Consider the following 144,179-nt stretch of genomic DNA (forward strand, 5'->3'; position numbering starts at 1 on the left):
GGGGAAGCGGGAGCAAAAGAGTCCCACAGGCCCAGTGTCACATGTGTCCCAACAGAGCAAACTCCTTTGTTTAACAGGGGGTTAAGTATATCCCAGACTTCTTGGGCTTGCAGTGGTCACACCCATTCTAGCCAATGACCTCTGTTCCCAGGTGTGACTAACAGCAAGCGTCTTCCCTATGTCACCCCAACTTTACTGGGCATGTGTCTATTTCCCCTTCGTCCAATTCCCTTCCCCCAATGTTTTGCAGAGAACATGCCTATAAAGTCTGGCCTTCCCTTTGCTCGTTTTCTATTATTTAATAACTAGTTAATTACGACGGTATCACAAGGACATTAGGCAATTGAGGTTTATATGCTCTTATAGACTAAGGAGAGAGAGGCAGGAGTCTGGGACTTCAAAGGGAAAGGAGGTCATTCACAGGTAAGTGAGAAAGAGCAAACATGGTAAATTCTTGCTGGGCCACCTGAAACAATGGGACACAGAGGGGAATCCAACAAATAGGCTTCACTAGGTTTCTTCCTGTCTGCCACTTTTAATCCATATTTTCTAATGTGAATAGCTAAAGTGAATAGCTCCCTTCCTTTAAGCAGATTTTTCTATTTTAATTCCCTTAGGCAGGTAAGGGGGAGGGCGAGAGGTTTTTGTGAGTCTTTTGTTTCTTAATAATCAGTTTAAAAATCAATATTCCATAAGGCAGAATTTGGGGTGGCAAAATCTGGGTCCCTCATAACCATCATGGGGGAAAGAATAAAGGGTAGGAAGGACCTCTGTACAATTTTTACAACTTCTTATGAGTATAATTATTTCAAAATAAAGAGTTTTGGTCTAATTTTGATACTTCTGATAGTCATTAATACTACAATCCAAATTTTGAAGCTCTCTGCTTTTGGGGACAATGCTGGGATTGATTGCATTTCCCCGCTTGTTAGGTATGACACATAGTTTGATGTGGCCATTGAAATGCATACTTAAAAGGGACAGGTCGAGGAGAAAGTGTTAGGAGACCATGCACAATCTTCATGTGCCTTCCTACTGTCCCTGCCAAGGGGAAACAATGTGCTGCTCTGGAGTCTTCTTCAGTCTGGGCTGAAGCCCCCACTCACCCTCCAAGGACATGGAGTATGGGCCAGAAAGGAACTTGTGTAGGTTTAAGCCACCAGGACTTGGGCTTTTAGATAAAGCTATCCAGTATAGTACTACAACTATTAGTCACCATTACCTGCTCACCCCTCACAAATGCCTGTAATGTACTGCTCTTGTCGCTAGATCCAAGGCAAGCACCCTCACTACCCGACCTTACCCATGATCACCACCCAATGGGTGAGTGGACCAAGTCTCCTGCCTCCATCCAATTTGTTCCTCTTGTTCCTGGGAGTTAGAGCAGCGTGCAGTGGGCATGACGAGGGTGTTACGCGCAGGGGAGCTGAGAGAGGAGGAAGGGCACCCACGTTCCTGAGGCTTCAGTCACAAGGCAGGGCTGTCGGGTCTTTGGTTGACAAAAGCAAAAGCAAGGAGTAAAAAATCATAAAATAATAGCATCTATGTGTTCTGCACAATTAACACCTGCTTCATGTCATTTGACTCCTGTGTGGGCTTGTGCTTGCCTGTCTTTCAATGTCTCCCTCTTCTGTTCTTCTTCATCCGGTCGGCATGTGTGACACCCAGTTCTGTGTAACAGATCCCTTCTTTCCTCCTGCCTCCTCCCACATGGGCCAGTTATTCTTGGGCAGTTTACCCTGCTTTAGGCAATCCCCCCTCCCCAATTACAATGAATCCATCTGAGGCACTATTCTCTTGTTTTCTAGCTAATTGGGGACAAACATCTAGTTCTTAGTCATAAGTTAAAAGGATATTAGTATTATTCAGATAACAATCTTTTGGAGAGGGCCAGATAGAAACAATGAAGGAAGTCAATCATTCACTCAGAAGAGCAGGTCTACTTGAGTGCTTCTCAGGGGCTGTGGCGGAAAAAATGTCAGGGTAAGTAGACTACTTCCTATGGGATAGTCCATTTCCAATGTGTCTCCACTAATTAATCTTCTAGGGATTAAATTTTTCTATGGAAAAATAATAGAAATCATTAAAAAATCCATAAAATCATGAAAACAAATTATAAATTACGCATTATCCAGCCCAAAGGTAGTGCTCCAACTGAAGGACACATCTGCACAACTAGAGGAAGCCAGTGGGTCCAGGGCACAGGGCCAACGGGAAACTAGAATAACATTGGGAAAGACTATGTCATTGTCCTTACTGTGGATTCCCAGTCTGAGCCCTCACGCCCCTCCCTATTGTAAGGCATCCAGTTCTTTTCCTAGCCTCAAATGTGCTTACCATTTCTACCCCATTTCCAATTATTTTAGCAACGTGAAGATACCTTTTTTAATAAATAGGACTTGATTGAGTGAGATGTGGAAGAGTAACTATGCTTGGTCATACAACCAGTTGCAAAAAGTACATTTTATTACCTTGTACTGTGCAACCAGCACACAATTTTCCATTTGTTTTAAAAGGATTTTTTTATTGCAAAGAACTTGTTGCAACCAGATAAGGTATATTATTGTGGGCTACTTAATGGCACACATATTTTTCCCCCAAAACCATTTTATTCAGGTAAAATGTACATGCCATAACATTCACTAGTTCCAAGTGCACAATCCAATGATTTTTAGTAAATCTATAGTTGTGTAACCATTACCACAATCTAATTGTAGAACACTCCCATCACTCCAAAAAGATCTCTTGTGCCCTTCTGCAGTCACTCTCCATTCCCACTATCAGCCCGGGGCAACCACTGATCAACTGTATGTACAGATTTGCTTTTTCTAGACATTCTCTCTATATAGAACCATACAATATGTGCTCTTTTGCATCTGGCTTCTTTCACTTAGCTAATGTTTTTGAGGTTCCTCTATGTTGTATTTCCTATGACTATTTCATTCCGTTTTATTGCTGAATGAATAGCATTCCATTATATGGATATATCACATTTTATTTATCCACTCACCAGGTGCTGGACATTTGGATTGTTTCCACTTTTGGGGTATTATGAATAATGCTATGAATATATATGTACAACTTCTTATAAGGACATGTTTTCAATTTTCTTGCGTATATACTTAGGAGTGGAACTGTTGGATCATATGGTACTTCCATGTATAACTTTTGAAGAACCTAACAAAAATTTCCAAAGTGGCTGCACCATTTCACATTTCCAATAGCAATGTATGTGGGTTCTAATTTCTCTATCTACTCACCAATACTTTGTCAGTCTTTTTTTTTTTGGTCCTTTTTTTTAAACAGCCATTGCAGTGGGTGTGAAGAGCTTCTGCATTGTGGTTCTGATTTGCATTTTCCTAGTGACTAATATGAGCATCATTTCATGCTATTGTAGGCCATTTAAATATTTGCTTCAGTAGAACATCAAGTCAAATCTTTTACCCTTTTCAATTGATTAGTCTTAGTCTTGAGTTATGAGTTCTTATATGTTCTGAATGCAAGTCCTTTATCAGATATATGATTTGAAAATTTCTTCCCCCAAAATACAGTATTTTGTAATTTTAGGAGCTACAAACTTCAAAGTGAAGTTTCCTTGTGGTATATTAACAGGTCAATGATTCATTTTGTTTCAAAATATTATATAAGTACTTTTAAAAAGCTACTTTTAACTTTTATTTTAGAATACTTGGAAAAGGTATTAAGCACAAAACAGGATAGTAAAATTCCAGAGATAATCTTGAGTAACATGTTTTGCTTACAGCCAGGCTTTGTTTCTTTTGGGGAACATACACAGCATTTACTTAAAAATAAAAATGAGATAATTTAACATATAAACACAAGTGTGTTATCATTCCGGCACTTGGCTGGCAAGCAGGCACATAAACCTCCGAATGATTTAAGTAGACAATTAGTTTATTAGAAGAACAGTTGGTGGTGGCTAGTGAGAGCGACGGAGGGCCAGGGGTGGGTCTTCTCATCAGGGTGAGATACCGGTAGGTATTGGAATCAGCGCCAAGGAGGAGTGTTTCCCAAGTGGGCACAGCGTCTGAGCCCTCTCGGAGCAGGAGACACTTCCCCAACCTGCCCCCTCTGCAGGAGGCCGGGCGTTTTGTCCCCCGAGGACTGGCTTCGCCTTCCCCTCTCACCGCCCACCCGGGGTCCCGGACCTCCGGCCTCGCCCCCGCCCGGAGCGGGGCGCAGCAGGCCCGGGGAGGCGCCGCCAACAGCCCTCCGGCCCCGAGCCCGCCTCGGCCGCTGGGGCGCCCCCGCCCGGGGCAGGAGCAGCCGGCGCGAAGGCCCGGCCGGGGTCGATCCCAGGACCTCCTCCGCGCGGTGAGGGCGCCTCCATTTCCTTCCAGCCCGTGATCTGCTCGACGTGCGCCGGCCCGAGGTCGGTTTTTCTTGCCGCTGCAGCCTCTCCGTCCTCACACGGGTTCGGGCTGAGACCACCCGCCCCGCGGCACGGCCGAGCTCGGCGCGCACGGAGCCGCTGGCCCCGGGGCCCTGGCTCCGCGCCTCCCCGCCAGCCAGGGAGGCAGGGGCAGAGCCGCGGCGACGCCGGAACCTCCCGGGCCCCGAGGGAAGCGCCGCGGCCCCGAGGTGGGCTCGCCGCAGGGGCGGGGGCGGCGCATCCGGGTGAGCGCGCGGCGCCCCCGCCTCCCCCGCGCAGCCGCACGGGCCGCCGCCTCCGCGCCGAGCACGCCGCGCGCCGCGAGGACCACGCCCGAGCGGTCTGCGCGGGCGGCCCTGCGGCCCCGGCCCGCCGCGTGAGGCGGCCCCGAGCGAGCGGCAGCGGCAGCGGCGCGGCGACGGCGGCATGCGGCGCGGCCGGGAGTAGCGCGCCCAGCCCGCGAGGCCGGGCGCGGAGGCGGGGGGAGAGCGGGAGCTGGGCGGCGGAGGCGGGGCCCGCGCCGGGCCCGCCCGCCCGCCGGGGGAGCCGCCGGCAGTGGCCGAGGAGGCGGCGCGGCGGACGGCGGCCCGAGAATAGCGCCCGCGCTGCGGCCCGCGGGACCGCGCCGCGATCGCCCGGGCTGGCTCCGAGGAGCGCCCGCCGCCGCCGCCGCGCGGACCGAGGTGAGTGCCCCCCGCGCCCGGGCCGTCCCAGAGCCGCGGTCGTTTGCGCGGGGCTGGAGGCGGTGGAGGAGGCCCGTCCGCGTCCCCTGTCCCTTTGTGGCCGGCGCGGCCGTGGCCGGGGCGCGGGCGCGCTCGGCACCGGGTCCGGGTCTGGCTCCGGCTCCGGGTCCGGGTCCGGGTCGGGGACTCCGGGGCCGCTGGACACGCGGCGCCTCTGGTTGGCAACTGCGGCAAGCAGCGAGTTTCCGTCCTAGTTTGACATTGAGTTTGAACCGTTTTTCTTTAGAAGACGGAAGTTTGTTTTATGGACCAAAAATTCAGCTAAATATGGCTCCTGGGTTCGGCCCGGCCGTGTGGTACTTGGACCCCGGGTGCCGGGCTGACCCTCGCCGGGTCGGCGCGCCGGGGGAGGGGAGGACACGCGGGCGGCCCGGGCGGGGGCTTCCCGGCCGTCGGCGCGCGAAGGGGACCCGGCCCCGAAGGAGCCAGTGTCCGCGGGTGGGACGTAGTCGCGGGCGCCGGGCGAGGTGGCAGCCCTTCCTGGAAGAATGAATGAATGAAGTGTCATTTGCTCACCCATAATCAATACAATGCCCGCTTAAAGATTTGCCAGGAATTGTGATGATTTGCATTGTCATTGCCGCCCTTACCTGGTGAGCCTTGCTAAGTGAGGGTTCCCCCTCCTCCAAACTTATGACCTTGGCCCGATTCTCAAAGCCACTGAGCGAACCAAACCTTCAGCCAAACGCGCCTCGCATTTCCTGGCAAGTGTGGGCAATAGGCAGAGTGGCCTTTGTGATCGTGAACAGTTTCTGGAGGGCAGTGAATGGTACCTTAATTATATCTTATGCTAAATTGATCTTCCTGTCAACCCTGAGAGGTGGGTGTGTGTGGGGGGAGTCTCTTGTTCTCATTTGGCAGATGAAGAAGTTGGGATCCTAAGAAGTTGTAACTTTACACGGGTCACAAGCTAAGTAGCAGAGTTGGGATTCTAACGAGGCCTTACCTATCCAGCACCCTTTACATCACATCTGTGTCTAGACCTGGATTGTCTATTGTGGTAGGCGCTAACCACATGTGGCTATTTAAATTAATTACGATTAAATTGAAATAAATTCAGCTCCTCACTTGCACTAGCCACATTTCAGTTGTTCAGTAGCCAAATTTGATCACTGCCTACTGTTGAGAAGCGCTTGTCTAGACCACACATCCCTTTATTTCAATAAATAAATATTTATTGAGTGTCTTCTGTTTATGAGGCACAGTTTTAAGTTCTGGATATACTATGGTGAAAGAGAGAGGCAAAATGCCCTTGCCTTTATGGAGCTTGCATTTTACATGATAGTTTGAGGGATGTTCCCATGGTACTTCAGAGCCTTGCTAATTCAAAGTGTGGTTTGTGAACTAGCAGCAGTATCCCTGTCATCTGGGAGTTTGGAAGAAATGGAGACTCTCAGGTCTCAGCTGAATTAATATCTGTTAATGTGACTTAACAGATTGCCCGTGATAGATCGTTGATCCATCTCAGCTGATTTGTGTTCACGTTGAAAACCTTATTCAGAACATTGGTGATAACTGAGTTTAATGAATGTTCTGATGGATTGTTTGGTAGGGCTTTTAAGAAGCAGGCTGTAAAACTCTTGGGAGCATTCACCATGTATGCAAATGCTTGTTAAATGCCTGGCTTCTCCAATAGTGTATAAGCTTTATGAGAGCAGAGATTGTGTCTTCCTTTTGCAGCCATGTGTCCCAGAAACTTCAAAGTGCCCATTAAGTAGTGGGGCACTCACTAAATGCTTGTTGAGTACAGTCATGTGCCGGATAAGGAAGTTTTAGTCAACAACGGACCGCGTATAGGATGGTGGCCCCATAAGATTATAATGGAACAGAAAAATTCCTATTGCCTAGTGAAGTCATAATCCTTGTAAGTTGTAGTCCTTGGAAGTTGTAGCACAGTGCATTATTTATGTGTTTGTGGTGATGCTGGTGTAAGGAAACCTTTGCTGCCAGTTGTATGAAAGTATAGCACATACAATTATGTACAGTACATAATACTTGATAATGATAATAAACGGCTGTTAATGGCTTGTGTATTCACTATACTATACTTTTTTCATTTTTTAAATTTTTTATATATTTTTTTTTATTGATTTCAGAGAGGAAGGGAGAGGGAGAGAGAGAGAAACATAAATGACAAGAGTCATTGATCTGCTGCCTCCTGCATGCCCCCTGCTGGGGATCAAGCCCGAAAACTGGGTGTGTGCCCTGACCAGGAATTGAACCGTGACCACCAGGTTTATAGGCTGGTGCTCAACCAGTGAGCCATAATCATTATTTTAGGGTACACTCTTTATACTTATAAAAAGTTTGCTGTAAAACAGCATGCAATGTTAAGCTGGCAACAGTGTCATATATCTCGTGTTCACCACATCTCTTGATTGCGTAATTTTCTCTTGTGCTAGATTTAATCTCGTTTTGTAGAGTAACACGCTATAGAGCAGGAGTGGGAAACGCCCAGCCTGCAGGCCTAAATCATTTGGTCTGGCCCTACCAAGGCAACTACAGGCAGGACTTGAAACTCAATAAACCCAGGAGCTTTTTTCATAGCTAATTTTTAAGTTGATAATTTTGTATGGCCTGTGAATGATGTTATAAATATCCAAGTGGCTCTTGGCAGAAAAAAGGTTTCTGCATCTCTGCTGTAGAGGCTTGTGACCTAGGTGCAATAAGCTATACCACATAACCTAGGTATGTAGTAGGCTATACCATCTAGGTTTGTGTAAGTGTATCCTGTGATGTTCACACACAACACATCTGTCAGAATGTGACTCTGTCCTTAACACGTGACTATGTATGAATGGAAGTCAAAGCTGGTTGTTAATCTCAAGCAATTGCAGGCAAGGTAACTCTCATGGCATTAGATAAGAGCGTGGAACCAGAGCCAAAATGAAGGTGGATCTATATGTAGCTTCTCAGCTTCAAGCCCCAGCTACCCTGGCCTTGAGTTGCACTCTTGGCTCACTTGCATGCCCCATCTCTTTCTCTTTTTAATAATATAAAATAATAAATTTGAATCTTAATCATTTTTTAGTGCCATATATATTTTTAACTAAATTCCAGACTTTATTTGGATTTCACCAGTTTTTCTATTAATGTATACTTTCTGTTCCAGGATCCAATCCAAGCAAGATACTACATTGCATTTAATCATTTTGTCTCCCCATTCTTTGTTCTGTGACAGTTTCTCAGTCTTTCCTTGCTTTTCATGACTTTGGTAACCTTGAGTACTGTCCTGGCCAGATAGGATCATCCAGTTATGGGAAAAAGCTCTCATATTCAGGAAAATAAGGCAGCAAGAATAACTCTATTTCTCTTTTTTTAAAATGTGTTTTTATTGATTTTAGAGAGAGAGGAAGGGATGGGGGAGGGAGAGAAACAAAGATGAGAGAAACATCCATCTGCTGCCTCCCCTATACCCCCTACTGGGGATCGAGCCTGCAACCTGGGCCTGTATCTTGACCTGAATCTAACCAGTGACCTCTCAGTGCATGGGACAATGCTCAACCAACTGAGCCACACTGGCCAGAGCAGGAATAACTTTCTGCTTTTGTTCGTTCATGTAATATGTACATCTATTATGCTTATGTAACAACATGCAACTTTAGTACTTTGCAGGGACAGATTTCTTGGGATACAATTACTTGCTAATTGGTTGTGATTCAGAACAGTGTTACAACATTGCAGTTGTGAACCACTGTTTTAAAATATACAGAGTTTTTATTTTTATGATGGGTTAAGAGCTGAGCTGAGGTGAAGGAGCAAGAAAAAAGGAGAGATTAGCTAAAAGAGGCAGTAGATCAGAGAGGGACCAAGGTGAATGGTGTGACAGATATCAGAGGAAGAGGAGTGGGGTAGCTGCATAGAAGAGATCTAGGAGTAGATACCGTTTTTCATTTATTCGATTAATACTTTATTGAATACTTAGGGTGTGGCACACCCAATACTAAATACACAAGATAATGGGATGGGACAGCACTAAACAAATGAAATGCAGATAAATACATAATAATTATAACTTGTGATGAGTTCTCTAAAGAAAAAGTAAAGAGTGCTGGAGCATTGTGGGTGGGAGGAGCTGCTGCGTTTGGTTGGCTGGGTTGGTGAGGAAGGCTTCTCTGAGTAAGTGACATTGAACTCTTCTCTCTGGCTTTTGGGCACCCTGCACACACATGCTTCTTTATTCATAGGCACTGTGCTTATTTCTAGCTCTGTGTCTCTATATATGATTTTTCCCAAGATGTCCTTTTCTTCACCTCCACTTGTGGAAGTGTGCTACCTCTTATTCAAGGATTTACTCAAATCCCATCTCCTTTATGAAGTTCTTCACTGTTGATTTGTGCCTGTGTTTGTCAGTCTGCTTGAGCATATGGTGTTTGAGAGTAGGGATAATATTTTATGTTTATATCTGTCTGTCCTCACTTAGCCCAGCACAAAGCCAGGATTAATAAATGTTGTTAAGAGGGTCGATCTATTCTGAAGTGTTAACATTTGGGTGATGAACCTTAGAGTAGTAAGAGAAGGTCCAGTTTTTTGTGGGGTTTTTTGTGTGTGTTTTTTTAACTTTTTGTGACATAATTGTAGATCCACATGCAGTTATAATAAACTCAGAAATATCCCATGTACCCTTTACCCAGTTGCTCCCAACATATGGAAAGGGCATGATTTTTCTTCTTTAGCCTCCTTTTATGATGGATTGATTTATTTTTGAATTGAGCCTATCTTGCATCCCTGAAGTAAAACCCACTTGGCCACGGTGTATAGTTCTTTTTATATATTGCTGATTCTATTTAATAATGTTTTGTTGAGGAGTTTTTGCATTTATATTTATGGGGGCATTTAGTACCATAAATTTCCTTCTCAGCCCTGTTTCAGCTCTGTCCCACAAACTTTGATATGCTGTATTTTAATTTTCATTCAGTTCAATGTATATTTTTATTTCACTTGAGACTTCTTGGTACATGTAGATCGATGATTGTTACATTAAAAAACTAGATGTGCCCTAGCAGGTTTTGCTCAGTGGTTAGAGCGTTGGCCCTTGGACTGAAGGGTCCTGGGTTCAATTCCAGCCAAGGGCACGTATCTCTGTTGCAGGTCGATCCCTGGCCCCCATCAGATTGGGACCAGTGCAGGAGGCAACCAGTCAATGTGCCTCTCCCACACTGATGTTTCTCGCTGTCTCTCTCCCTTCCGCTCTCTCCCTAAAGCAATGGAAAAAGTATCCTCAGGTGGGGATTTTAAAAATAAATAAATAAATAGATAAATAAATAAATAATAGACTGGATATAGGAAATGAAGCTAATGTACTAGTTCAGTTGACTGTGTGTACAGGAACATACAGGTGCATATTTAGAGATGGAATCAGATGTTCCTTTCAGTGAGTAAAGGAAAAAGGGAAGTCAGTCACTTGACCTCCAAGAAAGTGCCACCATTAACAGCAATGGAAAAAAACAGGAGAGTTTGTTTAAGGATAGTTAATGAGTGTGTCTTGAGACCTGTCCAGCTGCAGATGCCAGAGAGAGACTGGAGGTGGAACTAACCTGTAGGCATCACCGTTGTGGAAGTTGGTCTTGGGAGTCAGTGATGAGATGATGAAAACGGAGTGGTAAAGAGGGCTGAGAAATAAACCTGAGGCGGTGTTTATGGTTAGGACAGAGGAGGAAACAATCTTTACATCCTCATTGAGCAAATATATAGTGTTGTTGTGTGCCAGCTACTGTGTATACAAAGTGAACAAAAGAGACATGGTGCCTGTCCTTGTTGATTATACATTTAAATGGGGCAGAGAAAAATACAAGTAAGTGGGGGAAATGACATTTCAGCTGAGACCCAGAGGTCAAAAGCATTGATACAAAGAGTGGGGGCAAGAGGATTCTAGGTAAAAAGAATGGTATGTGCAGAGCCCATGTAGCAGGAGAGAACTCATTCTGTTTAAGGAACTGAAAGATCAGTGTGGCTGAAAGGCCATTGGTGGGCAGGAGGGTGGAGTCAGATGAAGGGAGAAAAATCATTATGGGACAGGTGATGCAGGGCCTTATTCTAAGTGCTACTGAAAAGTTTTGAGCACCAGAAAGCTCTGCTTAGAATTTTCATTAGATCACCCGGCTGCTCCGTGGAGAATGGGTGAGAGGGTAGGATGGATGAAAGGGAGGCATGGAGACCAGTCAGGAGTCCTGTGCTAAAGTGGTGGCAGTGGACCTCTGTGAGGCCGAGGGCGGCTCTTGTGTTTCTTTCAGTAAGCTGCTCCGCTGTCCCTGGCCTTCCCCTTAGTGCTGCTTTTTTTCTCTATCAAATCATGGTATCATGTTGACACTGTCAGTTTGTCCGCCTGTGTCCCTTCCAGACTGTGAATTCCTTTCACAGACTGTGAATTACTGGCCTTTTAAGCAGCAGTGCCTACCACCTGAGAAGTGATCAGTAAATGTTGAATAAATCAGTGTGCTTACCTTCAGAGGTGCAGGACTCTAGTCAGGTTTTAGAGTCTTTTTTTTCTGTTGCTTTTTTCCCCCAGGAGAAACTCCAAAACAGGAGTTGGCTGGTAGCAGTGTTACAGGGAAGGAGTATGCTGACTGTTTGGGGGCCCGTATGGGATTCAGAGGTGTTTTCAGGTGTCTCACCTTTGGAAGGTTTGTGTGATTTCCTCAGTAGGAGAAATAGAAGAAAGCAGAGTCTGAACACCCAAGGGAGGAGACCTTATGAAGAATGACGGGCATTGACGTTCAACGCTTCTTCCTCTTTTTTGCTTTCTCTGCATTCTGTAGTTTTGGCAGAGACGTAACAGAAATCATATTACAGTGGGGTAGGAGTGAGTGCATGGTGATAAGTGGTGACAACAAATGTAGACTGTTCCTTGAAGTATTGTGGACAGGAGGAAGGAGGAGGGTGTATCTTGCATTGGGAGCAGTTGAGGAAAATATTTTTTAGAGTAGGAAGTAGCAGAACCAATTATTTGTAAGCAGTAGGGTGTGACCAGTGAGGGCCAGGGAAGTAAGGTGGATGAGAGTCAGTGTGAGTGACGGGACAAAGAGAGGAAATTGTGGTGCCCTGGAGATGGCACATGCCCCGCTGAAAGGGGTGACCATAATCAGCTCCTAGGATTTTGCTGTTTGGGTATGCTTACTTGGTGGTTGCAGAGGATTCTGTTTGCTTTACCAGAGAAGCCAGAAATACTGATTATTCAAGTGAAATATTCTGATTTTTAAATGTTCTATGAATCTTTGCGGGGGGGGGGCAAAACCCTCATTTCTGGGCATAGTTTGGCCTGAAGGTGACCTTGGGAGAAAGAGCTGGTGAGTGAAGAGGAGGAGAGGAGTATTTGTGGAACAAGACTTCCAAGGCTATAGAAAGGGATGCAGTTAAGTGTACGGTGGAGACCATTCTCCATAAAAAGGAGGAAGGACTCTGAGAGAGGAGCACAGTGAAAGCGAGGTGGAGGGAACTGGAGTCTGAGGAGCTGAGACTTTGTGGAGTCAGAGGGCAGGATGGTGTCAGGTCGTCCATGAGAGTGCACATGTGTGAAGTTGGGGTGTGAGGAGGAGTACAGGAGAACTGCAAAGGACATAGGCTCAATGGCTCCATTGGGTCCATCTTCCATTGGGCTAGTTAGTTAGCATAGGTTTACAGTGGACTCAGCCAGCCTTGTTTCAGAACTTTGTGATGTTAATGTCCTAGAAGTTGAAGCAGAAAAAGTGAATTAGTGGGACTTGTCTAGGGTTAGGGATTGAAAGACTGAAAGGTCCCGTAGGTGAGGGATTTTTTTGTGTGATTTCTAAGTTGGTAGCTAAGCACATGAAACCAGAAACAGGCTTGAGGGGAGAACAGATGGGGATGTGGAAGCAGATGGAGAAGAGCAGGTTTGTCAGGGTGAGAGAATCTGAGTACCATATGGTCAGAGATCATGGTTGGATCTGTGTCTGGGTTTGATTTTGACTGAAGTGTCAGTTTAAGGTATCCATAGGCAAGTTGGAGCCAGGCCCTGGGACAGAAGACAGATCACACACAATTCTGGGCTGCTGAAGACAGTAACAGTGTTAGAAGACTGCTTAAGAGTTGCAGCCAACAGGGGATTGAGTGAGGGGAGTTGGAAGTGGGAAGGAAGATGGTGAATCTAGTGCTGACATCAACACACTGGGGAAGGTTGGAAGGTGCCTTAAACATCATTCTCAGAATATAAGGATAAATCTTTTGGGAGTGAGACCTAAATGAAGTAGCAGACTTTAATCCGTAATTCAAATTTAACTCTTACAATATGCTGTTGTAATATTTTGGAAAATATCCTATGAAGAAAAACACTCTCATATTTAACAAATAATAATATGTAAAAAGATTTGGACTGATCCATTTTGCTTAGGGCAGACAGGGTGGAGTCCCCTGGGATTCACTTCAGCCACAACCACAGAAATGCTCTTTTGCAGCCCTGACCTATTCTGCTCTGCTTTACCTGCAACTCCCGGACTTGCGAGACGTGGCAGTGACTAACCCAGTCATGCTGTCACCTGGGAATGTGGAAGTATATGCAGTACCACTTTCTGAGGGATTAGGGGCTTGGAAAAGGTCTTCAGATTTCCCTTAAACTTTCAGCAGTGAAAGAACATTATTTTGTGTAATAACCTGACCATAAATCTACGGCAAGAAGCTGCTGCCATCCACTCACCACCCTCCAAACAAAACTAAACAAAAATGATTAGGAATTTTGGGATGCTCTCTTCTCCTCCTCTCATGTTCACATGCATAAAAATACTATCCAGAGAGTAAGTAGAGTAAGATGACATTTTTTTGCATTATTAAATAGGAATTTTTTTAAATAGAAAAAGTACTGTGTATGTGGTAAAATATTCTGACACTACCAAAAGTAATTCTTCTATCCCAGTATTTATTTACTTAATGGAAGTCATAGGTATTTCCAGGCCAGATGAAAGTAGCTTCAAGTGTGTGTGTGTGAGAATTAGAATATTGTGAAGGGATATGATTACTAAGCTAGAGGGGAAAGAAACCACCAGTTGGATGTGATTTCTTTTTGGCAGTTTTAAAAAGTCAATTTTGCAGTACATTTTGGGAAATGGAATAAGCTAGGAGTGTGTATTTTGAGGAGAGGGGATGCTGTGAAGATGAGGGAAAACAGGAGAGTATTTAGGGAGAACATAGGACACTGGGTGGGTGTTAGATATAGGGAAAGATTAGGGTAGATTATGTCAGAGCAGAGAAAAGCATCTGAGCCCTAAACTGGAAAAACTTCTTTTTTCCGGAGAGCTAAAAACAGTAGCTTGATCCAGATTGGGCATGAAGGTGCAAGTAGGTAGACAAGTCAAAGTAAACCAGGATCTAGTGATGTAGACTGGAGTAGTAAAATAGAATTCCTGGAAAAAAATCATTGAGGACCTTAAACCTGGATAAGCCATCTGGGTAACTTCTATACTGTTCTCTCATCTCTGACTGATCTCTGCCCTTAAATACTATCGAGTTGTAATAGAGTTTCATCATGAATTTGAACCTTTTATATGCTAAAGTATAGTGAACTAGGGAAAAAGATTTCTACCAGAGACTGAGAGTAAGATGGGGAAGGTCTCCCCCTGTGTATCCTTGTATAGACAGCAGAAGTGAACGTGGACTCTTTATATCATAGAACTCTTTGAAAGAGATCTTATAAAAACACTTGCCCTAGAATTTCACCAGGCAGAAAGTTTCTGTGCGAAGTAGGTGTGCTCTCTTCCTCCCATGCAGTCTGCCCCTCACACCACGGTTCTCCAGATCTCTGGAATAAACCTTATCCCAGTTCTCATCACATCTTAGTTGTCTGGTTTCTCCCTGTACTTTCTAAAGTATCTAAGACTTACCTTTCTCATCTTCACAGAGCTCCAGTTCCATTCTTGAGTCCCGGCACAGTATGTTCATGCTAGACTTCAGTGGCTGATCCTAGTTCACTTATTTGGGTTCTTTGGGTATGGGCAGCAGAATCCAACTCTAATTTAAGCAGGAGGTAATTTTTTGGAAAGGAATTGGAAACTTACAGAACTAGCCCCACTGCTTGGGAACCAAGCTTCAAAACAGGTGGAAACTTAAGGCAGCTTTGGGGAGCTGGAAAGCAAGAATTACAAGAATAATCGGGTGAGAATTTCACCACTGGGATGAATGAATTTCTCCCGTTTCTTACATCTTTGCAAGTTACTTGCTCATGAGACTCCTAGAGAGCACATCTGATTGTCTGAGTGTAAGACACGGTAGGTATACCAGGGATTTAGTTTTAGGAACCTCCAGGAATCCTTTTGGCCTCCATAGTGGGAAAGTAGATACATCAATTTACAGTCTCAGGAAGATTATGTAAGGCAGGGGAAAGGTAATTCTCCAAAAGGAAATTAGGAAAGGCGAATAGATAGATGCTGAGCAGCTAAAAAGAAGTGCACCTTTTCCATCATCGAAAATTTTTCCACATCATAGTAATTTACTTGTGTGAGACAAAGAATAGCTAGAATTCATTTAGTGCTCTGCTCAGTACAATTTATAGTGTGTCTGATCTCATCCCTTTACATGCTGCCTGCTTTGTCCCAATATTGTGATGTAGGTAACCATTTGGGTGAACCTCTGCTTGATAGTGGGTATCAAAGCCAGGCACAAACCCAGGTAGCCTGGAACTGCATTGCCCTATGCTGTTTAAAAAATTATTATGAATTAGTTAATACTTTTAAATAAATTCGGGTTTTATTAATTTTAGAGTATTTTGTGCATAATTTAAAATGGTAGTACCATGTTTCTCACCCCACCCCCATCTCTAGTGCACACACAAATTATATAATTTATTCAGAAAGAGTGAGTGAGGTAAAGCAACTTCCCAAGGCTCTTTAGGCTATCAATTAGGAATCACTGCCTGTCCTTGTAGTGATGTGTGGTTCTTTCCCAGTCATGGCCTCTCTTCTTCCCTGCTGTGTTGCAGTTGGTCGTGGACTCTGAGTAATCTGAGGTAATCAGGGTGGTCCCATCCCCCTTGCTAAGGATTGATTTAGAAATAGACATGTTGCCATTTTAGGCTGAGGAAAGTTTGCAAAAGCTTCTGGGAAAGACTTTTTTCCTTGTCCGAGGCCACCCCTCTGTGTAGACATTGTCATATGTGATTGTGAGGCTCAGAGCTGCTGCAGTAATCTTGTTATCAAACCCAGGGAGAAAACCAGCTCAAGAAGGTGGCAGAGCTGAGAGAATTACAGAGGGATGAGCTGGAGCTACCAGGTTAAGCCAACCCTGAATTCCACTCCACTTCTAGACTAACAGTTATGTGAGTCAGTAAATTTCTATATGTTTAAGCCATTTTGAGGTGTGATTTCTGTTTGCTTATTGCCAGCGGTATCTCAACTGATGTCACAGAGCAGAATTGAGATGGGAAGAGAGGTTTCTTCTGCTGGATGTTCAAAGTAAAATTATCAAAATAATGTTAAATAGGCTAGTAGCCTAACTTAGCAAGGTAGAAACTGCATGAATTAGAGTCAAAAGACCTGGGTTGTAGTTTCTATGTTGCCTGTGTCAGCAGACCTAAATTTCCCGATCAGTAATAACAGGGTTGCCCTGGATGAGCTGTCACGTACTTTTCATCCAAAATATCCTCTAATTTTGGAACCCATGAAAACTTACCTCGTTAAACTTAATTAGGGATTAAAGAGATGGTTTTTGAAAACCAGTGAGGCGTCTCAGCTTTTTATTATAATCTAGTAGCCCCCAAACTTCATTTCTACTACTTATCTGTAAGTAGTGCTGGTAAAGTCTTTTTACAGTGTTTTTAAAACTTTTTTCTTTCTGAGAACTTAAAACCAGTAGCACTTAAAAAGTTTGTTTCTTTAAGATTTTTCAGATTGATCTTGGTTCAATTCCACAACTTTTTGTTGTGGAAAATTTCAAATATATATATATAGAAGTAGAGAGAACTGTGTCATGAACTCCCACACATCCACCTTCTCACCTCAATAATTGTCAGCACTTTGACCATCTTTAAACAAGTGGCTGTAAGTACTTACATTTGGCTCTTCTCAACAGACTTTTCCAGCTACTTTGGAGCTAAATCTAGTCTCCTTTGTTTTAAGGCTTCAGTTTATTTAATACTATTCTTTTTAACATCAAAACAAGTTACAACTCTGAAAACAAGTCTTTATATTAGTAGTTATAGTCAAACAGTATGAATATTTAGGTATTCATATTTGTACATGTCAAGGTAGGGTGAGTTATGCTGTCCTAACATACAACCCCCAAATCTCAGTGGCTTAAAACAACACAACTTGTTGGCTTTGTTACTGGTTGACTGTGAACTCTGCTCTGCCTCATACCCTTCTGGGACCCAAACTGAGTGAACAGTTAACTGACTTGAAGGTTGCCAGCACTGTTACAGAGGGAAATAGAGCAGGTCCAATTGTGCAGTCTCTTAAAGCTTCTGTATGGAAATAAAGTATGCTATTTTGTTCGCATGTCATTGGCTAAAGCAAGTCACATGGCTAACCCATTCTTTCAAGGGGATGGAAAAGTGCAAACCTACCCTGTGCCTGCAAAGAGAACCAGAAACATTTGGTGGATAGCGCTAATGACTGTCACACTATTGTGACAAATAGAAAATCTCATCTACCTTTCACCTTTGTGTGTAACAGCTAAGTCTTCAGGACTTGTTAACTCTCATGGAACAAATGCAGGTAATGGTAAAATTAACCTCATTGTTTTTGTAGCTCTTGTTTATTTAAAAGCCACTATTACCAGTGAATTGGAAAAAGTCCTCAAGAGAGGAAATACCAGTTTCTACATTGGATTCCTGTTTTTTTCTGGAAGATGCAGACTTTTCATTTCTCTTAGGTGATGCAGTATACCAGGGAAGGGCAGAAAAATCTAGCTTTTTTTACTTTTCGTTAGAGGATGACCTTCCCCATCTCTGTTTCTCATCCTTTTTAAAGTAGTATTTTGGATTTGAATTCTGACATAGGTAAAATCCAAGGTCAGACCCTTGGAATGCTTCATATGGGGTTCAGAATTTTAGATCATATATATTGGTGTCTTTTGCATTTGGAGGTTGCAGTTTAAACAGATTCTGACCATCCTATGTGAGATATATCAGTCATAGCACTGGCCATGTTTTTATCACCAACTACTCAACCTCTGCAGTCCCTGCCTAAAGGTACATTTGGTTGGTCATATTTTGTACCCTTCAGAACATGCACAGGACCCAAGGTACTGATATGACTTGGCTTGAAAAGATAGGTAAGGCTGGCTAGCTCCTCTCTCTTCCCAAGAATTTATCTTCCAAGACTGAGATAGAGGCACTGAGTCTAACATGATGCTATGAGTAGAAAAGTTATGATCATCCATAGGCCTTGTGAGGAAGTGAAAGAGGAAGAGCAGAGATTTGATTGCTTGGGGTTGAGAAGGAAAGAAACAGGCTTTTGGAGTGCTGAGTTATCTTGTATTCCTTGAAGTACACCCTGCGAATTCCTGCTGGGCCTGGCGTTCTTTAGAGCTTTTGCATTTCTGCTTTCCTCTGTGAGGCCTGGCTCTGGTCATTTCTGTTCTCCTTGGCTTGGGATTCCTGGGTTCCTTGCATGCGTTGTGTAGAATAGGATTAGTTATCAGAACTCTTTACGAAGGCCCAGAGTAAGCGTAGTTGAAGCAAGGAAGAGGTACTTCTCTCGTATCCAGGTCTGGACATAGACAGCTCATGGCTGGTATGATGGCTACATAACTTTCTGGGTTCTTGTAGCTTTCTCATCTGCCATCCCAGGTCCTAGACGTCATCCTCATAGGTTAAAATGGAGCTTGAACCATTATATTAATGTTCCACCCAGCAGGATGGAGAAGGGGCGTGCTCTGGTCCTTTTTTAGACACTCCTAGAAGTTGCACACAGGACTTCTGTTATATGTCAGCTAGAACTTCACTGTAAGGGAGACTGAGAAATGTATTTTATTCTAGTAGTCTGTGTGCCTTGCAAAAAATTTGGGGTTGTGTATCTAAAGAAGAAGGGGGCATGAAAATTGGAGGACACCTTGCAATTTGCTTTATATATATATTGAAAGTAGACCCTGTTGTTTGAGGATGTTTCTGTACCTTGGTATGAAAGGAGTCTAAGTCAAAAATATCCTCCTTTCATTTTATGCCTATTTGTACCCAGGTTTCTGCTTCACTAATTGATTGTTTCAGCCAAACTAAACAACGATTCACTTGTTTGTTCATTTACTAAACAGTTTATTAGTCTCTAGTATGCACTTCTAATACAGTCCTAGAGCCTGTTGCTATCACTGAGCCTCTTCTCTGTTTGCTCTGTCAGAGTATGTGTTAAATGTATGAGTTGAAAGCACTGCTCTACATAATGTTTATTTGCATTAATTATAGCTCTACATTTTGTTTTAATCCTTGACATCATAGATATTACTGAGGCTGTCAGAAAAAAGTTTTCCGATAAGAGAATTATTAAAAAAGAAATGGAAGGTGGGAAAGACAGATATAGTCAGAAAGATTTGAGATAGAGTAGTGACTAGGAAGCAAAGTGAATTATTTTTTTGCTACTGATTATAGTCAGTTTGCCCTTTGCTTAGTATTAATCCTTTTAGATTCTCTACTATGAAGACATGAATTGTAATAATGACACCCCAAATAACACTTAATATTTTTTATATTTAAAAATGAAACCAATCTATAACATTTGAATTATTTTCAATGTAGATTTGATTCTTTTTGATAGAGGTAGGAAACTTCAAGATGCTGACAGCAGAATATTAAACCAAATGTGGGGTCCTTCTAAGTGTGGGTTGTCATTGACTGCACAGGCCACACACAGGTCGATGGAACTTCCCTTCAAAAAAATCTCAGGGTTAATTTAGTACAGGCCCTTCTCTTTATAGATGAGGATGCATAACATTTATATGCAACTAGATGTTGATAAATTATTACAGTATAGCAGGACCAAGACCTCAACATTAAAAAGTGGGTGCTTCTGAAGGTTTTAACTTTTTTGCTACCTTTAAATCTGTAGGCATATTTAGTGAGTATAATTTAAAATTACTATCAGTTATACCTAGTGGTCATAAAATAATGGCATGAGTAGTTTAAATAATCCCAAAGAATTTTATCTTGAATTGTTTCCCAATTTTCCATCTAACAGTGGTTTAAAAAAAAAAAATCTTTGTTATAGCTTCTGTCCTGCTGTAAATTTCTTTATTTTCCTATAAGTTCTCTAAGAGCTCTAATGGGCCTTGAAAGGACCCACAAGAAGGGGAATGAAGAGAAGAAGCAAAGAGCCCTTATAACCTACAGCATAGATAATAAGCCCTTTACAACTGGGAATGGAGCCTGTGTAAGTGTGGCAGGTACCTTATTGCTTGTAGGACACATGGAAGAATAATAGGCGGCATGTATTTGTTATTGAAAACCTGCTGTGTATATATACCCCTGTCACTGTCGTTTTTAAAATTAATTTAATTACTTTTATTAGCTAGTAATAATTTGTTTTTGTTTTTGCAAAATCCCTGTAATTATGACGCTGATAGAAATAAATGGAAGCAGCTGGCTACCTACGCATGATTCATGGTTAAATCACTTTAAAAGTTGAATGTTGACCTTCTAGCTACTTTGGGAGGCATTCTGTAACGTGATTTATTAGCTTACCCAATTTTGTATGGTATCTTAACTCACAGACAATATGATGCAAATTAGACCTACTCTTTTAGTATTGTAGAATACACTGGATAGCCAACTGAAGAGAACTACTGGAAAATTTTATGAGTAAACAAACTACTCAGAGCATGTGAGAATTAGGAACATGATGGGGTTAAAGGAGTTTATAACGTAAACAGCTACTGTGTAGTAGAGCTGCCTCTGACATAACAGAAATCGGCTCAGTTGATGAGAAACAGTAAGAACTAACACTCTTCTAAATTAAATAATTTTGAGGATCATCTTTTACTATTTTGCTTGTGTGTACAGTTGCCAGTTCGAATGCTGAATCCACTTAACTTTCTGTTTTTGGCTGGCTGTTACTACAGTCCAGTGTCTAACAAGGAGCCTTTGCTTCCTTAAATGCTGACCTGGGAGCTGAGAACTGTGATGTGGATACCAGCTACCTCTTGTACATTAGGGTAGAAACAGAACAGAGGATATCCCTGTTTGAGAATGTTGCCCTTTACAAAATGGCTCTGAAGTTTATAAAGTGCTTTGCAGATGGAATTTAGTTCAGTAATTTGATGAATATTTATGGAGGCTCAGTGTTAGCCTCAGTGGGTGATAGAAAAATAAGAGATGATTCCCACCTTAAAAAGATTAAATGTAGCTCAGCCAGTGTGGCTCAGTGGTTGAGTGTCAACCCATGAACCTGGTGGTCACAGTTCTAATCCAGGTCAGGGCACATACCCGGGTTGCAGGCTTAATCCCCAGTAGGGGGCATGCAGGAATCAGCCAATCAATGATTCTCATCATTGATGTTTCTATCCCTCTCTCCCTCTCCCATCCTCTCTCTGAAATCAATTAAAACATTTTTTAAAATTATTATTATTTTTTAAATTTTAAAACATTTTTTAAAAAGAGGTTAACTGTAAAAATAATTATAGTTAGAATAAAAAATGCGATTCAAGGATTTAGTCATTTGTCTGATAGTTTTTAAACACCTACTGCAATAAACCAGGCATTGTGCTTGGCACTGAATTAAAAAATGCCTTCCAGGACTCACAGTCAAATGGGTAAACTTGGCATATAAAAATACAACTGCATGATGATATTAGTAGAGGTGTTTGGTATAGAGAGGGAAGTCTGAGGAGGAGAGGCTTGAGCCCCAGCAATGTGTCAGCAGGCACAGCTGTGTGTCCTGGGAGTACAAAACCTCTGCCTTCGTGGAGCTTTGGCCTGAGTGTTATATGAGTTTGGCAGATGGACAAACAGACACCATTTCAGACAAGCCTTTTGGATCACCCAATGTAAAGGAACTGCCCAGACCCTTGCTAACATGCCACCTCTCCTTTTTATTTATTTACAGAGTGCTCCTTACTAGCTGACACTTTATTTCTGCTTGAGAGCAGGAACCTGGTCTGTCATGTTTATTGCTATATCCCCAACACCTAGAACCTAACTTAAAGCTGACATGTAGTGTTTGCGGAATGGATATAAGTATGGATTTTTTACTATGAAATTTTGGATTTTATTCTATAGACCAGTGGCTCTCAATATTATTGTTCTCTAGACCTCTTTACACTTAAAAATTATTGAAGACCTCAAAGAATTTTTGTTTTGTGGGTTATGTCCATTGATATTTGTCATATTAAAGACAAAAACCTAGACATTTTAAAAAACATGAATTCATTTGAATTAATAATGAATCCATTATATGTTAATACACATATATTTAATGAAAAATAACTGCTTTCCAAAACAAAAAAGTTAGAAGTATGGCATTGTTTTACATTTGTTCAATTTTCATTAATGTCTGGCTTTTCATAGCTAGATTCTCAAATCTTTTGTATTCAGGCTTTTATATCCTGTGAAGCCTCTGGAACTCAGCTATATATTCATGATAGAATGAAAGTGAAAAGGCATATAATGACTTGGTATTAGTATAAAATAGTTTTGACCTTGCAGACTCCTTAAAGGACCCTTTAGGATCTTCATGATCCTTTCTTTCAAGGGGATCCCTGTGCTACCATTGTAACAGCTGCTACTGTAGGTGGATGACTTTCAAACTTTTTAGTAGCAGGAGTATGTTTTCAAGTAACATCTTCTACCAAGCGCCACTGTATAAAACAGATAAAGGAGCTGTTTGGGTAAAGTGCATATGTGTTGGGGGTTAAGGAGGGAAGGGGAGGTCCCTGGAGCCCTGCTTTTACCCATTCTTTCTCATTGCTTGACTAAACTGCTAAATTGGCCAAGGGATTAATACCTCCAGGGTGGGAATGTTATGTGTGAGAGAGTGAACATAAGTGGAGATTGTCTACTCTGTACCATAGTTTAACTCTCAGTATTTTATTTAATAGCTTTTTAATATATCTAAGTTTACTACATTTTAAGCATTGAAGTACTAGTGTTAATATTTTATAAAGGCTATTTTCCCTTAAGTACATGATCATTGGTTTGCGTTCATTAAAAAAAAATTTAATTACAACTAGAGACCTAAGTTTGTTCCTGAGGTATACTTTTCCAATTTTGTGTAAGTAAGAAAAATTACTGAAATTTGCAACAACTTTATAGAAATATTTTTATCATTAAACATTACCTAACTCGAGTTTTTAAGAGATGATTTGTTCTCTTTGCGCATCTGAGAGTATGTAAAATAAACTTGAATCAAGACCCAGTATGTAATCAGGCAAAGGTAAAAAGGTGGAGGCAATCTAATTCTTCTTAAATATAGGGAGTTCTTAGGGCCTGTAGAGTGGAGAATGGTAGCTTGCAGGAGTGAGAGGAGCTTGGACAGTGCTTTTAAGCTGATTTTAGTTATGTTGCTGTGTGAAAATACAGTCGCTTGTCTGCCTGAGGAAACATTCTCAAGTCGATTTATTTTGTTACTACATGGAACTGTCTCTAATATTTGTCTTGTAAAAAGGATCACAAGAAGTTTCCTGTAAAGAAAGCTTCTGTTTTTGCAAGTAAATCTGTTTCTGAGTTTTGTAGGTTCTGTCCTTTGGGAGTTTTATCTGACAAACATCGTAAAGTGGCTATGCTGGAACTTTAATTCATTATCATCACTATATATTACCCGTATCATTAAAAAGATCATCTATTTATATAACAGTGTTTAAATAGAATATAAACTCTAGCTTTATTGTCTGCCGTTTAAGAGATGGAAGGAAAAATTGAGGGGTACAGAGAAAAGCAATGAAAATAATTACAGAACTGAAAAGTATTGTCTTGGATTTGGAGTTACATATTTTAAGGTGTGGTTTAATAACTCAACTTCATAACTGATTCTTATTATGAAAAGAGAAAAACCTGTTTTAAAGAGTGATAAATAGGGCACATCTCCATAAAAGATAGAATGAGATATAATTGGGCAAATTGCCTTCTTGATTAGGTTTAACATTCAAAAGAACTGCCTAATAGTGATACCAATTAACTTCTAATTATTTTTAGAAATTGGATAGATAATTCTCATTTAACCGTTCTTTCAGTAAATATTTGTGCCTACTTTGATCCCACTGTAACTTTATTTTTATATTTTATTTATATTTTTTTGAATAGGTAACATCATAACTTTTTGGGCAACAGCTCTAGTTATTAAAGTGTGCCCCTATTTCTTTGAAGCGAATGGAGTCATGTATTATTAACATGTCTGTAGGCTGCTTGCCGTGCTACTTCACATCAAGAAAAGGAAAATACAGTTTATTATAATTTTTTGTTTAATAAAATTAATTGGTGGTATGTTGTGGGGAAATACTTAATGTTTTAGTAATAGCTACCTTATTTAAGATGGCAGTCCTCACGCCCCCCATTCTGGATCCTTCCGCCTCACTATTTCTTCTTTCTTTTCCTTGCCCTTTCTACCCTCTGTGATACAGTTCTATTTACTTATGTTTATTGTTTGCTCTCTGCACTTCTCCTCCCATGTAAGGTCTTGGAGTGCATTAATCCTTGTTTAGTTACTGACCAATGCCAAGTGCCTAGAACGTGTTTACCACATATTTGTTAACGAAATGAATCATTTTTCGTTTGACTTTTAGAAGGTACATTTCTTCTGGGGGGGAAAATGCTCAGCTACTAGAACCGTTCATAATGTTTCAAGGCTTCAGTTTCTGACAGCGTGGCAGATAAGAGATTTTTTTAAAAATCCTCCCTTATGAAACATTAAGAATATTGCACTAAATAGTCAAGATATCTTTTAAATGCCTAGTTGAGCTGACAGGCAAGCAAGGCAACTTCTCAGAGGTCAAAAACAAGAAACCTTGAATGCAGGGAGATAAGGTAATGGTGATACTGGTTGCTGTGCTGGAAGTGCTGATATCTCTAGAATTCTAGAGCTTTGGATTTTGTAGGGTGACCATGACTACTAGACTGAGTCTAGAGATCAAGCACGGTGAGAAATAAGATCCAGAGACCCTGTATAAAGCTGAAACCCCTTGAAAGGGACCAGTAGGTAAACTAGGAAAAAATTATAAACCTGTTCCATAGAGCAAGAGTGGGAGGAGAAGTGTGGGATGGGCTGAGTAGGAGGAATGAGGTAAGGAGGGTTGCCTCTCTCAGCTTGCTTTCACTAGAAAGGTAAAATGGTCTTCCCTGAGAAATTATAAGTACAAGCCCACTTGCACATGTTTGGGGTGAGAGCTCATACTACCTGAATGGCTCCTGCGAGCTCTCTCCCTCCCTCCCTCCCCCTCTCCCCCCTCCCCATTTCTCCCCCTCTCTCTCCCTCCCCCTCCCTCCCTTCCCCCCTCCCTCTCCCTCACACACCCATACATCTCCCCAAGCCAAGAATTTAGTAAAAAGTGGTAAGAGGTTGTTAGGACTGAGAAACCAAATCCTCCTGGGGAAACACAGGAACACAGACCTTAGAGAATTGACACAGGTAACGTTTCTAGGAACATGAACTCACACTTTAAAAAAAATAAAAATTAAAAAAACACTTCAAATAAGTCACGGTGAGTTAATTAGCAGAACTAGGAAACCATTCGGTCAGCCATTCAGAAGCTACAGATATTCTAGTTGTCAGATACAGAATATAAAATATTTAATATGTTCAGAGAGTATAAAAATATGGCAGTGGAGCAAGAGGCTTTCAATAATAGACAGACTGATACTGAATGTCAATTATAACTGGGGGGAAAAAAAGAACCCCCCCCAAAAAAATTGGGCAACCTGAATTCTTCAGCAGTGTATAAAGGAGATACTACATAATGAACAAAGGGTTTCTTTTAGGCAGGCAAGCTTGGTGTTCTGCATTAGAAAATCTATTGTCATTATCCACATAAACAGTTTAAAATTGAAAAACAAAACAAACCAGTATCACCCGAAAAGATGCAGAAAAAGCATTTATTAAAATTTACTCATACCAAACTAAGAATAGGAGAGAAATTCCATAACTGGACAAAGGACATCTACAAAAACTCTACAGCAAACATCCTACTTGATAGTGAAACATTAAAAGTACTCCATTAAAAATCAGCAACAATACAAGCATGCTTCTTGTTACCCCATCTCTCCAGCACTGCACTGGAGCTACTAGTCAGTCAATATAGCAAGAAGAGTTATGAGGCTGTAAGGAATGAATAAAATGGTTATCCTTAGAGTCAGTATTAACATTTTCATAGAAAACTCAAGTCCATACATTTTTAGGATTTATAATACTTAGCAAGTTGCTGAATATAAAATCAATATAGCAAAACCAGTTCTATTACTCTAACCTAGCAGCTCATAATAAAAATGTAATAAAAATATTTCACAACAGTAAAAAAAAAAAAAAAAAGCTACCTAGGAATAAATATAAAAAGAAGTGCCAAGATCTTTATATAGAAAGTTATAAAGATGTATTGAAAGACATTAAAGACCTAAATAAATGTGGGGGCATACCATGTTAATAGGGAGAAGGACTGTCTCTTGTAAATATATCAATTAACCTGTTATTAATAAATTCATTACTATTTTAGTAAAAACCCTGCAGTGTATAGTTTTATTTGTTTTTGTGGAAATTGACAAGTTAATTCTAAAATTTATTTGGAAAAGCAAAGGGCCAAGAATAGCCAAGATATTTCTGAAGACTGCTTGTCCTACCAGATTTTAGCCTAATGTAAACTTTATTTCTTATTTTTTAAAATATTTTTTATTGATTTTAGAGAGAGAGGAAGGGAGAGGGAGAGAGAGATAGAAACATCGATGAGAGAGAAATATCATTGATCCAATGCCTCCTGCACACCCCCTACTGAAGATCAAGCATGCAACCTGGGCATGTGCCCTGACCAGGAATCTAACCGGCAGCCTCTTAGTGCGTGGGAAGATGCTCAACCAACTGAGCCACACTGGCTGGGCAAGTTATTGTAAACGTTAATAACTGAGTTAGAATAGTATTAGGGCAAGGATAGACATACAATTGGCAAAGGATATTTTAATCACTAACACACATATGTATATATGTTCATACATACATACATATATACGTATGTATATGTCATTGAAAGATAAGTGGGCAAAAGAAAGGAAAAGCCATTTCATAGAAGAAAAATGAATAGCAACTAAGTATTTGTCAATAGGGAAATGCAAATTAAAACTGCATTGACGCCAGGCCAGCATGACTCAGCGGTTGAGCACTGACCTAAGATCCAGGAGATTGAAGTTCGATTCTCAGTCACGGCACAAGCCTGAGTTTCGGGCATGATCCCCATCAGGGGGCGTGCAGGAGGCAGCAGATCAGTGACTCATCATTGATGTTTCTCTCTTTCTCGCTTCCTCTCTGAAATCAATAAAATATAATTTAATAAAACTACATTGACAAAATTGTAAAACTTGTGCAATATCAAACATACCACTGCCATCCTCCATGGCAGAGGTCAGCATACTTTCTGTAAAAGGCCAGATACTAAGTGGAATTAAGTGGAATTTAAAAAAATAATGCAGAAGAAATGTTTTAAGTTATTGATGTGAATTAAATAGCAGGATTATTTTAGAGACTTTTAAAACAACTTGTTAATTTTCTATTACATTGTTAAAATCCTAATCACAGTGGTGTTTTTGGTCCTGAGAGCAGAAAACAAATCCTATAATCTGCCCCCAAAGAGAAGAACAAGTTCCAAGAAAAAGGCAATTGGGAGGTTGTCATCTACTGTGGATCTTAATTAGTATCAATGCCGAAGCAATCTGAGACTAGGAGAAGACTGAATTGAGGGAATAAAGCCTAGAATAGCCATTCACAGAAATAAAAGGTAACGGGCCAGAAAGTTGAGTAAGATCAGCAGGAGAGAATGCAGAACAGCTACTAAACTTGTAAGCTGAGAAGTTAAGTGGCATTAGGGTGAAACCAAATAAGAGAGAAACCAAATTAGGAAATAAAAAACCACAAAACAAAAACGGATGTACCAAATTGCTGACTAGTTAAGGAGAAAATGAAGAATATATGTGTTTTCCCGTGTGTGGTACCCATGATAAATCTATGCAGTAGAATTCATGATTAACTGGAGCACTGTCTTTCTTAACATGCTAATAAATGAACAAGGGTTTTTGTTTTGTTTTGCAATTAATTGCATGGCAATTAAATATTTCAGGTTATTATCTTGGGCCAAAATCTACCCCTATCCCAAATGTTAGATAGACATGAGCAGAGCATGGGCCAGGTACAGAAACTAACTGGGCACAAAGCCCCAGATGCCTAGCAAGGGGCAAAACTGGGAAAACAAGAACCTTGTCCCCAGGGTAACCGATCCTCCCCTAGCATATTACTGGTTATGAGGTTTAGACCCTCTGAGGGTTTCCTCCCTAAAGATAACATCTAGGCCTCAGTTGTATTTCAGCTCCAGGCCCAGAAAAGCAGCAAAATCAGACAAGTGGTGCCGTGGCCTCCTAGGGACCAGCTACATTGACTAATGACCCCCCCCCCCCCTCCGCCCTGGCATGACCAATCATTGGAGACTGTGACCCTGAAAGAGCACAGCTAGAAAACTCATGAATATTCTGCTGAGACTTCCCCTAAGATTTCCACCTGCAAGAAAGAGATAAATATGCTCAGGACAAAGGACCCAGTGTGCACTCCCCACCAGCACCATCTTCCCCCTTCTTCCACCCAAGGGGACCCCATGAAGCTTGCAACCAGGGGAGCAATGGGCAGCGGCAGCTCGTCTGGGCTTATCCCCTGAACCTGTCTCCAAGGACCCCTTCTCTCTCTGACTTCTCAGTGAGCCAAAGCAGCCCAGCCTTGGCTCTCCTGTTACTTCTGTGCACCTTCCTTGTTTCACCCTCCTCAGTATATTTTTGCTGCCATCATGGACCCAATACCCTTTGACTCAGTGTTGTGTAGCCCCTTCCCTTTGGATATTCCCATTCCCCATCCCCTTTAATTAAATAAATTCAGTGTTTCCTTAATCACCATCTGAGATGGCTATTTAGCCTGCCTGTGCACCACCGACTTGAACCTTTCACCAAATTTCTGTTCTTAGTCTGTTAAAGTGTAAAACTTTGTAGATTTCAAAACGTTGCTTCAGTAATATCCAAGTAACATCACACAATGTTTTAAGTGAAGTAATTCTCAAAAGAACCTTCAAGTTTGCAATTGTAAAAGACAAGTAAACTTCCTCTTAGGCTTCTGCCCTTTGATATTTTTTTCTTCTCTCTTCTTAGATGATTCAGTTGTGGAGGAGAAGTATAACACAACTCTGGGGAATGCAAGAAGGAAAAATAGGGGAAAGAGAATGACAACAGTTTCCATTTAGTCTGCAGATTGTTTTTGGTCTTTTTCATCCCTAGCTCAGAGCCAAGAGACTGTGGTATCTTACAGTCTTGTTTGTTATCCAAACTGGCAGTAGCAGTGCTGGTAGTGATAGTGTAGTGACTGCTCTCTCCCAGTGTGGTTGGCCAGTTTCTAGTGTGGGGGTGAAAAATAAATTTTCCTTCCATTTTTTTAAGTTCTTTTGGCTGGACTAATAGTCAAATTAACATGAGACAGGTTAACAAGAAAATGGCCAAATTTATTACATATGCATGTGGAGGTCCCATAAAAATATGAGACCAGGAAGACAGGTCGGGTAATTGAGGTCTGGGACTGGGACTTCAAAGGGGAAGTAGGACATTCACAAGTAAATGAGAAAGCACAAACATGTGGCAAACAAATTCTTGTTGAGCCACCTGAAACAATAGGACACAGTGGGGAGTCCAACAAACAAGCTTTGTTAGATTCCTCCCTGTCTGCCACATTTAGGATGATGCTCCCTTCTTTTTTCCTCTCTTGAACTTTTTAAAAAGTATATACTTCTATTGATTTTGGACAGAGAGGAAGGGAAAGGGAGAGACAGAAACATCCATGAGAGAGAAACACTGATCAGCTACCCCCTACATGCCCCTTACTGAGGATTGAGCCTGCAACCTGGGCATGTGCCCTGACTGGAAATCGAACTGGCGACCTTCGGTGCGTTGGATGATGCTCAGCCAGCTGAGCCACACTGGCCTGGCTGATGCTTCCTTCCTTAAGCAGGTTTTTCTGTCTGAATTCCTTTAGGCAGGTAACGGGGGAGCATCAAAGTTTCTTTCTGAGTCTTGTGTTTTAATAACCAGCCTAAAATCAGTATTCCAAAAGGCATATTTTGGGGTGGCAAACTTTGGTGCCCCTCACTAGTGAATATCCGCTCTGGTTAGCCACATCATAAAGTATACGTTTTGTATTTTGGCTTTATCTGTTGGCTAATAGTTGTCTATGGGTAACATTTGAGAATCTTTGTTTGAAATCAGAGATGTAACAGATGTAAGATATATATTTTTTAAATATATCTTTATTGATTTCAGAGAGAGGAAGGGAAAGAGAAAGTTGAAACATCAATGATGAGAGGGTTGTCACTGATGGGCTCCCTCCTGCAGGCCCCCACTGGGGATCTAGCCCACAACTCAGGCATGTAGAACCGAACCACCATCTCCTAGATCCTAGGTCAGTGCTCAACCACTGAGCCATGCCCGGCCAGGCAACAGAGATTTTGTAATAAAGAAATTTAAACATATATGAAAGTACAGTAGCACAAGATAAACACTCATGAACCCATCTTTCCCCCATGTCTTAACATTTTCTTTATTTGCTTCTCTGTCATTTAGCATCTAAAAGATCCCTGCACCCCTTCTTCCCCCCCAAAAAAGTGCTTTAAAGAGAGTGTTTTCCACTCAGGATATGGCAGCTTATGTGGTCATTAGGGATCCTCTCTTTTTATCGTTCTGCTTTGCAGTCCTTAGCTTGTAGCTTTCTTTCTCAGGGTCATCTCATGGTTGCAAAGAAGGTCCTTCTTGCAGCTCCACCCTCATGCTCACATTACAGGCAGGAGAAGGGAAGGAGAAAGGGCCTGGGCTCAGGTCCTGCTAAAGCCAGTCTCCCTTTCATTACTTTTCCCATAGCTCCACCCCATGATTGCTGAGCTTACTGGCTGCCTAATCTGCATGGCAGGCCAGGATATTCAAATAGCCAGCCTTAGTAGTACAGCAGTTTGATCATCAGAAAAGGGAAGTAGATATTAGGTGAGCAACCAGCAGTCTGCCTCTATTGAGATCTTTTATATAAATAAAAAGTTCCAATGAAGCCCTTTTCTACCTCCTTAGAAATTAAAACCATGATGTGAATTTGGTATATTATTCTCATGTGTATTTCCTGTCTTTAAGATACATGTTTGTGTCCATGAATAATATGTCTGATTTTAATATGCTTTAAAACTACATATAATGGAACATGTATCAGTTTTGTTTACCCATATTGATGCACATAGTTGTAGTTTAATTTTAATGCTATATAGTTCATTTATCCATGTTCCTTTTGATGTATATTTAAAGTTGTTACTCTTTTTTAGCCGTTATAAGCAATGCTGCAGTCTTTGTACATCTCTGTATACACATGTGCAAGAGTGTTTCTCTAGGGTATGTACCTAGAACTGGAATTACTGAGTGGTAGGATAGTGCTTTCTTCACCTTTCATAGATATTGCCAGATTACTCTCCAAAGTGGCTGTGCCAAATTACATGTGGAACATTATATAAATGTCTTATTTATTTATTTCTTACTAATGTTGCCAGTGAAAATCTTGTTCTTCCATGGGATTGCAAGGAAAGCGTTTCACAGACCCACGCAGGGGAGATTGTGGTGTGGTGGTAAGATTTATTTGGGTGCTCGATGCAAAATCAAGAGTGTGCCCCTCCTGCGTCCCCAGTGTCCCATCTCTGTCCATTCTGCCATGGAAAATCAGAGCCAGAAATAGGACTAATGTCCAGGTATCCTGTGCCATATTAAAACTTATTCCAGTCCAGCATCCAGCTAGCTTAGTTTGTGTTCCCAGCTGGAATCTGTTAGAAGTAGGTAGGTAGGTAGGTAGGTAGGTAGGTAGGTAGGTAGGTAGGTAGGTAGGTGGGGGTAGGGAACTCTCTTCTTTGTTCTTTTATACCATCTCAGGCTTGGGAAGAACCAGGAGTTTTTTCAAAAGAATCAATTTCCCAAGCTTTACTGGGCTTCTGATGGATCCACACCCCTTAGCCAATGATCCCTGTCCCAGGTTAGACTGACAGGCCTCTCTGGTCAGGCACCTCCCCCTGCACCAATTTGGCTTCTATTCTGCATCTGTTTACCCCCCCCCCCCCCCAATCCAGTATTGGAGAGCCAGGGAAGGGAGGGGTGTAATCCTTGGTGGGGCAATGCTGTGATCCCCTGGAGTGTGTGTGAAGCTGTAGCTTCCTGGTGTAGTAAACATGCTGCTCATGCTCCCCAGTTTTATTATGCCTAATGTTTGATTCCCTTTGCTCCCTCCCTTTATTAATATAGCTACCCAAGGTAACACTAACACTTGTGTTTTTGCCAATCTTATGATGTCAAATTCATTTCCTTGAATACCAGTGAGGTTGAACATATTTTTATATGTTCATTGGCTATTTGTGATTTTCCCATTCGTGCCTTTTGGCCATTTTCCACTTGTGTGTTGTTGTTTGTTTGGATTTGGAGAAGTTTTTAAAACATTCTAATACTAATTTTTTGTTGATTATTTCTGTTGTGGCTATTTGCCTCGAGTCTTTGGCTTATTTAACTCTCTCTGATGTCTTTGGTTGTATTAAAATTTTTAATTTTCAAATAAACTATAAATTACTCATTTTTTTTCTTTTATGGTTTGTACATTTTGAGTATTGTTTAAAAAGTTCTTCCCCAAGGATATGAAGATATTTGCCTATATTTTATTTTAAAATTTTAGAGATTTATGTCTATAGATCTTTACCCCACCTGGAAGCCTTTGGTGTTTTGTATAGTGTGAAGAAGGAATTTTATTTTACTCTTACATTTGGATAAACATTTATTAAGTAGCCCATCTTTTTCACACTGGCTTGTAGTACCATCTATGTCATATATCAGGTTTGCATATTCTTGTGGGTCTGACTCTGGACTCTCAGTTTCATTATTCTTTTAATCTATCTTTGCCCGTTTATCACACTGACTTAATTGCCATAGCTTGACATATGGTAGACACAGTTCTTTCACCTTGTTGTTCTAATTATATTGGGTTTCTTGGCTGTGCTCGTCCATGTGATTTTTAGGATCTGCTTTAAGTTCAATACAATTATAAGTTTTAAACTTTAAGTTCAATAAAAAAATATGTTGAGATTTGATTCATCTACCTTAATTGATTAATATTGAGGGAATTTACTTCTTTACTGTAGTACACCTTCCATATGTGAGCATGTTCTCCTTTTTTTTTTTTTAAGGTCTTTCTAAACAAATTTCTAGTTACTGTTGGCAAAAGAATTCAGCTGGATTTTGTATGTTGATCTTGTATTCAGCAACCTTGCTAAAAGTTCTCATTAGTTCTGTCTTTATTTTATTGGATTTCCTAATACTTGTTTTTCTTCTTTCTGGTTCTTAAATTTGTTTCTTTTTTTACTGTTCTGCATAGGACTTCTGGTACATTCTTAACAGGAAGAAGTGATAGACGGCATTTTTTCCTTTTTTCTAACTTGAAAGGGAATCTCTGTTGCCACACTGAACAAGGATCCACTTGCCTGATGAACAGCAAAGCCACTGAACTTTGAGGTTTGCAAGGAAGAAATTAAAGCCGTTTTATTTGTAGATCACCAAGCACAAGGATACAGGAAGCTATCGCTTAAAACCCAAACTTCCTGATGGCTTTTAATCAAGGGCTTTTAAAGGCAAAGATTGAGGGTTAGGGGGGAACAGGCCAGTTTGGAAGTATCAGTGGTCCAGTTTTTGATTAGAGAGTTTTGGAACTTGGCCATTTATGGTAAGATATGGTAAGGGACTTCAGTACCAGATCTTCCCTCACCAAGGACCTTTCACTTCTGAAAGGGTTCTGGTGTGTAAGCTTCAGTTATGTCCTGGTCCTTTGGTTTCATGATGGAAGGGGTGGGGGATAGGTGGGGGGGGTGAGGGGAGATGTTGGAGGGTGTGTGGGGAGAGTGACTAAACTTTGGTTCCGGGGGCAAATGGAGGTCAGCATTTTCTCCTCTGCATATGCTTTGGCGGCATGACTTGAGGTTTTGGTCTGTTGCCTCTGAAAAGGAACTCAGTATATTGTTAGAAACAGGATCGGACATTTTTAAACTGGTTCTGCGGTTACACTTCTAACACATCACCAGTATGTATTTTGTTTACTGTAAATTTCGGGCAGCTGTCCTTTATCAGGTTAACAAAGTTCATTCCTATTTCTAGTTTGCCAAGAATTCTTTGTTTTTGTTTTAACTATCATGAATGGGCCCTGAGTTGTAGTATTTCACATAAAATTTAAGTCTCTTGCAACTATATAGTTCCAGTTAACTCCCACCTCTATCCTTTGCTCTAATTTTTTGTGCATCATATCTATATATTAATAAATTTTACCATGCAAAGTTATAATTTTTGTTTTAATCAGTCATATGTCTTTTAAAGAGATTAAGAGGGGAAAATAGCCCTTTATATTTATTCGTGTATTTACTATTACCGAAATCTTCATTCCCCCTCGCCCCCCAGATCTGAGTTTCCATCTGGTGTCATTTCCCTTCTGCCTCAATAACTTCCTTTAGCATTTCTTTTAGCAGAGGTCTCTGGGAAAGGACTTGTTTTGGCTTGCTTTACCTGAACATGTCTTTGTTTCATGTAATGAGAAGTCAGCCATTTTTCTCTATATATTATATGTTGTTTTTCCTCTGGCTGTTTTCATGATATTCTCTGTATCTTTAGCTTTCAGCACTTTGAATAATGATGTGTTTTAGATGTGGTTTTCTTCATATTTATCTTGCTTAGGGTTTAGTAGACTTAGATTTGCAATTTTAAGTTTTCCTCAAATTGTGGACATTTCCAGCTGTTAATTTATTATTATTATTTTTTTAATCTTTATTGGTTTCAGAGAGAGGAAAGGAGAGGGGGAGAGAGAGATAGAAACATCAGTGATGAGAGTCATTGATCGGCTGCCTCCTGCACGCCCCCAACTGGGGATTGAGCCCTCAACCTGGGCATGTGCCCTGACCGGGAATCGAACCTCAGTCCCTTGGATCCTAGGTCGATGTTCAACCGCTGAGCCACGCCCTGCCGGGCTGGATCATTGTTTTTAATCACTTTTTACGTGGTCTGTAATCTGCTGTTGAACCTGTCAGGTGAATTTTCCATTTAGACTTCGTATTTTTGTGTTGTGCCTGGTCCTGCTTGGTTCCTTTTTATAGTTTTTATTTGTCTGGAGAGTTCCCTCTCTTCATTAATAAAGTTCTTGAACATATTTATAGTAGCTGCTTTATAGTCCTCAACTGATTCCAGCATCTAGGTCATCTTGTGTTCAGTGTATATTGATTGCTTTTTTCTTGACTGTGGATCACATTTCCTGTTTACTTTCATGGCTAGTAATTTTCTATAGTAAACTGGAAATTGTGGATGATATGTTTCTGAGACCTGCAATTCTGTTTTCTCCTAAAGTGTGTTGATTCTTTGTTGTTTTAACAGGCAGTCACCTGCCTAGACTTAAGCTCCAACCTGCATTTGGGCAACAGCTGATATATTTGCTCAGAGCTTTCAGGTATCTATAGCTGTTGCTTTTCTTTGGGGCCTCTGGACTCTCTCCTGTGTTGTGTGATTCAGGGCCTAGCTAAGGATTATGGTGGAGTTTATAAACATATATTTTGGAGTTTTCTGTTTTCTAGGAAACTTTGTAGTTGCTCTGCTAGATCGAAATTTCATCCTTTGATGTCTCAATCCAGTAAGATTGTGATTTCCTTCTTGAGTTTCAGCTACTGTGAACAATTTAGGCTGGTATCTATCCTCAGCAAGCATATAAAGGGAAATCTCACCAAGTATAGTTCTCCTCTTTCAAGGGTTGGCTTCTCTCTGGTTTCTGCCATTTGGTTGCTCTCCAGTGCTTTTAAATAGTTGTTTTTATATTTTGGCCAGAGTATATAATTGTTGTTTGTTGGAGGGTTAGTCCAGTATAAGTTATTTTACCTTTCTATGTGTAAATCTCCCATACTTTCACTTTTTAAAAAGGCTTTGGTTTTTAGAGCAGTTTTAGGTTGAAATTGAGAGTAAGGTACAGAGATTTCCCACATACAGAATTTTTGCCCCACACATGCATAGCCTCCCCCATTATCAGCATTACTCACCAGATGGTACTTTTTTGAAAAATCAAGGATAAACCTACAACGACACATCATAATCTCTCGAAGTCCATAGATTACCTAAGGGTCACTCTTGGTGTTGTATATTCAGTGGGTTTAGGCCTATGTATAATGACATATAGCTATCATTATAATATCATACAGAGTATTTTCACTGCCCTAAAAGTCCTCTGTGTTTTCCTATTTACCCTGACCCTCCACCCCTGATGTTTTTATTTTTACCATAGTTTTGCCTGTTCTAGAATGTCGTGTAGTTGGGATCATACAGCATGTAGCCTTCTCAGATTGGGTTCTTTCACTTAGTAATATGCATTTACAATTCTTCCATGTGTTTTCATGGCTTAATATAAGCTCATTTCTTTGTAATACTGAATAATATTCCATTGTCTAGATGTACCACAGTTTATCCATTCACTTACTGAAGGACTCCTTGGTTGCTTTCAGGTTTTCGCAGTAATGAATAAAGCTACTGTAAACATCCATGTGCAGGTTGTTACATAGACAAACGTTTTCAACTCCTTTGGGTAAATACCAAGGAGCGTGATTGCTAGATGGTATGGTAAGCATATGTTTAGATTTGTAAGAAACTGCCAACCTTTCTTCCAAAGTGCATGAACCATTTTGCGTTCTCACCAGCAGTGGGTGAGTGTTTTTGTTGGATGAGAGAGAATTCCTCACAAGCTTTTGGTGTTGTCATGTTCAAGGTTCTAATAGGTGTGTAGTGGTATCTTATTGTTGTTTTAATTTGCATTTCCCTGATGACATATAATGTGGAGCATCTTTTCATATGCTTAGTTGCCATCTGTATATTTTCTTTGGTGAGGTTGCTTTTGCTTTTAACTTTTCTGAATCTTTATAAGTTTTTAGTGTATGTCTCACAAATAGCATATAGGTTTTATTTTAAAAATCCAATCTTACAATTTATTTATTAATGTATACATTTAGTCTTTTTTATCTTTATTTTAATTGTGTTTTGAGATCTGGTTCTACCATTTCATTTTGTGCTTTCTGTATTTGTGGAGTTTTTTTTCTGATTTTAAATTTATTTCCAGTTTTTTTGAATTGATTGATTTTCTTATTCCTCCTTTTTTCAACTTTGTTTTTTAATTTCACGTCTTTACCTAGTTGTTACCTTTTAATTTTTAATAATAATTGATCCTAAAAAAGCCTAAAGTGAATTAAATATTTCTACCTTCTGCCTAAACACAGCAGCCTTAAAATGCTTTAATTTCAGTTACCTTTATTCCTTACATGGCATTGTTTTCTGGTATTTTTATTCACTTAACAACTAATTTTTAAACTCTTCTACCATGTGTCTGTCAGATACTATTCCGGGTGCTGTAGTAATAGCCTTAAACAAAATAAAATATCTGCACTCATGAAGCTTACAAGCTAATTAATAAACTGATTAATATATGTTATGATATAAATTAGTGTTTGGCGCTAGATTTGAAAGTAAAGCACTAGGAAGCTATAAAGAATGATGTTGGGATGGAGTATGCTATTTTGTATTTGAGTTTCTGCTGTCTTCAGATATTTCATAAGGTTTTTAAGGCTCAAATATGAAAAACATAATTCTCATGCTAGAGGAGCTTGTAGCCTAACCAGAGAGTACCAGGAAGAAGTTACAGATATGGAGCCATTGGTGCATGGTAGGTGAAGCTTTCCCACTGGTCAGTTTCCAGGGAAGGTGTGTAGAGTGTTAGGCAGCCTGAGGACAGATCCAGGGCAGAGTGGTGTGAGTCGGTAAAGAAGACTAAAGCATGGTCAGAAAAGTCGAAGGACGAGAAATGACCCTGGGAGCCAAGAAAAGAAGAAGTTATATTTATTTATAGCCTGCCTATTGCAAAAGTAATTGAAAGGATGAGATAGCAAGTAGAATGAGTCTGGGGAAGAGATTGATCTTGGTAGTTAGGTTATTACAGTGACTTGATCAACCAACAGTTTCATTGAATTGAAGCTAGACTACACTGGGTTAAGGAGTTGAGAAATTAGGACAGAGAATAAAGACTACTTGTTTAGAAGGTGGTAAAGGTAAGAGAGTGATAATTTGAGGGGAAGAGGGCAACATTAGAACTCAGGGTTAAAGTTGGTGTTTCAGCAAAAACACAGAACAAAAACCTTGGAGATTTTGAGGACCAATGGCCAGAAAATACTGTGGATCCCTGCCCTGGAGGAGATTCCTGCCTCATCCTTTACTTGCCAAAACTGCTCCCCAGGATCCCTGGGGGTTTCCATTGTTGATGGTGGCAGTATATTTCTAGTGTCTGAGTTCATGGTTGAACTGCATACTGAAACCACAGTATTCTGTTGTAATGATTTGGCACTTATATCCAGGAGATAAAAGTAAAAGCGTGGGTGAACTCCCCCTGACCATTGCTCTTCACATTCCTTAGTGTGATAGCCAAGATTACCCCCATTATGAACTCACCCCCTCAACCATATCTCCCAGTTTTTCTGTTTGCGGTCCCCTAGACATTCCCTGAATTTTCGTGCCTCCCTATTTTCGCTCAGACTGTTTCATCCACTTGAAATATCCTTTTGCCTTTTCATAACCTAAATCAATTCCCCTATCATTGTCCCCTACCAGTTTCGCCTCTTATAATTTAGCACCTGTCACAAAGACGCAAAATTATTTTGTAAATTGTGACGTGCCACACAGACTTGCCTTGCTGTGTCTCCCCATAAACTGCAAGCTTGTTGAGGTCAGGGACTGAGTCGTTTTCACATTTATGTACATCAGATTTTACTTGGCATAGTGTCTTGCACAAGTTTGATATTTATTAAAATTTGAATAAATTAGGGATATGAGATTGTGCTAGATTAATGCTGTGTCTAAGATGGGCATGTTATAAACCAAGTTCTAGTTTGTAGCTTTTAAATTTTTATTGAAATTCTGCCTCTGTGTAATCTCCTGTAAAAGTAGACTCCTTAATTTAGATTCTCCACTGATGCACATCTCACTTTTTTTCTTCTTCACCGAATACATGCCTGTCTCAATCAGTAATCGTAGGTTGCAGAGTAGTGTATTGGGATTTTTTCACTGTAGTGGTAGAATACCTACTTAAACAATGAAGGCTTTATCAACTCACCTAACAAGAAGTCCAGATATAGGAGATTTCATGGTTTGTATGCTCAGTGACTCCGTATGTCTTCACTTTGCCATCCTCAGCATGTTGGTTTTCCTCATGGCCTTAGGATGGCTGCAGCACTTCTGTGTATTCTGTACAAACAGTATTCAAAGGTGGAAAAGTATAGTTTCTCCTCCAGCATCTCTGTGAGGGAGCATAACTTTTCCTGACTGCTTCCTAACAGACTTCCCTTCAGGTGCCATTGGTTGGAAATGGTCATTTGCACTGGCAAGAAGAATGATCACTTGAATTCAGTTGGGGATCTAATGCCTTGGAAAACATAGAGTCTCTGAGGGTGAGATAAGGAACAAACAAAAAGGACCCTAGTGCCCTGCTGGTGGGAATGCAGCCGGTGCATCCACTGTGGGAAACAGTGTGGAGTGTCCTCAAGTTATTAAAAATGAAGCTGCCATTTGACCCAGTGATCCCACTTCTAGAAATATATCCTAAGAAGCCGGAAACACTAGTCAGAAAGAACTTATGCACCCCTGTGTTCATGGCAGCATTATTTAGAGTAGCTAAGATCTGGAAACCGCCCAAGTGTCCATCAGTAGATGAGTGGATAAAAAAGCTGTAGGACATTTACACCATGGAATACTAGGCAGCTGTAAAGAAGAAGGATCTCTTACCCTTTGAGACAGCATGGAGGGACCTGGAGAGTATTATGCTAACTGAAATAAGCCAATCAGAGAAAGACAAGTATCACATGATCTCCCTTATGTGTGGAATCTAATGAACAGAATAAACTGACAAAGTTGATCCAGAGATATGGAAGCATGCAACAGACTGAGGATTATCAGAGGGAAAGGGTCGGAGGGGGAGGGAAGAGATCAACCAAAGAACTTATATGCATATATGTGTAACCCATGGACACAGACAATAGTGGGGTGTGGAAGTGGGGAGGAGGGGGGACAATGGGGGAAAAAGGGAACATCTGTAACACTTTCAACAATAAAGATAAATTTTTAAAATAAAAGGAACAAACAATATCTGCCACACATGCTATTTATGTGTCTTTGGCTTGCCCATCTGGAAAGTTAATATCCTCATAGATTTGTAAGAGGAGGCAAGTACTTCCATTGAGCTTGGTGTTGGTTCCAGTAATACTTTATTCATTGTCACATTCATGAGCCAGACATTAACTGAACACTTTGTGTGCCAGCACTGGGAGGTGTGGCTGACCTGTAGTCCAGTGGAATAGGGTGGCTGAGGTAAGGCGGAGGATAGAGTTATTCTTTAATAAACTGATAATAGGAAATTTATTTTTCAACAGGAGATGTGGGACATATGGATTTGGGATATGAATTCATTTGAAAAACCACTTTGGGGTAAGTTGATAGCTGGGAATGAATGACTTCAGGGTTCCACTTCTTTTTACATTGGTGTTTGTTCTTATAGCTCTGAAGGTTTCAAACGTTTGTTGACTGGACTTTATGCCTCATATACACACAAGAAGATAGATGGCTTGTACTAAAATTCCAGTTTAGTAATTTGAGAAATTTAACCATCAGGCATAGCTCAGTACTAATTAATCAGTGCATTCACTTTTCATTAGGGAGTTTAATTTGAAGACTAAATGAAGACCAGGTTTGGAAATAAAAACATACTGACTATAGAGGGTTTAACCTGCTTGAGCTTACCCACTAATCCTGTCATGTGGACTCATAAATCACTCTTGGAGCCAGTGTTGAAGATACAGGGTTAAAGTTTGTCTCTGAGTGTCTCTTTTCAGTACTCCAAATGGCTGTTTGAATTCTCATTGCGTCAGTAAAAATATAAAAGGTCTCCAATTTTTGTTTCATATAAGAAGGCACTTCTAGAAATACAATGTAATATTTACTGACTGTGTACTATAGTATCTGAGTATATTGTACATTACCTCATTTAATTTTGTGTTGCGGGACTATAAGGTGGGTGTGATTTTTTCATTTAGAGGCCTAAAGAGGCCCATGTTTATAGAATCACATAACTAATACTGTAGAAATTGAAATTTGAACGCAAGTTTTAATATGCTGCTGTGTTAGGGGCTTTCAAGATCACCCTCAGGTTCAGTGATTGGCTAGGGGGGGACTCATGGGATTCAGCATATAGTCATAATAATGGCTAAGATTTATTACAGCGAAAAGATACAAAGCAATATTAACAAAGAAAAAAGTTCAGGGGGTGAAGTCTGGAGGGAACTAGGCACAGGCTTCCAAGAGTCCATTCCCAGTGGAGTCACTCAGGATGTGCTTTATTCTTACAGCAGTGAGCTTTGACAACACATGTGAAGTGCTATCAGCTAGGGAAACTCGTTAGACTCGTTGCCAGTGTTTTTATTAGGGCTCATGGTGGAAGCACCCTCTGCCTAGCATGTACCAAAATTTCAGGCTCCCAGAAGAAAAGCAGGTGTTTTGCATAAACCATACTGTTTGTACAAACAGTATAGGCACAGTGGGGCACACTTGTCCTTTTTTAAGATAAGTTTTATCCTGGTGTGGGGAACTACTTATCATTCAAGTTCCCAAATGCCAGCTAAGGGCCAACCTTACAACCAAGTCTTTCTGAGGATAGCAGTCTCAGGCCTACTGTGTTAGCTTTTACCCTATATACTGATTATTCATTTAAGGAGATTGTGATTATGATTGTTTAGCTTCTGAAAACTGAGAGATTCTTTAGTGTAGCTTGTTTTGTGGATCCCATGACTGCCCACTAGTTTGATTTGCTGGAAGGACTCACAAAACTCAACATAATGTTGTACTCATGGTTAATTACAGCAAAGGATACAATGCAGGAACAGCAGGAAAATATATGTATAGGTTAATGCTAGAGATCTGGCACAGACTTCCAAGTCTTTCCACTATGAGAATTACATGGACACAATTTCCCCTCTGGCTGTGAATGATAAGAGACATGTACAAGATGTCTCTGGCTAGGGAAGCACATGAGTATTATAGTCCAGAGTTCTTATAGAAAGCTGGTCACATAGGCACGTTTCTGCCATATGGCCCTAGTAACTGAAACTTAGAAACCAGAACAGATAAGGTACACATCATAAATCTTGATGATTACTTTAAACAATGCTAACATCTTGGTACATCCTGACCCACTGCCTCTAACATCCTTAACCAGTGACTGAATATTTCAGGAGTTTAGTTCTCAGAGTTTGGCCAGGGGTCATTGCTATGGCTCCAGGCATTCCCCCAGAGATTAGCAGGGATTGAGTAAAACAGACCTGCTGTGTTAGCTCCTTCCTCACAGTATCCTACATGAAATAATGTTGCATTTGCTGACTGTAGTATTTAGTGCTGATATATTCTTTAGAATATGATATTCTAAACTTAGAAAAAATAATTGAGAGTAGAAATAGTTGACAGATTTCACTTCTCTGAGGGGAAATTTGTAGAATATTTTCTTTTAGGGATTTATATAATGGTGACTTTTGGATGTCCCATTTTCGTCCACAACTTTTGTATTATATCCAGGTATATGTTATGTTAAGGAACAACACAGAGATATGAACTTAAAACAGTTAGATCAAGATACTGGACAGAATTAACTTTCACTTCGTGATGGCCTTCCTCGTGAGGGACTTTTAAACAGAATGGGATCTCTTTTTTACAGAATTTGCAGATTTACAGATATATCAGTTTTGCAAAAAGAAAATAACTCATAGTTTAAAAATTGCCTGTTTCCAGGATTTGAAACCAATCTCTACTACTTTATTTATTGCTGTTTGAAACCTGCTTTATATTATGCAAAAAAAAAAGACAAAGTATATGGGAAAAGTTCCATGCTTGAAAATGAGAAGTTCTGAGTTAATAAAGTTAAATAGGTTTCCTTATTGCAGAACTTCACAGAACCTTCAGTGCCATAATACACAGTATGAATCTCCCAGGGCAAAGAGAGCTTACAACGTTTTCCTAACTTAGTTGACCATAGACTTGCTTTAGTAAGAACTCTCAGGTTTGGTTCCTGTAGTAACAGTGTTCTTTATTCTTCAGAACAAAACAGAAGAACAGGGAGAAGCCATAGAGGGTTTTAGATAGAGGAGAGATAGAAAACAATTATAGAAAAAATTTACTTTAAAGAGAACCTTGTTGCAGAAAGTTTAGCATCTTTTACTGCCTTCTGATAAAACCTGTTTAGAAACTTCCGTATCTGGATGTCTTTTCCCTGCCAAGTTTCCTGAATTTATGTTTGTGTTATAATGTGAATGGCGTGTCTCTTAGACTAGTGATTGGCAGTGTGATAAGAGCTTCCGTGGTGTGGATCATTGCCTTTATGCTTGTACTATACACAGTACCTGACACGGTATCAAGAACATAGTTGGCAAGGACTCAGTAAATATCCAGAGAGTTGTAATGAGTTGTGACTCTAAAATACTAAAACTTTTTTTTTAAGAAACACCATATAGTAGACATAAAAGTTATTTTGAAAATGGTATCATTTTGAGAAACATTTTTGGAACTTAACTATTAAACTTGAGTTTAATTCCTTCCTCAATACCAACTTCTTTTTTATGATCTTTATGATTTTTAAAACTTATTCCCTCAGAACAGAATTGTTTCACCATAGTCATGTAAACAGTTTTAACTACTAGATTTCTTTTGCAGTGGATGGAATATTATTTTAAGTAATTAAATGGTCGATCATAGCTAAGGAAGGCCAATAGGTCGAGAGTAGCCAAGGCATTTCTCAAGAAGCGGTGAAAAGTGAGACGCCTTGCTATAAAGCTGTAATAATTAAGACATCTGTGTGGTGTAGGGATAGACAGATAGACCAGTGGAACAGGAAATAGAACCTTGGAAACCAAGCTTATGACAAAGTTAGCATCACACACCATTAGGAAAAGGGTGAACTTTCATTAAATAGTACTGCGACAGTTGGTTATCCACATGGAAGAAAATGACATTGAATCTCTACTTAAACCTGAAGGGTAAAACTTTAAAATAGTCTCTACATAGAGAAGAATTTAAGATTTAGAAAATGTGAACCATTAAGAGACAGCTCTTACTAAGAAGATAAGCTGTAAACTGGGAAAAGATACTTGCAGTATGTGTACTGGCACAGGTTTATGATCCAGACTATAGAGAGGTCTTTACAAACTAACAGGAAAAAGACAAATCAACCCAGCCAGTAGAAAAGTGAACTAGACTTCAGTAAGAGGAAACAGAATGGCCAGTAAGGTCAGAGATGGTGGGGAAATGCAAATAAAAGTACATTAAGTTACCAACTACACAAACAGCAGATTGTCAAAAAGTAAAGTTTGACATCAGTAAGTGTTGCCAAGGATAACATACAGAGCTCTCATTTTGCATTCTGTTTTGCTTCAACTATCTGGGAAAGCAAATTGATCATATTTAGTCATATTTAAAATATGCATTTCCTATGACCTAATACCCCTAGGGATATACTCTAGATCAGGACTCATAGTTAAGAAAGGTTTTTAACGTTTTTAAATGGTTAAAAAATTAATATTTTGTAATTTGTGATGTGAAAATTATATGACATTCAAATTTCAGTGTCCATAAATAAAGTTTTTTTGAAATGCTATTACATTTACTTGTTTACATATCATTTACTCTTCTTTTGTGGTATCAGAGTAGAGTGCTTGCAACGGAGATTTCCCACGGAGCCTAAAATATTTACTATCTGGCCTTTTGCAAAAGAAATTTGCCAACCTCTGCCCTAAATAAATATATTTGCATGTGTGTACCAGGAAATACGTGCAGAAATGTTCATAGCAGTACTGCTTGTAATAACAGAAACCTAAAAAGAACTAAATGTCCATTAAGAGTAGAATGGATAAAATGTGGTATGCTAAGCCAATGGAATACTATTCAGTAGTGAAAATGAATTAACAACTATATGCAACATATGGATGGATCTCAGGAACACTGTTAGAAAAAAAGCAAGTCTCAGATTTTTGTATTTATAAGCAGTTTAGAAACAAATGTAAACAAGCATTGCTAAGGATACTATGAGATAAAAGTATCAGGAAAAGGTAAAATGATAGGTTCTGAATAGAGGTTGGCATTGAGGAGCTGCGGAAGAGAGAATTGGAGAGGGAACATTAAAGGTGATGTTCTTTATTCATCTAGGTGGTAGATACGTGTGTTGTGCTGTGATCCTTTATTACTATGATGAGTTTTTACATACTTAGGATATTTAATGTTTTTGTGATTTGGGGCACTAAAAAGTATGAACCAGAACCTGCTTGATTTTACCTATAATTTCCACTCCTCCTCTCCCCCTGCCATCCCAGGTGTTCTGGTTGTGTCAGGAATTTAATTAAAACTATCTTAAGCAGAAAGGGAGATTAATAGAGGATTTCTGGGTGTTCACAAAAGCCAAGGAAGAGTCAAGGACTTGGTCATCATCAGGACCCTCTGCCTCTTGTTCTGTATGCCTCTGCTTGTCCTCATTCTTTTGGATTGCAGGTGGGCTTTCTCTGTGTGTTGGGTAGTGTCACTGACTGCAGTCCTAGATGCACAGGCTTCCTGCTCTGTAACTCAAGAAGCCAAGGGATGAGGTCCTGTGGTTGGCCTGGCCAGGTCATGTGACTGTCTTGTGGTCAGGAGGCTTAGTCTGTTACCAGAAGAAACCCTTTGGGGAGGGCAGGGAGAGCTAAGGTGAGAATCATGAGGCAAGAAGTCCCCTCAGTTTTTATCCATTTTATGTCTGTTCTTTAGGTGTAAAACAATATGTGGCATTTTGACATAGCTTTGTGAATATCAGGGTGACCATTAAGACATTTGATGTTGCCTAACACAGGATACTCAGTGGTTGGGGGTGGGGAAGAGGGGTTAGAAATGTCTGTTGAGCATATTACTTTTAATTTAAAAAAAAACACATAAAAATACAGCATCACCATGAAAGTACCTTATGCTAACCCTTTATAATCACATCCATCCCTTTTTCTTTTCTCCACGATAAGAACATTAAAGAGACAAAAATGAGGCAAAATAGATATTGCAGACTTGATTTAAAACATAACATTTCTTCTGTCTATTCTGAATGACAGAATGAACACTTAACCCATTGGTAGTAGTAGTGTTTATTAGGGTTTATAGGTGGTTTTCTGTGTTTGCCAAGTTCTTTGCATTGAGCATGTATTTATTTTTTTCTAAGTTTATTATTGTTGAAAATATTACAGATGTCCGCTTTTTACCTCCATTGATCCCCTACACCCCGCATCCACTTCAACCCCAGGCCTTCCCCAGAACAGTGTCTGTGTCCATGGGTTATGCTTATAAACATATAAATTCTTTGATTAATCTCTCCCCCCTTCCCTCCTCCCCACCTTTCCTCTGAGATCCCTCAGTCTGTTGCATGCTTCTGTGTCTCTGGGATCCATTTTGTCCATCAGTTTATTTTGTTTATTATATTCCACATATAAGTGAGATCATGTGGTACTTGTCTTTCTCTGACTGGCTTATTTCACTTAGCCTAGTACTTTCTAATTCCCTCCATGCTGTCCCAAAGGATAGAAGAGTCTTCTTTTTTACAGCTGCATAGTATTCCATCGTGTAAATGTGCCACAGCTTTTTTACCCATGCATGTACTGATGGGCACTTGGGGCTGTTTCCAGATCTTAGCTATTCTAAATAATGCTGCTATGAATATAGGGGTCCATAAGTTCTTTGTGATGGGTGTTTCAGCTTTTTTAGGATATATTCCTAGAAGTGGGATCACTGGGTCAAATGGCAGGTCAATTTTTAATTTTTTGAGGAAACCCCATACTGCTTTCCATAGTGGCTACACCAGTCTGCATTGCCACCAGCAGTGTACTAGGGTTCCCTTTTCTCCACATACTTGTTGTTCATTGATTTGTTGATGGTAGCCATTCTGACAGATGTGAAGTGATACCGCATTATGGTTTTAATTTGCATCTCTCTGATGATTAGCAACATTGAGCATTTTTTCATATGTCCCTTAGCCATCTGTATGTCCTCTTTGGAGAAGTGTCTATTTAGGTCCTTTGCCCATTTTTTAATTGGATTCTTTGTCTTCCTTTTGTTAAGTTGTATGACCCTTATATATTTTGGATTTAACCCTTTATCAGATGTGTCGTTGCCAGATATGTCCTCCCATACAGTGGGATCCCTTTTCGTTTTGTTGATGGTTTCTTTTCCTGTGCAGAAGCTTTTTATTTTGATGCAGTCCCATTTGTTTATTTTCTCCTTAGTTTCTCTTGCCCTAGGAGATGTATCAGCAAACATTGGTACAAGAGATATCTGAGATTTTGCTGCCTATGTTTTCTACTAGGATTTTTATGGTTTCATGTCTTAAATTTAAGTCTTTTATCCATTTTGTGTTTATACTTGTTTGGTGTAAGTTGGTGGTCTAGTTTCATCTTTTTGCATGTAACTGTCCAATTTTCCCAGCACCATTTATTGAAGAGACTTTCTCTACTCCATAGGTTTTCAATTCCTTGCTCTCTCTTTTCTCCTTTGGTTAGCCCCATGATACAGATTTTGGCATGCTTGAAGTTGTTTTGGATTTTTTTTTTTCCTTTTTGCTGTTCTGATTGGTGTTTCCTGCTTCCTTATCTTCCAAATCACTGATTTGATCCTCTGCTTCATCTTCACTACTGTTGATCCCTTGTAATGTATTCTTCATTTCACTTACTGTATTCCTCATTTCTGACTGGTTCTTCTTTATGCTTCCTATCTCCATTTTTATGGTTTTCTATCTTTTTGCCGAAGTTCTCAGTTCATCTGCTCTTCCCCTGAGTTCATTGAGTATCCTTATAACTAGTGTTTTGAACTCTGCATCTGGTAGATTGTCTCCATTTTGTTTAATTTCTTTTCTGGAGTTTTGTTCTTTTTTTCATTTGGGAAATGTTTTTTTGTCTCCCGTTTGGCTGCCTCCCTGTGTTTGTTTCTATAGATTAGGTAGATCTGCTATGTCTGTAGGTTTGGTAGAGTGGCCTTATGTAGGTTTCTTGTAGGGCCCAGTGGCACATCCTCCTCAGTCGCCCAAGCTGGGTGTTCCAGGTGCACCTCCCATGTGGGCTTTGTACACCCTCCTGTTGTAATTGAGTCTTTATTGATGGCACATCAATGGGAAGGCTTTACCCCCCCAAGACCGTTTGGCGGTGAGGACTGACAGTGATTCACAGCATAGGATCTGCTGTGCAGGGGCCAACCCCATGGAGCAGGACTAGCTTCAGTGGGGCTCTGGTGCCAGCGAGTTTGCCCCTTGAGTGTGTTGCTTGTGAAGGTGGTTGGGTGGTGCTTTAGTGTGGTCTGAAACTGTCCACTGGGTGCACTGGCTCAGGGGTTTCCCAGGAGGTGCAGGCCAAGGTCAGCTGCTGTTTGTGCTGCCCGCCATGGAACATGCTACATAAAGTTGCCCTTGTAAGGGGTTGCAGCATTGATCATCGGCCTGGTCCTTCAGAACATATGCTCATGTGGTTTTCATGTGGGTCATGTGTGCAAAGTGTGTGCTTCCTCCATCTACCTCATCTGAATGCACAACTCATCTGAATGCACTTGGTCAGTGTCCTAATCAGCAGTGACATGGGCCTTTGAGCCTTGCTATCAGCTGCTCAGTGGATGACTCCATACCTCTTTGAGGACTTCCAGACTGTTCCAGAGCTCCCCAAGATGAACTCCTTATGTGCCAGAAATATTTCTAGTCAAACTACTCCAAATGACTTTCTGGATTTGGTGACAGTTCCTCAAGTCATTTTCTCATATTTGGGGGTGTGGGGTTTGGGTGGGAAATAGAAACTAAAGATCAGGGAGGTCTATAAAATTACCGTCAGAGTCAACAGGAGGTCTCAGATCTTATGATAACCTTTTCTTTTCCAATATAATTTCCATGAGTCTGTCTCTGAATGGCTGCTGACTGTATCATTTTTGGAATGGGATAGAGGGACAAGAATAAACGTCTATAGTACAGACTCCTAGGAGAACACGTATTGTATATCTTTGGACCTTAGAAACTGAATGTGAGTAGTTGAAATAAACTGGGAATCACTGGTTTCTTAAAATCCTGTGGCAATCAATGGTTTAGCTTTGCCTACGCACTTAATATAGTAATTGACTAGAAGGCAGTTAAGTCTCGTGTGTTTGATGGACATAAGATAATAGCTCACTATTGTTTTAATGTGCATTTTCCTAATTACAGTGAATTGAGCACTTTTCTACATGTTTATTGGCTATTCAGGTTTACTTTCTGCAAAGTGCTTGTTACATCCTTTAATTATTTTCCTGCTGGGTTGTTGTATATTGATTTGTAGGAGTTATTTGTATATTTTTGATACTATTAATTTTATGTATTTTACAAATTTTTCTAAGTCTGATTTATAAACTTATTCTCCATAGTAAAATTTCATATAGAGTAAAATTTCATATTCTTAGAATTCATTTTATACATTCTGAATTTTTAAGTTAATGTGTGTTTTTTTCTCTCTATAGGTTATGAACGTGATTGCTGATGAACCTGAATTGGAAAATTTTTCATGATCTTTGTATATTTATATATATATATATATTTTAAAATTTTGCATTTGACTTAAAGTGCCATGAGAAAATTTGCATATTGCAAGGTGGTCCTAGCCACCTCCTTGATTTGGGTACTCTTGGATATGTTCCTGCTGCTTTACTTCAGTGAATGCAACAAATGTGATGAAAAAAAGGAGAGAGGACTTCCTGCTGGGGATGGTGAGTGACATTTTATAATAAAACACTCATTTTGATAAGCATTTCACTGTTTTGGTTTTTTTGTTGTTAACTAATTAGGCTACTGTAAAATTTTAACATTTTGAAGTTAATAGTAATCCCTACTTTCGTATATATGATGATCACTTTTCCAACAATTCTCTAGGGGGTTCTTCCAACAGTTATAAAAATATCAAAGTATCATATATAGAATTGCTGACTTTAATTTTTGTGTTCAGTGTTAGGTGTAGTTAATTTTCTGTTGTTACTAAATAATATAAGGAATCTCATAGTTGGAACTATCAGAATTGTACAGAAGATTAGTCCAATGCCACAATGCTGAGTGGAGCATTAAAATTGCATTTTCAGGTATGAAAAGATACTCCTCCTACCTTCCAATCTCAGTCCTATGGGAGGAAGTCATTCTAGATAGATGTGACCTGGAGAGTTCTCTTGATGAAAGGAGGAATAATAGCTCCAGTGAACACTTTTAGAGAGGGCTTTTGAAAAGATGAGGCTGTAGAATAGGGGCTATAGTGAGGACACTGCAATATTGGGTGTGGAAAAGAAAGGAAACAAATATGAAGGATCTGGGTAGGATATACTGACATTTTTGGCAGAGGACACTAGAAAAACTCACTTTTAAACTCCTTATATTCAGCAAACATGCTGCCTTTGTTTTTTTCAAAACATAATGAAAATGACTTTGCATTGTTAATAACTCAGCTGTTCTGGGTTCTGAACTCTCTGTGATTAGTTGTAGAATACTGGCTCTATAGTAATTCTATTTTTAAGAAATTATGTATAAATGATTACTATTTTAACACAAGTTTTATTTGAGTAGCCACATTTAAATATTTTATACTTTTATATTTTAGGGTACCTGGTTCCCTAAAATTTATAATCTAAAATTATTTGTATTGATAGTTGTGTCTACTTACTATAATTTTTATAGATGGGGTTGTGTAACCAGTTCTGTTTATTTCATCTTGGGAAATTTGTCTAAAAATAGGCTCATTGCCAGCACTGAACTCTAGTAATACCTAGGCTAACCCCTAACTTTTTAAACTTCATTTCCCCCACAAGTTTTAATAAAATACATTTTTATTCAAAGTCAGCCTATCTGCTGATTTTCCTGGTTTACTTTATGGCCCTGTTGTTAAGTAGCTTTGTTGTGTAACAAAATAATGCTTCCTGAACTGTTGTTATTAGAGCTGTAACTCTCTGTCTTCATTTAAATCAAAGGGCAGATATTACCATTCACCAGTAAGAGACTAGGATATTTTTTTCCCAAAGAGAACACATTATCTTTCCCTTCATTGCACCTTAATTTATTGCTAATTATAGTGGGAGCTCATGGTGTTCTATCTTAAATGCAGAGGCATGGAAGTAAGAAAGAATGGTACCTGTAGTGTGTGAAGTTCCACTTGGCAAATGTTTTTGAAACTCTGATTTGTGTTGGGTAGTGTAATAGGTGCTCGTTATAGTCAGTTCCACAATAACCACAAAAACACAAAATTTTCCCCTTTGGAGAATTGCAGTCCTATAGGAGAGAAAGAATAATAGTAAAATACTGATATATAAATAGCAGGCTAGAGATGTGCAAAAGAGCAGAAGGAACACGCCAAGGTTCAGTAAGAAAATAATGTTCCAGTTGAGTAATATCAGAGTGAATAGATGTTTGCTGGTTTGATGGGGAACACCTTCCAAGCAAAGGAAAGAAGCATGTGCAAGCTAAGCAAGTGAGAGAACAGAGTTGATGTATAGGAGAATGTGAGGAAAGAGCACAGATGAAGCTTGGGAGGTTGGCAGCGGCCACATCACAGAAGGCCTTTATGGCAGGCTAAGGGTTTTGGACTTCACCCTATAGGAATTGGCATGTCATTGATGGATTTTAAACAAGGGAGTAAGTAACCTGATGGGATTTGGATGTTCAGAAGTTTGGTGGCCATGTGGCTGACACACTGGAAGGGAATGGAGGCCAGTTGTAAGATAGTTGTGAAAATTTGGAGAAGTTATTGGAGCCTACACTAAAATGACACTAGAGGTGGAAAGGAAATAAAATGTATGAAAAGTATGTAAATAGTGGAATTTACATACTGTGGAGAGCCATTGAGTATAGGTCCAAAGATGATTCTTAGGTTTCCCTGTTTGGATGAATTGATACAAGATAGGGACCTCAGAGGCAGAGCAGCTTTGATGAGAAGGTGGCTGGATGTGTTGGGTTTGGAATATTCAACTCTGAGGTGCTGGTAAAGGATGTTCTGCGGTAGAATGGTTGAGGGTGGTGCACATAGGTGGTAGTAGGTTAAGCCTTGTCTGTACATGAGACTGCACTTGGAACGTACAAAGAGTTAGAAGAGATAGACCCAGTATTGGAGAGCATCATGGAGGGTCAGGGAAGGAAGAGAGGCCTCTCAGGAACTCGGAGGTAGAAGGAGAAGCCAGAGTGAGTGGGGTCATGGAAACCCAGGAGTGGTGTTTTTTCAGAGACTTTATCTGAGATGAAGACCAAGTGTTTCTGATATGTTTGGAACGGGGTTTCTTGTGAACCTGGCAAGCGCCAGCCCAGTACCAGTGGATTTGAGGTATCAGTGTAGTAGTGGAGATGTATAGCTTATTCCTTTAAAACAGTTAATAGAAAGGAATGGAGCCAAGGCTGATTTTCTGTGTATGTATTTTTAATGTATGTTTAAGGAGAGATTTAAAATTTAAGGAAAAGAAGTAATGCTTGAAACAGCAAATATTCAGCAGGTGAGACTGGTATCAAAACCATAAGACAAGGATTTTCCTTGAAGAGGATTCTAAGGTTAATACAGGTTTGAAAATCACTAGTGTCATGAGCATCAAAGAAAAGGAGTAGCTTTTGTACAAAGTACACAGTAAAGGAGAAATGGTCTGGAAGTAACAACATGGAGCTGTAAGATAGCACCATTACCTCACAAGGAAAGGGATGAGTGGACAGTTCTCACAGAGGATGTGGTGATGAGGTTAGCAGGCCCTTGGGGAGAGCCAGATTTGAGTCAGATCTTGGGTAGATGGGCCTCTGTGTTGAGAAGATAAGACATAAAGAAGCTTTATGATAGCCTGGGAGTGTCAGGGTGTTTAATGGGACAGACAGGGAAGGAAGTCAGCAGTGGGAGAAAGAGAGAAGGGCTCAGCCCTAAGCCAGAAGGTGAATAAATAGCTAAACTGAAAGGGTTTCAGAGGTCAGCAGTTTCAGATGGGGCCTTAGAGCCTCTTTTCAAATTGTGATTTATATAGCCTTAAGGGATTGACAGGAAAGAGGGGGAAATGATTTGGGGAAAGGGGAGAGTTTATACTAAGCCAGAAGTTCAAAAAATCTGCTCTAATGTGAAGTTTTAGTGCAGTGGGAGCCAAGAAGTCCCAAGTGACTTGAGAGCACAGAAATTTATTAAGATTCTCGATAGGTGAGGAGTTGCTGTAGTGCCTCTGAAGCGATCTTTCACTAAAGGTGTTGGGAGAGAGTGGTTAGGTAAATGGAACTAAGGATTTGGAACTTGGAACTTCTTAGTGGAATTAGCAAGTACACTCAGTCACCTAGAAAAATGTAGGTCTCTTTTGATACAAAATGTCTCCAGGATCTTCATTTTCAATGGCATTTGGAAAACCAAACAAAAAAAACAAAACCAATGAGCAGATATAACACTCCAGAGTAATTGTTTCAGTATTGTAAGGATATCATTTCTGAACATTCTTTGAACTGTTTTACAGTGCCAATTTGGTGAAATGTACCAAATTATGTTCCGTATACCATGAATAAAGGCGTTCTATTTTTTGTTGTTGATTGACTTAAAAAAATTTTACTGAATTTATTGTGGTGACATTGGTTAATAAGATTATACAGGTTTCAGGTATACAATTCTACAATACATCATCTGTGTATTGTATTGTGCATTTACCACCAAAAGGTGTTCTATTTTTAAGTAGAACAGATTGATTATTCTTATGATAATGCTGAAGACCTCTTACAGGACGGTTATTGATATGATTAATTATTTACTTGTTACTTGCCTGCTTCTAAGTACTACAGCGGGCCAGTCTTTGGTGATTATAGAGAGGTTGGTTTTTTGTTTTTCTGAGTTCTCATAGTTTTCTACTTGTATTTTATACCCCAAGCTATCTGAGATTAGCAAGCTTCTGTTGGAGAATTTGATTGGGTTCCTCTTGAAAAAGCAAGATTAGTGTGGATTATGTCTTAGAAATATTTTTACTACTCTTCCGCTTTCCAGAATTAGCTCATTTATGGATATGGATGTTGTCTAGAACATTCAGTACTCTCACAGATGCAGTTTCAAGTAGGAATTGATCCTTTATTGCCAACACTATACTTGATTTTCAGATCATTAATATGTTGACGAATCAAGTTTTCATTGCTTATGCTAGAATTATTTCAACTGTCAAACGTTAGGAAACCTATGAGAACATAGTTTATGGAAGAAACTTATGATTAAAAACTTTAAAATATTATTAGTAAATGCTTTCAGAAACACTTTGTTACATTTTTTTACATGTTTAGAATTTTATATACTGAACATATAAATAATATGAACATAAAATTGGAGTGAGGGTTGAAACTGACAAGGATGTTGAGGTAGCAGAAACTTACCAGTAGGTTTGTTATATATATTTTGATTTTTTTTTTTAATCAGGTAATTTGCTACATTTTGTATGAATCCTCAATAATTGTTAAGTATATCTAACCATCTTATAAGAGGTCTTTAGCATTATCAAAATATCTTACATACCTTTGTTTATAGATATTTATTTATTTTATGTACCACTAAAAAAGCAAAAACATTGCAATTACCATCATAAGCCACATCCCAATCAGATATTAAAATATTTAAAAATATTAAAAGGAAAAATATTTTGGAATAGGCAAAACATAGTGCATCGAAACAGCAAAGATGATAGTTATGTAATAAGATAAGAAAATCCTTTGAGAGAAATAATTATAACTTTCATTGGTATTTTTTCTCCAAAAAGTAACTTTGTACCTCTTTATTTTTCTATGAGAAAAATATAAATTAGTAATTTGTAAGATTTATAAAGTACATTCAAAAGTATGTCATGTGATATGTATATGTTAATTTTACTTGGTGTCATACAAGAGGGAACTTGTAGTTTTCTTGATAATTAAGTTTTCTAAAACATGAAATTTCTTTACATTGTCACATAAATGAAATTTAACTGAAGTATAAAATATCTTTGTTCTTACGTATTACCTTGGAATAATACCTTAGTCACTCCCTTATCAAAGTTGATTTGAGTTTTAGAAATGATCTTTGTATTAAATTTTATGCCAAGAAAAAATTCTTTTTTTAGTTCAGGAAATTGATGATATCCAAATCCCATTTTGGTTACTTTCAAACAAAAATTTCACTGAACTCACTTTTAATTTATGTAAAGGACTGTTTAGAATACATGGAAAGTTAATGCTTACCATCTTTTTTGTTGGTGTTTTTTAATACTGCAAGTGCAGTAGTAGTAAAAGTATTCACTAACCACATACATTTTATCCTGGTCTTTTTGCCAGAGAAAAGTAGTTAATTAGTCCATTTAATTTTTCAGGATATTGTAATTTCTAAATTAGAGTATTCTGGTAGATTCTCTAAGTCATACAGTAGTCATATAACTTTTGATTAATTGTAATTTTAAATGTGTCTGTGAAATCTCATGTGTATCAGTGAGTTAAAATATATAATGTGGGCACTATATTAGATATTCAGACAAGTAGCAGATCAAATTTGTAAAATATTGCAGCCGCAGGATTGTATATGTTGTATAGTTTTGTGTGATTCTTTAAAATCTCAAGGCCAGAGTTTTTTACTTCAAAATGATGGGGCAAGATTTTAACTTTTCTGGTCATATAGTCTCTTATGCAATAGGGATAAAATTTATACTAAGTTCTTATAGTAAAAATTTCTTGAGTCCTCCTTCATGATCCCTTGAGCCTATGGAAAATTTCAAAAATAAACAAAAGTAGAAAAATAGAAAATTTAATTCCCATATACCCATCCTTTGGCTTCAACAGTTGTCAACTCAAGGCTAGTCTTGTGGCATGGATACATGGATACCTCTTTCTTTTTACATCCCTCCCCCCAATTTTTGGTTATTGTTGAAGAAATTGGGTTCTCTTTTTCCAGTTTTCCACAGACAGGATTTGCATCCCTTTAGTGTTTTTGTTTTTATCATGTCTTTCTGTACCCTATGTGTCCTGTGAATTTGTAGGTAGGTTCAGGTGCTTGGTCAGATTCAAGAGCTCCCTTCCCTTCAAGAGTTGGAAATACTCCTAATACTCCAAAATTGAGCAGCATGAAAATGTTCCCATTTTAACTCTTCTTTAAAGCATCATCTTATACTAAAACAGGGCACAGATAACTGAAGGATATTTATCATCAGCGCCACTAGATGTCTCCCACCTACTCTTTGTGTTACACACTATGTGTGCACTAAAGATAATTGTCGCTTCCAGAACTCTGCTGCTTTCTCAGTCCCCAAATCTGTTGATTGCTCTCTATTTTCAGAGACAGGTAAGTAAGTAGAAGTGGTTCTAAGAGTTTTATAATTTTTAAAGTTTTAAAAGCTTATGTGGGCATTATACTTCTGTAACTTGTATTATAGTTTTTATCATAGTTGTCATTGAGAATTTTTATAAATTCTGTCAACTCTTATATTTAAAGAGCTTACTTGCTGAGCAAACACTAAACAGGATTTGTTTTTAAAAACTATTACATGAGTTTTCTATAATTTTTTAAACTTCTAATATTTTTACGTACCTCCTAAAATCACAGTTTATTCTGAGAATGGGGAGTTATTATATGCCATATTTTTCTTTGATGGTTCTCTAAAGTAGACTTTTATATTCTAGACAGTTGTTAAAGACACAATGAATGATTTCACATGCCACAGCTTTCATTTTGGTAGGTTGCTTTGTTCCACCATCTGAAACCATCTTCAAGTTGGCTTTACCAGTTAGGTAGATGAAGCCTGGCTGAAGAGAGATGGTTTGTCTGTTGCCTTGATGTCTCCATTTTTATGCAGAGATTTTGGGGGGATGCCTAGAGAAAAACTGCAGGAGAATAAAACTTCCAGTTAAAAAAAAAAAAGTAATGTCTCAGATATTTTCATCCCATTATTGTCCTCAGCTCATTGTATATCCATCCCTTTTAGACGGGAAGTTTAACACACTTTTATCCAAATTTAATACATCCTAGAACCTGTTCTTCTTGGAATGTTTTTAACATCTCAAAAGCATTTAACAAAGAATAAGATTTGGGAATTGTGGATCTGGAATACTACTCTTTATGTATATATCAAGATATATCATTACTTCTGATTAGAATTATCTTTCATGATGCTCCACCTTGCGTGGTGCTTATATAATATCTATTGTTACCAATTCTAGGATTTCATTTCGACCTATTTTGAATAGCACTTGTACTCACATTAGTTCAACATATACTTATAAAACTCCTGTCTATAAGACAGACGGTACATGAGTGAATTAAAACCCCCCAGCTAAAAAGAGATCATAACCTTGTGGGGGTGGAGTGTGATAAGAGGTTTAGCAATCATTATAGTAAGAAATAGTAATTGGGCTCTCTCCCTTTGAGGAGCACACCCACACCTTTCTTCCCTCAGGTGTGCATCTTTACTTTTGTCAAACTCTGTGGGTCTTCACGAAACTTATAACCAGGGGAGCAGTGGACAGTGGCAGCCCATCTCAGACCAACCCCCTGAACCTGTCTTCAAGGCCCCTTTTTCTGACTTTTCAGTGAGTTGAAGCAGCCCTGCCTTGGCTCACTTCTTTCCCATGGTGCTTCTAGAGAGCCAAAGCAGCCCTGCTTAGGCTCTCTCCTATTGCTTCTATGCTAAGCTGCTCCCTGTTTCACTGTCCCCAGCTTTAATAAAATACTCTCTCAAAATAAAAAAATTGTGATTGGCTAGAGACATAAGAACTCTAGATGAAATGATGTGGTAGTCAAGAGTAGTAAATGGACGGATTCAGAAAAGCTATAGGCAAGAGAAGCCACTTTATTAGCTGGACCTTGAAAGACAAGGTGTTTGGTATTGCAGAGTTAGGAGTGGGAAGGAGGTACAAGAGAGAGGGGACTTGTGTGAGCAAAGGCACCAAAGCAAGAAAACAAGGCATATTTGGGGGAAAGTAGTGAGTTGCTGTTTGAGGATGGAGTACTGGGGAAGAGCGTAGTAAGTGGTTTGTTTGGCAAGTTATGTTAAATTTCACACTGAAGAGATTGGACCTTTGGAGACCATGGGAATAACACAGTGAAGCCAATGTTTTTAGGGAGGTTAACATGGTAACGATATTTGAGATGGGTGTGCCAAGGCAATTCAGTGATTCAGGTGAGTGGCGCAAGGTAAGAAGGTCTTAAGTCGTGACACTGGTGTGAAGTGGAGGGCAGGGCAGCTCCTAGGAGGTGTTACAGGCTAAGACAGGCTCAGAAATGGCTCTCATTGAGGGCACAGTTTAAACTCAAGAGTTATTAAAAAGAAACTTGGGTCAGTTGCTATAAAATTGTTAGTTAAGTTTCCTCCTTATTCTTAGTTCTAGAGCCAGTACAAAAGCCTCATGAAGGTCCTGGAGAAATGGGGAAACCAGTCGTCATTCCTAAAGAGGATCAAGAAAAGATGAAAGAGATGTTTAAAATCAACCAGTTCAATTTAATGGCAAGTGAGATGATTGCACTCAACAGATCTTTACCAGATGTTAGGCTAGAAGGGTAAGTACTTAGTATGGTCCTGATGGTGTTTAATTTGAATGAAAAGTATGAATTCCTAATTAATCACATGTTAGTGACTGTTCCTGAAGTGAATGCTCTATCACTAATTTACTACTTAACCCCACTTAAAAATAATTAAATGCTGATAATACGCCCAGTTACTAGTGATCATTAGGACTATTATTTCAGGCTTTGGAAAATAATAGTTTATCTTAATAGATTAAGATGGTAGAGGGTTTTAAACTTTATTATTATCAAAACATTCATAGTATCAACTTTTAAGAAAAGATTCTTTTAAGTTTTCTGTAACTTAAGACAGTGAGGTATACAGTTGTAAGTGTACAGGTTACTAAATTTTTGTATACGTATATACCTGTCTGTCTGCCAAATCAAGATGCAGAACATTTCCATCACCCTGAAAGTTCTTATATGTTCCCTTCTGGTCAGTACTTCCACCCCAAGAGGCAGCCTTTGTTTTGACCTTTCTGACCATAAATGAGTTTGTCCTTTTTTGTGGTACTTTTTATAAATGGATCCATACAGTATATCTGTTTTTTCGTGTCTTTGAAATCCATGTTGTTGCATACATTAGAAGTTTATTCTTTTTCATTGCAGTGTAATGGTTTGTTAATGTGAATATACCATAGTTTATTTAGTCATTGGTAGACATTTGGGTTGCTTCCACTTTTTGACTATTACAAATTAAACTGCTATGACATTTTTGTGCATCTCGTTACTGATTTTGGGGGGAGGATGGCACATCAATTTGTTGCCTCCTGCATGTGCCCTGACCTGGAATCGAACCCGCCACCTTTTGGTGTACCAGACGATGCTCCAACAAACTGAGCCACACAGGCCAGGGCTCCAGGGAAAGCTTTTAAAAGTTGTTCAGAGAAAGCAGAATGAGGGGATGGAGATTATCTGTTTAGCAAATTGGTTAAGTGGAGATCAGTCAAGAGAAGCTTCATTGTAAATTTAGATTTTACAAGCTATGTATACTTTCCTGAACAATTTAGGAATAATTGAAGAAAGCTAGACTTTTCAGGGAAGCCTACAGTTAAAATCCTAATAATGTCTATATTAAAAAGAGCCTCAACTATAATTGTTTCTTGTAGAGTTATTTTTCTGATTTTAATAATTCCCCTGAGCACATAACCACTCTCAATACATTTTATTAAGTGTTTGTTTTTTAATCTTTTATGTTTCTTGGAGATACTTTTATTAATGAATAACTTTAAAGTGTATTAGAAGTCCCAGTTTTTGGACAGTGAACAACTTCATAATGTTAAGAACAGTGTTTAAATGGAGTGATACATATGCTTGTGCACTGAATTTTGGGCTTGATGAGGACTCCTCATACTTCAAAAGATTCTGTTTCCTGCAAGCTGCTAATACACAGTCCTGGCCAGCCATTCAGTCTTTGCGGGAATGGGCTGCTTGTGGGAGAGAAGGGGGCACAAAGTCACTACTGCCTCTAAGTAGCCTTTTTATACCTTCTTGCTCCATCTCTGTGGTGGTATCCTATTTTTGTTTTTTTGCATTTTATTATGGAAAATATCAAATGTGTACAAAAACAGATAATAGTATAATGAACCCTCATGTATTCATCACCTTGCTTCAGCAATTCCTAACAGCCTTCTATTATACCCTCTAAGATGTCCTCTGACAATCTCCATCTCCTGGTGTTGATATCCCTGCACGGCCTCTCCCTGTGTTGTATGACCAGTAGAACACAGTACAGGGGATGGAGTGTCACTTTCAGGATTAGGTTATAAAAGACACCGTGGTTTCCAATTTGGTCTCTTACTCTCACTTGGATCGTTGGCTCTGGGGTAAGCTTGCTGACATGACAGGAGCAGCCCTATGGTTTTATGGTCTTTTGTGATCAATCTGGTGAGTGAGATTAGAAGCAGATTTCCCAGTCCCAGGCAAAGGCATACCATTTGTAAATATTACAATAGGTACCTCTGAAAGATAAGGACTCATTTTTTTAAAAAAAAGAAAGGAAAATCATGGTACTATTTTCATACCTTGAAAATACTAACAGTGATTCCTTAATAACATGAAATACCCAGTTAGTGTTCAAGTTTCCCTAGTTATGTCATGTACTTTATTTTATAGTGTTTGTATCAGGATCCAAATAAGGGCTACACATTGCAACTAGTAGATATGTCAAGAAGTCTTTTTTAGCCTGCCGGGTCCCTCTCTCTCTTTTTTTCCCCTTACAGTTTATTGTGTCCTTGTTGGTAGTAAAAGTATGAAATCTGGTCTGTCGTGTGCATCATCATTGGACACATCTATTATCTGTCTCATCTGTCTGCTTTCTCTTTTGGGAACTCCTGTTAGCCAGGCTTTAGACTGCTGGAATTGGTTCTCTTAGTCTCATGTTTTTGTCTTATTTTACTTCCAGGGAGAAATCCCAGACTCTTTCAGCTACTTACTTGAATTTTTTATTACTAAGTCTTTATCATTATTGTCTGGCTTTTAAAAAATATAGATGCGAAAACCTGTAATATGCCATTTTTATACATACAAATATTTGTGAGAAAATTAGCATAGCAATAGCAGTTTGATCTTTGTAGGTTTTGGGGTAATTTTAACTTTGGTTTAAAAAATAATCAGTACCACGAGGCAGGCTGCTGTTAAAGTGGCTCAGAGAGATTGCTATAGCCCGGGATAATGAATGGGGTTTGAATCCAAGTCCTTAGTTCCCTTCTTTCTTGACCTAATTGCTGAAAGCTATTTTCTCTCATTTTTTTAAACTATTCCTTTTAATACTAGATTAAATTCTGGAAACAGGTTAAACTCATGTATTCAGTAGAATTCTGTTTATTTTCTCTTAGCAGATAAATGTCTCTAGATGATTTGATGAAATTATGGAAGTTGCTTATAATTTTTAAAGATGTATGGGGTTGTTTTTTCAGGTGCTTTCTTCAGTAACTTTGACATTATTCTATAAAGAGTAATTGGTAGTTCTAAAGCAAACATGTATTTTGTTTCAGTTAAATAAGATTTTGGAAACAAAATATTCCAACATAAATATTACTTTTTTTGTACCTGTATTTATCATCTTGTAGTTTGGTGTCTACCTTCTTCATGAAATGTAAATTGATCTATTACAGAAATTTAGTGAATTCCCTAACTTTCGTTTGTTTGTTTTATCTGTTGTCTCAAAGACACGTGATAATTTGTAGTTTAACATGTACTTTAAAATAATTTGTCTTGAAGTATTTTTTATTATGCATTTTCTTTTACTAGTGATCTATCAGAAATCTTTTTTGGAAAAAGTAGTCTTCCCTTTCCTTATTTTAGCTATTAATTTTTTTAATAAAAATGGTCTAAGCATTCAGAAAGCTGTAGGAGGTAACAAACCTTTGTACCAACCACCAGCTTTATCAAATCTTGATAAGTTACCTTTTTTTTTCATATTTTATTTTTTGCAATAAAACTTTATAACTATAGTTGGAGCCTTTTGTATACCCCTCCCCAATTCTAATCTGCTCTAACCATAGGTCTGATTTTTGCATTTATCATTACTGTGCATGTTTTAAAAGTAATGATAAGTGCAGAAATCAAGCCTACAGTTTCATAGTTTAATAAATATTAGTACAGCATATGCACATAATCCTTCTGTAACTTTTAAATTTGTTTTTGCTCAGGCATAGATTTTGAGATAATTCCATGTCAGTACATGTAGTTCTAGATCATTCACTTTAACTGCTTTTATGAATATACCATAATTTATCTCTTGTTCTTTGTGTACATATTTGCCTTTTAGTCATTAACAGATCATGAAATCAATTTTGTGAGTATTTTAATTAGTGAAGTAGACTAGGAGATATCAGTATTTCTCATGTAGTAAAGGTATTTTTTTCATTAATCATTGTTTGAGTATGTATGTGCTATATTAACATAAAATATATTTGTTCTGTGGGTTATGGTAAAAAAAGACCATATATGTGAAATTACTATGCTATAAGATGTGTTTATTTCATTCAATTAAAAAAAAATTGCTCCCAAAGTAGTCTTACCATTTCACACTTTCCACCTGTAGTGGATGAGAGATATTTTTCTGCATATTCATGCAGAATATAATAGTGGCATGAGTAAGACACAGTAGTGGCAGGGACTGGGCTGGCACATGTGAAGAAGTTTTCAATTCTGATTGCATTTTTAAGACGGAGCCGCCAGAATGCTAATGGGTTGGATGTGGAACAAAAGGGAAGAGGAGGAATTGCAAATTCAGGCTATCTAGATTATAGTAATACTTGCCAGGGTGGAAAGAAGAGGAAAGAAGAAATATGGGGATAGAAATTAAGAGTTCTTAGCACATATTTGTAAAACCTGGTAGCGCTGGGGAGAGGAGGAAGTTGGGTCGTCAGGGACGAGAATTTAAAGACATGGGCTGGCTGAGAGAGCTTTGGGAGCGGATGAGATGAAGAGGTTAGAGTGAGGGGAGGAGGAACTTCTGGCAGGGGTCTGAGAAAGATAAGATGCGCTATGGGGAAAAGTATATGGTGCCTAAGAAGCCAAGCAAGTGTTTCAAGGAGGAAGTGGTCAGCTATGTTAACTGTGCTGCTCACAGGTAAAGTAAATTGACATCTCTAAGTTGACCAGTGGATTTCAGTATGTGGAAGTTGTTGGAACTCAGACAAAATTATTTTGAAACCCAGATGAAAAAAAATAAGGAAGACTTCCACTTCTTATAATTGTGGCCTTGGTGATCTGTACCAACTCCCCTGTTGAGGACACCTAGAGAATTAGAAAAAATATAAAAATCATCTGCTTGAAAACATCCTGAGGTTAGAAGGCAGAGCTTAAAAAAGGCAGTGAAGAATTATAAAGCCAAAAAATACGGGAGAAGATGGAAACCCAGAAAATTGAACCTAGAATTTGGAGGCCACTTTTTACCTAGAGGCATCTGCTGAATCCAGGTGTATATTAAGAAACTTAGTACCGCTTGTAACAGTCTTTTGGTACTAGAGCATAAAAACTGTGGAGTCTAGGGCCTACCAAGTGCATATGTGGGGGTGGGGGGAAGATCTGATAGCCCCTTCTCTAATGCTTTAGTTTTAGGCTCCTAGAAGTAATGATGGAATTGAAGTAGATCGGCCCTTGAAGCCCAACTTCAGACTACAGTGGTACCTCAGTTTTTAAATGTAATCTGTTCCCGAAGACTGAGTTCTGAAATGTTGGAAAACCGAGGGATCCACAGCCGACAGGCCTCAGGACCTTGCCCTCAGCAGAAGCCGTGGGGCATGTTCGACTTCCGAGGTGTGTTCAAACCGAAGCACTTCCTTCCAGGTTTATGGCTTTAGTAAACTGAAATGTTTGTCAACAGAGACGTTCGAAAACCTGAGGTACCACTGTATCTCAATGCATGAATCTGAATTAAGGTGATTAGGATTTACTAGTGCCTCTAGTTCCCTTAGAAGCAACTATCTGGCTTGCAATCAAAAAGAGCAGACATGTGAGGAAACAACAACATGAAAGGAAACAACAGATAGTGGAAATAGACCAAAAAGAATTCCATATAATGGATTTATCACACACAGACTTTGAAATGATTGTACATACTATAAATGTGTTCAAGGAGATTAAAAACAAGATTGAGAATTCAACTTCAAATGGAAATTTTAGAACTGAGAAAGTACAATAAAAATTAAAAACACAGTGGATGGGTTTAGCAGGAGACTACACATAGGTGAAGAGAGAATTAGTGAACTGAATTATAGATCAGAAATAAATATCCAGAATGAAGCATAGAGAGAAGGATGGAAAATAAAGGACAGATAGTAAGAGATAAAGGTTGAACCATATGAAATCGACATTCACCATTTTTGACTTATGAAAATCACTCATAAAGTTCAGCCTAACGAATCTTTTTTTCTATTTCCCACCTTTTTCATTTACTGTTTTTCTAATTGATCCAGTTTCAGCTGGCAACATTTTTAGTATTCATGTTTTTTTCTCTCTGTTTGGAACCTAGATTCATCTTCAGCTACATGCTCAGTGCACATAGTATACTTTTGATCTGAGCATGCATAAGTCTTCAGTTCTAGGACAGTTCTAGCAATAATATCAGATGTTGCTGCATCACCGTTCTCTCCAATCTATTCATCTGTAACTACTCATATGTATATACTAGTGCTTCTCAATCTATACTGTTATTTTTTTCTCCTTTTTTGAATTGTATCTAGATGAATTTCTTATTCATATCTTGATAGTGACAAAGTCCAGGTCTAGCTCTGCCATTTACTGGCAATATGGCTTTGAACAAGTTGCTTGACTTTTCTGTACCTCATGACCTTTATCTGTACAGTAAGGAAAACAACAAGGGTTTCTGTAAGGATCTGTAGTGCTTTGAATACTTCCTGGCACCTAGGATATAAGTCTTCATTCGGGGAGTGAGCTGTTCTCAGGAAAAGCCAACTCCAAGCATGTTTTTCCATCTCCACTCTTTTTTACTAATCACTGTCTAACTTCTGAAGGGTATTCGCAATGAAACGTTAAGAGAAATATCAGGTTAATACTTAACTATACCTATATTAAAGCTGGACAGAGCTGGCCAGCAGGTGCTTTTCAGACCAGTTCCCAGAGGTGGAAGGATAAGTAGTGTGGGACAGCCCCTTGAGTGCAGCTTTTTCATCCCCTTTTCTGAACGCAGAAAAGTCTTGCTTAGTCTCAGTCATGGGCTGGACTGGTGGCCATGCCCAGATCACCCTGTGCCTGCCAAGAACCTTTACTACCTTGAAGGGCCTCCACAGGCACATTTCCTGGAGGAAACTGGAGGAAAGCATAACATTGTTCCAGTGTCAAGAAGCGTTATGCAGAAATAACACTCAAAGAATAACTTTTGTAATGTGTGATCTTAGGGAAGCAGGTTTAACACAAATATCAAGTCACTTAATATGGCAGTCTTATTCTGTGTAATTACTCTTAGATGCTTAAAAAGTGATAATACAATTTATTGCATGTTTATGTGCTAGGCACTATATACATGATATTTAAGCAGTTGCGCAAAACAGTAAGTGTATGCCCAGTTTATAGGTGGGGGAACTCAGACCTTGGGAGATTAAATGATGTATGCTAAGGATGGTTAATAAGTGGCTGAGTGAAATTTGTCAGTGACAAAACAAGTAATCTTAATCAGTGTGCTTTACATTACTTTTTTGGATAAGTGTTCATAAACTTTGCCTGAATGAGCATACACAAAGAAGAAATTATGTAATATTGCCAAACACTGGCAGACAGGTAGCCAGACATCTTAAGAAATATAGACTTGGCCATGGTAAATGGTGGTGACAGGCTAAATTTAGTGGATGACAAAGAATACCTTGAAAATCATAGCTCAAAGGGACATGGAGTACGAGAGTAGATTATATGTGCATATTCATTTAGCTAAGCCTGTTTCCTCATCTGTAAAATTGGGATAATACCTCTGTCTTAGGTATTGTTATTAAGGATTAAAAAAAAAGTGGGATAATGCATATAAAACTCAATGCCATTTCAGGCTGTAAGAAGGTTAGGATAAATAGAATGGAACTTTAACAGTTGAAAAATAACAAAAAAATAATTGTCAAAGGACTTCTGTTGTTCTTCATTCCTAAATTGTTAGATGGATTCTCTGGTAAACCCAGTCTTGCTGAGATGAACACTATTCTAAGCAAATTTAATCATCTATTTCCTGAAACACCTATGACTCACCCAGGCGCTCAAGCTAACTCTCAGACAGTATAGTGAATTCCATGCATTAGAGTTTATTCAGTAACTCTTTCATTCACATATAACAAGAGTGCTCATTAAATAGGCCACCTTTTATTTCATTTATTTATTTATACAAACTGAATATATTTAATGTATACAATTTGATGAGTTTGGAGATATGATACACTTGTGAAACTATTACCGCAATCATGGTAATAAACATATCCATCAGCCCCCTGTCCTTTTTTCATCTTTGACCCTTCTATCCCGCCACCTTTAAGTCAGTGTACATAGGGGACATAAATCAAACACCTTGTGTTTTGATTCATTGTTTGAAAACCAGAGGTTTTCAGTCAACTCCAACTCCAGTATATAACTTACTCCCATTAATAGCATCCGCTCACTATGGTAGTGATTGGTGGTGTAGTTGGAAACAGTGCCCATCTCCTCTTATCCTTTCTCAGTCTGTGCTCTCAGCCAAAACAAAGGAGTAAACTAAGGAAGAGGAAAAGAGGAGATCCAATGTGTAAGAGGAATAATAGAACCCCCAGGGGCATGGTCAAGGGCGAGCTTCCATGTTAGTGGTACAGGCATGGAGGCAACCAGCTCAGAAAATTTCGGGACAGATTTCTTTAAGAAGACTTCACTGATACTATAGCTGGTGCTTCTAAACATCTTAAGAGACTGTTTAGACATTTTGTAGAGTCTGGGTTTGAAGGCTGTCTAAAACACAGAAGTGCACATAGTACAGAAAGGGAGCCCCAAGAGAAACCTCCTTTCTGGCCTGAGGAACAAGAAAGGGATCTCGTAATGGTTAGAGAGTAGAGAAATACCCCTATGTTTTCTACTCCCCCACTCCTTGCTTTCTTTCTATTCTATAGTCTAATCCCTAGCCAGTATTGCCAAGGCAGCACCACTACGGGAGCAGTATCCAGGCAAGCAACTAAAACTCAGGGAAGGGGCATCTGCTCTCTGACCACAGGGCCTCTTGTCTCCAGAGCATGGGCAGAATCCCCATTGCTTTTCTTTTTCTGTCTCCTCTGCTTGTCCAAGAACAAAGATTCAGTCACAGGAAGTGTGCACCAGAGTAAAAAATTAAAGTCCAGCTATGCTGGAACACTTAATGTCAGTTCTCTCCCAATGGATGTACAAATTTAATGCAATTACATTCAAAATCCCAGCAAGGGATTTAAAATTTTATATGGAAAGGCAAAAGAAATAGAGCAGCTAAAATAATTCTGAAAAAGAATAAAGTTAGAAGACATATAGTACCCAATTTAAAAACTTACTATGAAGCCACAGTAATAGAGACAGTGTAGTATTGGCAAAGAGACAGAAATATAGATTAGTGGAACAGAATAGAATGTTCAAAAATACACCCACACAAATATGGCTACTTGATTTTTTACAAAGGTGTAAAAGCTACTTATTAGAGAAAAGATTATCTTTTCAACAAATGGTGTTGGAACAATTAGATATTCAAATGCAAAAACATTAATCTAGGCCTAAATCTCATGTATTATATGAAAATTAACTCAAACTGGATCATAGATCTAAATCTAACACCTAAAAGTTTATAACTTTTAGGGAAAATATTCAGGACCTTGCATTAGGCAGAGAGTATTAAGACATGACGCAAAAAGCATGATTTCATAAAAGAACAAAACGGATAATTTGATGAACCTCATCAAATTTTAAAACCTTCACTCTGCTAAAAACACTGTCAAGAGTAATAAATGACAAGCTATAGACTGGGAGAAAATATCTGCAAACCATACTTTCAATAAAGGACTTGTATCTAGAATATAGAAAGAACTCTAAAAACATACAACCCAATTTTTTTAAAAATTGAATGCAATAAAATGTCAAAAAACTTGACACATCACCCAAGATGCTATATGGATGGCAAATGAGCACATGAAAAGACACTGGCCATTGCGGAAATGCCAATTAAAATTGTAGTGAGATACCACTTTATGCCTATTTAAATAGCTAAAATAGCCCGACCAGCATGGCTCAGTGGTTGAGCATCAACCTAGGATCCAAGAGATAGCGTTTTGATTCCTGGTCAGGGCACATGGCCAGGGTGTGGGCTCGATCGCCAGCAGGGGACGTGCAGGAGACAGCTGATCAATGACTTTCTCATCATTGATGTTTCCCTCTCCCTTCCTCTCTCTGAAATCAATAAAAAATATATATTTTAAAATAGCTAAAATAAAAATTACAGTATCAAGTGCTGACAAAGGTGCAGGACAGTTGGAACTCTCTACATTCTTGATGGGCACAAAGGAAGTCTCTGGGGTATTGGTGACAGTCTGTTTCTTCAGCTGAGTGCTGACCACTTGATGCTTTCATTTTGTGGAAATTCATTCAGCTACATACTTAGGATTTGTCAGCTTTCATATATATACATATATATATATTATTTCAATGAAAAGTTAAGACTATTCCCTCTGCTTCTAACCCACAAAGCTGTACATAACTTTTTTAAAAAAGTAGTACAACCTTACACTGGCCAATTTTCATTAATGACTCAGTTGGGACAGGGCAGGTGAAAGCTGCTTCATAACACTGCCTGTGGCCTTCCTGCTCATCAGCAGCTCTGTGTCCCCCACCCCCAGAGCAATCCCCAACTCTTACCTCCGCAAGAACAGGTAGCCCCTCCATGGGAAAAGCTTAGCTAGAATGCTGAAAGGATCTTTGGTTCTTCTTAAGTGTCTTGTGGCTTTCCCAGGTAGAGGAGGGTATGTGTGTTTATCTGTTCTGAGATCTGTTATCATGCTTTTCCCCATGTTTTCTATATATATTTTCTATTTTGCTTTGAGAGAATACTTGTGAATTTATGTTCTCTGAATGATTAAATTTAATTGATTTAGGAAATTATTTTCTTTTTTATTAAAATCCTAATATTTGCTTTTCTTCTTTGGTTCTTCGATCCTATTGGGAACAATTTCCATTTTAGTCTTCTTTATTTCTAGTGTTCTTACTTCCTTTCCATAGAATTTCAGAATTCTTGAACATATTATCGAAGAAATAAATCTGGCTTATCATTTCTCTTCTGCAAAAACCCTGCCGTGTCAGGTGCTCCTGTTTTCTCCCGGTGCACTTTGGGCCAAGCACGTGGCTCACGCTGCTGTCTGTACGCTGCGTTGCCTAATCACCTTGTGTCTCACTCAGTTTTGTTCTTGTTGTTTTGGTAAGCTAGCAGCTTTGTTAGTCACCTTGGCTGTTTTTTGCTTCCTAATTCTCCTATAATAAGAAGTAGGATTGCCCAGCCAGGTGTGGTTCAGTGGTTGAGCATCGACCTCGGATCCAGGAGATCCGGGTTTGATTCTGGGTCGGGGCGCAAGCCCGGGTTGTGGGCTTGATCCCCAGCTGCCTCCTGCCTATCAGTGACTCTCATCATTGATGTTTCTCTCTCTCCCTGAAATCAATAAAGATATATTTTAAAAAATAAAAATAGGATTAATTTGGGGAAAGAGATCAAATATGACTTAATATGATTCAGTTAAATAATACCAGAAACTTTTTCTGAACCCCTGTTACCTGTATCCAGGCCAGTCCTGACTTCAGAGTCCTGTTCAAGCAGGCTGTGAGGCTTTCAGGATGCGTCTTCCCATGAAAATGTGAGTGCCTTGGCTTGCTCACCTATGATGTGCCTGAAGCATAGTACTAATGATATTTTATTTACACACACACACACACACACACACACACACGTAGTCACCATTTGTGACAAAAGTGTTTTGATGGAAAACGATTTTCAGAATTATTTGGAATGCTAAGGACATATTATCCCATAGCCTACACAACTAGTCTTTTGGCCTCACCTCCATAGCCCAGACCTGGAGGCAGGGAAATGTAGACAGGGTGGCAGGCTGTACGGTGGCCTTGTAGTGGATCTTGGAGTGACCATAGGAGAGGGGAATGGACTGTGACATGGGAATGAGGTGATGGGTCTTTTGAGTCATTGAATAGTGAGGTTACTAATAATAGGAGATGGAGACCATTCTGTGAACAGAGGGTCTTGGGAAGAGTAAAGAGGATGGGAGAAGCTGAAATGGGATTTCATGAGGAGGACAGTGGAAGCTATTTGTTTTCCCTTTTCTCCTTGGAGAGAAGGAGGACCAGTGCTGATGGGGCCCCTATTAGTGAACTCGCCTTTCCATTTCTCCTTTATTCAACCCCTTGACCATGTCAGCTTCTTCCCCTTCCATTTTCTTTTTCTTCCCACTGCCAACCAGCAGCCCCAGGGTGGCGCTTTCAGTAAGTACAGTTGTTGTGGCAGCTTCTCCAATGGGGTTTTGTTGATATTTTTCTCATCTCTTCCTCCTCCTTTCCTTCTTCACTCCCATTGACAGGTAATAACAGATGAGACTGGAGAGACCACAGGTTTGGGGAGGTTGCTAGGGAGCAGGAAGAAAGGTGGAAAGAGAAGGCTGGAGCAACAGTGACAACTTGGGGATACCTAAGAGTTCCATATGCACTGTTTAGGAGTGTTTATGTTCTAAAGCACATCCCTTGGTATCTGGTTACTTGCTACTGTTACTGTTCTCTACTGGCCTGTTACCTGGTAGTTTCATCTTGCTGACTAGATTGAAGGGAGAGACCATGTTGCCTAAAACAACATGCTAGAAGCATAGTTAATACATTGATTCTGTGTGCATATATTTTTTTGTGTGTTTGGTCTTTCTGATGACTGCATTTCTAGACACTGTCTTTACTAAACGATGCATGTTGATATTTCAGTGTGGAGGAGGCAGCATTGAGAACTTGGTAAGCAGAGCATACCAAATGGAGTTCTAGTCTGTGGAGTCCTCATTCAGGCTCTGCTGCTCCCTGGCTGTGTCTGTCCTCAGCTTCCAGCTGTGAATGTGGCTTCAAAGCACCTCACAGAATTATTAGGAAGCTTAAGTGCCTAGAACACCACAGATACTCACTGAATATTAGTGCTTCCTTTGTGGAAGGTATATTTTTGTTTAGATTATTAAATTGTGTAGATTCTAGTGGTTCTGGTTTTTTTTTTTTTTTGTCCATTTGGATTCTTGAGATAAATTTGGTTTGGGATTGATACACAGCCTTAGTACATTCTCCATTAAATTGAATCAACAGAAAACGTTCCTCAGGGAGATGTACCTAGCTTTAATACAATTGACCTCTTTAAAATAATTTTAATTTAAACATATAACTTTAAATAGGTACTAGTTATTAAACATGCAACATTAACCAAAACTTAAATAAATAAAAAGTTTCTAAGATTCCCACCACTAGAGCAAACTGTTTTTATTGTTCCATTACCCGTTCTAGTCTGGATTCATTCACTGTGCTAACTTAACAATCACTTTTTATAAAGGCATTTGCTTTGTCTCTAGGTGTAAAACAAAGGTGTATCCAGATAATCTTCCTACAACAAGTGTGGTGATTGTTTTCCACAATGAGGCTTGGAGCACACTTCTGCGAACTGTCCATAGTGTCATTAATCGCTCACCAAGACACATGCTAGAAGAAATTGTTCTAGTAGATGATGCCAGTGAAAGAGGTAAATTTTAAATTGTAACACCAATAATATGCTACACCTTTTGTCATTAATGATTAAAAAAACTACTTGCTATCATTTTTAACCTAATAACTTTATACAAACTTCTAATTTATCCTAAAAATATTTGTGGCATTTGGACTCATTCACATATGCAAAAAAAATTACATACTGTGAAACTTAAAATATTACTTTAATTAGCTTTTGCGTCTCATCTTAATCTTGTTTTTAAAAAGAAATGCTATATAATATAAACATTTATGCAGAATAGTAAATAAATCCACATAATTTTATTAGGATTTTCTCTGTGGGAAGCTGCAGCCCCAAGTTATTAGAAAGAGACTGGATCTTATTTAGAGCCATGAATGGAGAAATTTAGTTCCATGTACAGTGGGAAGTGTCTGTGACCCCAAAATGAAGCCTTAGTGGGTGAGCTTTAGTTCCCCAGATTGTTCCTAGGTTTTCCCATTTTACTCCATTTCTAAGTTCAGGACCGACCTATAGCAAGTGCAGAAAAGGATGACGAAGGAACATAAGAAAAGGTGGTGTATGACCCTGACCTGTCATAAGTCTCCATGGTGACTCCTGCCCAAATATTCTTCTAACAATCTCAGAATTTTTCATGAACTTAGAATCTCTCAAACTGTTTCATGAAATACTCTTTTTGGAAAGGTATATTAATTAAAAATACCTTGGCCCAACATTATTTATTCTAAATCTTTCTTGGAGATTTCACACTACAAGCTAATGTAGAAAAAGGTTCTGCTTAGTCCATCAAATAAAGCAATCTGTTAAATTCAGAGTTATCCAGTATTTCCCAGGCTTCCCCTCCACCCCAGCACACCTATTTAGATCATTGGTGTCATGTGTTCCCCCAATATTCTTAAGCTCACAAGAGAAAAATTTGGAGGGAACTACAAAAAATGGCTCTCCCTTCCATGATCAGCCTTAAACTTCATAACCCATCATTTCAACCTCTTTTACTAGTATCTTCAACTCTCTTGCCTAATCTCTCATTACATCTGCTAAAATAGTTTAGTCATGTATTATATCTTCTCCTTCCATTGCCCACACTGAATGTGTATATATATAACCATGATTAAATTTAATCACTTCATATCCCAATTATTGGGAGCAATTTTCACATTAATAACAGTTTAAATCTTATTACTTTGCCAGATTATAGAGGTATAAATGAATAATAAATTATAGTCCTACCTTGTCACATACCTTACAGTTTTATCTCCCCACTCTAATTAAGGAAACAGTTTATAATCATACAAAACATTTAAATAATAGTATAATATATAATGCAATTAATGTAAAAATTAATGAGAGCTGTTATAAATTAAGAATACACTTAAATAATTACTGTTGACAATAGAAACATAAACCTTGTGTGGATTGTTTGCTAGGAGTTAATCCTTTAAGAAAATTAACTGAAGTTCATTTAAGCAGCGATCTGTACAAACATCTTTACTACAGTGATTTGTATTTGTTTTACCCATATGTTGATATTTGCTAAATTAAGTATTCAAGAAGAGATATTTTTCTTCAGATGAATTAGTTTTCCATTTCCTCCTTTGGTTTCTCTATTATTCTGTTGGGTGCCTGAGAAAGCTGTGTGGAATAGTAAGTTTTTGTAGGATGTGGCCTAATTACAAAGACATGTGCCCACAACTCTAAAAGTGACAAAGAAACTCACATAAATCAGTTATTTTTTCCCCTTCCTCAATCTGTAAGAGAAAACATGCAAGCAGACATCTACCTCACTGCTCCACTTGGGGGTCTTAGTCACTCAGCAGGGTCCCTAAGTGTTCCCCAAAGCCCCCAGAAGAGGTCTGCTTCTCCTTTATCTTCCTGCCTAAAAAGCCTCAGGAGCTTATGTCATCGTTTCTGATATTTGGGAACCACTAAGCATTGTGTCCCTGTGGTTATAATTGTAGACTTGCTATCCAGATTGAGAATTATCTAATGTAATTTTCTTTGGCTCTCTTGTTTAGGTGGTAACTGTTGGGCCCAGGAACAGAGCAAGTTCTTTATTTTTAAGTAACTCTCTAAGTCTGCTTTTTCTTCTTCATGAGACACCTTGAAGCACCATCATTTCTCACCTGGACTGGTGAAATATACTAACCCATCTTCTCATATACACTCTTACCCCCACCTCATCTGCTCACCATGCTGCACGCAGAGGGAGCTTTCAGACATGCATGTCTGATCATGCCACTGCTCTCATTAAAGTCTTCCCTCAGAGGCCCCGTGGCCTGGCTTTTTGCTGCATCTTCAGTCATGTCCTGCAGCATCCCTGCCCACCCCACCCCACTGCTCAGCTCAGAAGTTCACTCAGAATCAAGTTACATTTAGAGAGACCTTCCTTGACCTCCCAAGATCAGGTTTTATCCCTGTGAACATGTCTTGGAAGACTCTGCCCTCCTCCACAGCTCTCACCAGAGGTTTAATTGTTCACTTTCTGCTGATGACTATCTCCTGCCCTCCCCTCCCCCCAATCCTCCAGTTAGACTCTACAGACTCTATACTCCATCAGGTCTGTTTGTTCACCATTATCTCCTCAGCATCCACAGTGCCCGTTACTCAGTAAACAGATTTATTTAATGAATGAATGAGTAATCTACCATTCAGTTTATCTTTGCTTTTACTTCTTGTCTGCTCAAGCTTCTTAATTAGGTTGTATAGCCTGCACAGTCTGTTCATGGCCTCAGGATACTTGATTTTTCAGTTAACCTATTGAGTTGTCAGTAGCTCCATTTATTAAAGAAGTGTAGAGTAGATTCTGTAATTATCTCTATTTTATTGATGAAGAAAATGAGGCTTAGCATAAACTAAGGGCTTGACCTCTTAACTGCTCTGTACTTTATGTCTGTTATAACTTTACTGTTACAGGGTCTCTAATGAGGACAGTCTAGACGAGTCCCTAGTTCATGTCAGAAGTTATGTAATTGTCATCTCAGGTTATCATAAGACTTAGAACTGATAGAATGTTCCTCATCTGAGATGATACTGTTTTTTTTTTCATTTTACACAAAAGGAAAGGGAGGCTCTTATTTAGTAGGGATTAGGAGTCAGATTTATTAGACTCTAAATTCCTTGCTCTTTTTTTCTATAGCTCTAGAGTTCTGGCTAAGATTTCTCAGATTTTCTATGAGCAGTGAAAGTTTCCCTGTCACTCCTGTTCTGAAACCCCACACTCCCTGATGGGGAGATGCCTAGGCATCCATTTATAGGCTAACAGCTATAGATATATTCTAATAAACAACATTCTCTTATTTTTAGATGACAATAGTAGCTTCTAGTCATAATCACTTAACCCTACCTCCACCCCCTGTGCTCATTTTTATAAAATAAGGCTTGAATAGTTACTAATCCTCCACCAGCCCTGAGTTCATAATTCTGTATCAACTATTAAGAAGACACCTATTTCTTAACATTATTGCATGAAAGCCACAAACATGTCAAACTAAGATGTCAAGAAAATTTGTGGAATAGTAACTTTTTTGAGCTACCAGACCAAAGAATCATGTGTTTTTCATTTTATTTGTAGACAGGACAGCGTATTATAGCCTTCAAACATGTGCGATTCAGGACTTAGATTGCTTTGATTCTTAAGAAGCACTTTAAACTGTCTGGTATTTTGGCGAAAACATATTGGGAGACACACTGTTGATGACACACCCAGCTATGACTGGTGTAAAGTACTAGAATATAGCTCATACCCTTCCACAGGAGAGTCTATCAAACTCTGGACATAAAGAAATTCAAGTGTTTGTCAAATCAAATGATTCCACAGTCGCAAATTGTTCTCTCTGTAGCTTCCTGCAAGAATTTCTTACAATGAATGAAAAGATGGGCTTCAAAGTCAGGCAGACATGGCTTTGAATCTTGAATTAACCCCTTAACAAGCTGTGTCACCTTGATTATCAGTTCATTTAATATTGAGCCTCATTTTCATGTCTAAAATATGTGACAATCTCCTAGTGTCTTTGTATTAAATGATATCAAATTTGTAAAAAGCCTTCCATTGTGCTAAACAAACACAAATGATAGCTACTGCTGTAAAATGTTGCTTTTCTCTGGGATTGGCACTACCCTCACCTTTTTACTCAGAGTCAAAGTATATCTTTCTGACCCTAAGTTTGGTTCATATAATCACAGTGGTGATCAAGTAGAAGTTCTATTCCAGATATTTCTCAGATACTCTTTTTAGCTCAAATATATTAGGAAATACAGTAGCAGCAATGGCTGTTCTGGTGTAGTGGGACACAGGCCTCTCTCTGTCACAGTTATCATATCCCTAGTTATTTCAGTATTGAGTCATTCTGGTCTTCTTGCCAATTAAACAGACAAGAACCATTTCACTCCTCTTTGTCTTTCCCTCTCCACTATATAAGAAGCCCTTTGGATCCCCACTTTCAGTGCTTAGAGATCCCCTTAATATGTACAGCTTGATTTATATGTGACCTTCCCATAATTGGAGTCCTGTGGGACAAAGCCAGTCATTGACGTCTCAGTAATTCCATCTCAAGTTTTTCCTTCCCTAGAGAGATTATTCTCTTTATAAAGAAAGTGTACCTATTGTGTGGGGAGTAGTTGGAAGGACAGTTGGCCATACCATCATCAATAGCTCCTCTGGCATAAATACCATGAAATAACCTGATCTGAAGAATTCTTTCTCTTTACTTTGAGGAAGCTGAGCCTTGTCTACTCTTTAAAGTCAATTATGTACTTTGGAGGCAGGATATCCGTGGTTTAGGGTCATACACTATCTGCACTGCTCTAGGATAGCTTTTAATTCCATATGCCCACTTTTTCTCCCTTTCCCTTTTCCCTCTTCACTTGCCCTTTCCTCTTAAAACTGTTTTTACTGAGACCTACTTGTCTGTTAAGGATCTCTGTTTGGTCTTGCAGTTACAATCCAGCATTTCTCTTCTGAACTTGTCCTTACTTTCTACCTCCTGATAAAAGAACTATTAATCAAAGACTGTAGTAATCAATAAGACAATTAGTTTCTATCTTTGAAGAAATCCACAATTTTCTAACTCTAACAGCTATTACATATTCTGTTCCTTTTCTCTGTTGCGTTCTGGATTTAATGCTCTTGAACTATATTCTTTCTGTTCCTGATCCTTAAGCATGATTAGAAAAAGCAAAATTGAGCCTAAGAATCACTTAGAGAAATGTGGTAACGTGTCCATCTTTGATTGAGCCTGAACCCAAATCCTCTTTCCTAATTCCTTGTATAATAAGTTAGAGGCAGCCCTAGTATTTTCTCTCAGGAAATAAAAAGGCTCCCTATAGCAAAGTGGGATTATGAGTCAGAGAGCCTCACAATTTACTGAAAGTGCTCGTTAAGTGCGTGTTGAATGAATATTGCAGATCAAAATTGCTTTCCATCGAGATCATGCCAGGTCACAGATTTTTCATGTTATTTTTGTTTTGTTAATTTTTCAGACTTTTTGAAAAGACCTCTAGAGAGTTATGTGAAAAAATTAAAAGTACCAGTTCATGTAATTCGAATGGAACAACGTTCTGGATTGATCAGAGCCAGATTAAAAGGAGCTGCTGTGTCTAAAGGCCAAGTGATCACTTTCTTAGATGCTCACTGTGAGTGCACAGTGGGATGGCTGGAGCCTCTCTTAGCAAGGATCAAACAAGACAGGTAATTTTTTGGAGTCCATAAACTTGTTTTTCAGTGCATTTGTCCTAAACTATATGGTAAGTTGTATTTGTGAATAAATACAAAAACAATTTCCTCTGAAGTTTCCTTTAAAATACCCATGAAGAAGAGCACATTCTAAAGTCTGGGATGTTTGCAAACTGTCCTGTTAGTGAGGATGGATTAGGAAGCTTGTTGTTAAGAGTATACTGTGTATGTATTCTGTTCACTGAGTGGGAGCAGAACAGACGGACAGTGAACTCAGGGAAGGTAGGATAAAACCCTTTACTTGTCCCTACTCTGTAAAGCCAACACCGGGCAGGCAGGTCATCCCATCTCTGCATGCTTACTGGAACTGCAAGAAGAAGGGTGGGGAGATACGTGTTACATCCTGAAATGCTTAATTGCATATTGAAAAGGACTATAATCTTAAACAATACAGGAGGAGCATTGGGAGCTGTGGATGCCCACTGTTGTAGTCTTTCATAGTGCACATTTTTTACTTATTTTTTTAAATCCTCACCCGAGGATATGTTTTTATTGATTTTTTAGAGAGAGCAAGGGAGGGGGAGAGACAGAGACAGACAGAAACATCAGTGTAAGAAACATCAATTGGTTGCCTCCCATACACGCCCCGGCTGGGGCTCAAACCTGCAAACTAGGTATGTGCCCTGAGCAGGAATTAAATCCCCGCAGCCTTTTGGTGTACGGGACAATTCTCTGTTCCAACCAACTGAGCCACCGGGCCAGGGCCATAATGCACACTTTGAAAGAATGGTCTGCTGGGCTCTGCCTTATTTTATGTATCAGGAGAGCACCCAGCTTCAGCCTGCTAGACCTCTGTTAGTTGAATTTCTGTTTGTCATCACAGTTTGAGCTAAAGCCTGTCTATGTCAACTTAACCTTGGGGTCTAGATTTTAACAGGCTAAACTTTTACTAGTCAAGTGAAGCACAGTGCAAGTCAAAGCCATTACATCTATTCTGTTTGTTAGCACTTGCTGGACTTACCTCTCTCCCCATTCAAAGATGAATAGGAAAAACCAGCGCTGGGGGGGATAAGATATAGCAGCTGTAGGAAGAACATTGCCTGAAGAAGGAACAAAATATCTCTGTACACTGTTTTCTATAAGTAATAGATGACTGATTTGGGAAATATTTGCTTGCATAAAGACAACATATAGCCTTTATGAAGCAGGAGCCTGGACCTGTGGAGAGAAGCAGTGAGGTAACAACAAAAATAGGAAGGGTGAATTGCCTGAAATAGTCACAACAGCTTCAGTTTGGGCTGTATGGTAGATTAGGGATCCCGGAAAACTTTTCCAGCTGGAAAGCTAAAATGCTGGGTAAAATCCAAAAAAACCCCGGTTTTAAATGCATCACTGCCTTGGCAGCAAGTAAGAAATTTTGTAGATCTCAAAACAAAGTGAGAACGAGTGAGCAGTTCAGACACTAAAGCCAGCTTTCACTTGTACAGTTTTTGCTGAACTTGGGGGGACCCTGAGCTTCTGCCTTGAAAGACAGAATAGGAGACAAGGCCTACCCCCTACGTAAGGTGGGAAATGAATAGCAAACTCCTGTGTAAAGCTAGGATCCCCACATCTGTGCCTCAGTGTAAGTGAGGAGAAACAAATCCCACCACCCCAAAGACAGCGGGACCTGTTTCCACCTTGGTATGGGGCGGCGCAGGGGCAGCAGAGCTCTCCTCAGAATTTATAAACAGAACATAGAAAACTAGAGAGCCAACTCAACTCTTTTTATGAAACTAGTATAACCTTGATAGGAAAACCAGAAAAGACGTTGCAGATTATTCAAACGTGCTCATGAATGCTAATACAGAAACATCACAGTACCAGCAAACAGTCCAGCTGAGGGGGTTGGGGGTCATATGTGTTATATATACACGTGTATTAATATGTATAATATTTTATATGGACTTACACATATATCATAACCAATTGGTTTAGTTTAATATGAAACCAATTCACATAATACACCCCATTAACGTATTTCTGCAACTGTGATTATCTTTCATTAAAACTCTGACCACTTTAGTAGATACAGTAAAAGAGTCCATTTATAATTAAAATTACTTAGCAAACTTATAAAATGGAAATTTACTAATCTGAGAAAGGACAGCTTTAAAAAAGCCCAACAAAACCTTAGCAAGCAAACATCATATTAATGGAGAAATGTTGGAAGTATTTTTTAAAAGGTGTGGAGCAAAATAAGGATTCCCTGCATTAGCGCTGTTCCTCAGGATGATTAGAAGCCTTAGGTTTCAGATTGATACAGGAAATACAGGGCATAAGGATCAGCAAGGAAAAAAACAGGTGCTGTCAGCTGCAGGTGATGTGTTTTTTTCTATAAAGAAAAATAATTTTTCTGCATAACTAATTGGCTATAAGGCAGTTTTGTTTTTTTGATTGATTTCATTTCTCCATTGATGAATCAGTCAACTTTAGTAAAAAAGATAAAATAACTTTTTAGCAGTTTTGATTGATTTATTTGGCTGGTTGGTTTCATTTCCCCATTGACAAAGTTCTTGCAATTACTCCCATTTTTATATTATATATAAATCTTAGCTAGCCCTCCAATGTTCTATACAGTGACGAGTAGATGTGGTGGTGGTCTTAAAATAGTTAGCATTTCTTTCAGATGACAGTGATTTGCCTCAAGAGTTTGTTTCTTATTTTGAAACAGTACATTGGGAGGAGAAAGAGACTGAGAGCCCTCTTTGAGGTCGCAGAGTTGAACCCACATTTCCCACAGGTCAAATCCACAATATAAAATCAGTTATTTGCACAGTATTGCCATGAATCTACACACATTTCCAACAAGGTTTTAAAAATTTTGTTATTCCTGTTTCATTATATTTTATGTTTTGATGTCTCTTAATTGTTGTGATTTTATCTTTTTTATGGCCAATTAGTTATGCATTGAAAATGCCTGAGGCAACAATGTTTTCAGCAATGCTTACAGTGAAAATACAGATGTGGCAGTTTGATGGCAAATATGTAACAGTATGAATGAAAAAGGGATGGAAGGTTATCAACAAGTTATAAATAAATGTGATAATTATGATGTTAGCTTGGTAGGATGTAGCAGGAAATCTTTTCACTATTCTCTTTAACAGTCATAGAATGTATTTTTATTTTAAAAACACTTAGTAGGCAACTGTTATAGTAGGCCTCAAAAAGGAAAGTTTTAAAAGGGTTTTAAATTTGCCTTTATGATTTTAGGAAAACGGTGGTGTGTCCCATCATTGATGTGATCAGTGATGATACCTTTGAGTACATGGCAGGTTCTGATATGACCTATGGCGGATTCAACTGGAAGCTCAATTTTCGCTGGTATCCTGTTCCCCAAAGAGAAATGGACAGAAGGAAAGGTGATCGGACTCTTCCTGTCAGGTAATTAATTTGTCAAACATTTTCCGTAGAGTGTTACTGGCAGGGCATTGTGAAGCTTTGGGAATCATATTATAAGGATTATAAGTGTATTATGAGAAACATGAAGCATATGGGTACCATCTTTCATATATATCATTACTTTAAAGAGGGATTTTCCCCCTGATCAATTAATAAAATTAGAAGTTTTGTTTATATAAATCTAGTGCACTTGAGAAATGATGGTGACATACATATACTCTTTCATTCCTATGTGAACAACATTTTACAAATATATGTCAGATTTGTGCTTTAATTCAGTTAAGGATAATAGTGAACTTGAATCAAACTACCCCTTAGTTATAAGTGTTACTTTATGAAAATATTACTTAAAACTGGGTCCTTGTACCAAAATGTAAGATTTTAAATTCAGACTGGCACCATCTGGATGATAGTTACTGACTGGTAAGGTTAAAAAGCTTGTTTTAAATATAAAAAGAACTAGAATTGAAAAACACCTAAAAATGAACTTTTATTAATGCACTCCTGAATGTTCTTTTGTTCTACATTTGGTCATAGATTTTTTTTTTTCCAGGTAGTGATAAAAATCTTCCTGCTATTCAAAATCTTTAAATTGAGACCTTGAGCTTTCCAGGATTTATCCCAGTTGCATCAGCCTGTTGTTTCTGGAGTAACAGAGTTCCTTCAGAACCAGGCTTTTTAGCTTCTTCTATCCTGAGCTTCTCAGATCTGCCTTCTCTTGAATTCAAGTTCATTTCTGACAAAGTACAAGAGAGGTTTCAATAATTCTCTTTTCTCCTAGCCAGTTTGAGATCTGTCCTAGTAAAGGGATTTTCCTGCTCTTTTGCTGACTGGTCATATCACCAACTAAGCCAAGTGTTCCTAAACATTTTGTGAATGATGGACTTCTTTGAAAAATCTGATAAATGCTATGTCTCCTCTAAGGAGGGGGTTTGCACATATATGCTATATCTTCTGTTTGCATAATTCTAGGAAACTTAGAGATACCCCAAAACCCAGGTCAAGAAAGCCCTGTGCTAAATAACTGGATGTTCGCCCATTTTCTTTGACTCCTACGATACTCGATTTTCTCTTTCTTTTTCTCTTCTAAAATAAAAATAAGTCCTAACTTTTTTGTGGAAACAGCTATTTTTACTGGGCAAGCAAATGTGCCACTCTCACTAGGGCATGGAATGAGTACATTTTAGAGTAACAGAGGTGGCCTATTCATCCTAAAGTGTAACCTCCATAGTGCTTCCCTAGAACTTAATTTCCTCCTAGTTGGAGCCTATTTTTCTTCACACTCATTCTGAAGGAAAAAAGGTGTTTGGTATTTGTTCAGTAAAATCTCCTTGATTACCATTTCTCTGCTTAATTCCACCTATTCCCACCTGCACTGCACATGTGGGCCATGTTTTGGTGAACTAGGCTCCTCTTCTGCAGAGGATATACCATACTTGGTCAGGATGATGATCCCCTTAGAAGAATGTATAGATTTTATCCTTTACGTATTCGTCTCCCTTCCTCAAAGGTTCCTGTTAGGTATGTGGAAAGGGCCATGTTGTTTTCATCCCGTTTAATCTTACGGCTTTGCAACATTTACCACAACGTTTGCTGCCCTAGAACCTGGTGTGTTCAAGTTGCTAACATGAGTCCAGTGGGTTAACATAGTTGCTAGGAACTAGGGAGTAGGTGCACTCTCAGGGAGGATTTTTAGAGGTAGCTTCAATTTCAGGAGTTTTTGGATGGATGCTCAGAACCTGAGGACCACTAAAGGTTCTAAAGACAGGAAGAGCCCTTGGGGCTAGAGAGATGGATGTCCCTGCAAAAGCCGTGACAGTATCACCAGGGCGCAGGCCATGTCTAGAAACCAAATAACACAGCATAAAAACAAAGAAAGCCCTGGGGGGGGTAGGAACATTCCTGAAGAGTGTGGGAATAAGCATTTATTCTGTAGTTATAAACAGTTACTAAATAACTTAACAAAAACTGATTGTAAATTTTAAATTGTTAGTTAACGGTATAGTATTATGATTGAATTTCAGGACGCCCACAATGGCAGGAGGCCTTTTTTCAATAGACAGAGATTACTTTCAGGAAATTGGAACATATGATGCTGGAATGGATATTTGGGGAGGAGAAAACCTAGAAATTTCCTTTAGGGTAAGTTCCCTTTGCAAAAAGTAATCCATTTAACCTCAAATAAGGATATCCCTTAATTATTCATGTTATTGCTAAATAAGAAAATGAATCTAGTATGAGTTTAACCAGACTTCAGAGCTTTCATTCCACAAAAGGTTGGTAATACTATTAAGAGTTCATTATAAACTATTTTAAGCTAATAATCCAGTTATCTTAATAGTCTACTTATAAAACGTATTCAGGATTCCCTATTTATTTTTAATTTCTGTTATTTTCAAGGAAGTAATTCAAGCTCTAAAAATAATCAGCATATTATGTAAATGACATTGTGTATTTCTAAACATAATCAATTTTTGGATGCACAGCTTATAGTGGAAACCACAGTGAACTGCACTGTAATCGAAACCAACTGGCTTCCCTAGTGCATGTCTTACAGAGGAGAGGTTTGGACTCTCAGTCACCTTTGAGATTCTATCCGGCTTTATCATTTTATGATCCTGGAAAAATGTTAAAGTAGGCACACTGAATATTTAACAAAATCTCAACTTTTCAAAATAAGTTTTAATTGTAAGCAGTTGGTAGATTTTTAGCTTATGAAAAAATGTATTTTGAAAGGACCAAAAGGATAATTTCATTAAGGATGTGAAACAATACTTGATCTGTCTTTTATCCCCTTTTTGTTTTATGCTCACAAGGACAGCAGAGTGTGTTATCACTGTCTCACTGAATAACTCATGAGAGATCCAGTTTAGAGTCCTAGGTCCTTTCTATTTAATGTACAGGCTATGACACAGGTTTGGGGAAGGAGGTGGGGAAGGAGGAACAGATAGGACTCTGGCTGAGTACTCTGTGGTCAGAGTTTTGACCGTGAACCATATTAATATATACATTATTCATTATACACACACAACACACAAAACAAACATTTCATGAAACAGTATGTCCTTGTTAGCAAGTACTGGTTGCAGTTCATCAGATTTGAATTTATGATCCTTTTATGAGTCGTGGTCTGCAGTTAGGAAAACAGTGCTCTAGACCTCATGTCTTTTCTGTATTTAGCCTTTAACCTATCTTTTCTGAAATTAACCTTCACCTTCTGGTTTAATCAGAACCAAACAGAGAAAGGTTTGCTCCTGAGGCGGCGCTGGTTTTATGACCATATATCAGGAGCTCTACTATATGCCCTTGATTCTGTGAAATTCCAAGTATGAAACTCAACGAGTGTGAACAAATTTCTTTTTAAGCTATCAGTGTTTAAATCTAGTCTTCTTTGGTGTTGTGTTCAGATTTGGCAATGTGGAGGAACTTTGGAGATCGTTACTTGCTCACATGTTGGACATGTGTTTCGGAAAGCTACACCTTACACGTTTCCAGGAGGCACAGGACAGATTATTAATAAAAATAACAGACGACTCGCAGAAGTGTGGATGGATGAATTCAAGAATTTCTTCTATATAATTTCTCCAGGTTAGCATCATTCTGCATTAGAAATACAAGACTAACTTTCTTGTCCCTGATCCTAATGCCTTCTGAGGAGAGGTAAGAAGAGGTAGAAAAAAGGCTTTGAGCAGAGTCCAAACACCTACATAAGTCATTATAAGACATAAATGAAATCACACACAGTATAAAAAGCACTCAGCAGCCCTGACCAGTGGCTCAGTTTGTCGGAGCGTTACTGCGTACACCAAAAAAGGTGGTGGGTTCGTTCGATCCCCAGTCAGGGCACATACGGGGAGACAACCAATCGATGTTTCTCTCACATTTATGTTTTTCTCTCCCTTCCTCTCTCTAAAAACCAATTAAAACATATCCTGGGGTAAAGGATTTAAAAAAAAAAAAAAGGCATTTAGCAGAATGCCTGGTATAATACATTATTAACAATAATAAATTACCCAGGTCACTACTGCAGAAATTACTGTTAGTCCAGGTGTTACCTGTGTGTGTGTTAACCTAACTGTGACATTTAACATGGATATGAAAGTGCTGAGAATCTCAAGGCCAGTGCAGAGCCCAGTAGTAGCATGCCTCAAGGGATTGTTCTCCTGGAACTTTTCTTTGCTCTTTAGTTTTGTGGGAATAGCTATTCCATCAGCTATAAACCTGCCTCTCAGCGTTACCATTCCATCCTCAGTTCTTAATTATACAAGGCTGTTGGGTGGCAGGGCACACAATTCAGTGAGTTGTGTGAGAGAGACCTGCCTGGAAACAATTGTTCTATTTAATTTCTGTTCAGTGTTTGGGCTAAACTTGATTTTTGTTTTTGCCTTAACATTAAAATTTTCTGATCCCATATAACATATTTGTATTATTATTAGCATGTATATCATTCTCACATAAGTTTAATTTTTCTTTGAAAAACGTATATACTAATATATTTCTTTGTTTTATACTTTGGAAAGTGGATTTATGGTATATCACTTTTGTATAGTCACACATCACCAAAATGGTACTTTTCCCATTCCTCTGGCTTAGATGTAATACATAAATAGAAATGTTCTACCCAATAGAACATTAATAATTCAGTCACTCATTTCTTTTAACAGGTGTTACGAAGGTAGATTACGGAGATATAGCATCAAGACTTGGTCTAAGACACAAACTCCAATGCAAACCTTTCTCTTGGTACCTAGAGAATATTTATCCTGATTCACAGATTCCACGTCACTATTTCTCTTTGGGAGAGGTAAAAAAAAAAAAATGTATTCAATGTGGTTATTACATTCTCACTTATATATAAAAATCAGTAGAGGTTATACTTCCAGTGAGGAGTTACCTTCATATTAAAATTACATAACCACAAGTGGGGGGAAATTCTTCTTAATCGACACAGTCTACATTATAACTTGAAACCTCGTTACTGTTTTATCATGTTATATTTTCTTAAAATAAGAATGTTCTACCTCTAGCCTTTTTCATTGTTGAACTCTTGTTACAACATATTAGTGTATTCCATAGACTTGTTTTAACAAACTGACCCATTTAGTTGAAATTGTATATTCCTAGTGTCAGTTAACCCAAATCAAAACTTGAGGAATTTCAAAGTAAAGATAAAGTGTAAAAAACTAACAAGGAAACTTGCAAGAGCATTTATAATTAATTGTATTTTTAGCACTCTTTTTTTCATTTGTGAGTTCTGAATCTGTTTGAGTAGGGGCATCGGAAAGAATGGTGGTAAGCATGTTTGTTTCTGATGATGCTTTAGTTATTGCTCTTATAATTCAGCAGCAGATTTTCTTGAAACCTGAAATAATGTCCTTATTAATGCTTATAATTAGTTAATGCAGTTAGTTGTGCTCTGGAATTTGGCCTTTGTGTCCTTATGGGTGCCCATAGTACAGGGTTTGGTGTGAGAGAGACTTGTCTTCTTACCTTCTCTGGTATAATTACCAGGATGGTCCCAAGAAACTGTTTCTTGTGTCCCTGTCTTCAGTATTCCTAGTGTCCCTCCACCTCCCAGCCAACACTGTGCTCTGTGCATAGGAAATCCACGTCGGTCCTTCTTTTTAGCCCAGGGGTCTGATCAAGTCAAGGAGTCTGTTACTTTCTTAGGGTTTCCATAAAAAAGTACCACAAACTGAGTAGCTCGCACAATAGAAATTTATTGTCTCACAGTTCTGAAGACTGGAAATCTGAGATCAAGGTGTAGGTAGGTTTGCTTCCTTCTCAGGTCTGTGAGGAAGAGCTGTTCTCTGCCTCTCCCCAGCTTCTGGTGGTTTGCTGTCAGTCTCCACCTTTATCTTCAAATGCTTTTCTTCTGTGTGCGTGTCTCTCTCCAGATTTCCCCTTTTTATAAGGATATATTAGATTAAGGACCGCCCTAAGGACCTCATCTTTACTTGATTACCTCTGTAAAGACCCTGTCTCCAAATAGCATCACATTCTAAGGTAGCAGGGGTTAGGATATCAGCATATGAATTTTGGGGGATACAGTTCAACCTATAACAAGGATTGAGCTAGTTGGGGCTAGGTTACAATATGGAAAACCTCGGTTCACTTCTGGCCCATTTATGTTTCTTAGGTCTGGTCTTCCAGGGTTTCGAGTAATCGCATGCCAGGATCTCTGTCTCCTCAACTCTGAAAGTTTTGCCTTTCTTTAGGATAGCACTTTACCCTTCTACCTTACTGAGGGGAAAGACCAATGTTAATTTTTGCAGGTTTTCCGTCTAGCAGGAATTTGTGGAAGATTTCTGTTTTCCAGCCCCAGCTTTCGGCCCACCCAGAACTCAGCAAATGTCCCTAAATTTGGGGCCCCTCTAGTTTTTTATTTGTCCTGCCAGCCTCACATAACCAAATCACCACTGTGATCTTTCCCTGGGGAAAGGCACTTTTTCAGGCCATGGCCTGTCCTCTGCCTGCACCATTAGCAAATGACCTCGAAGAGGAAGACAACTGTGATGGTCAGCTCTCATTGGCAAGGACTCTTCCCTTTCTGAAATTAGAGTTCACCTCGTCTTAACTGCTTCCATGGCCTCAAAAATAGGACTTTTGCAATTTCACTGTTTTCCCCCTACTTGGAGCAGAAGTACTGTGCTGCTATGTCCCCCTGAGTAGTGTTTCTCCTTTACTGCAGTGTAATACCCCAAATCAGTGGGCCATAAAGATTCTAGGTGTCCTTTCTCAATAATCTTCTAACTCCCCAGATCCCTCTCTTTATTAGGTCAAGGCGGTAATTTTCAGTTTTCTGGTCTCAATCCAGTAGTGGCTTATAAATCACTTTAGCTGCTTACGACCACCATTTTTTTAATAGCCTAGAGAAAAGTATGTGGACGGTCATTGCTTATATAAAGGAATTTTGCCAACTGGGTCAATCTGCAATTCATTGTAAGTCTTTCTAAACTTTTAGTTATTAACTTAGAGAAAGCACATGAAGCCACATAGGAGGGGGGGAAATCCAACCTTTCTGCAACAGAAATTGATAAAATGTCCTTTTGTAAGTCACAGCAGCAACTAATGATATGTGTGGACAGGGCAACAACCAACCCCATGCCAGGATTGAATCTTCCTGACACTCAGGAAAAGTTACCCCCAATTTGTAGGAGGTTGTCCCTCTTCATTCCTTTCATTCAGTCAACAAATATTTGAGTAGCTGCTATGTGATAGGTATTGTTATAAGTACCGGGAATACGGCAGTGTTTTTGTGGGTCTTACAATCTCTGGAGGAAGATTTGTTTTTTAAATACACGGTATGCCAGGTGTTGTAAGGGAAAAGAGATAGAGAATGACTGGTGCTAATGAGTAGTGGTGCTGTTTCATGTAGGGTAGTTGAGAAAGTCTTCCCCTATAAGGTAGTTTTTGAGCAGAGATCTGAAGGAATTGAATGTGCGAGCCATATTAATTTCTGGGGAAAGAGTATTCTGGGTGAAGGACTTGTTTCAAGAAAGGGAATGATTGACTGTTAAATGCTGCAGAGAAGTTGCGTAAGACAAGTACTGAGGACTGTCATTGGATTGGCAAGGGAGGAGTGGTAGGTGTGCTCCATCTTACTGTGTCAGGAGGGTTCCCGTGGAGATTGGTAGGGACAAAATCCGTGATGGCTTCAAGGGATCTAGGGAGAAAAGGAAGAGGAGATCATGAGTGGACAAGTCTTGGAGGAAATTTGGTTATAAAAAAGCAAAGCAGTGGGTGGTAGCTGGAGGGGAATATGGGGTTTCAGAAGGATTATTTGATTGTTTATTTTTGCTGTGATGAAACTGTGTGCAATGCAAATGACCCCAAAAAAGGGAAATGTGAACATGCTAAAGTCAAGCCGCTGGTTGTAGGAGTCCTGTGGGAGGCGATGTGTTCCGGTGCGCAGTGTAGGTAGTGGTGAGGGCAGTTCATCCACTGATGCAGGAAGAAGGTAGAAGGCAGGCGGCTAGTGCAGGTCATTTGTACATCTGGGGGTAGAAGCTGGTGGTGTGTGGTGGTGTGTGGTGGAAGTGTGAGGAAGTTCTCTAATGACGTGCTTCCTCAGATAAGAGTGAAGAGGCAGTATTGGTGATGGGGCCTTGGGGAAAGAGGAAAATATGTGAGTTAGAAACAAAGTAGTAAATAGATCCCAGAGGGAGCCAGATCCTGGTGAGTTAGAGTGAAACCTTTGGACCTGGTTGTGTTTCTCCTGGGCCAGAGCAAGCAGATTCCTGTGTTCATCCTTAGTAGTTACTGAGGCTACTTCAGGGTTGAAAGTTCCCTACCTCTGAGCTTTGCTGTGCTTTAAGGAATTCACCCTCAAACCAGGGACACAGAGTTCCTTGACTCGTTAATGAACACCTGCTCCCTTGCTGTAGCCTCATTCCCCTGAGAAAGGCCTGAGGAAGGGGATGTGCCATGGGAAGGGTCATAGCAGTTGCTCTTATAACTTGCCTTTAGAATAGGGAATGGAAAGGTGGTTTTTCTGAACTGACCCAATTTTGGACAACACCTAGGCATTGTTAGCTGGGCCAGAAGGTAGGTGTATCACAAAGAGCCACTTGTCTAACCCATCGTAGGCGATTGCCAAGGCAAACTTGCCTTTTACCTGCCTCTTGCCAGCTGGCTGTCTGTATAAGGAACAGATTTAACCCCTTGTGGCCTGCTTGTTCTTTAAGCAGCTGGCCTTAAGCTTGTGTGCCCTTAATAGCAGGCCACACTATCCAGATGAAAGCTCTGATTTCTGGGTCCAGGTCCTTCTCCACCTCTGATGGTCTGAATTATTTGTTTCACCTGTGTGAGCCTGCCTTCAGTAGAGACTGGAATTTAGCTTTTCAAGGATCTTCCCTTCAAGGGCGCAGGGAAACCTGAAATCATAGGATTTTAGAGTAGAAAGGGAAGTTAGAAGGTATAAATTTAATCACTGGTTTCTCTGAGCCCAACTCTCATAAGCTTCTGTAGGACCTGGAACTGAATTAATGTGTTTCATTGTGATATCTAACAGTTGTTAATTCAGGAGATAAGTATTCTAAACATCCACCACAGAAAGCGAATAATTCAGACCTTTGATGGTTTAGCCAGTCTTATGGACTGACCAGTTGCTTCTCCAGGCAGATCTGAGAATCCTAAGATTTAGTGAGCATGAACTGTATGCCAAGCACCAGTCTGAGTGCTTTACAGGTATGAACTCTTTTTATCCTCACGTGTGATATAGGTGCTATTATCCCCACTTCACGGTAAGTAAATTGAGGAATAAATAAGTGGTTTAAACAACATTGCTCAGGTCACAGCCACAAAGTAGAAGGAAGAGGCAGGATTTGAACACAGGCAGTCTGGCTTGAGAGCTTGTGCTCTTAACCACTAATCCCCATACTCTTTCTCATATCTAACCAATCTTTACCATAAGGCAAGGAGTAAAAAAAGTGAATCTAAAAATCTTTTAACCACTTACATTGTCCACCCTAATAGAGACAGCAAGATTCTGGAGGAGGCTATAACAGAAATTAAGGAACGTAGGCTCCAACTTCTTCCCTGTTTCCCAAGAATGAGTGCATTCACAATTATTTTCAGCTCCTAAGGTCAAAAATGATATTTTGGTGAGCGTTGTGTAAACCTAAGTTGCTAATTCAGGAGTTAAAGAGTTGCTGGATGTGTGCATAAGGAAGGGAAACCAACAGTCATTGTGGGCTTACTATGTGTCAGTTTCTGCTAAGCCTCATTGAGAGGTTTCAGCAAACCTGAGATTGTGATCCCAGTTTCACAGGTGAGATTCTTCCAGCAACATTTCCCAATTACTGTGTAAAGAATGACGATATCTGTTGTCCCTCAAGTTGCTTGCTCAATTAGAAAGGGTGGAGGAGGAAGGGGTGGATTTTGTGGCCAAAAATGTTTGGAAAATGCCTTTTATATCCTCTCTACTACCAGTCCCTACTCCTACCAAGAGTCACAGCATGTAAAAGGCTTTGAGAAGTCCTTCAGTAAAGAAACCTATTTAAATTTGTTTAACCTGGTATTTCCCAAACATGTTTAATCACAAAACCCCCTTTTTAATGGCCAGATACTGTTGTTCAGATCGTGGTTTGGGGAATCACTGTCTTAGGATCCTGACCTGTCGATGGTCTCATGGCTAGTAATGGTAGAGATGGGAGTGAGGCCTAGGTTTGCATATCCCCACACCCAGTCTCACACCTACCCGTCTACCTCCACGTGGGAGTGTGACTATTTCCCTGACCACCATAGTTCAGATGTTGCTATGATTCAAGTAGAAAACTCCCTGCTTCTAACAACTCCTCACCCTCTGGCTATTTCACAATTATACATGGTGCCTACAACCGTTGGCTCATTGACAATTGGTTCATTCGCAGTTCTAGTTCTATAAGGAAAGATGTGTTGTTCAGTCATAAAGAAACATATAAAAAGGATCATTAATCTACAGACCTTCCCCCTTGATCATTTAGGTCCCCTAGGATGTCTACTAATTCCAGAAAGTACTAACCAAACTTGGGCACTTCCACATGCCTTCCACAGAGTACCAAGGATATGGTAACAGCTTTTTTAGCAGGCTTATGCACTGTTTCTCATCACTGACAGGTAGCTCTCACAAAAGGTGGAAGACTCTTTTCTATGTGTCAGCATCTAGTCCTGCACATCCAGTGGGGTAGCCACATGTGGCTGTTTAATTAAAATTAAATACAGTGCAGATTCAATTACTCAGTCACACTAGCTACATACGGCTAGTGGCTACCATATTGAACGGCACAGATATAAATAAAACATTTTCATCATCATAGAAAGTTCTATTGGACAGTGGCGGAGGCATTAACACAATAGCCAATAAAGGGGGTTATCCATCTATCTTGCCATCATTCCACAAATTTCTCTCCTTGCCCTCAAGTTGGGATGTTCGTATTTGCTTATCAAACCCAGTGTCTTAAAAACTCATAACTACTGTATACTCTCCACAATCATCTTTATTCTCAAATAATTTAGAATATGTATATCCAAATTCCCAACCATCCTATCAGTAGTTATTTTCTGCTCCATTAAGGAGAACATCAGGATCACATTTATATTAAGGATTATCTACTCCAGTGAGGAAAAGCTCCCTTCTTTTTCCATATCAAATCAGTCTTTTTAAGTGTCCTTAATAATTTAGAATCTCAGTTGGCATTGGACATCCTGATAATCACCAAGTACCAAGTTACCAAACAAGGGGACTGCTCTTATTTCTCTTTCCAAGATGGACATCAAGATATAACTTGGAATCCAAATAAACTAGAAGGAATTCATTGTGTAATAAGACCACTGAGCATTCTTGGTCGATCTACACTGTATGTATACCAGAGGATGGGATAGAGCCCTCTTAAAGTAAGAGAACCCCAAAGCTAGCCCATCTTGTCCTTAGATTATACTTCAAAATACTTTCTAACTTGTCAGAAGGTTCTCTTTTTTTTTTTTATCCAACAAAGACATTTGGCTAGAACTTCCTTACATTAACCAGTCTTAAATTCTTTCCTATAATTTCTCTTCTGCCTGGTCACATGCCTGTACATTTTATGTCATTCTGTATTTTCCATGTGCTTTTTTCCAATGAATTTTAAGTGTCAGATGTTGGATAATCAACTCTAGTACCTGTTTGCATCCCAATGTAAACACTGGAGCAAGTATATGTCACCACCTTTTCTACTGTCCACACCTCACTAGAAAGCTCGTCATTGGTTACACGGCCTTAAAGTCATATAAAATTACAGTTTTGAACATCTACACCTGATTCAATATCCCTAGAAAATGTTTGTTTCTGATTTTTCCCCTCCAAAGACTTTTCAAAGTTAACTCCCAACCAAACCTATTAACTGGTATTCTAAAGGACAGAATTGTTCCTCTAGTCATCCTGATCTTTCATGTCCTCAAGAAATCATCTTACACACCCCATAGGTGAAGTAATCCACATGTATTCCTACCAGGAGAAGGATATTGTCTGAAAACTGTCTTCTCCAGCCCTCCAGTGTGTAGAAGATCCAGCCTGGAAAGCAGGTGTCCCCTTCAGCTACAAAGATACCACATTTGTGGGGCCAAACAGAATCCTCTCTGCCTTCTAATGTTAAAGGCACCCAGGGACCAAAACACGAATAGCTGCTCCCTTAGAGAGGTTCCTGCTTCACCTTGGATGTGCAGGGCATCACTCCCAATACCCCCTGCATTTTAGAGGAACACTGTCAGGTCCCATCAGAGCCCACAACCAAGTCTCTGACCATATCTTGCTGACCAAGGTTCATTGTCACTCTGACAATTGGTGAAGGCAGTGGTTTCCAGTCCTTGAAGAAACTGTACCTTTAATACTTTATAGTCAGTAGTGACCCCAAGGGATAGAGACTTAGATCTCTCATGTCAGAAAACAATCTCGAATTATTCATAGGAAAGTTAAGGATGGTATAAGCTGTTACATGCAAAACTCATAGAACAATGCCTAGCACAGAGTAAGGGTAATGTATTTGCTACAGTTAGCAACATCAGTTATGGAAACAAAATAACCAATGTTGATTATAAGATAGTTACAGAGTGATAAAAAAACCCTATTACTTTTGAGGTTTGGAGATTTGTATTAATTTTGAGTTTGGTAAAAGCGCATCAGTTATTTAACCAAAAGGCAATTCCAGAGAAGCCAAGGATAACACTGGGTCTTCTCTAGTCTTTTCTATGACATTTATTACCTTTCTTCAGCAATCTTTGCATCTGTATTTGAAAGGAAAAAATTAAAGAGGACTGGAGAGTTTCTCATTTTTTCAGAAGTACAAGGAAGTAATTATTTTATAAGAATATATCAGATAGACTCATTTTGTCACAATCTGGACTGAATTTTTTTTCAAGTAAGGTAGCCATGATCATCAAGTATTGATTACTCACTAGAGTGCAGAAAGATGTTTGATGCAAATTTATATCTAATTATAACACCTTTTATAAAAACCTGTTTATGAGGTAATAGGTTTCTGAATTAAAATAATGGGTAAAAAAGGTAATGTGAATTTCACGGTAAAAGAACTCCTGAATACTGATATGTGTTGAACCCAGAAAAGAAAGGACCCTGAGATTTCCATCTTGAATACTTGCACAGATTATGAGATTATTAACAAAAATAGGATATCAGGAGAAAAGAGGAATTTTTGGAGGACTGATAATGAGGTTTGTTTTAGATAGCAATTCTCAAGGTCAAGGGTAGAGTGGAAGGGGCATGTTTAAATACTGGGATGAGGAAGTATTAGTATTATACAGTTGGAAAATCCTGTTTTGCTTGAACTGAGTTGAAGGTTGATGGAATAGCAAGATGAAGGTGACTAGCAATAAGTAGCAATGAAGATTGTTACTATTTCTGAGTTTACTATGTGCTAGACTCTGAAATAGGTACATGGATGCAGTGTCTCACCTAACCTCAGTATAACGCCAATGTTATCTCCCAGTTACTGTTAGAAAATTGATCTCAGAAGGTTTGGGTCATTTGGATTTAAACCCAGGTCTCACTTATAATAAAATCCCAGTAATCCCAGTTCCTACTCCTGACAGCCTGTGAATAATAGTTTTTCATACCTAAGTCTTTGTATCTTTATAAGAAAAAAAATGCATATGGACTTACTAGTGCCTTATATTTTTTTGTAGACTACACATTTGTTTATAAAAACAAATGACTTATTTGTGTTTTTAAATTTACCCCCACTTTACTACACAAAATTACTTTTTTTTTCTATCTACATGATATTACGGATGTAGTTTGTCACACATCTCCCTTTGGTTTAGCTGCTACTGCTATCCATGAGAACAGATTTAGGACTTTCAAATGTCTGTTAGTTTACAATATGCTTTTAAACTGCAATGATTCAGAGGAAACAATGTCAAGGGGCATTGCCTAAAATACTCTTCCTAATTTTGATAACTGATTTAAATTCCTTTTATGTAACTGACAGTTATCTCACAAAATAGTGGGGTTTGCATCACACCATGCTCAGGCTCCTAGTTAAGTCAAGCTCCAAACTTTGATTAGAAAATATCTACCTTGAGTGGCCTAAGTCATCAGAATAGTCACCAAAAGCAGTGCCCCTTAACTTGTGGTTAACAGTGTCCACAGGAAGTTGTTAAATTGCTTTAAATTATTAGGCAAAATAGAGCTTATTGAACTAAATACAAATCCTAGAAGAACAGTTTGAAAAAAAATGAAAGAAATAAGGATTTGTCCATGAAACACAAGTTACATATATATATATAAAGAATAAGACCTTTCTAGACCACAGAATTTTAGATAGCCAGTGAATTTCCCCCCAACTCATAGCCCTTTGTCAAGCATCTGAAGTTATTCTATAACAGTGGAAAGTTTAGGTCGATTTTAATGCGTGTGTATCTTTACGTGGGTCTGGTTAACGTCTTTAACTCCGAATGTTTTCATTATCCATTGTCCCATAGATACGAAATATGGAAACAAATCAGTGTCTGGATAACATGGCTAGAAAGGAGAATGAAAAAGTTGGCATTTTTAACTGTCATGGTATGGGAGGTAATCAGGTGAGTTTTTACTAAGGCTTTAAAAGGGATAATTTTCAGATTTTTATGTCCTTTTAATCACATGTCATTCAGGAAATATTTTCCTATCTTTACAGAGAAGACAAAGACTTTTAGGAGAAGGGAGCCTTCAATCTAATGATTATTTTTAAAGGAAAATTTGTAAAAGGCCTCTTGTGAGAACTATGTTTACATTGCTGTGCGTGAGGTTTATTTTGCCCTTTTAGTCAAACAGATGACAGTCCTTGACAATACACTCCGTGTATACAGAGAACTTTCTTTCCTGTGTGAAATTGGTGGTAGCTTTTCTGAGTCAGCTGTTCTCTGTTACATTAATAAAGCTCAGAATTGTGTGTCTTGAATCCTTTGTTCCTTCCCTTCCAGATATATTGGGCATATAAAATGCTGGCTGATTTCACTGTTAAAGCTTACATGTGTGCATGTTTGTTTTCAGGTTTTCTCTTATACAGCCAACAAAGAAATCAGAACGGATGACCTCTGCTTGGATGTCTCCAAACTCAATGGCCCAGTCACAATGCTCAAATGCCACCACCTAAAAGGCAACCAACTTTGGGAGTATGATCCCATGGTAAGTTATTCATTTATATATAAGATAAAATATATAAAGTTATGTGTGTCGCTGGGTATATTTATATACTTTATAGCTAAAAAATGAATTCTTGGGGAGTTTGAATATAAGTCAAATTGTTCTTATACTCTCAAAATTGACAGGTGGAAAAAGCAATGTGGGTAAAATAAACATGTTTTAATCTCCCCGGTAATTAAATTAGTCTTGCCTCCAGTCCCTGGGTCCTTGTTGTTATTCAGTAGCCACTGTTCCTCTCTATGTCAAGCTCTGCAGTCTAGCATGGGAGAAATGGAGCAGTAAGTAGGCTTTTTAATTACTGAATTAAACATTTAGGTAAAAGGTGAGCATCAATTAATGAAGTTCTCTGACTCATAATGATACTTCAGTGACATATGTAACAAAACTTTTTATAGTTATCTTTGCTTTCCCCTGGAGCTTCTCTCTCCCCCACCCAGTGTATGTTGTACTCACTCCCATAGAGGTACTTCAATCACAGCATCTCCAGGAAGCCTCTCCCCCTCACGTCATATCTGACCACCCTCCCACCTTGTGTGTTTACGGTTCTGGAACCGACACCAGCATCTTCAAGGTGTCTTCTCTGGTTCTTTTTTCTGCTCACAAGCACTAGTGTTCTTCATGTAAGGAAGGACTCTTGTTCCTACTTTACTTTCTGCATGCCCTCCGACTTTTCTCCCATGTTGATTGATGGTGAGTGCATGGCCAGTGCTCGTGCCTCTGCTGCTCCCACCCTGGCTCCTGCGTCAGCCGGATTCTAGAGGCGGCTCCTGGGTGCAAAGCCAGGAGCAGCCCCGTCTTTTTCCTTAGCTTTTCATAGCACTTACTATTGCTGAGCTGATGACATTTTAAAATCCTCTTATCCGTGGGCTTTAGATACACTACTGTTTTGTTTCTTCACTTAGCTTTCTCTGTTCCTTTTGCCTGCTTGACTCACTCTGCTTTTTCATTCTACCCCTTAAATGAAGATGGCCACCCGTCTTTTCTCCCTGTGTTGTGTCATATACAAACCCTGGCCTACTTAATCATCCATCTGCTGTGCTGTTCCCTGAACTTATCCTGTACTTTCCCACTTTACATTTAAGATCATACAGTTCCCTCTGCCTAACAAATCCTACCCATTCTTAGGGGCCCATCTTTGATATCACTTCCATGAATCCCAGCCAGAAATTAGCTCTCTGTCCTGATTTAATTATAACTCTCTCTGACCCCCTCTAATGCTGTGCTTCTCTGTTTTTTTGTTTTTTTTAATCTACCAGTCTTTTCTCCACTATAGATTATTAGACTCTAGAGGGCAAACACCATGTTTTATAGTTCCTGGGTTTCCCTCCACCATGCCGAACTGTAGTAAAAATAATGTTAAATATAGCAGTAGCTCAGTTAAAATAACCATTGGAAACTGCCTGAATATTCAGTTCCAGGGTTTCCGTGGTATGTGCTACACTATTTGGGGTGTGGCTACCATCCACATCCTGCAGGGTGTGTAGTCTCTGACTCCAGACAGTCAATACCAGTGGCATCCCACAGTCACTGTGACAACCAAAATATTTTTTTAAAAAGCCTCCTAATTGTATATTGATTGAAAAATGACAGTGTATCAGTTGGGTAGCATAGAACTTGTTTATAGGAGCATAAACAATAGGGGTTTACTTGTCTTAATAAGCCTGGAGGTGAGTCGCTTCTGGTGTGGATTCAGTTGCACCCAGTGTGGAGCAATAACCTGTGTCTTTGTTAGGAGTTCATTTTAATAAATCTAAATAAGTGAGATATTTTTAGAAATTGGGACGAGAAAGGACCAGTTCCCCAACTAAATTTTTTGTTGTGTTTAATTTTTATATTTTTCTCAATACAGTGGGCCTGATGAAGGGTGACAGTCAGAGAAGCTTTTCAGGGCCTTCTGGAACGTCTGAGGGGCTTTGTCTTACACGTGACGAAAGGCCTTGGCAGCTAGTGGTGTGCTTGGGGACCTTCAGCTCTCTGTTCTGCCAGATTGCGTTCGTGGCTACTTGGATGTTGCTAGGATATTGAGTTTTCCAGTAGTGAGTGCCATTTATCAAGAACTTACTCTGAGCTAGACAGCACTTTCTGTACATAATCTTTTGGAACCTGGGACTCAAAGGTTTTTGTTCAGGGGCAAACACAGTCATGTGCTGCATAACGTTTCTGTCAACAACAGACCACATATACAGTGGTCCCACAAGATCACAATGGAGCTGAAAAATTCCTGTTGCTGGTGACATAGCTGCCACAGCACAGCACTCACCTGTTGGTGATGATGCCGGTGTATACCTACTGGGCTGCCGAGTGGCATAAAATTACAACTCATACAGTTATGTACAGTGCATAACATTTGATAATGGTAACAAATGACTGTTACTGGTTTATGTATTTAAAAATAACCAAGTATAGTAACCTATTCTTTCTATGTATGAACAAAATTTGCTGTAAATCAGCATGCCGTGTAAGCTGGCAGTAGCCTCATACATCCTGTGTTTACCGTGTCATTTTCCTGATCGCATCAATTTCTCTTGTGCTTGACTTAATCTCCTATTGTTTTCTATAGTGACGTGCTGTACTGGCTTGTAGCCTAGGAGCCATGGGCTGTACCACACAGCATAGGTGTGCAGTGGGCTATACTGCCTAGCTTTGTGTGTGCCACTCTGTGGTGTCTGCACAATGATGGTATTGCCTAATGACACATTTCTCAGAACACATCTCCATCATTAAGCAGTGCATGGCTGTAGTTGGTACGTGACAAATCTGGAATTCATTCTAGAAATGTCTGACTGCAAAGTGCTTCCTCTCAACAAGTAAACTACAGAGCATCTGCATAAAAAACAATCACAACCATGCTGACTCTGGTCCAGGTTCTATTCTTATGCATTTATAAGAATTAACTTATGCAATACTGAACCTAAAGTCAGTGTTGGTAGTAAACTATGACATCTGCAAATGTGTACTGCCTTTTGCCAGTTTCCGCTTTGACCACAATATGGAATAAATGATTGAAAGCTAAAATAGTTGTATTGTATACAATCATTAGGTTTTAAATTCAAATAGATACAAAAAAGGTCTATGAAAACAAATTGTTCCAGATAAAAGAATTACATTAAAATAGAGCCATAAGTGAAGTGATATAAATGTATATTAATAAACGTATTTCACATTTCCTTTAGATGTGCACACTTATAGGATAACTCTTAATGCAGATTCCTACACAGTTGCTTTTGGCATCCTTACCCTGACCTGGGCACTAATAAATATCAGATTCATTACTGTGAGTCAGTGTGTATCTGTTAGCTCTCATCTGTCCTGTCCTTTTAAAATTATCTTAAAAATTAACATGACAGTTTAGAATATAAACAGGTAGAAAGATATACAGCTGTTCTATTAGCCATTTATTAAGGACAGCTTTATAAATCTTATGATTTCTTATGATTTTGAGCCTTCAAAAGGACCTGAGTTTCTAAGGACTTGCATGGAATCAGAATTAATTTGAACAGCGTTATCATAGGGAAATGAAACAATTTTAAATAGCTTTTTGAAAATAGGTTAAGGCACCTAAATTAAGAACCACTAATCCAATCATATTTTTAGGAAACTGAAGCACAAAAAAATAAAATTTCTCACAGAGCTTTTGGCAGGATTGGACTTAGAATTTAGGTCATTCTACTGCAAGTTCATTATAACCCGCTGGACCCCAGGGCCTTTCTCCCTCCCACATAGCTCTCATGCTATCTTTACATAGATGCCTTTTTTCTAGTTACTTAAGTAAATTATATTACAAAACCAAACAAAAATATCCCTTCTCTACTGAGGAATTTAATAATCACCAAAAATGATGGTTGAGAACATGTTTTTGTTTTGTTTTCCACTTTCATGTTAATACTTTTTTTGTCATTTTCAGAAATTAACCCTGCAGCATGTGAACAGTAATCAGTGCCTGGATAAAGCTACAGAAGAGGATAGCCAGGTGCCCAGCATCAGAGACTGCAATGGAAGCTGGTCACAGCAATGGCTTCTTCGAAACGTCACCCTTCCAGAAATATTCTGAGACCAAATTTACACAAAAAGAGAAAAATAAGGATTGACTGGGCTACCTCAGCATACATTTCTGCCACATTCTTAAGTAGCAAAAAAGGAACAGTGCTTCCTCCTGCAGGATGTAAGGTTTATCAGCCATTAAAACTTAGACTTGCTTCTCACTAGCTGTGAACCAGCCTTCCTGTCCAAGGACGAGCAACTACAATGTAGCGAGACTGTGCACACTGATGTTTACAAGATTGAAAGAGTCTTTAGTCAAGAATCATTGTAAAGACTATTCGAAAACGAAACAACAAAATGTGCTTTCCGGAAAGCTGCACCTTCTAGGGTTTGCTTGCACATCAGTAATTTCTGCTGATCGTGCTGTCATGATGAAGATTTCCAAGATTTTTTTCTGACTAGAACTGGTAGCCAGTATATTAAATATTGATATAAAGATATATGAAAAGAACTGGAACCAGATTCAGAATCATGGAAACATTTTTACAATAAAAAACTATATTAAACAGGGTTTAAAGGAAATTAAAACAGAACTATGAGAAGTACAATTTGTTATAGTATAGAATCAAATTTCTATATAGATTTTATACCTCCGTGGGGAAAAAGAACTGATTCCAATGACATTTATTTTGTTTTCATCTGTGATAGTCATGGATGCTTTTTTATTTCTCCTTGGGGTGCTGAAACTGAGCTGGGGGAAAAGGCTCTTTGAACGTAGTTTTAATTGCTTTCTACAATTTTTAAAATTTGGTTTGTGGGCTGTTGGAATTGTAATTAATTGCCTTCCAAAAATGGAGATTTAAAATAATGTCTGGTCTCACTGAACAGTTAGGTATCTCAGTTGCTCTTGGGTCAACTGGCTTATAGACTTACACACACACACACACACACATTTCTTAGATTTTCAACATCTTAACTTGATTCAGTTGATTATGCTTAATACCCAAGATTCATACTACTGTACTACAGATTTGTTTTCACAGCAATAAATCTTCAGTTTTTGGTTTATTACTCCACTCAACAAAAGGCCTGCAGAGGTGATTTATTACTTGGGTATTTGGAGATGATACATTTGATGTTTTTTTTTTTTTTTTTGAAAACTGTTTTCACTCCATACTCAGATGTGCTTCATTGTCAAGTGCATATTTAGATTAGATTCTTGAATTGTAATGTTGATCTGCTGCTTTTTTAAAAAAAATAAAATTTGACTGAAAATGTTTAATTGGCATTTTTCAATGAGTTAGCCAAAGAAGTGCAGCTGTTATTCCATATTATTAACCACGCACTTCTCCCCTAAATTTATATAAATCAGTTTTCTTTTCCTGATTTCTAATACTGCAAAAAATAACCTGAGTATCGACTAAAAGTTGATTGTTTTAATCTCACTGTGACATTTTTCCTGATATATAAAGCAGTCCATTGGCAAAAGTGCATATATTTCCCTTTCTATTTGTAAGATTATATTTAAATGATATTCTTTTCTTTGATTATCAAAGACTTTCACTGCAGGCAATGCTATTTCTTGTGCCTAAGAATGTTTCTGAAAGTTGCATCACTAATGATACTTGCCAAGTTGAGTGTACAGAAAAATCTCATATCCTATTCAAGTTAATATCAAGCATATGTGGATGCTTTAAGGTGAGTCTGTAGTACAGAATGCAAAATTTTGTCCCCAGGAAATTTGAAATTAAGCAGCGCTGGATGAAATTTTGTTCCTGCTCCATGAGCTGTGTTAATTCTATCTTCAGTAGGCCTAATGCTTGAGTAAGTCTAATCACTAAATTATTTTCATGGTCAGAATTTCAGGTTTTGTACTCTAGCATAGCTTGGTTTTCTTCCTTACTGTAAGAAAGCTTAATAGTGGTGTGATTTAAGGTTTTGTTTTGTTTTTTGTTTTTTAAGAGGGGGATGTGAGTGATTTATAATTCATGGGTACTTTTAGAACCTGATAGATAATCCCATTGCCTTTATTTTTCTAATTAAAGAATTCCTAAATACTTTGGAAATATAAAATATTCCTGAAGAGTTGTGCCTTACATTGGTGTTATTTAAAGTTAAAATGGGTCCCTGTTCATTGTATCCATTTGGAGGTTAGGCAATATGCTAATCACTCTGTTGTAAATCAAACTGGGAAGAATGAATGAAAAAAGCAGGCAAAGAATGAAAAGATGGGACTGTTATTTGACCAATGAAGAATTCATAAATGTGACAAAGATAATTTAAATATCACAAATTTATCCACCCTGCTCCAGTCTCATCCATTTTAACATGTCTTTCTATTCTTATTGGCATCCTTGAAAAATAGTACTTTGTTCACCATTCTGCTAAAAAGGGCAGCATGCAGGCCGTGTCCTCATTTCCCTGTTCGACATTCACTGGAAAACAGAGGTTCCTCTGTAAAGATTTGGTGGTCTTCTCATTTCCCAAGAATGCCAAAAGCAAGTCTAACTCCAGAATTACATGTTGTTCAAGGAGAAAGAAAATCAGAAGGTAATGTTTCTGAGGTGATAACTGTGAAAAGGAGGTGAATCACTTTTTACACTTTGAAAAATTAGATGTATTTCTAGTCATATAAACTGCTCCCATTCTCTGCTTTTTTTATTTTATTATTAAATATATCTTTATTGATTTCAGAGAGAGAAACATCAATGATGAGAGAGCCATTGATTGGCTGCCTCCTGCATGCTCCTGACAGGACAAGCCCACAACCCGGGCATGTGCCCCGACTGGGAATCGAGCCCCGATCTCCTGGATCCTGGGCCGGTGCTCAGCCGCTGAGCCACGCCCTGCTGGGCCTCTGACTTCGTGAAGATTACCTTGAGAAATGTACCAGAACTAAAAATTTTGCAGGATATGAGACAAAACTCTAGTTGTACTGTCTATACACCAGCCAAAACAATTAAAATTTTGATTTAAAAATATAATACCAAGTCAGATACCTCAAAGAAAGTTAATAAAAGATGTGCAGGACTCCTATAAAAACTACAAAATGTTGCTGACAGAAACCATAGAACACTGCAGTGAGTATGTTATGCTCGGATTGAAAGACTGCATAATGTTAGGATCTCAGTTTTGCATAAATTATAGATTCAATGAAATCAAAATCCTATAAGGCAGTCTTGTATAAATTGGCAATATATATAGAAATGCAACAGACCCAAAATAGTCACAATAAACTTGAAGGGGAAAAAATTGGAAGACTTACACTACTCAATTTCATGACTTGCTTTAAAGCTGTAGTAATTAAGAGAGTATAGTACTAGAGTTAGGACACATCAGTGGATAGAAAAGAGTCCAGAAATAGATACGTGTGTGTGTATACACACACATACCCACAGTCATTGGCTTTTCAAAAACACCAAGCAATTCAATAGGGAAAGGAAAGTTGTTGGTTTTTTTAGTTGGAGCTGGAGTAACTGGATTATCTGTATGAGAAACAAACATTGATGCTTTCACACAATTACACAACTTATTCAAAATGGATCACAGACCTAAATGTGAAGGCCGAAACAATCTAGAACACAATATCTTCATGACTCTTGGGGCAGGCAAAGAGATATCCTTAGTACACAAAAGACATTAACCATAAAAAAAAAATGATAAATTTCACCAATGTTAAACCCTTTTTCTAAAAAAGATACTGTTAAAATGAAATGGCAAGCCACAGCCAAAGAGAAAATATTTGCAATAGATGCAACTGACAAAGGACTAGTATGAGAACAACAACTAAAAAGCCATTGCAAAAGCAACACAATGTAAAAATAAATTACTGAATATACGATTCACAGAAGCTATCAGATGCACAACTGGCCCAGGACAAGGTACTTAACATCAGCCATTGAGTGCCAAACGGAACCACAAGGAAATGCCACTGCGTACCTGCCCAAGGTGAGACTGGAGCAACTAGAAGGGTATGTTAGTGTGATCATCTTGGGCAACAGCTTGTCGATTTCTTATAAGGGTAAATATATGCGTACCCTATGATTCATTGATTCCACTTCTGGAGATACAACCAAGAGAAATGCGTACATACATCCACAATAAGATTTGCACAAGAATACTCATAGCAGCTTTATCTATAATACCTCCAAACGGGAAACTACTCGTATCCACCCACAGGTTAATGGCTAATCAAATACTGGTATATTGGAATACTATGCAATTTTTAAAAAATGAGTTGATCATAAGATGGGTAAGTAAAAAATACTGCTGAACAAGAAAAACGATATTACATTTATATCAAGCTCAAAAATAGGCAAAACAAATATAGGGTGATAACCTCTGGGTGAGTATAAATTGGAAAGGGGCATGAGAGAATATTCATGCATACATATTATAAAGTTTGTTGAGCTGTATACTTACGATATGTGCTTTTTATTGTAGGTAAATTATACCTCAATAAAACACTGAGGGGAAATAAGGAAGATAGTACCCTCTTGGCATCAAGGTTTTCTAAAGGCCAGGGAAAAATGGATACATAAACTTAAGCCACAGAAGTAAATATGAACATCCTCTCCTGTGAACAAAATACAATAATCAGAATTTGGGGAATGGGAGCTTAGGCTTTCGGCCTGAACAAAGTTGGAGTCTTGAAGATCCCTGCATAAAGTTGGAATGGTCAGAGGGATTACACAAGGAAAGGGGTGGGTAAAAAAGTCTGCCACCTTGTGAAGGAAACCAAAGGGTAAATTAACCCTGCCCCTTTCCAGGTAGTAAATGGTGATGAGAATGATGCCGCTTGGCAATCACAAGGCCTGGTTTCACCATAGAACAAGGGTTTAAAACCACAGCCATGAAGTCTACAGATCGAGAATAAATGAGTAGATTTATGGCACTTGCTGGAAATCATTAGAATACATATCTTTTTGGGGGGTGGAAATTAAGCCCCTACACTCCCACAAATTAAATAACAATCACTACCAAAAAGAGGAAATAAGCCCCCAATGTGGATGTTAAAGTTCTGGCAAAGTGAGAATAGCTTTTGTCAGACTAAACCTTTTGCCAATAAGTTCATAACCCTGGAAAAGAATATTTGAAGGCCTGGACCTTCACTGAGTAAGATGACCTATTTGTAGCTTTTCCCCAGAGGCTGTCTCCAGTGCGCACAACACACTAAAGCGTTCATACAGGTGGTGACTTGTCTCAGGCCGACGAGTCAGAAATGTTACGGAGAAAACAGAGTGGCTGGAAATTGAGGGAGGAAATCCCAAACAGAAGGAAGTCCCAGGGGACCCCCCAAATCTGCATACAAATGTTTCCTCAAATCCTTGGCTGATTTGATTAAGTGTGCACAGGGTGAGACTCCAAAAAGCCCAGGGGAAACAACTGGGAGGCAGAAAGATCTGAGCAGAGATCTTAGCCGTTGCCCAGTACCAAAATACAGTTTTGAATTTAGTCTTCCAATTTGGAAGGGCTGCTAAACACTAGACTTTATGTTGAAACCCAGGAAGGGCCATATGTAAGAATAAAGACCATTTCTTAAGGATTTAGGTCTATTCCTAGGGACAAAGACAAAATGGGAAAAGACTGGACTTTACAAAGAGTAAAACCAAGCCTCTGTAATATCAAGTTCATCTGCCACTGATTGAACTTTCTTGGATAAATCAACAGTCCGTTGAAGATAACAACACAGAATCCTTTGCATGTATCAATCAATGTCTAGTATACAATGAAAAAGTAATGAAAGTGACTATTATTTTTTAAAATCGTCAATAAGAAGAGACCCACTGCTAACCTAGATAATGGAATTAACAAATTCATCAATACTAAAAAATTGATTCCATAAACATGGGGAATTTCAGAAGAGATTTAGAAACTAGAAAAGAGAAAGGTAAGAATCCTAACACTGAAAAATACCAGAAATTTTATTGAATGGAATAACAGCAAATTGGACAATATAGAAAAATGGATTATTGAACTTAAACATAAGTCAGAAAGTTTCCCAACGGAACCACAGAGGAAAGGACTGGGGGGAAAACAGCCTTGATGATCAAATACTTGCATTTGAGTGAGATAGGTAGTGGAGACTGTGAGGAAACATTTGCTTCATGCCTCCTCACTTCCATGGTTGTTGGCAATCCTTAAACTTGTGGATACATCACTCCAGTTTCTACCTTTGTGTACACATGGCATTATGCTCTCTGTGTGTCTGCGTCATTGTATAAGAACACTATATTGGATTTAGGGCCCACCCTAATTTAGTATGGCTTCCTCTTAACTAACTGCATCTCCCAAGGAACTGTTATGGGTTAAATAGTATCCACCTAAGAATGATATGCTAAAGTCCTAACCTTTAGTACTTTTCAGAAGGTGGTTTTATTTGGAAATAGGGTCTTTACAGAGGTGATGAAGTTACAATGAGGTCATTAGGGTGGCCCTAATCCAATGACTGATGTCCTTACAAAAAGGGAAATTTTGGACATAGAGATAGACACATGAAGAGAGGAGAAGAGAGGAAATCATCTACAAGCCAAGAAATGCCTGAAATTCCTGGAAGAGATGGTCTCTCACAGCCCTCAGAGGGAACCAACTCTGCCAACCATGATTTTGAACTACTAGCATCCAGAACAATAAATTTATGTTGTTTAAGCTACTCAGTGTGTGGTCCTTTGTTACAGCAGCTCCAGAAAACTAATACAGATCTTATTTCAAAATTAAGTCCCATTCTGAGGTTCTGAGTAGACATAAATTGGAAAGGAACATTATCCAACCAGTACATCTACTAAACATTTAAAGAAGAATTACCAATCCTTCACAAACTCTTCCATAAAAGAAAGGAACACCTCAATTCATTCTATGGGACCAGCATTACCCTATACCAAAGCCAAAGAAAACAAGGACAAAAAATCAACTAAACACAAATATTTTTCTAATGATTATACATGCAAATATCTTCAACAAAATACACGTAAACCAAATCTGGCAGTATATTGAAAGAATTACATGCCATGATTAAGTGAAATTTATCCTAGGAATGCAAGGTTGGTGCAACATGAAATCTGTATTATACACATTAGAACAAAGGACAAAATTCACAGTCGTTTCAGTAGATGCAGTAAAGGTATTTGACAAAATCCAACACCTTTTTCACGATAACACTCAACAAAATGGGACTAGAAGGGAACTACCTCAGTCTAATGAAAGGCCTCTGAAAAATCCACAGCTGCATTATATTTAATGGTGAAAAGCTGGATGCTTTTCTCCTAAGATCAGGAACACAATGATGCTCGCTCTTGCCATATCCACTGTTGCACTAGAGGTTCCTAACCAAGGCAATTAGGTAAGAAAAAATAACCAAATTGAACAGGAAGAAATAAAACCATGTCTATTTGCAGATGGCATCATCTTATATATAGAAAGTCCTAAGGAGTCCTCTAAAAAACTAAGAACTACTAAATGAGTTCAGCAAGTTTTCAGGATACAAAATCAATACACAAAAGTTAGATGTATTTCTATACCATAGCAATGAGCAATTCAAAAATATTTTTTAAAAAACAATTCATTGCCCAGCTGGCATGGCTCAGTGTTTGAGCATCGACCTATGATCCACAAGATAAGGGTTCGGTTCCTGATCAGGGCACATGCCCGGGGTTTCGGGCTTGATCCCCAGTGGGGGGGGGGGGGGTGCAGGAGGCAGCTGATGGATGATTCTAGTGGGGGGGGGGTGCAGGAGGCAGCTGATGGATGATTCTCTCATCACTGATGTTTTTCTCCTCCACTCCCTTTTTCTCTCTGAAATCAATAAAGACATTTTAAAAATTCATTTAAAATGGTATCCGAAAGAATAAAGTACTTAGGAATAAATTTAACAAAAAAAGATACACATTGAAAGCTAAAAAAAAAAAAACAAAACTAAAAAGTTAAAGAAGACCTAAAGCATCACATGTCTGTGAATCAAAAGACTTAATATTGTTAAGATGGAATATTTCCCCAATTGAGCCAGATGCCCTTTTTTTGCAGAAATTGATAAGCTGATACTAAAATTCATATAGAAATTCAAGAGGCTCAGAACATTCAAAATGATCTTGAAAAAAAGAAAAAATGGGACTAACTAAAACTCCTGATTTCCAGTCTTACTACAAAACTATAGTAATAGTGTGGTATTGGCATATGGATAGATGTACAGATTAATGAAACAGATTTTGAGTCCATAAATAACTTTTTACATTTATGGTCAATTGATTCTTAATAAGTGTGCCAAGAAATTTTAATGGAAAAAATAGTCTGGATATCTACTGGATATCTACATGCGAAAGAAACAAATTGGACCCCTAAATCATACCATATACAAAAATCATCTCAAAATGGATCAAAGACCTAAATATAAAACTAAAACTCTCAGAAGAAAACATAGGCATACTCTTCAGGATCTTGGATTAAGCAGTGGTCTCTTAGACATGAAACTAATAGCACCAGCAAAAGTTTAAAAAATACATGGAATGTATCAAAACTGAAAGTTTTGTGGTTCAAAGACAACCATCAAGGAAGTGAAAAAACAACCCACAAATATATTGGTTAATAATATATCCAGTAAGGGACTTGCATCCATCATATATGAAAAACTCTTACAACTCAACAATAAAAAAGAAATACCTGCCGGGCCAGGCATGGCTCAGCAGTTGAGCATCAACCTAGGATCCAGGAGATCGTGGTTTGATTCCTGGTCAGGGCACATGCCCGAGGTGTGGGCTCGATCCCCAGTAGGAGGCGTGCAGGAGGCAGCCGATCAATAATGACTTGTCATTGATGTTTCAACTCCCTCTCCCTTTCTTTGAAGTCAATAAAGAGATATTTATTTATTTATATATATATATTTTTTTAAATTTTTTTAAGGAATACCCAGTTAATGCTCTTGCCCAGAAATAGAACCCGCTACTCTCTGGTGCACAGGCCGACACCCTAACCACTGAGCCATGCCAGCCAGGGCAACAATAAGCAGCTTTGGTGAGGATATAGACAAATTTTTAAAACCTTTATACATTGCAAATAGAAATGTAAAGTGATGTGGCTGCTTTGAGAAACAATTTGGCAGGTTCCCTAAAAAGTTAAACATCCAATGATCACAATAAGATTCAGTAATTTCACTCCTAGGTTTATATTCAAAAAAACTGAAAATGTCTATACAAAAGCTTGTTCACGAACAGTTATAGCAGCATTATTCATAAAAGCCAAAAGAGTGGAAGCAACTCAATGTTCATCAATTGATGAATGGATGAATAAAAGCTGATATCTACATAAAATGGTGTATTACTCAGCCACAGAAAGGAAAGAACTACTAGAAAGTACATCAGCAAGATGGTGAAGTAGGAGGCTATAGCCCCCCCCCCCGCAAAGACCCTGAGTCAACAACATTATACAAACCATGCAACCTTTGTAAGAACATTAGAGACCATTCAAGAAGCTACAGCACCCAACCCAGACCACCATAAAAACAAGAAATAATTCCAGCAAAACAGGAAAATTCAGCTGGTGCACCTGTTCATGCTCCCCCCTCTATGTGGCATAGTACAGAACAACTGGAAGAAATCCCTCCTTGCCTCAGGATAGAAACAAAAGAGGAGACTATGTATACAATTCTTGCTTATCTGGAGGCAATTTGATGGATAGGATCAGTACTAGAATTTGTAAGCTGCTGAAACAGGCAAACAGCATATTAGAGCAGCAGATCTGCAGGCAGACACCAAAGGGAGCAAAAGGTAAAATACATAAATACTCAGAAGTCCTAGAACCTACAGCTAGGCTGATTGGTGAAGGCCTTCCCCACACAAAGCCAGCATGCAAAGACTGGAAGAGGTGGTGTTCTTGTTTTTTCCCCTCAAATGCCCATATTCCGGGGGAGAGGGGGAATTACAAGCCATATAAGAAATGAAAACGTGGCCCAATCAAAGGAACAAAGTAAAATTCAACAAACCAATCCTAAAGAAATGCAGATCTATGATCTGCCTGACAAAGAATTTAAAATACTCAGCTAAAAAATACTGTTATAAAAATACTCAGAGCTAAAAAAGAACACAAACAACTAAACTAAGGAAAGTAATGCATGAACAAAATCAGAATATCAACAAAGAGAAACTGTAAAAAAGCAAATTCTGGAGCTGAAAAATACAGTAACTGAACTAAAAAACTCAATAGAAGGGTCCAACAACAGACTCGATCAGGCTAGCAAACATGAAAACAGGTCTTTTGAGCCCGGCCGGGCGTGGCTCAGTGGTTGAGCGTCGACCTGGGATCCAGGCGATCGGGGTTCGATTCCCGGTCAGGGCTCATGCCCGGGTTGCAGGCTGCAGCCCATCAGTGACTCTCTCATCATTGATGTTTCTATCTATCTCTCTCCCTCTCCTTTCCTTTCTCTGAAATCAATAAAGATATATTTAAAAAACCAACCAAACAAACAAAAAAACCCAGGTCATTTGAAATTATTGAGTCAGAGAAGCAAAAAGAAAAAAGAATGAAGAAAACCAAAGAGAGCCTATATAACTTACTGTCAGAGGCACCAATATACACATTGAGGGGAGAGAAAAAGGGCAGAGAGATTATTTGAAGAAATAATAGCTAAAAACTTCTGAAATCTGAAGAAATAGACATACAGATTCAAAAAGCTTAAAAAACTCCAACTAGAATATATCCAAAGCAAACCACACCAAGACACATTTTAATCAAATTGTCTAAACTCAAAGAGAGGGAGAATCTTGAAAGCAGCAAGAGAATAGCAATTCATCATATACAATGGAGCTTCCATAAGATAATCAGCAGGTTTCTCAGAAACTTTGAAGGCTAGAAAGTAGTGGTGTGATACATTTAGTGCTGAAAGAAGAAAACTCAACCAAGAATACTGTATCTGGCAAAAGTGTTCTTCAAAAATGAAAGAGAAGTTACAACCTTCCCAGGTAAAGTGAAAGGGTAGAAAAAGATATCCATACAAATGATAACCAAAAAAGAGTAGGAGTGGCTATACTAAAAGCAGACAGACTTTAAATAAAAACTGTTACAAAAGACAAAAAAGGGCATTATATAATAAAAGGTCAATTCACCAAGAAACTATATCAGGTATAAATAATTAGGCACCAAACCTCAGAGCTCCTAAAGTATATGAAAACTGATAGAACTGAATCGAGAAACAGACTCAATACAATACTAGTAACATTTCAGTTCTCCACTTTTAATAATGGATAGAACAACCAGACAGAAGATCAATAAGCAAACAGAGGAATTGACAGTATAGAGCAATTTGACGTGAACAAATAATACAGAGCACTCCACCCAATTATAGCAGAATGCACATTCTTCTCAACTGCACATGGTACAGTCTTCAGAATATACCACGTGGTAGGCCACAAAGCAAATCTTAACAAAATTCAAGAAGACTGAGATCCAACAAGGTATGCTTTCCTATCACAATGTAAGGAAACTAGAAATCAATAGTTCAAGGAAAATTAGAAAATCCACATTCCACAAATATGTGGAAATTAAACAGTACACCCTTGCCCGGCCGGGTGTGGCTCAGCGGTTGAGCATCGACCTAGGATCCAGGCGATTGGGGTTCAATTCCCAGTCAGGGCACATGCCCGGGTTGCGGGCTCGATCCCCAGTCTGGGGCGTGCAGGAGGCAGCCGATCAATGACTCTCTCATCATTGATGCTTCCATCTCTCTCTCTTCCTTTCCTCTCTCTGAAATCAATAAAGATATATTTAAAAATAATAATAAACAATACACTCTTAAACAACCAATGGATCAAAGAATTCACAAGGAAAATTAGAAAATACCTTGAGACAAATGGAAATTAAAACACAGCATATGAAACTTTATAGGATGCACTGAAAGCAGTGCAAAGAGGGAAGTTTATAGCTGTAAATGAGTACTGTAAAAAAATTAGGACTATTTCAATTTAACAGCCTAAATTTACACCTCAAGAAACTTAAAAAAGAGAAAAAACTGTAACCAAAAATAGGAGGAGGAAGGAAATAATAAATATTAGAGCAGAGATAAACTAAATAGAAAATAGAAAAGCGGCCTGGCAGGCATGGCTCAGCAGATGAGCATCAACCTAGGATCCAGGAGATGGCCGTTTGATTCCACGTCAGGGCACATGCCTGGGTTGTGGGCTTGATCCCCTAGTAGAGATCATGCAGAAGGCAGCTGATCAATGACTCTCCCATTGTTGATGTTTCTATCTCCCTTTCTCTTCCTCTCTCTGAAATCAATAAAGATATATTTTTTAAAAAGAAAAGAAAATAGAAAAATAGAAAAAAATCAAAACTAAGAGTTAGATTTTTAAAAGAAACAAAATGACAAATCCTTAGCTAGATTAAGAAAAAAAGAAAGAAGATTCAAATAACTAAAATCAGAAACAAAAGGATTGTAAGAGAATACTATAAACAATTGTACACCAACAAATTGGATAACGTAGAAGAAATGGATAAAATTCTGGAAACACAACATGCCAAGATTGAATCATGAAAAAATAGAAAATCTGAGCAGATCAATAATGAATAAGAAGACTGAGTTGGTAATAATAATCATCCTCCCAACAAAGAAAAGCCCAGGGCCACATGGATTCACTAGTGAATTCTATCAAACATTTAAGTAACCACAATCTTCCTGAAACTCTTCCAAAAAAACTTAAGGGTGCACTTCAAAGCTCATTCTTTGAAGCTAGCATTACCCTGATACCAAAGCCAGACAAAGACAATACAAGAAAATAAAACAATAGACCAACATCCCTGATGAATATTGATGCAAACATCCTTAACAAAATACCAGCAAATGGAATTCAACAGAACATTAAAATGATTCTACAACACGACCAAGAGGGATTTATTCCTGGAATGCTAGGATACTCAACCTACAAAAATCAATTGCTATAATATACCACATTAACAGAAAGAAGAACAAAAACCACATGATCATCTCGATGCAGAAGTAAGCATAAGAGAAGATTCAATACCTTTTAACGATTTAAAAACAAACAACAAACTGAAAATAGAAACTACCACAACATAATAAAAGCGATATATGGAAAGCCCACAGGTACTATCACACTCAATGGTGAAAAACCAAGTTTTTCCTCTAAATCAGGAACAAGGCAAGGGTGCCATCGCTTGACACTTCTGTTCAACAAAGTATTGGAAGTCTGAGCCAGACACTTAGGCAACAACAAAAAAATTCCAAATAGGAATAGAAGGAGTAAATTATCTCTGTTTGCAGATGAGATGATCTTATATGTAGAAACTCCTAAAGATCACACATACACACACACTCGTGCACACACACCTGTTAGAACTAATAAATTCAGCAAAACTGCTGGATACAAAAATCAACACACAGAATGGCAGCATTTCTATACACTAAAAATAAACAATTTGAAAAGGAAATTAAGCAATTCCATTTCTAACATCAAAAAGAATAATATACTGAGGAATAAACCTAACCAAGGAGATAAAAGATTTATATCTCCTATAAAACTATGAAACAAAACTAAAAGAAATGAAAGAAACACAAGTGGAAAGTTACCCTATGTTTATGAATTGGACAACTTAATATTGTTAAGACGTTTATACTACTCAAAGCAATCTATAAGTTCAACACACTACCCATCAAAATTCCAACAGCATTTTTGGGGCAGCAATAGAAAAAATCCATCTCAAATTCTTAGGGAATCTCAAGGGACCCTGAATCACCAAGACAATTTTGAGAAAAGGAAAAAAAAGACAAAATTGGAGGACTCTCACTGCCTGGTTTCAGAACATACTACAAAACTACAATAATTCAAACAATATGGTCTTGGCATAATGCAGGCAAAAAAGACCAATGGAATAGAATGTAGAGCCCAGAAATAAGCCCTCACATATATGGTCAAATGATCTTTAACAAGGGTGCCAAGATTGCTCAATTAAAGAAAGGACAGTCTCTTCCAAAAATTGTTGGAAAAACTGAATATCCACATGCAAAACAATGAAGTTTGTCCCTTATCTTACACCATATACAAAAATTAACTCCAAATTGATTAAAGATCTAAACATAAGACCTAAAACTATAAAACTCCTGGAAGAAAATCTTCATGACATTGGCCTTGGTGATGATTTCTTGGATATGACACCAAGAGCACAACTAACAAAAGAAAACGTACATAAATGGGACTACATCAAACTCAAAAACTTCTGTGTGTCAAAGGACATAATCGACAGAGTGAACAGGCAACCTAAAGAATGAGAGAAAATATTTGCAAATCATATCTGACCAAAGGAGTTAATATCCAGGATTTAAAAGATCCTACATCCTGGCCAGGCATGACTCAGAGGTTGAGCATTAACCTAGGATCCAGGGGATCATGGTTGGATTCCCAGTCAGGGCACATGCCCAGGTTGAGGGCTTGATCCCCAGTCAGGGGCGTGCAGGAGGCAGCCGATCAATGAGGACTCTCTTATCATTGATGTTTCTATCTCTCTCTCCCTCTCCCTTCCTCTCTCTGAAATCAATAAAGATACATATTTTTTTAAAAAAAAAAGATCCCACAAATCAACAAAAAATAACTCAGTTTAAAAATGGGCACACGACTTAAATAGACATTTCTCTAAAGATGGCAAACAAATGGCAAACAAACATATAAAATTAGATGCTCAATATCACTAATCATCAGAGAAATAAAGTCACAATTAGATATCCCCTTTCACCCATTAGTATGAGTAATATAACACACACACACACACACAAACCAACAAGAAAATAACAAGTGTTGACAGGGATGTGGAGAAGTTGGAACCTGTGCACTGTTGATGGGATTGTAAAACCATTGCAACCATTATGGAAAACAGTATGGAGTTTCCTCAGAAAATTAAAAATAAAACTACCATATGATCCAGCAATACATATACACTTCTGGGTATATATTCAAAAGAATTGAAAGCAGGGTCTCAAAGAGATATTTGCACACCCATGTTTATAGCAGCACTATTCACAACAGCCAAGAGGTATGGAATATTCTTCAGCCTTAAAAAGGAAATCCTTACAACATAGATGAACCTTGAGGACATTGTGCTAAGTGAAATATGACAGCCATAAAAAGACAAATATTACATGTTTCCACTTACATGAGGTATCTAAAGTAGTCAAATTCACTGAAATAAAAAACAGAATTATAGTCTACCATGGCTGTGGGGAAGGGGGAAAACAGAGTTGCTGTTTAATGGATATTTTCACAATGTGAATATACTTAACACCACTGTATTGTACAGTCAAAATGATAAATGTTATGGGGGGGGGGGGTGTTTTTTGCCACAATTGAAAAAGGAATGCACCAAATGCTAGAGAGAATGTGAAATAACAGGAACTCTCATACATCGCTGGTGAGAATGCAAAATGGTACAGCCACTTTTGAAGACAGTTTGGCAGTTTCTTACAAAATGAGATAACTCTTACCATATGATCCAGCAATCACACTCCTTGGTCTTCGCCCAAAGGAGTTGAAAACATATGTCCACACAAAAACCTGCACGTAGATGTTTATAGACGCTTTACTCATAATTGCTCAAACCTAGAAGCAACCACGATGTCCTTCAGTAGGTGACTGGGTACATAAACCACCGCACATCCAGACAATGGACTATCACTCAGTGCTAAAAGGAAATGAGCTATCAAGCCATGAAAACACATGGAAGAAACTTAAATGCATATTGCTAAGTGAAAGAAGCCAATCTGGAAGGCTACATATTGTAGGATTCCACCTATTTGACATGCTGGAAAAGGCAAAATGGAGAGAAAATGATCAGTGGTTGCCATGAGGTGAGGGGATCAATAGGAAGAACACAGGATTTTTAGGGCAGGGAAAATACTCTGAATGATAATATAATGATGGTATATGTCATTAACATTGGTCCTAACCCACAGAATATACACCACCAAGGATGAACCTTAAGGTAAACTATGGACTTTGGGCGACTATGGCCTGTCCATGTAGGCTCATCCTTGGTAACAAATGCACCACTCTGGTGAGTGATGTTCGTAATGGGAGAGCCTTTTTCTCAATTTTGTTGTGAACCTAAACTGCTCTAAAAAAATTGTTTTTAAAAAAGGGAATGAAATACTAATAAAGCTGCAACATGGATGCACCTTGAAAATACACTATATGAAAGAAGCCAGACACAAAGGGACACATTTTATGATTCTATTTATATGAGATGTTCATATTAGTCATCCATAGAGACAGAAAAAAAGATTAGTGGTTGGCAGGGCCTTGAGGAAGAGGGGCTGGGGAGTGACTGAAAAATGGGTTTGTCTTAGAGATTATAAAAATGTTCTGGAATTTGATAGTTGGATATGGTGCAAACTCTGTAAATACACCCAAAATCACTGGATTGGAATACCTTATAAAGTAAATAAACAAGTTAACAAAAAAATTGCCGGTGAAATAAAGACATTTTAATACAAATGAAACCTAGTCCTGAGCTATCAGAAATGCTAGAAGTTCTTCATACTGGAAGGAAATGGTAGCAGGTAAACATTCAGATCTACAAAAGGAACAAGGAGCACTAGAAGTGAGAAACATGTCCAACAGCAACAAACCCACAAAATAGGAATAAATTTAGTGAAATATATTCAAGGCATTTATGCCAACAATTACAAAACACAATAAAGAGAAATAAGATCTAAAAATGAAGAGATAAGCCATGTTTATTAATTGGAAGATTCCATGCTTCCAGCTCCAAGTAATGTAAACCCCACTTTCAAGGGCCTTAAAAACAAGGACATTTATCATCTCACATAAGAGAGGTCCAGCGGGAGGCTCTACTTCACTGGCCCTACACTTCTCCTCTCCTTGGGAACCTCATACTCCCCCACTCCCAATGTAGACCACATCTGGAGACAGTCCATTTGTTAGGGGCAAGAAAGCCTGTTCTAGAACCTCACTCCTAGTTCCTCTCACAGCTGATCGCCCGGCTTGGGACGCTTGCCCTCACCCAGCAGTCACTGATGAGGGGGCTGAGAATGCACCGAGAGGGTCAGGCTAATGATTTAGGGTGAAATGAGCGCTGAGAAAGCCGCCTCAACCCCTTCCTCCCCACAGGACACTGTTCGCTGTGTCACCCAATGTCCCCTTTATCAAGCTCAGCACTGGTACCTTCCCCCAGGCTCTCGTCTTGGTGCACGCTGGCTCTGTGCCCTGCAGACCCCCTGCTGAGCCCCCTCTACCCTGGCTGCTAGGAAGCCCCGAGCCTCATTCGCAGTCCTCCAGCCACTGCGCAGGAAGGATGCTTGCTAGGAAGGACGTGTGCGGGAATTACTTTGCCTTCATCTAATTTCCTGCCCTTATTTCCCCCCTTTCCGTATTTCCTCATTTCTGTCTCAGTGGACACTTTAAACACTCAGCGGCCATGAAGAACAGTCTACTCAGCAAGATTCAGGAGGAGGCACTGACCTCGCTGCGAAGGCCAGAGCCGCAGGGGACTGCAAGCAGACGGCCTGGACGTTTCTGGAGGCCTGTTGGGGGTGCTTGTTTGTGTGAGCAAAGGGGTCACAGCAAAAGATGCAAACTAAAGGGTGAGTGGAGTAAGTGGCAGAGCGTCTATTTCCCCAAATGCCTGCTGAGTCCAGGATTTCCCTTGGAGGTGGGGTAGGGGTGAGGGGGTGGGGCGGGGTCAGGAACCCTCCCAGTCATCCGGGAGTGGGGAGCCCATTTACTGAGGAGCCTTCACCTGCAATGGTTTTGCTTGTTCCTGTACCCGTCTGACAGCCATCCTTTGGGGCCTCCTGCGTTTGGAAGGAGCTCCCTTAAGAACACTTTGGCCCAATTCCATGCTTTTTAGCCAGATCCTTTGTTTCATTCTGATAATCTTGGGCTTCAGTCAAAACTCACTCCTTTCTGCTCTCCTCCTTCCAGAGTTTTTGGAGGTGGAGAGGGTTGGAGAATCTCCCAGGCAACTTCACCCTGTTCTTCCCCCACTTCCCCCCAGGGTGGGGTGGGAATGGCCCTCTGAGGCCAACTCCCAGGCTGTGGGTTTTTTTTTCCATCTTATTGACTCTTAGGAACGAGGGATTCCTCCCCAGGCAGCTCTCACCACATACTCTCTCTGCTGTTCAGGTGATAGAGGGCACCCAGCAAGCACCACTGCCCAGGCAGGTAGCAGGGTGTGCGGTGCCAGGCTCCCCTCCAGGCAGACACCTCTTTTGGAGTGGGGACACGTCCTGGAGAAGGGGAGAGGCTCACGGTCCTCAGAAGGACTGGTTTCTCTCACCCCTCCCCACCCTTCCCTGTTCAGACCCTGGGGTCTGAGGTAGAAGGGCTGGGTCAGCGCAGGGGGCTGCCCTGAGCGCCTCCTAGGCCAGAAAGAATCTTCATTTTCTGTCCCTGCTTTGGGCCTCTGCCAGGCAACATGACACTGCACATCCTGAGGAGAGAGGGGGAGACAGTCTCTGTTCATAGCTGTGCCGTTTGAACAGCCAAAGTGAGGGAGGGGTCAGCGATGAAAGGAGACAGTCTGGCACTGTGGAAAGAACACAGGTGCTGAGGTCAGACCATCCCCAGATCAAACACACTGGTCAGCTGAGGGATCTTTAGCAAGGCCCTCAACCTCTCTGTGCCCTGCCTTGTCATCTCTGAAATGCCTGCCTCTTTGGAGAGTTATAACACCTTGACAGATGGCATTAACAAAGGATTTCCCCTTCTGCTGTTTCCATCATTTGCCCCCCTGAGGGCTGGTGCCCATGGTGGGGCTGCTGCATCTAGCTGGGTGCCAGACCAGACCAAGAGTGTAAATCTGGTCCTTTGCCAATGCATGGCTTGATCTGACTCTAGCAAAGAAACATTTAAAAAGCAAAGAGTGAAAAGAAACAGCAGAGTACTTACTCTTCAGTACTTCCATTGTTACTCAGCCCAGCCCACCTGGCTCCACCCCGCACCCTGAGCCTGGGCCTTCTAAGGGAGGCTGATCAGCAGACCACAGGCCGCTGAGGGGATAAAGCACTGGCTGGAGACAAAGGAACAAAGGAGGGCAAAGAAAAGTCTCAATTTCGATCATGATTGCAGACTCAAGACCCCTAGGTACAATATTAACAGAGAGAATTCAACACTGAATTAAAAGCATAATTCACTGCAACCAGGTTGGGATTGTCTCAACATGTAACTAAGGTAAAACAGAAAAATCTATGAATGTATTGGACCAGTAGATGTTTGGTAAAACATTAATAGTAAAAACCTGTTGCAAAACCATGTGCTTAATTTTTTAAAAAAATACCCTTGTACTTTAGCTCATATTGCAAACCAAAAGCAAAAGTTATATTTAGAGATAAAACCCTAGAGACTGCTATTTAAATCAAACAAAACAAGGATGCCTGCAAGCACCACTGCCCCTTAACAGCGTTCAGGAAGTTCTGGACAATGCATTAGAACATGAAATAGAAAGGAGAGGCAAAAAATACCAAGAACAACAATATGCTGTCATTATTTGCAGATGATTGCCATTTTTTTGTTCATTAATTCACCAAATATACACTGAGAGCCTCCTCTGTGTCCCACACCATTCAAGGATTCCGAATGGGGGGGGGGAGCGGGAGCAGAGAGACAGATAAAAAAACAAGTAAACAATAAAGAATGTGCCTTGGAGGACATGGACAATGGTGGGGAGAGGGACTGGGGAGGGGGAAGGAACGGGGTGGAACGGGTCATTGGGGACAAAAAGGGACATCTGTAATATTTTAAACAATAATAAAATTTTTAAAAAAAAGAAGAAAAAAAAAGAATGTGCCTTGGAGAAAACTAAAGCAGCTGACAAAGTGACAGAGGGGAGGGAGCCATTCTACAGCAGGTGGATGGCCTATCTGAGGAAGGGATATTTGACCAGAACCTGAAAGATACGAAAGAGCAGGCCATGGACAGCGTTCCAGGTGGGGGCACTGCAAGAGCAAAGGCCCTGGGATAGACACGAGGTCAGCAAGCTGCCACATTGGCAGGCAGTGTGGCCAGGGAATAGCTGGGGGAAGGGAAAGGGCCCAAGACAGGGCCAGGAAGCAGGCAGGGGGGTCAGATGTTATAGGCAGAATAATGGCTCCCAAAGATGGTCAGGTCCTAATCCCTGGAACCTGTGAATATGTTACTTAGCAAAGGAGAATTAAGGTTGCAAAATGGGGAAATTATCCTGGATTATCTGGGTGGTTCCAATGCAATCACAAGTGTCCTTAAAAGTAAAAGAGAAAGGCAGAAGAATCGGTGTTAGAGTGAAGTGATGTAAGACAGACTCAGGTGGCCATTGCTGGCTCTGAAGATGAAAGGAGGCCACGAGCCACAGAATGCCAGCAGCCTCTAGAAGCTGGAAATGGTGAGAAAACAGATTCTCCCCAAAAATCTCCAGAAAGGAACACAGCCCTACTGACACCTTGATTTTAAGCCAGTGAAACCCATTTTAGACTTCCAGAGGGCTAAGATAATAAATTTGTAGTTTTAAGCAACTAGTTTGTGTTAAACTGTTACAATAGCCACTTTCAATGGCGGATTATTTAGAAGTGTGTTGTTTAGTTTCCAAGTGTTTGCAGACTTGTCCTTTTTTTTTTCTGTTATGGATTTCTAGTTTGAATCCACTGTGGTTTGAAAAACACAACCCATATGACTTTCATTTTTACATTTGTTGAGGTTTACTCTATGACCCAGGATATGCTCTCTCTTGGTAAATGGTCCTTAGGCACTTGACAAAAATGTGTATCTGCTGTTGTTGGGTAGGCTGTTCTAAAAATGTTAATTAGATTCCATTGGTTGATGATGATGTTGAGTTCTATATCCTTGCTAATTTTCTAATTGTTCTATCAATTGTTCTTATTTTTTTAAACCTGTTTTTTTCCCTATTGTTTGGGTTGTGTAGTTTTTCCTGTTTTTAAAATAAATTGCTTACATGTTTGTTTGTTTTTTCCATAGGTGTATAATTTGTGATTGTCTATGTTTTATATTTAAGGTTCTTAATTTATATGTATAAACAAATACTTATAATAATCATAATTATAATAATTATTATTTGCCTGTAAACCTAAGGACACCTGCCACACCACCATCCCACTCAAATAATGAATCTGTGACTCCCATGTGCCCATTCTGGATGCTTGTGTCACTCAACGGGTTCCGCCACCCTCCCATCCTTGCCCTCCCACCTTCACCCACATCTGCTAATCTCAAGATTATATCAAAGCAATTTCACCACAACCACGTTAACAAAATGGCTTCTCCACGCGGCATCTCCAAGCAAGAAGCCAGGACAGCGCCAGTGGACAGCTAGTCAGCCAGGTGTCCTGTTGCCTTTCCCAGACTCTTCGGTATGGAGCCTGGCCCTTGCCACCTATCAAACAAACTCAAATCCTCTTGGAAACTTCCCCCAACCCAACTGTTAGAGCCACATTGTGACAGTGGCTCATTGAGGAGCCTTGCAAGGAATGAGGCTCATCCCAGGGGACTTGCAAGCAGTGAGGGACCAGGCTCTGCCCCAAGGGAGGTGCAAGGATGGGACCACCTGAGGCCCCATCAGGGGAAAGGACCTCACCGGTGAGTACCAGGAGCCTATCACTTCCCAGGATGCCCAGAGCCCTGGGGACCCCAAGATACCAAAACAGGCTCCGGGGCACCACACCTACGTCTGGCCAGGTCAAAGGTCACAGCAAGCTTACATTCTCAAACCAGAAAATACGACGAGGTGTCAGACCAGCTGAGGAGCTGAATGGGAGCCCACCAGTCTTTACCTGGTGCTGTCGGCCTAGGACACCTTCCACCACAACCAGTCTCCTCTTTATCACAGCACGAGCTGGGTTAAAACAAACAACAGCAGGAAACCCAGCCGTGACCCCCGGAACCCAAGGCGGCTAACAGGCTACAGCGGGAGCAAACGCCCCTTGGACCACCCATCCAGAGGGAGCGAGGCTTGGCCAATTTAGTGAACTTCACGCCCTAAATTTGGGGGGGCAAACATGGAAACACACACACACTCCTTTATTCACAAACACACAAAAAACAAAACCCCACATACTCACGCACATCCCTGGGGCCAGCCGTTCCTGCAGGCAGCTGCGAGGTGACTCAGACTCGTCCCAGGGCATCTCGGCTGGCAGCTCCTCCGGCTCCCCCTGCAGAGCAGCCCAGCCACCGCTCTCCCCTCCCACCCGGCGCGGGCCCGGGCACCCGGGAGGCTCAGGGACGGTGGGCTCGGGTGGCAGCGCCGCCGCCCCGGCCGCTCTCCCCAGAGAAAGCCAGGCCTCGTGGGATCTCGAGAGACATACGGGCCCGGGGGGCGTCCTGGGATGAAAAGCCCTCGGTTCCCCAGCACAGCGGCCCCTCCTCTCGGACTCCTCCTTAAAAGTCTGGCTCGCGCCACCTGTCAGCTAAACCCCAGCTCATTAATGCCTCATCCACCAGTGGAGTGCCAAGGTCGCAGGTCCCACTGACCAGCCCAGTACATGGTGTGCCCCCGGCTCGAGGGAGGGCTGCCTGGATGCTGGCACTGCCCCGAGGAGGAGCAAGGGCATCCAGGGGAGGTGGCTGGGGAAACTCCATCTCAGAGCCTCCCCACTTTAAGGGCACAAGTGGTGGATGCACCGGGTGAAAGCACACAGCTGGGCCACTCCAAGAGCTCTCTTCCCCCCACCTCGGCTCCCCTTCCTAGGTGTCCGTGGAGTGGCGTCTCCGTGGGGTTCTGGGAGGCACCCTGTGTATCCCAAGGTTAGACACCCTATCCCCACCCCCCCAGTGAGCCCTTCTCACCCCCAGGGATGCCCCTGGAGGAAGCCTAAAGCAGAGTTCACAAAGTGTGACCCACATACTTGTTAGAAATCAGTTTCTCGGGCCCCACCCCAGACCTAATATGTGAGAAGTTCTGGGGTAGACTCTGATGACCAAAGTTTGTGTTAAGGATAATTTTCAACAAAAAGTAAAACTCTGAGTTTAACAGACATAAAATGAACACATGTAAAAGATTTTATTTAACTCCTTATTAATGAGGAAACCTGTAGCATATTATAATCAATTTAAAGGTGACTCCAAAGAACAGATACATCAGGAATATTGAAATGCACTTGCAAATGAATCCAAAATTGGCTTTTCCACATGCGGGGGAGGGTTGCCCCTCCAGCAGAATTCCTTTATGTCTGTAAATAAGAATCATTTTGCATTGCTCTCTGTCATCGACAACTCACAGAGTTATAAAATAGCACTTTGGCAATAAAAGACCAGAATCAGGTAACACGAAAGGGTGTAATCTATACAATTCCTAATTGTCATTAAAGCCTACATAACCCTCAGCTGAAAGGACTCAAAAGAATTTGGCCAGCTGGGGACCATACCCTGAGGAAGGCCCAGGGCTCTCAGTTAACTCTGGAAACCCTGGCGTCATCACCCTTTCAGGGGAATGAAAGAGGCTCTGGCAGCCTCTCAAGTTGCATGTTGCTCGTCACCTTGACAAGGATCTTGGATTCCCACAGTGCAGATCATCACGGCTTCAGAGGAACACACCTCCGAATGCCTCCAAACATGTCGGGAATAAGCAATTTACTTCATTGGAGTCTGTGAAATAATTTGCTTCTAAAAGTAATGAATTTTCCAGGGGATACCTGGCTTTAATTACTGCCAGACATTGGGGATATTTAGAACAAATATCTACCAAAATGACTAGAATGGCCTCTAAAACCTCAAGGCAGGGGGTTTATAAAGCTCTGCACCTATTTTTAATGGTAGGATGCAAGAAGTCAGAGTTGCTGGAGGAATCCAGCTTTTCGTGAAAGATGCTGTCAACTGAGCAGGACTATAGTAAGAGACAGGCATGGGGCATGGCAGGGCTGGGGGCAGCCCACAGGAGCCACGGTCACCCGTCACCTCTGCCCCCAAGCTCATGGTGCACTGACTGAGGTGGGAGGGGGCTGGGGAATGAGGCCCAAGTGTGGTTTGTCTACAGAAATGGTACTCTCTCAGCCAGAACAGGGCAAGCAGATGGGAGCCAGATGGATCAAATAATGTATCCTGAAGCACTGAGAATTTCTTACTGACCAGCCCAATACGTGATGCAGAAAATGTGCCTTAAAGTGACCACACAGTGCCTGGTACATTGCAGTTCCCCAAGAAATGTGTTTAACCAGTCCTGATGGCATTCACTGTGCCCTGCTCTTATGGAAATTGGACTCGCCACCCCCTTTTAATCTGAGCTTAAAAATGGGCAGCTGATCTGGGTTCCTGGGGAGGTTACTAGTGCAGCCTGTATGTAGGCCCCAAGGAGCAGGCACTTTGGGCCAGAGTCAGAGCTGGGGGATGGAGCAGGCTGGCTAGGAAGGACAGCGGGCCTGGAGAGGCCAAGATGCTGAGTGGAGGGAGGGGCACAACCCCATTCAGGCCTTCATTTGTTTAGTAAGCATATATAGGGTGTCCCCCAAACACATATACACACACTTTGAATAATGATAAAGGCGGTGTTTATTAAAGTACATTTCACTTTAAAAATTGAGCTATCAGCTGTTAAAGTGTGTATACACTTTTGGGGGGACACCCTGTAAATTGGGCACCTACTACATACAAGGCTAAAATGGAAAAAGATCATCCAGGAGTTTCCCAGCCTGGGTTCCATGGAAACTTAAAAGGTGTTCTGTGGAAAATAGGTATGTATCGCAGTTACACAGGTCTGGAAAACTGTAGGTTAGACTACTTTAGGCAAGCCTCTTCTCCCCAGAGGCGATCCAGGCAGGGATGCAGTCGCGAAGGTACCAGATCCTGTGAGCAGAGCGCCCTCTGAGGGAAATATCTATGGATGCAAAAGGGCAGGCTTGTCTAGGCCAACCCCCGCCTCGCAAGATTAGGACCCTGATTCAGGAGTCAGAAATTCAGTCAAGTTCTTTAAGATCAATAAGATTAAAAAAATCTTCCTTGCTATTTTAAAATTATTAATATGTAGCTGCTATGCACCAAGATCTAATCAACTTCTCAGCAAACCCTAAGTAGTACCTTCCCTCTAAGATATGAATAAATAGGTAAATAAAAAAAGAGGAGTTAAATACATGCCAAAATAGCAATGATTATCTATAGGTTGTGGAATAAAGATAATTTTTATTTTATTTTCTTCTTTCTGCTTTTATATATTTTCTTAATTGTCTAAATTAATTTTGTCTTGTTTTTGTAAAAAGAGAAAAAAGGTACAACATTTTTTTAAAAATTCTGTTAGCACAGGAGATCTTGGGGTCATGGAGAGGTTCTAAAACTGGATTATAGTGATGGTTGCACAACTCTAAATTTACTAACAACCATTGAACTGTATACTTAAAATGGCTGCATTTTATGGTGTATAAATTATACCTCAATAAAGCTGTTAATAAAGAGAAAAAAGAAGAAAAAGATTAGGACCCTGAGACTCCAGGGAGGTTGAGAGGATCATCTGGGGCCCTGCTGATCTGCGAATAAGACCCTGATCCTGAGAGAGAGAGGGAGAGCCCTTCTCCCCACCTGCCCACAGTGTCTCTGGGGATCACAGACCATGCCCAGGGCCCTTGGAGTTGCAGCTGACTGTTGGCACAGAGCCCCAGCAGGGGTCCTCCCCACAGGGCCAGTTCCCCAAGAGGAGCCTGTAATGAGGAGCCCCAGGCCATTCCCTTGCAGGTGAGTGTAGTGCAGGGAAGTGGCAGGAGGCCACCTGGGGCACAGCAGGGTGGTGTGCAGACCTTGTTTTCATAGTGGATTTTTTTGTTCCAAGGCCACAGCCCGAGGAAGTTTGGGTGCAGAAGACTGAGGATGATGAAGGAGCTTGGGGTCTTCCCATCCAGACACCCCTTCCCCAAGGTGGTCCCTAAGGAGCACAGAGGTCAGAGGGCTTCAAAGCAGACAAGCCCGGGCTCCCAGTCCTGGCCGTGTCACTTCCGCAAGTCAGGGGCCTTAGAGCAAGTCTTGGGGCTCTCTGGGCTGGAGCCTCATCTGCCACAAGCTTTGGAAATAATGATGTTATTATTAGCTCTGGGCCTGGCACAGGAGGTGCTCAGCCCCCTTCCTCCCGCCAGCCCTGACAGGGCCCTGGGAGTTGCCAGAGAGCACTGGGCAGCCTGGCTCACTACAGCCTGCAGGAGGTGGGCCAGCATCAAAGGTCCCAAGTTAGGACTCCCTGATCCTCAGGGTCTCAAAACAGCCTGGACAGTGTTTGCTTCCACCTTTGAGTCCCGCCCGGCGTCAGGCCCTGACTAGAGCCTGGTTGGGACCTCCTCTGGGCAGCCAGACCCCCTTTGTGCAGGCAAGAAGTTAACACTGGGCTCCAGCATTTGTGCAGGCAACAGGCCAATAACAATGGGCAAGGTCCACACCTCGGACTTAAGACTGACAGAGCCCAAAGCAATGGTGGGCACAGAGTAGGTTCTCCCTAAAAGTTTGCTGACTGACTGACCTCAGCAATGAACAAGCTATGTGTGGATACTGCCCTCATATTCTCAGTCTACAGGGCACACTTGTGTGAGTTAAACAATTGCAAGTGATTAAGTTAACAATTAAAGAAGGAAAAGTAGAGAATTCTGTGGGATCCATGGTCTGAGCTGGGTGGGTAGAAGTGGTCCAGTAGGCTTCCCTGAGGAGGTGAGATTTAAGCTGAGACCTGAAGAATGAAAAAGAGATGGTTGGCCCGGCCCGCATAGCTCAGCGGTTGAGCATCGACCTAGGATCCAGGCGATTGGGGTTCGATTCCCAGTCAGGGCACATGCCCCAGTTGCGGGCTCCATCCCCAGTTGGGGGGCGCAGGAGGCAGCTGATCAATTATTCTCATCATTGATGTTTCTCTCTCTCTCTCTCTCCCTCTTTCTGAAATCAATAAAGATATATTTTTAAAAAAAGAAAGAAAGAAAGAAAAAGAGATGGTTGGACGAAGAGCAGGAGAAATGTTCCAGGCAGAGGGAACAGCATGTGCAAGGCCCGAAGCACAGCTCCGCTCACAGCTCTGTCTCTCTCTTTCTCCCCCCCCATCTCGACTGGCATCCTCAAGTGGCTCCCCTGACCATGCCCAGCAAAGCCCACACTCCTCACCTGGGCCCTCATCAGGCCAAGCCGTTCTTCCAGATTTCTCTCCAGCTGCTCGCCTTTACAGCTGGGGAGCCTCATGGGCTGTCCTTGTCCCCAGAGCCAGCGCCGTGTTCCCAGCTCTGCGCCTTTGCCCTGGGGCTGGGGCTCCCCAGGGCTGCCCTTTCCTCTCATCTCCACCTGTTCACATCTTTCCCTTCGTCCTGGTCCTGGAAGAGAGGAAGAAAGCACCTGGCACCCCGTCCATACACCCTGGACAGCACGCTCGGGGCAGTCCTCCGAGGGCTGAGAAGCACACAGTAGCATCTGGATGGGAAGAAGAGTGGAATTTGAAACACGCCGGCACCGGCGGCGAGTTCACCGTTTGTCTCCCATTATTCCCCTGCCTGGCTCGAGCAGCCTGGAGTCCGCCAGTGGACCCAGGGTAGCTATGGCTGTGATCTGGGCAGTGCCAGCTTGGTTAGCAGCCTGAGTCCAGTCAGCCTGATTCCAGTTGGTCTTATCAGCAGACTCCTTACTGAGTACATCTGCATCACTGACACAAATGTGCCATCAGCAGTGGCAGTTTGCTCCCACTGTTTGCTGCCTCACAGGGCAGAGTCTGTAATCTGCCAGTCCCGGGTCTTCCACAGAGCGGGCCAGATGTAGCAAGGTTTGTCGAAGGGCGTACTGGCCAGGGTGATTAGGCCTGTCCCGAGCTCTGTCCCCTGAGCGAATAATCACAGTCACTTTCTGCAACAGTGTCATCGATGCCGTAAACTTTGCTACACTACCAGTTTATCAGGCTCAGGAATCTAGGGGAGTCATTGTGAACCTAGGACCCCACTGAGTCAGTGGCTTTGCTTTCGGGGGCATGGTGAAGGTGCCGTTTCCCCTAAAGGGGTTGCTGTCACTTTTTCATGCAAAGCTGAAGTGCTGGTAGGGCCAAGGCCGGCTGGCTCTTGAATATGCCGTTTCCTTTTAAAAAGAGGGCTGTTGGGCTCTTTTCGCCTTGTTAGTTATTGAGTCTGAATTGATCCCCTCCAAAATGGGATGTCTGGTCAAAGAGTCGCAAGGCATGGAGGGCCAGGCATGCAGTTTCAACAAGAGCTTCCTGAGAGCACAAACGTGTACTCGGCGACTTGTCCGGCAGGTGGCGCTGTCGTACTAGGCAACGCCCCCGACAGCCGAGCAGCCATTAGATTTTTAATTAAACGGATTTCTCTTTCTCGTGCTAGAATTCTGTATTGTTTCTGCTGGGCCACCAGGGGTGGCTTAGAAAGAAAGGATGAAGGGGAGCTTACCGTCTACATGTGCCTCTGGAACATCTGTGTTTGCAGCCACCCCGGGTGGGAGACTCCCCTCTGACCCTTATGCGACGGGAAGTGCGGACCCAGAACCCCTTAGTTCTTGCCATGGGTTCAGCAGTGGAGGCCACAGCACTGTACCTTGGATTGGCCCGCAGGGTCCTGCCCGCAAGGCTACAGGATTTCATTCCCCTCTGCAGACTTCACCAAAACCCCATCAGATGAAGTCAGAGCCCTTTACCTCCATGAGAACACAAACCCAGGACTCTAACATGCACACGGGTCAGGGACTACAGTGATATGGGTCCCTAACACCAGGAGACCAGGTTATCCCCTGGCTGGGAGCTCAGGGAGCACAAGGGGTAGCGGAGAATAGCCCACGGAACAGTGGAAGCAGAGGGAAGGAAACAATGTCAGCTGGTTTTCTCCCTTCCTCCAGGGTCTACCTAAGCATAGACATTTCTTCCTCCCAATGTCTAGTATATGCTCCCAGGGGAGTCTGTATTCCTCCACACAGCACACCACCTTTCAACCTGCAGTTCTCAGTGCTTTTGGGCCCCCCACCTCATGCCCAGTGCTGAGAAATGGCCCAGACCAAAGAGTGGTCAGGGCTTTGCAGTCTTGGCACACACAGTAGGAGATAAAGGAAACCAAGAAGCTCAGGAGAATTGTCTCTTGCAACACTGAAAAAAACTATACAAAGAGAAAATGTCAAAAATATATTAGATAACTGAAAATGGAATACTTTTTCTAAATTTAAGTAATACAAAGGTAGGAAACAGGAAACAGAGGAATGGAAAATAGAGGGAACAAATAGAAAACAAAATGGGAGGCCTGTATCCAAGCATCAATTACATTAAATGTAAATGAAGTAAACACACCAATTAAAAGATAGAGATTGGCAGAATGGATTTTTTTAAATGACCCAAGTACATACTGTCTACAAGAAGCTCTCTTCAAACATTATGCTATAGGTAGGGTAAAAAAATATATATGAAAAAAATTATACCATGGAAGCCCTGACAAACCAAAGCAAGACTAACATTAACATCAAAGTGAGTAAACTTCAGAGCAGAGAAAATTACCACCGTTAAAGAGAAACATGACATAGGATAGAAGAATCAATTCACCAAGAATGCATAGCACTCCTGAATATATAAGCACCTGAGAATAGAGGTTCAGAATATAAGAAGCAAAAAATTCTCAGAGCAGTAAAGGAGTAGATATATCCACAATAATACTTGGAAACTGCACCATTCCTCTCTATGTAACATACAGAAATAGTAGACAGAACATTAGCACGGATAGAACTGAACATCATCAACTAGCTTGAATTAATTTATATTTATAGGACACTCCACACAACAGCCGACTACACGTTCTTTCCAAGTGCACACGGCACATTTACCAAGATAGACCATATTGTGAGTCATAAATTAAATCTTAACAAACTTAAAAGGATTGAAATCATGCAAAATATGCTGTCTGACGATAATAGAATTAAACTAGAAATTAATAACAGGAGGATAACTGAAGAATCTCCAAACACTAGGAAAAAACACACTTTTTAAAAGAAAATCTCAAAGGAAAATTTAAGATGTATTAAAATGTATCGCCATTTGCGACAACATAGATGGACCTTGAGAATATTATGCCAAGTGAAATAAGTCAGTCAGAAAAAGCTAACAACCGTATGATTTCCCTCTACGTGGGATATAACACTGAAACTCATAGACACAGACAAGAGTATAGTGGTTACCAGAGGGAAGGGGGTGGAGGGGTAGTAAAAGTTAAAGGGGGCCAAATATATCGTGGTGGAAGATGATTTGACTATGGGTGGTAGGCACACAATGCAATATATAGATCAAGTATCATAGAGATGTACACTTGAAACTTATGTAACCCTATTAACCAATGTCACCCCAATACATTTAATAAAATAAGTGTATTAAAATGAAAGAAAATTAATGTACAACATATCTAAATTTGGGAGATGTAGCTAAAGTGGGAGGAGAATTTACTACATTAAATGCTTATATTATGAAATGAGAAATGTCTCAAAGCAACCATCTAAGCTTCCCCCCTAAGAAATTGAGGGCATTGGGGGAAGAGGGGCCCAAAATAAACCCAAAGCAACTAGGAGGAAGAAAATAATAAAGAATAGTTATGAATGACATTGAAAATAGAAAAACAGAGAAAATCAATGAAACCAAAAGGTGGTTTTTTTGAAAGGCTAATACAATTGATGTACCTCTAGTTAGACTGACAAATAAGAGGACAGAAATTACCAAATCAGGAGTGTAGAAGGAAATGTAACTACAGATCATACAGGCATTAAAACAATAATAACATCCATTTTCAAATGAAATAGACCAGATCCTTAAAACCATTTACATTCTCATTACCAGTGTCTCAGAGTTGTTGTTTTTAATAACGGTTATTTTCGTCTGTTCTTTTGTTTGTTTGGTTTTTAATATATCTTTATTGATTTCAGAGAGAGGAAGGAAGAGAGAGAGAGAGAAACATCAATGGTGAGAGAGTCATAATCATTGATCAGCTGTTGCCTGCACGCCCCTGACTGGGGATCGAGCCCGCAACCAGGCATGTGCCCTGACCAGGAATCGAACTGCGATCTCCTGGATCCTAGGTTGATGCTCAACCACTGAGCCACGCCCAGCTGGGCTGTTTTTTTAAAAAATCCTAGCCATCTTATTGAGTATGGAGTAATATCTTATTATGGTTTTCATTTGCATTTCTCTGATTGCTAATGATGTTGAGGCCTCTTTTCATCAGCTTATTAGCCACTTGTATATGTTCTTTGGGGAAATGTCTATTCAGATCCTTTGCTTATTTTAAAATTAAGATTGTCTTTTTTACTATTGATTTGTAAGTGCTCTTTATATATTCTAGATACAAGTTCCTTATCAGATATGTGATATGCAAATATTTTCTCCTATTCTGTAAGTTGTCTTTTCATTTTTTTGGTGGTATCTTTTAAAGCACAAAAGTGTTTAATTTTGATGTGTTTCCATTTTATCTTTTTTTTGTTTCCATTTGTTGCCTGTGCTTTTGGTATTATATTTAAGAATGCTTATTCTCATCCAAGGTTATAAATGTTTATACCTATATTTTTTACTAGGAGTTTTATAGTTTTGGCTGTGACATTTAGGTTCAGGATCCATTAGAGTTAATTTTTATGTTTGAAGACGGGATCTTTTGTATGTGGATATCCATTTGTCTTAGTACCATTTGTTGAAAAGGCTATTTTTCCCCCTATTGAATTGTCTCAGCATCTTTGTTGAAAATAGTTTATTTCCAGACTCTCAGTTCTATTTTATTGGTCTATATGTCTATCCTTATGCCAGTACCAGACTTTCTTGACACTGTAGCTCTGTAGTAAATGTGAAACAGGCAAGTGTGAGTCCTCCTACTTTGTTCTTCTTTACAAGATATTTTTTGCTACTCTGGTTTTGTTGCATTGTCATATAAATATTAAGAATATAAAAATTGTCAATTTCAACCTAAAAGGCACTTAGGATTTTATAGGGATTGTGCTGAATCTGTTGATTTATTACTAAGTGTTGCCATCTTAAAATATTGTCTTCTATGTCATGTCTATGAACATAGATTGCCTTTATTTATTTAGGTCCTCTTTAATTTCTTTCAACAATGTTTATAGTTTTCAGTGTTTAAGGCTTACTCTTCTTTAGGTAAATTTATTCCTGCTTTATTTTTCTGATGCTATTATAAATGGAATTATTTTCTTAATTTCACTTTTGAATTGTTTACTGCAAGTGTATAAAAGTACAAAGTTTGGTATACCATATGTACAATTTATATATTTTGTATACTGTTCTTGTATTCTGCAACTTTGCTGACCACATGTATTAGTTTTAACAGGTTTTTAGTGCATTCCTGATGATTTTCTCTATTCAAGATCACATAATCTGCATTGGTCTCAGTGTTTTTTTGTGACTTTAACTCCATGGTGAGGGAAACAAAAGCAAAAATTAACAAATGGGACTACATCAAACTAAAAAGCTTCTGCACAGCAAAGGAAACCATCAAGAAAACAAAAGGCAACCAGCCAAATAAGAGAAGATATTTGGAAATGCTACAACTGATAAGGGGTTAATATTCAAAATATAAAAAAACTTACACAACTTTAAAAAAAAATCTATTAAAAAATAGGTAGAGGATCTGGAATAAACATTTTTCCAAGGAAGACATACATATGGCCAACAGGCACATGAAAAGATGTTCAGCATCACTAATTATGAGGGAAATGCAAATCAAAACCTTGAGGAGCTATCTCCTCACACCTGTTAGAATGGCTATTATCAAAAAGACAAATAATAACAAATGTTGGAGCAAATGTGGAGAAAAGGGAACCCTCTTGCACTGCGGGTGGGAACATAAATCGGTGCAGCCACTATGGAAAACAGTACAAAGCTTCCTCAAAGAATCAAGAAGAGATCTACCATATGATCCAGCAGTCCCATTTATGGATATTTATCTGAAGAAAATGAAAGCACTAATTCAAAATGACACATGTGCCTTTATGTATATTGCAGCATTATTTACCGTAGCCAAGATATGGAAACAACCTGAGTGTCCATTAATGGGTGATTGGACATCTTTACTCAATCATCCATTAATACACACATGCATGCACACTGGAATACTACTCTGCCATAAAAAAGATGAACCATTGCTATTGCTACAACATGGATGGATCTTGAAGGTATTATACTAAGTGAAATAAGTCAGAGCAAAAGGACAAAAACCATATGATTTCTCTCACATGTGGAACATAAAACAAAAATGAAACAAGTGAACTAACAAAACAAAATAAAAACACCCACAGATACAGACAACAGAGTGGCGGTTACCAAAAGGAAAAGGGGTAGGGAAGGTGAAAAGGGTAGAGGGGGTCAAATATAGAGCATCACATGGAAACTAGACTTCTGGCAGTGAACACAGAATAGTGTATACAGATATCAAATTATAATGCTGTACACCTGAGACTTATATGTTATTAACCGCTGTTACCTTAACAAAAAATTAATTTTAAAAAGATTATGTTATCTGTAAATAGATAGTTTGAGGGAAGATCACATAAGATAGTACATGTGTCTGGCCCATGGTGAGCAATCCCTGTGTTAGCTTCTCATTCACCCTTGGTAGGTGCTGCTCTTCTCATGCTCCCAGAGTGGGGGCCCCTCTCCCCCAGTCAGTCCTCTGAAGGCCAGCCCTGCAGGCTGATTCCCAGATGAGCTGCATAGGTGCTGCCGGGCCTGAACCAGTTTACTCTGAGCCCTGAGCACCCCCTTCAGCCCCATCACTGGCCCTGGCTCCAGCCCCTCCTCCCAGGCAGAAAGCAACCCCACACCCAAAGTGTGCCCACTCCCCTGGTGACCCCAAAATAGAGAAAGAAGAATGAAGTGGAGGTTTTCACAACCTTGGACAGCCCTGGATTTCTTCATCCAAGGGTGGGGCCTCCGATTGTGAGTCCTGGGGGGGGGGAAGGGTGTTCTTTCAGGAGTAGGGGGGAAAGGTAGGAGAGAGTAACCCACTTTAGCATAGGATCCTTTGAACCAAATTCTAAATTGCCCCAAATAAACAGAAGTAAAAAGAGCTACATAAATGCTAATTTTATATTTAAAATTTTTAATATATAATATTTTAAATAGAAATTCTGTACCTATACATATTGCATACCTATATAATAGTTACTAAAAATTCAACAGATTTATTGCTTGCTCATATGAGCTGGGCCCTGCTCCTGGTGCTGGAACCATGGTCCCACCCTAAGGTACCCCAGTTCAGAGACAGAAATGAGGCAAGCTGTGCTGGGGGGTTTTGCCTGCTCCCTGACAGTTCACCTTGAACCAGCTGGTTCTTAGATTGTTCGGTGGGTTTGGGGGGTTTTCAAGTGCACCGTCTTCTCCTAGTCAAGGGCATAGGCTCAAGAATATCCGTGGGCTTTTAAACATACCCCGGGTCCCCTAACTGCTCCCACAGTGGGCACAGGCCTTGGTGGGGATGGAGGGGCTGATGCCTCTGAGAAGCAGATGGCTTCACCCAGCACCAGGCCAGGATGACTGCTGAGCTCTGCCCCAGCTGCCTGGTGCTCAGTTCTCTCCGTGCACAGGCTTGGGGCTGGGGTCTGTCTCCATCCATCAGAGCCCTAATGCCAACAGCCATCCACTGTTCCATGCCCCCTTCCTTAGCCTCTCCATCAAGTCGGGGCAATAATATTTCCTCCTTGGGGCCACTGGGAGGTGACATTGGCGCCTGGCACATCATAGGAGCTCAGTAATAGTTGGTCACCTCCCCGCCTCTTCCTGTACAAGGTTTCAGTGGTCAGCACTGGCAGGTCACATTCTCTGAGTCAGGCACTGTGTTTGCCTCCTTTTGAGGAGTGTCTCGTTCAGGCCTTGGCTCAGGAAACCACACTGTGCCCTGTTCTGTGAGCGAGGTAAATTTTGATTCCTCTGGAGCACTGTAACCAGGTGGGCCAGAAAGGACAGCTCCGGGCAGAGGACAGTTCCCCCTCAGCCCTGTCTAGTGGATGCCATGGGCTTCTGCGCTGCTCGGCCAGTCCCAGAGGGCACAGGGGCACGTGAAACAATCCTGCCAGAGATGAAAAGTACCTCCCTCAGCCCAGGTAATCACACCAGCTGCACTGCAATGACACAGGGTTTCTCAGATGTATTCTCTAAGTTGAAAAAATAGCAACACTATTCTGAGCAGAGCATGCTGAAAGAAGGGCTGAGCATTCCGAAGATGCACTGCTCTTAGTTCGTTTTATGGCACATTTGCATTTAAATAGATCCTTTATCTCTCTTCCTGAACTTCACAATAACAGCCTTAGAAATGCTGACTAATAGAGTGGCAGTGTTTAATTTTAGCTTTCATTTAACACTGATATTGTCTTATTATAGCCATTCCAGCTCATATGATACTTGTAAATGCAAGTTTTAAATATTTTTTGTTCTTTTTGGGTTAAAAATCAGACTGTTCCTAGACCTGTGCTACAGGAAAGGTGCTCATCTCACAGGCCGGCTCAGCTGTCCCAGCTCTGGGCTCTTCTTAGGGGTGTGCCACACAGGGAGTATGGTCAATTATATCCTAAAACTTTGCACTCTGGTAGATGGTTAACAGACTTAGTGTGGTGATGACCTCGCAAGGTGTATAAATGTTAACACTATGTTATGCACTTGAAACTAATACAATATTGTATTCTGACTATACTTTAATGAATTTTCTTTAAAAAATACATCATTGTACACTGGAAGGAAAAAAGAAGTCAGCCAGTCATGTGCCGCGCCCTCCACAGTTTCCTGGGGAGGGAACAAGGCCTCCCAGCAGCAGGAGAGCTCTGTGGGGAAGGCCTCCCAGGACCAGAGCCTGAACCGCCCTTGGCATCAGCCAGTGGCCTCCTGGAACTGGCTCATACCAGCTCTTGAGAGCTGATTATTAAATTTTCAGGAATATTCCAAGCCAGTTCTTCAATAGTCATTATTAAAATTAAATTATGTAAACTTGCAAGGAAACAAATTATATTAAAAATGAAGGTAAAAAATACTCAGAACTCATTTCTTCATTACTGTTTTATTACCATCTACGTCCCTGAGGTCATTCGCATCCCTGGTGGAAGGATGCCATCATGATGTTCAGTGAGGTTACGCTGGTGGCTTGATATGGGCCCCACTAGGAACATTTACAAACCGGCCCCCCCAACTTTTTTCAAAGAGGCACTTTGCTAGTCTTGCACCAGCACACCACTGCTAACAAACCCGGAGTCACAGTGGGCCTTGTTTCTGTCTTGTACCCTGGCCCTGGGCAGGGCAGCGTCAGGCAGACCCCTCCAGGGCAGCTCTCAGCTCTCCAGGGGCGGTTTGGCCAGTGCCAAAGATCTGTGTGATATTTCTCTTGATGCAGCCACAAAACAGCAAACGAAAGCAGCAAAGGACACCGTGAAGAGAGTCTGCCCTGTTCCCTGTGCGCTCCCTCTCCCTCTAGGAAAGCTCCCCAAAGGGACCTCTACCCCATCCTCTCCTTCAGCCCTGCACCCACCTCTCCTGGGAGACAGCGGGACGTCTGACTCAGCAGGTCCTCTCCTGAGCACACCCCAAAGTTCCTGCTTCCTGCCTGGATGGTGGAGCATCTCACTGATTTCTCGGCCCTCAGCCCCTTCCCAACCTGCCAGATCTTCACCTCATGGGGCTCTCGTGATGTTCTTCCTCTCCTCTAGAACCTGCACTGGCTCCCTCTTCCCTGCTACAACTGTCACCAACTCCCCTCTCTGGCTCTTAGGGCTCCCCCTACCCTGAAGTCCAGTCACTAGGCTTAGAATGAGGCTTCAAGAGGGGGAGTGAAAAACACCTGTGCTCGTTAGTTGGTTAAAAAAAGGAACAACTGCCCATTCTGACACGACTAAGGCAAAGCATCCTTTTTGTCAAAAAGGGGGTCATTGAAATGGTCCAGATGCCAATTCCCAGAGCTTTCCACCCATGGCCCCCTGTCCTTCACTGTTGTTCTGGATGCCTCCTCCTCACTCGCCTCCTAAATCCTGCCCCTGCTTCAGGCCACCACCACCCCAATCCTGTACCCCTTTAGAAACAAAGGGTCATAAATGCACAAATAATGGGATATTTAAATGGCAGTTAGGGTACCAATTTATGAGTTGCCATGTTCCAAGGTGGGATGCAAGCCCAGATGCAGGACTTGTCCAAAAGCCCTGTGAGTCTCTCCCACCCACACCCTCGTCCAAGGCATAAAAGGCCTGCGGGTCGGTATTGGGAGAGTGTTTGCTCTTATCTCAAATGCAGAGAGGGGCTTCAGCAGGGCACCTAAGAGCTTGATTTATGTTCTCTCTGGTTTGGGGGGCACCATGAACAGATGTGTGATTCCTGCCTGGAAAATGTGCTGGGCGAGGGGCTGGTTGGCCCTTGGCATGCAACACAGAGCAGGGCAGAGGTGGCGGATGGGATCCTTGCTCCCCAGGTGATTCCAAGGCAGAGTGAACTGAGTTTTAAAGAGTGGGTGGAATTAAGAGAAGTCTAGAAGACATGGGAGGGCATTCTAGGCAGGTTCTAGTAGAAATGACAATGTCCCAGCCTCAGGGGCCCCAGCAGCCTGGCTGAAACACAGAGGAGTCTTGCCAGCAACTGTGAGAGATGTTGGAGAAGGCACATGGGGCCAGGTCAGAGCCCTGCCTCCCGACTGCTCTACCCCCTGCTTGGCCTCCCGAGCCAGCTTCCCCAGGGCTACTTCATCTCTCTGCAACCCCGGCCTCTCTAGGACTTAAGGCCCCCTGTACTGTGCCCACTCCCAGTTCATAGTCCATCCCAATCAATTTCTCAACCCATCACATCCAACTGGAACTTATGCTTTCTCCCCCAAACCCCATTCTTTCATTTTCATCTCTGTGCATAACCTGGCATCCTCCCAGCCAGAGGTCAGGGAGTTGTCCTTGAGTCTCCTCAGTCCACATCCAATTCATCTCCTCACCTGGCTGGCTTTCCTTCCAGGGCTCACTTATCCCCAGCCACATCCCCAGCTCACGCCCTACCCACCGTTACCTCCTGTCCAGATGACCAGCCTTCAGCTGCGCCCCCTTTGTCACCCACTCCCAATAGTTTATTCCTTACACAGCTGCCAGAGCAATTTTTCTGAAAATGTAGATCAAATCATCTCACTCCATGGCTTAGACCTTCCAATTGCTTCCCATAGCATCCAGAATTAAAGCAGCAGATCTTTACCCTGGCCCAGAAGGCCCTGCATCTGGTTCCTCCCACGCTCCAGGCTCATCCTACGTCCTGGCGGTGGCACCCTCTCTGGTCTTGGGGTTTTTACACACCCTGGTCTTCCCTTCTGCAACACTTCCCCAGGTCTCACCCTTCAACGCTCAGCTTAAATCTCTCCTCCCTGGGGACATCGCCCTGATCCCTCCCCACCTCCTTCCACGGAGACTTTGCCCCTTCGTCCCATCCCTACAGCACTCCGTTTCCTTCCCAGCACTTAGTATTTCGCTTCTTTTGCGGGGGTTCATTCATACCCCCCACCCCATCGCTAGATCTGAGCGCTGTCCCAGGTGCTGAAGGTGCCTCCAGGAGCAACCCAGACCTGCTCTCCTGCTCAACGCTCCACGGGACAGAAACGGCGTCTGTTCTGCTGCCCAAGGGGGTCAGGCCAGCACAGAGAAGAGGTAAAATAAACATTTGTTATTTCATTAATGGACTTGTGTAGGGACTAGGCATGAACGGATTCAACTGTGTTTTAGCTGTAAAGTCTTATAGACAGAATATTTGCAAATCAAATATACCAACTGGAATTTACCGGAAGGCATTTTGGAGCCAAGAATGCTTTTGTAATGTAAATGGTCTATCGCTTTCTCCCAGCTCTTTGTTGTTCTTGCTCAAGATGGTTCACTGAACCCTCTAAAATTATATGCAAAATGTGTGTGCACACGCGGTCCGTGGCTTTCCCATCTTCCATTAGATTCTTGAAGGGGTGCATTACTCTGAAAGGGTCAGGACACATGGCTCTGGACTGTGCCTATTTTTCAGGACTGTTTTGATGGACCCTTTTCTGGTGAATGAATTGCACTGATAACTATTTTTAGAAAACAGCTCTGCATTTGCCACAGATTTCCATCTAGCCACCATTAAATGAATCCCCAGTATACACAGTTAGTGAAAACACTTATATGTCAAGTATAAAGGTACTTTCTGTTACAAAGAGAGAAAAATGTTTTTTATTTGTACTTCATTAAGGCTGAAAACAAGTCTCAAAAAATAAGAAAAGCTAGATAAGTTGCTCAAATACAGGAGAGGCCTTGGAAATTTCTTGGTATAGAAAAAAAGAACACTCCATTTCAAGCTGCTGCTGGGTCTCCAAGTGAACTGTACTCAGTCTAAGTCACAAGATTGCTTCCCCCAAGATTAACATTGCAAAGGGAATTTTTATTTCTTTTTTTTATAGGTTTTTATTGATTTCAGAGAGAGGAAAGGAGAGATAGAAACATCAATGATGAGAGAGAATTATTGATCAGCTGCCTCCTGCATGCTCCCCGCTGGGAATTGAGCCCAAAACTCAGGCATGTGCCCTGACCAGGAACTGTTACCTCCAAGTTCATGGGCCTACACTCAACCACTAAGCCACACCGGCCAGGCACAGAAGGGAAATTTTAGAAGTCACAGCCCCTTAAGCAACATCCCTTACAAACACCCCACAGACCTCCAGCTCCTTGCCTCCAGGAGTCAAATCCCACCCCCAACCTCCATTCTGTCAACAATCAGGTGCCACAAACTCATTCTCCAGTTCTGATACCTCCCACTTGTCACCCAGGTCAGTGAGGGCATTTTCATCTCCTCCCTCTCATCAAAGGCAACCACCTCCCTTCCTTCACCCAGGACCAAATCTGACCCCATAGCTGCCACCTGCATTTTGCCCTCCAGAATCCCCCAGCCAAGCTGCCCAGCGGGGTGATTCCTGGAGTATGGAAGGGGCCCTGTAGGCAGATACCAGGGTGGGGTCAGAAGTTAGGAAGACAGCAATGTACAACGGAGCCTGGGCCTGTCTCTTACCTCCCTGATCCTTGATAAGGTTTAGGCCACTTTCAAATTGCTTTCTAGAGCTTTCTTTCTGTGTCTGCAGTCCCTGAGGATGGACTGCCCCCACATCGCCCTGGCTTGGGGGTCTAAGGCAGGTCTGAATAAACTGAGTAATTTTGGGGGGTTAAAGAAAGTTATACTTTAGGAGTGACAAGAGAAAATGTGCTGAGATGTTCTAAATTAAATTCCAGCAGGCTGGAGGGTGAGAGGAAGAGAGGAGGAGAGTTCATCAGTAAGCACACTGATTACATTCCTGAATGTATGTTGAAACTTTCCATTTCCAGGCAGCTATTTCAGCAATTACCTAGAAAGAATAGCCGGCTACCAGATGCCACTGCATCCTGCTTGCGCATGAACCTTCCAGGCTGTTGCCCACAACCAATCCAGAAGCAACAAGTACTTCTTCCTTTGGAGAGCTCACCTGTCCCAGAACGTCCCCTGCTTCACCTTCTCCCCCCCTTCCCCATCTATAGGGAAAGTAAATGCAAAACAACTTACATCTGCCCAGCCGGCATGGCTCAGTGGTTTCTCATCAACCCATAACCCAGGAGATCATGGCTCAATTCCAATCAGGGCACATGCCCCGTAGGGGGCTCGATTCCCAGCAGGGGCGGGCAGGAGGCAGCCGATTGATGACTCTCTCTCATCATTGCTGTTTCTGTCTCTCTCTCCCTCTCCCTTCCTCTCTCTGAAATCAATAAAAACATATTTAAACAAAAACAACCCCCCTAAAACCCCAACTTACATCTTTCTTCCCCAAACCCATTGTATAAAAGAGCCTCATCAAGGCCAGGGCAGAGAGCCCGGGCAGAGGATGTGTCTGTCTCCATCTAGCCCTGGTGCTGCTGGTGAAGACGGCACACCCCAGGACAGGGTCCTGTCTCTGGCTAGCATGTGGCTCCATAAACCCTTTCTTTCAGAACAATTTTCAGTCTCAAAGGTTTTGCGTGTGTGTGTATTTTTATTGAGAGGAGGTTTTTGTTTTTGTTTTTTTCTTGTTTTTGTTCACTTTCTATTGTGGAAGATTTCAGACATGCAAAAATGAGCTAATAGATGATAAACCTCTATACCCCCACCCAGCTTTGGCAATTCCACTCCTGCCAGTCTTGGTTCATTCATCTTTACCCCACTCCCCAGAGGTTTCTTTTGAAGTAAATTCCAGAATTCAAAGCATTTCACCTGTCAATATCCCCGGATGTACTGCTGAAAGATGAGGAATCTTTTATGTAAATAGAACCACAACACAATGATCACATCTAAAAAATTCTGATGATAACTCTCTCATATCATCAAATATACAGGCAATATTCATCTTTCTCTGACATCCTCCTAAATGGTTTTATTTTTACAGTGTGTTTAAGTCAGAATTCAAGTGAGGCCTATCTTTTGCTTTTAGTTAATAAAGCTCTAAAAATCTCTTTTAATGTATAATTTTTTTCCAACTTCTTTTTCTTATCATTTGTTGAAGAGCATGCTTCTGCTTTAGACATTCCCTTCATTTCTAGCCATTGTCTGTGCTTCCTGTGAGATTCTTGTTTATTCTTTGTCTTTTCTTTCTTTTTTTAAACCCTCACCTGAGGATATTTTTCCCATTGCTTTTCGGAGAGAGTAAAGGGAGAGAAAGAGCGAAACATCGATGTGAGACACATGGATTGGTTGCCTCCTGAACGCACCCCAACCTGGGCCCAGGATGGAGCCTGCAGCCAAGGTACGTGCCCCTGGCCGGAGTCGCATCTGAGACCCTTCCCTGCGGGCCGACGCTCGAACCACTGAGCCAAACCAGCCAGGGCAGAATGGTCTTGTTTCTGTCTTCATCTGTCACATCACCAAGTGGCCTTGTCCGATGTGTTCTACATGACTGTCTTCCTTCAACAGGAGAAATCCCTGGCCTAGTTATACATATCAGACCGGCTCCCAGCTATCAGAGCCTGATTTTTTGTTTTCTTGGGTCTTGACGGCACCTCTTCTCTGCCCCTGATGCCTCTGGTGCCTTCCAGGCCCAGGGCTCACATGCTGGCTTCCCAACTTGCCTCCCTGGCAGCTCTCAGCTTTCTCTGGTTTGCTAGGTCAGTGGCTCAGAGATCTGATTTCCAAATTTTTGTTTGTCTTCTCTTTGCTGTGGTCTCTTGGCCTAGTCTCTTTACCATTAGGGACTTATGCCTTTTTTCTTTTTGTTTTTGTCCATTTACTGTCATTTAGAAAACTGTGGGGAGAGAGCAGAGGCTGGTGACTGCATCTCCACAGCACCGGTACCTGGCAGCCCGTGGAGCTTTCACCGGGGCCACTATGCTGGAGAGCTGCTCCTGGTGAGGTCCCCTGTCCCAGGGAGGGGATGCCTGGTACTATGCCCAACAAAGCCCCTCCTTCATAAACTGGGGGGAAACATGTGGACCACAGTCTGATACTGGGATCAGAAAGGTTCCAATTCCCTTATTTAATGAGAACTGCATTTTTTCTGCAGGCTCTCCACTTTATCATCTGATTCTGTGCTGAGGGCTGTGTCATTGTGGGACAGGCTCATGGATTCATTTGTTCTCCAAAGTGGATTTCCCGTGGCTGAGTTACTTTGTTTCCTTATATCTGGAGCAGTTGACGTATTTGCTTCTTAGAAGCTGTCAGTGTAGCAAACGGGCGCTTTAATAAGAGCCGTACTGCTCATCTGCGCGATCCGGTATGTTTAATTAGCTGGCTGAACAGCTACTTGTCTTTTTTAAGGTATAAATTATTAAATGCCATGGGGGGAAACGTCATTTAATGCAATGACATGCTTATATCATTTGTCTCAGCAGCTTGGCCTCAGTTGTACTCTGCGGAGAAATAACGGCAATATTACAGAGGCCTCATGACTCGGATGTGATCCTGGGAGCGGAGAGAGTTCCACCCCAGTCATAATTACACATCCCTGGCCCTGTGCTCACTGTGAAGGAAGCATCTCTGCTGCTGTCGCTCAAGAAGAAAGTCAGCGTTGGGGATCGGAAATCTGATTCCGGTTCTGCAGATCAACAAACGTTTAATGAGGCTTGTGGCAGCCGAGCCAAGAGGAAAGAGGGAGACGGCTGGTGCAGGAGCTGCACAGAACCGTCTTCGGTGAAATCCATTTATAACACCTTTGAGAAAACCTTGTTCTTCTATATGTCAATGTATTTTCATTTTTTAAATAATGTCTTATTAAAGAAGTATAGTTGGCATAGAATATTATATTGGTTTCAGGTGTACAACGTACAACGTAGTGATTCAACATTTATATGCCTAACAATGTGATCAGCACACTAAGTCCCCTCACCATCTGTATAATGGTATTTGTAAAGAGCTATATTTGCATGGGATTTGCCCCTGGAGGTGAATATAATAGCACAAGGAGGCTATGTGATTGAAAGCAACCCTTGTTATTAGTGGTGTGTATACCGCTAACAATGGCACTTCCAATGACGGTGCATGTTTCATTTTCACAACAGCCCCATTTAGCCAGTGAGGAAAGAACGCCATAAAGGCTGATAATGTTACACAGTTAGGGAGCAATGAAGCCTCCGTTCAACCCCCTTGATTTGACTCAGCTCAAGGTCTCCTCCTCCAGGAAGCCTTCCCTGACCTCCACACACCATACTCCATTGTGGCACTTGTGTTGTATCCCAGGACCTGCTATGCATCTGCCCCTGTTCCTAGACCACAAAAGCAGGCTGGGAACTTCCTCATTTATTCCCAGTCCCAGCCCAAAGCAGCCTCTGGATAAATTCCTCCAAAGTAATGCCAAGCCACATCCCTTCTTCCTTTGTGGCCAAGCATTGCCCTCCGCTCTGTGTCTATGTGGTCCTCTGACTCGAGCTCATGGA

General features: G+C 40.2%; 1 protein-coding gene across 3 annotated transcripts; it reads left to right on the forward strand.

Moving 5' to 3' along the window:
* Nucleotides 1-4,320: 4,320 nt before the first annotated feature.
* On the forward strand, nt 4,321-102,474 carry GALNT1 (polypeptide N-acetylgalactosaminyltransferase 1). 3 transcript variants are annotated; one of them, XM_087819042.1, is made up of 13 exons: nt 4,962-5,076; nt 40,759-40,813; nt 49,895-50,140; nt 58,731-58,905; nt 71,985-72,151; nt 77,615-77,822; nt 81,060-81,230; nt 83,273-83,390; nt 84,656-84,836; nt 85,913-86,052; nt 95,706-95,804; nt 96,256-96,390; nt 100,313-102,474. In XM_087819042.1, the coding sequence occupies exons 3-13, from the start codon at nt 50,002-50,004 to the stop codon at nt 100,457-100,459; spliced, it is 1,680 nt and encodes a 559-aa protein (XP_087675168.1). In that variant the 5' UTR covers nt 4,962-5,076; nt 40,759-40,813; nt 49,895-50,001; the 3' UTR covers nt 100,460-102,474. The 3 variants fall into 3 exon arrangements, with proteins under 3 accessions (XP_087675169.1, XP_087675168.1, XP_087675167.1); XM_087819043.1 differs by lacking the exons at nt 4,962-5,076; nt 40,759-40,813 and adding an exon at nt 4,321-4,393; XM_087819041.1 differs by lacking the exon at nt 40,759-40,813.
* The last annotated feature ends 41,705 nt before the right edge of the window (nt 102,475-144,179 follow it).

Source organism: Miniopterus natalensis, chromosome 7 (assembly GCF_054644295.1).
Source record: "Miniopterus natalensis isolate mMinNat1 chromosome 7, mMinNat1.hap1, whole genome shotgun sequence".
Classification (NCBI taxonomy): domain Eukaryota; kingdom Metazoa; phylum Chordata; class Mammalia; order Chiroptera; family Miniopteridae; genus Miniopterus; species Miniopterus natalensis.

What these genes read in the sequence shown, in the direction of transcription:
- GALNT1 (XM_087819043.1), top strand. Translation starts at nt 50,002, where the DNA reads ATGAGAAAATTTGCATATTGCAAGGTGGTCCTAGCCACCTCCTTGATT. An exon ending in CCAGATGTTAGGCTAGAAGG is followed by an intron (nt 58,906 to 71,984) that starts GTAAGTACTTAG and finishes CTTTGTCTCTAG; the next exon opens with GTGTAAAACAAAGGTGTATC. An exon ending in TTTGGGAGTATGATCCCATG is followed by an intron (nt 96,391 to 100,312) that starts GTAAGTTATTCA and finishes TGTCATTTTCAG; the next exon opens with AAATTAACCCTGCAGCATGT.